Raw genomic sequence first — 144,179 nt, 5'->3', positions numbered from 1 at the left:
GGGGAAGGGGAAGAATGGGCCTCTCAAAACCAATTGTGACACAGCCCTTCAGGGTGAGCCAGAACTAGTGTGGTTACATCATGGAGACAAACGGCTAAGTATCTTCTCATATCGTGCTAAGAGGATTGTTCTATATGGAGATTTCACTAAGTGGCCCCTTGGGTCTTCAGAGGGTAAATTTATCCTTACTGAAGTCAAAAGACCTTGTCTTACATACCCAAGTCTTTAAGGATTGCATAACACTTCACAAATATTTTCTCCTTTTTACCTTACCAAAACCTCATTTTATAGATGGGGAAACTGAGGTAACTTTCTAGTCACTGTAAATGAGAGGTTTTTACAGGAATCCAAAACTTGGGGATATATATACAACCTCTATGGGCTACCTGAGTTAAAGCATTTTTTAAAATCTGAGTAATCTAAATGTGTTTACCAGTCTGCTCTAGAGTTACTAGCTCTCTGCACCCATCTACTTCATCTTTTTGGCCTGTAGGATGAGCCCCAGGTCACAACTGTACAACCTACAAATTTTGCTCTTTAACTATCCCATAGGTAAGTCACACAGAATATGGAAACTGGAGTTAAGAAAACAAGAGGCCAGATTTGGCCTCACATATTTACTAGTTGTGTGACCCTGGGCAAGTTACAGAATCTGTATCAGCTTCAGTTTCTTTCTTTGTAAAATAGGGTTTTTGTAAAGATAAAAGGAGAAAATATTGCAAAGTGCTTCATGAACCTTAAAGCCTATATAAATGATGACTACTAGTAGTAGTAATATTAGCTAACATTTGTAGAGAACTTGAGAAATAAGGGTAAAATGAATACATTAATATAGAAAGGAAGAACATGTGAATGGAATTTGATATTTCTTATCATTGGAGTGAATGAGAAAACATATACAAGAATTGAGGAAGGGATAGGAGGAAACGAACGTCACTCTTATTGGAAGCAGACAAAAGAAAGTTGAACACATACATATAACAAAAAAAAAAACAGTTTAGTGTATAAATACTCAAATTCAACAAGGAAACGTTCAGGAAATGGGGGGGGAGCAAAAGGGAAGATAATACTGGGGAGGAAATAGTCAAAAGCAAAACAAACTCCATGATACTGAAAGGGATTTAAACAAGAAAAAAGAGCATAAAGAACTAGAATCTAAGGGTCTGCCCATCATTTAAGAAATGGTTGGACAAAATACAGCACCATAAGACATGACAAAAATTACAATTGTAAAGAATTTTACCTAATATGAACTGATGCAGAGAAAAGTGAGAAAAACCAGAACAAGGACAATAACATTATAAAAATAAATAACTTCGAAAGACATCCGAACTCCCTTCAATGCAATAACCAATCGTGTCTCCAGAAGAACTACATTGAAGCATGTTACCCATCTCCTGAGAGAAATGGTGATGAACGCAATGCTCAAAAAGAAACACACATCTTTGGGTATGGCTGCTATGTGCCTTCTTTTTTGTTTAACTAGTCTTATTCATTCCAAGGATTTTTTTAAACATTTCTAAAGGAGAGGAGGTTGTGTGTCAATGGTGATACCCAAAAGGTGGGGCACTGAAATATTTTTGAATGCACAGGGGAGAAGGAAGTTCAGAAGGAAGCATGACAAGCAGAATAATTTGAAAGTAATATGGAATTTTAGTGGTTTTTTTTTTAAAGAAAGTCAGATGAAATGGAGATTCATGTTTTAATATACAATCCCCATTTGGCATTATGCTAGGTATATGGAAATGTTCTTTAAAAATTAATTATAATTATCAAGTTTGGTCCCAGAAGAAAAAAATGAAAATACACTTCTCTTTCTTATCGATGGGAGAATGAGGGATGAAGAGGGAAAGGACTATGAGTGGTAGACTCGGCTTATAAGGTCCAACTTGGGCAATACCTCGGTTAGTTGTGCTGAACTGTTGTTTCCCCACTCCCTTTTCTTTTCTTTGTTATAAGGGGTAACTCTTTGGGAGATGGAGAAAAGGGAAATACATTTGGAAATGTAGGAGGGATAAAAATAAAATAGATCAATAAAAATCTTCAAAAGAAGATATCATTTTGTCCAACTTTCCCATTTCAGAGAGGAGAAAATTGAGACCCCAAAAGATAAATTTACCCAGGGCTATTCAGTGAGCTATTTCCAAAGAATCTATAGATCCTCTGAATAAGGTAGCCTGTGACTAAAGAAACTGATTCAAAAGAAGGATGTAGAATTTGAAAGTGAAAGTGAAAATCATGTTCTTAGAATCCTGTCTAGAATTCCAAATCAGGAATAAAGCAATAAATCAATAAACATGCATTAAGCCCCTACTATGTATCAGATACTCTGCTAAGTGATAGGAATACAAAAAGAGGCAAAAGATTTTCCCTGCCCTTAAGGAGCTCGCAGCATGGAGGAGAAAAGTCTCTAGGGTTCATCCTGTCAATCTCCATGTCTCCTACCAGGACAAATTTAAATGATGATTGTCTATACAGTGGTAAAGTAAATATTACCTTTTAAAGAATTTGGGCCTTTGTCTCCACTTTGCTGTGACTGCCACTGCATAAACCCATGAGATGTGGGCTTGGGAACTGATGTTAACCAAAAAGTCATGTGTGCTTCTAAACAAAATTAATTTCTCTTTTCTCTGCAGCTAACATCCTAACTGTGATCATCCTGTCCCAACTAGTGGCACGTAGACAGAAGTCATCCTATAACTATCTCTTAGCCCTTGCTGCTGCTGACATCATGGTCCTCTTCTTCATTGTGTTTGTAGATTTTTTGCTGGAAGATTTTATCTTAAACAAACAGATGCCTCATGTCCCAGACAAAATCATAGAAGTTCTGGAATTTTCTTCCATTCACACCTCCATTTGGATTACTGTCCCATTAACTATTGACAGGTATATTGCAGTCTGCCATCCACTCAAATACCACACTGTCTCCTATCCAGCTCGCACCCGGAAAGTCATCATAAGTGTCTACATTACCTGCTTTCTGACCAGCATCCCATATTACTGGTGGCCCAATATATGGATTGAAGACTATATCAGCACTTCTATGCACCATGTCCTCATCTGGGTCCATTGCTTCACCGTGTACCTGGTACCCTGCTCCATTTTTTTCATCTTAAATTCTATCATTGTATACAAGCTTAGGCGAAAAAGCAATTTCCGACTCCGTGGCTACTCCACAGGAAAAACCACAGCTATCCTGTTCACCATCACGTCCATTTTTGCCACACTTTGGGCACCCAGAATCATAATGATCCTATATCACCTTTATGTGTCACCCATCCACAATAGCTGGCTGGTTCATATTATATCAGACATTGCCAACATGCTGGCCCTGTTGAACACAGCAATCAACTTCTTCCTCTATTGTTTTATCAGCAAGCGATTCCGTACCATGGCGGCTGGAACACTGAAAGCTTTCTTTAAGTGTCAAAAGCAGCCTGTCCAGTTCTATACCAATCATAATTTCTCAATAACAAGTAGTCCCTGGATTTCACCAGCCAATTCCCACTGTATCAAAATGCTGGTTTATCAATATGATAAAAATGGGAAGCCTATAAAAGTTTCCCCATGACCAGGTTGCTATTCCCCCTTCTGCTCCATTTAATGGGGCTCTGAGATCTTCACGTTATACTTGCTGAAAGTTCTCTTCTCAAGAGCGGTAATCAGATTTCATGTCTCCATAGCCTGAAAGACTATCAAACTGGTAGAATGAATGCGTATTAGGCTGGTAGAAAAGGAAGAGAAGCATAATTTTGTTTTGTTTTGTTCTTTTGGCAAGTCAAGTTAAGAGCAAAAGTCCCTGCCAGTTCGATACCTCTACGGAGGGCAAGCGCACTCTGCTCTTGGGTCTGTATGGACCAACAGCATAAAAAGTAGTATATGGTCAAGTCTCGGCACTCTAAGTGGTCACTAGGAATAACTCATCGTTTTCCAATACACCCAAGACCCAGTAGTGCTTTACTGATACTACATTCTTTATTCAATCATGCTATTCCTAGCTCCTAAGATTGAATGTTTTTGCATTTTTTCAAGGTGTTTTCATTTTGTGCACTTAACGAAAAAGGGGTTTGGGGCTTTACACATCCCCATTCATCAGATGCTGGTGCTAAAGATGAAACTTTGGGAAAATAGAAGCCTCTTTACCTGTCCTTCTCACTCCTGATAGGCTCTCTTGGAAAAAGCTCTGGAACAAAATACTTTCTGTTCATATATCCTGGGCAACCAAGAAGCATCCCCACAAATTAACCTTATGTAGAGATTTTTTTCATCTTACCCAAGACGAAGGATCTTCTGGCAAGTAAAAGAAAAAGAAGATTTCTTGAGCCCAAAACAACAACAGCAGCAAATTATTGCCATTAGTTTTCACTGGATTTCCCAGAGCCTCATGAGTTTGGGGAATTATACATAGACACAGTACTCTAATGTTTTTCCTCTAAAACGCTTGTTGTGTTATTGTTTTTTTAAAAAAACAAATAAACCTTTTAAGCATAGAATTTCAAACTTGCTCTTTATGGAAGCCATTTAGCAGTGAAAACAAAATCCACAGTTCTTCTTGTACAGACGTTCTTTGATTTGCTTTTTTTTTTTTTTTGAGGTGAGGTTAAAAATGGGCCAAATATTTTGGGTTCAGTTATGAGTCCTCTAAGTTTTAGACAAGGACAAAATCAACTCTCCCTGACAATTCACATGTACAATCAGCTTTCCCAAATAGTTTCCCAGACATATGTTAACATAACAGGGAAGCATGCCTGCATCTCCATAATAGATTCCCATTGTCCAATAGGGTTACTTCTAATTTACGGCTGGACTGTTATAATGATGACAACCTATTTCCTTCCATACTCCCAACAAGCACAAATATAGAGTGCCAATGAATCAGGCTTCCCATATGATATTCTGCAAACATATACATGTGTATATAGCCATACACATATGCATACACATATGTATACACATACTCATATGTCTACACATACGCATACACATACACACCCAAATGATTTGAGTTCATACACATCCAGTTCTCCATTTCAAGAAAGGAAATTCATTCAAGAAATCTCTCTTTCAATAGCTCACCACACTTTCACTGAAGTTTTAGGACTGCAAATCATCCTGTTTTAGAAGAATTTCATGTGAATCCTTCCAAAATGACTCAGAAAATTCAAAATGTGATGCTTTTACAATAATGGTCCATTTGCTTGAGAATCTAGTAAGGTTCTCACTAGAGCAAATCACCTTAGTGATCTGTATTAACTCCATTTGGGTCCTGAAGTTGAGTGTGTGTATGTGTGTGTGTGTGTATTCATTTGAACAGGATTTGCAATAAATGAATGGGGGAAAAAACCACTGTATTACAGTTAGTCATGACTCCCCCAAGCAGCCCATATTCCAAGAAGTGGCTATATATTACCGTTTCCATCTTCATGGCCCTACTTGTTCCCTATTAACCCCTTAAATGAGTGCTTTCTTGTGGGTTTATATTTACCAAAGTGTATTAACACATAATAGGTCTATTTATTTTTTAAATGCTTAGTGACAAGGAATGCTAATTTAAGTTTTATGTGAATGAGTTTAAGTGCAATATCTATAGAGATTAAGTGATTCATTTTTGTGAATGTATTTATCATGGACTATAATATTTATATGAATTTCATTGTTCTGTTCTAATCACATATGAACTTGAATGTTGAGGTTTGTTAGGTTGTTCTTTTTTAAGGCTGAGCATAAAGAATGTTCTCTATTTGCTTCAATTTATTACTTTTCTTAACAATAGAGATTCTACTGACTAGTGGTGTCATAGAATTTCCTTTGGATTATATTTTATATTTTGATAAATAATATTTAAAAGAGATCTTTTTTTAAATCATTCCATTGAGTTCTTACTCTCTTCTGGTTAGAATTCACATGAATGTCTTTATGTGTCTCTTGAACAATTTCATTATGTATCTCTTATTATGTCTCTTGAACAATTTTGCTTCAGTGAAGTTGAGGGCTTTAACTTATTATTAATAATGATAAAAATAGGGGTGGCTAGGTGGCACATTGAATAAAGCGCCAGCCCCAAAGTCAGAAGGACCCAAGTTCAGTTCCGGCCTCAGACACGTAAGACACACACACACACACACACACACACACACACAAAACCAGCCATGTAACCTTGGGCAAGTTACTTAACCCCAATTGCCCTCCAAAAGGCAAAAAAAATAATAATAATAATGATAAAAACAAATAAATAAGGATAATAAATACTTTAAAGACTTTTAGTTCTGATCAGTTCGGTAAACAAAGCCTTGACTAAAGAAATCTGCCACATTGGAGCCACTGTCCATGATATTAAAGCTGTGGCTTAACTTTTGGTCTGTGAGGCTCCTTGGAAAGACTGCTAATGAGCTAAATTTTTGCTATATGATTTGGACCTCCTGTTGGGTATACGGTAAAGTTAAGCAAGCACATACTGTATTTTCATTGAATCACTTGGAAACTAAAATGTCTTGGAGGGGCAAGGAATGGAAGAGAGAGGAGGAAAGGGAAGATGATAAAGGAAAATAAGTTTACAGGAGGATTGAATGTCTATTACAGTAATATGTGCTTGAGAAAAATCACTGCATACTTAGTGTTGAGGGGCTCAGTTGGGAACGTCTGAAGTGACTGAGTTAAATTGAATTTTAGGTATTCCAGGTCTAAGAATGAGAAGGATATTTAAATTGTAAATGTTCATATTTTCTTAAGTATATGCTATATTGTGTTGGCAAACTTGTTTGTATAAATAATAAATTCAGATCTGGTGCGTACTTTGTTTCTCATGTTTGTGGCTATTGAGAGTGTTTATGTAAGCAACTGAAAAGCTAACATGATAAACTTGAATTGTGCATTTTACCTCTTCAGTGTAATAGACATTCACCATTAATTTACTACATCCAAGGTACTATACAAGGTATACTTAGCACAATACCTGATACATAATGGTGCTTAATAAATGCTTACTGACTGACTGGCAATACAAAGACAAAGTCAAGAGAAGTCATGGAGAAGATATGAGGTAGTAGAAAGAGAACTGGATTCAGATTCAGAGGACCTGGGTTCAAATCCTAGTTCTATCCCTTGCTATCTGTATGACACTAGGAAAGCCTTTTAGCCTCAGTTTGCCCTTCTCTGAAATGAGGGAGTTTAACTAGTGGACCCCTAAAATCCCTTACACCTCCCGATCTATGTTCTATGATAATTTCCTGCCTTCAAGGAACTTACATTCTACTTGAGGGATGCAATACGTACACATATGAACAAAATAAAAAGAATAGAAAGAGGAAGAAAGCCCTGTCTCACCTTAGGCACTGCACTAGTTTTATGTGAAGGAAGCATGAGTATCATCTACCCTGTGACCAAAAGTTAGATTTTTGTTCCTTCAAGATAGATTTGAAGGGAAGGGACACTATTCTTCCTATAAGCATAGAAAATAAAACCAGTCAATTCTGTTACTGAGAAATCCATTATTTCTCTATCAATAATCTCTCCTGTATGATGAAAGACAGAATGATATAGTGGAAGTATTTTTCCAGTTCCAATCCTCATCCTGCTATGTACTTCGCATGTGACCTTGGGCAACCTTCCCTTCTCTATGACCTCAGTTTTTTATTTATAAAACAAAAGAGCTTGCACTAGATGGTCTCTAAGGCCCCTTGTAGTTCTAAGTCACATAATACCCCTGAGGCTTTGCAAAATTCTTGATCACCAAAAAAAGAATTATGTTCAGTGTAATAGTCTTACTATTTAATATATTTTATGATCTTCTAATCCTTCAACTATAGGTGATCCATATATGATACATATGATCTCTTTCTATTAACCACAATATTGGGTGAACTAGGATGCCCCATTACCTGACCATGCTAGAGAACAGAACATTGATTATGTCCAGAAATCCGCGCTAGTTATCCTCCAGGCTCCGCATTGCTCAACTCAACTGACCATTCATACTGAAAACCATATACCTAGTCTCAATCTATTTCTACATTAACTCGGGGAATAAAAATTGCCAAATGTGTGGAAGAAAATTACTGACAAGTTGTTTTATAACTTCAGAGTGAAGCTTAAGGGCTTGGGTTTATCCTTCTAATTTTCCTACCAACCCAGGGAAGCAGGATAAAAGGCAGTTTGTGGAAGGCAAACTGTTAAATAATAATCCTTTTATTAGTGCACTCAGCTAAATGTGATGGCTCAGCCATTATGGCAATATGCAATTAATCCCTTGTATTTGCCAGACACAACAAGGTGGTTAGGAGGCTTGTGTCTACTGGGATAAATAGACACTGTGAATTTCCTGGGTTATTAGGAGGATGTGTCATTGTCATGTCAGGAAAGAGAGAGGAAAGAAATTCTCTGATTTAAAGGGGGAGAATAAAGCTGCAGGGGAAACAAACTCATCATCAACATTCTGAAAGTAGTCACCATGTCAATGGAGTGTGCCTACAGAATGGTCATTGAATATTCTCCACCATATTCTCCACGAATATGAGACATGGGGAAATACGCTTAAATGACAGCATCTACAAATCAAAGATAGATATGCTTTTATAGTTTGAAAGAGTCATTATTTTGATAGTGTAGACACTCTCTTCACTGATAAAGATGGTAACTCTTGTATGCTTCATAGGTGGACACTATAAAACAAAAACAACAACAAAAGCTTCTTACTTGATGTCCAGCTTTCTGATGATGATGAACTTCACCATGCTTAGCAAGATTGGTCCTACATTAAAAGATAGACAACTCCTTCACCAGTAGAGCCATAGCTGGCAATTCTGGTTCCCATGACAAGCACTAAAAAAGCACCTAGCATGAATGGGATAAAAGGCATTTTTCTATTAATGTTTTAAGACAGATTTTGAGGGAGAGATGAGACCTTGGACATTTTGGGGGTTGAGATCACAGTATATTCCATGGGGGCAAGGGGAGGCAGGGAGACAAAGACCCAAGGGCAATTGAAGATCTATGTTGGGTAGTAGAGGCTACTACTGAAGAATTGAGCAAGATTGAACCAGAGAGGAATCCAACTTTCATGAACTCATGGTTATCACTATAGTCCAGTGAGGTATCAGAATGGGACATTGGAAAGAGGATAACTGTGATAATGAAAAAGATGAACACTGAGGTTAACTAAACATTTGAATTGATTGCCATGGGAAGATATATCCTTCTTTGGAGATTTTTTTCATTTTTAAAATAATTTTAATTTCTTATTTCAAAACTTCCTTTTAGTTCTATTTGAAGATAAATTAACTAAATAACATCTCAAATTTCCTCTCCTCACTGGTACTCTAGAATTACTTGTGACAGTCTAATAGCATCTCATTTTCCCCAGTCTCTTAACCTATTGGCCCAGTGCACTTAGAAATCTAAATCTAAGAGAAATAGTAATGGTATTCTTGAGCACCAAGTCAGTACCTGCATCAGCAACATTTGATAATACGGTTTTTATCCTCATATTCCATGATCCTACACTATAAGACAATTTACCTGATAGCTAAAAATCATCAAGAACAGACAGAAGTTTAGGTGACCATACCTAAAATGATACAGATCTAGTTTTCAGGGCAGTGATACATAAAGAGCCTTTCCAGTATTCCCATCTGCCCTTGAGTGTTGGTTTAACTTACTACACTTTTGCTTTATTTCTCAAGTGAACAGACTTTCTGTTTCTGTCCATGGTCCTGAAAAAATGTTATAGACTTTTCGTTTTATTTATTTCATAGTTGTGACTCATTTTAGGTGAAATCTCATGTTTGAAAATCCAGATTTACACAAATATATACACATATGCACACATAAATGAATTAGGGAGCATTATATGTTTATACAAAATGATTACTGATTTTATAATACCTTTTTATAGCGAGATTCATTTTAAAAGTAAGCCCTGCCACTATACTTAAAATATCCAGCAAATTCAATTCAACCAACATTTATTTAATTGAATTTGTAGAATATTGACTTAATTTATTAAAATTTGGTTTAGTGGAAAGAGGACTGTACTGAGAGTCAGGAGATCTTAGCCCTTGTCCTAATTCTACCATTAAATTATTGTATGGCCTTCAGGATATCATATTACAATCCATGCAGTGGGAAATTGGATCCAGAGCTATAAAGGAAGTTTGGTTTGCCTTGAAACACCATTAGAAGCTTAGAAATGCACTAAAGGGTCCTAGCATAACAGTTGAGAAGTACTATTCTAAAGTATAACATTCATGGTTATATGGCCCAAGGTAGGACTTTAGCCATCTTCACTCACTCTTAGAAGTGAAAATATTTATATATATCAAGAGACAAAATGAATTTAAAAGTACATCAATTACTGCACCTTTTAGAAAATTGACCAGTGACAGATAAGGGGGGAAATGGTATGAATAGGGAAACTTGGGTCAATTAAGTTTACTATGAACAGAAGGAGCTTGTAACTGCTTTTTTACAATCTGAAGAATAATATAAAAGTTTCTATTAAGATCATTTACAAAAAACAGTAGAGTGCATATGGAAACTGGTGTAATTTAGCATGGTACAGTAGTGAAAAGTACTGGATTTTGAGTAATAGAACCTAGGTTTGCATCCCAGCTCTGGGAACCTTGAGCACTTAGCCTCTCTGAACCTCCATCTCATCATGTGCACAATAATAGTTAGCTCTAAATCTAAGATTATAAAACCTCCCTGGTTCTGTTTCTTCACCTGCAAAGTGACGACATTGGGCTAGATGATTTCTTACATACCTTCCAACTCTAAAATCCTATGAATATAAATACAATTTAACTGTTGTGGAAAATGTCTACACCTTTAAGATATCTTGATTCAAATCCAGATTTTTCTAGTTCCTGAAATAGTGTTTATCAGTAAATTGGGCACCTTTGGTAATATTTGTTCTTTTAAGTTAGCAAGTAAAATTCATACAAAATACCCAACTAATTCAGAATGTAGCACTTCAGGGACTGAGATTAAACTTATCTTTGAAAAGAGAATTTTCTAAGTAAGGTATATAAGTAAGTATATAACTTGCTAAGTAAAGTATGTAAATAAAAATACAGAAGGAATTAATTACATATGGATAAACTATTTTGAATTATTTTTGAAGGATTAATCTACCTAAAAATAATATTTATTATAAATTTTTCTGGCCTATTTTTTTAGATCAGGGATTTGTAGAGTGCTCTATGTAGGAACAATTTGTTGGATTTCTTAAAAGAAATTAAACTTATTTTTCCAATATTTCAAATATTGCAATTTAGATGTTTCACTAATCCAGTGATGGCCTTCCCACAATGAATCCAAATTGGTGATTTTCTGCTGTATATTTCTGATTCTGTCTAGCCCTCACTCCTTCCTTCTCAATAATGAGGGATTCTACAAATATAATTAATTGGTTCTCCCAAACCACCTGGAGACAAGGGGATGTGTTGTCACCAAAACTTCAGAACAAGCAAAGAAAGGTCCTGTTGATCCTTTCTAGACATATCACTAAGATTATTGTCTTCCAGCAGAGACTATTTGAAATCCCTTATCCACATGGAGTGCTGGTGGGCACTTCCCAGACTATTAGTGGGAACATAGCTGCTTTTTAGGACAGTGATTCCCAACTCTGACTTGGTAATACCGCAGGCTGTTTTTTATTATCTTAAGGAGTGTCATACAACTCTCTAAAGTTCAAAAATCATTTTAATTGACTTTAAATATGCATGTGTGCCATATGACATATATTTTACAAAAATAAAATAACTTTAGAGTGACACAAGTCCCAAAAGGTTGGGTGGGAACCACTGCCCTGGGGACATTCAATCTAATTATTAACAAAAACTTCCAAGAGAAATCATGCTTCTAATATTACACTATTGAACTTTTTCCAAGTCAGTTTCACATGACAATACAGAATCCCAAACCATTTTGTGCAGTACCTTGGACTAAGGTCCATAAGTTAGCCTCAACAAATATTTATTAAGTGTTTCCTATGTGACAGGCACTGTGCTAAACACTAGGGATACAAATAAAGATAAAATCAGCCCCTGCCCTCTAAGAGTTCACATTCTAATGGGGCTGGGAAAGATTATATATACATAAATAGGTATATACCAGATTTGTACAGAATAGATAGAAGGTAGCCTTAGAGGGGATGGCTGTAGAAGCTCAAGGGACTGGTAAATTCTCCTGACAAAGTAGGTATTACTTGACATGGCATGCTTTGAAAAACTGGAACCCCTTCCAGCAGTAAGAGAGTCACTGCCAGGAGAAAATGACATGGCCATGAAATGTTTTAGCAGGTTTCACCTTCAGCATAAATACTGAAATAGGCAGGAGAGAAGAGAGTAGTACATGTCATTCATTCCCTGTGCCCGTCATCCTCACTGGAGTATGGCCAAACATTAAGGATTAAATGTAAAGGAGAAAAACCATAAATCTTTGTGGGGTCCATTCTCTATACCTAACATCATGAAATATACTATGCCATGTTAAATAATTCTTTTCTACCAAACGGTTTTCCTCAAACACCTCACCACTGAAAATCACTTCAACAGTTAGCATGTAGAGATGGGAGGCTATATCAAATCAATTACTAATCCCATTAGGACAGTGATCACTTATTTAAGTGGTGATGAGAAAGTAGAATCAATTTTAGTAGTCTGTGAGGGGACTGGTCCTTATCATGTCAAGTGTGACTCCAGGATTCTTAGAGAAAACCTCAGAGAAATGTGTTCCTTGTCTAGAGAGAAAATGTGTACTATAATTATTAATTGATAAAAAAAATAAATTTTTTAAACATCTGGCTTCTGAGAGGCAAAGATTAAAATCATCACAAATGACTCAACCCTGACAAGTCAATTCATCTCTCTAAGTTATGAGATGTTATGGTTGTCCAGCTATATACCCAGTTTCTTCCAAAGACCATTATCCCTGGTCCTAGTTTATACTGACCATTAAAGTGTAGCTCCCTTCCTGTCACCTGCCTGACTAAGCCAAATTTGAAAAAATGGTTCAAGAACCAAATCATTGTACTCTCAATGACTCAATATGCAGGATCGTGCTTCCAATACCCAAAGAAAACTCAGCTGGGTGGTGTTACACAGAATTAAGGATACAAAGCCACACAACAACATGTAAACCAATCCAGAATTCCATTCTTTCTCTTAAAGATCTTCAGAAAAATGGTTCCATAATCATCAGTCTAACCTCCTTTACTATCAGGAAATTCTTCCTTATGTTTAATCTAAAATCTCCTATACAAAAATATCATCCCATTTGTTCTTATTGTTTCCTTGGAGTTGAAAAGCCTCTGATTAACATCCTATGTTTCAAAGTCATCTTTATGAGAATCTTGGGAAGTGAAGTCAAGCCCATAGAGTTAGGACCTAAGATTTTTATGTCACTGGATTGGCACTAGTTGAAAATTATAATATGAAGCCATGAATCATCCCTTTTAGAGAGGCTAGCAATTTTTCTATGTATTCTGGCAAATAAAGTAAAAAGAAAGGTGTTTAAATCAGAGCCAGTGATATGAGGCAATATAATATATTGGGAAGAAGAGTGGGGTAAATAGAACACTAGATCTAGAGTCTGAGGACCAGGAAACCAGCTTTTCTTACTAGCTGCACAAGGCATTAAATCTTTCTGACCCCCAGTTTGCTGATGTATAAAGAGAGACTGTTAAATAAAGTCCATTGTAGCTCTAAATCCTACAAATGAGGCATTGGTAGGAACACCTTGTCAATGAATATCCTTGGGTCTTGGAAAAAATAAGAAGCATGTAGCACTTCCCACTTCCCAAGAGACCTTTGGCAATAGAACCAGTAGTTAACTGTCTTGACTTGGGATTGTTTAGTTATGCTCAGAGGCAAGGAGCTTGATTTTATTACCCTTAGAAGTCTCCTGAAGGATCACCCTATAAAAATGTCAAGGCAATGGAGAGGGAAGAAGGGACTACATACTAAAGAGGTTTAGGGACTGACACTTGCCTATGACTGAGATGATGGTGATTCGAGTTGAAACTTAGATGGCCATATGAGAACTTCAGTGAAGCAATATCTGCAGTAGCAGGCACCAAATTGCTTAACTTAAGCCAGTACTGTCATTATTCCTGTGCTTTCATCAGCCTTAAACTTATCCACAAGGACACTGCTCAATGAACTAAATGGCTACCTACTGTCATTGATTTTTGCCTGCTGATTTGAGGTGGAAAGAAAAGTCATGTAAGGAGTCAGAGTGAGATCTTATGATAACAGGACCTTTCCTCTATGTGTCATTATTGAATCTCAGAGATGTATTTTTCTTCCTGAAGTTTGGAGATACGTTAAAAAAAAGTTGTGTGATTATAGAACCTCTCTATCGCCATTTAACCTCAGAAGAGTTTATTAGGAGTCCATAACTTATTTTCAGATTCCAAAGAATCTTAGACACCTTCTTCATTTTCCTAGACCCCAAATAGGATTCTATTTCTTTCTTCCAACTTATCAATGACCCATGATGTAATGGTAATGGTAATTTGAAGATCTTCTCTGCCCTTTAATAAGCTTAAGGGAATTTGAAAATCTTCCCTGCTTTGAAAATATACCCTGCTCCCAATAGTTTGAATGTAGTCATATAGAGCCTGTGGTAGGAGGAGTTTGCTGAAGGGTGGAGCAGAGCCCAGAGGAAACTGGAAGTCAGAGCAGCTAGACACTGTTGGGAGGAGAGGACGCATCCAAGGGAGACAGACTTGTGAGTAAATATTGATCTTGTGTTCGTTTGTGGAAAGGCTAAAGGATGGTGTGGCTCTCTGTGCCATTGTGGTTTATTAACTTCTTTGCTACTATGATAGAATCAGGTTTTGGGATTTGGTTTCCTGGTGTCTAAATAAATGTTTTTGCTTCTGTCTTCTATAAGGAGAACCTGTTATATTTTGTTATATAGTACTATGCAGGTATATTTATAGTGATCATTGGCACTGTAAATATTGCATTGGCACTATACATGGGCTGACAACTAATTCTACAGCCCTGCCTTGTTTCATAAGCTTGTTATGAACTGAAGGGAATAAAAATGTGACCAAAATTAAGAGGAAAACCACCAGTTTGAGTAGATTGAGTACCTTTATATAGAACATTCCAAATTCCGATGGAAAACACTTTCATAAGACTTACTTTATGACTTTGGGAATAATGAAGATGGTCCACTATCCCCATATAAAGAATAGATTTCCAGGTTTATGTGGAACTCTTCACTAAGCCCAGTTAAAATCAGAGGACTGAAAGATAGATGGGGCTGGAGAGATTTTCTCTAGAGAACATCCTAATTCTCACTGGGTTGGAGAGGATGCTAGGGGAAAAAAAAAAAAGACATTTGAAGCAGTGCTAAACAAGAGACGGCCAAGATGAGCCCTGTCCAAGGTTCTTATGTTGATCTTTTCCAATCTGGGTAGAGCCTGAGGCTCAGCAACCACTACTATCCTAACCAGGGCAACAGGAGTTCTTAGCACAGGTGATACAGCTATACAGGAAAAGAGATGGTCCAAAGACTGCTACCTCCTAGAAGAATTGAAGCTGCAAGTATCTATTGGTGAAACCAGCATGGGTTACTCCTGGTGCTCTCCTAGGAGTAGAGAACCTCTCTACTCTTCCCTACCATTATCCACTTCCTGCTTTTTATCCATACCAACAGGTAACAAGGCAGAAAAGGTGAAAGACACTAGTTTTCCACCCCCTACACATCTAGACTGGTTGGCTAGCATTTTTAAATAGTGTTTCTTTAATCGGCTTTTTAAATTTCTTATATATTTGGAACATTAAAACCATATAGCTATCAAAGCTTTGTTGATGTTCATTCATTTCAGTTATGTCTGACTCTTTGTGATTCCATTTGGGGTTTTCTTGGAAAAATAACACAGTGGTTTGCCATTTCCTTCTCCAGCTTATTTTACAGAGGAGAAATCTGAGGTAAACAGGGTTAAGTGACTTGCCCAGGAACATGGGTAATAAGTGTCTGAGGCCAAATTTGGACTCAGGAAGATAAGTCTTCCTGACTTCAAGCATGACACTCTATCCATTGTGACATCTAGTTCTATTTTCCTGAAATCACATGGAGATATTGGAAAGCAGGGGAAGAAAAACCAAAGGGATATAAATTATTATTATTATATAAATTATAAATCATTAGAGGTTTACAAGCACAATTTGGATTTTGACATTTACAAACTGTCTAGGGGTTCAGAGCCACACATTTACTATAGGTGTGAGTTTATTAATTTGTTATATTAACCATCCAGAAAGAGGGAGAACTATCACCAGAAAGATACCTCTAGTAAACTTGAACTGGTACAGTATGACCACCAAAATGAGTAAGTCTCAGCAGGCAGGCATTTCTTCCTTTCCTTTGGAAGGCAATACATGCCAAGTTGGAAAGGAAAGTCACACTCAAGGGAAATTATTCTTTGTTTTCCCTGAAGAGGATCCTTTAACTTTCCAGGAAAATAGATGATCTCTAGGCATTTACCTCCAACATTACCAATTCTGTAGTTCCATTTGGTAAATCAAAAGCCATAACCTAAACTTTCTACCTTGTTTTATCTTGCTGAATGTATTTTATCTTTTATTTCTTAAACACTATAAATGTAAGAAAACATGGCTTGTTTGGTAAATTTTTTATCAGTAGAGGATATTTTCCCATTAGAATTTCCCTCCAAATGATAATGTGTGATTTCTTTAGCATAGGGAATTCCAAGATGAATGAGACCAATGCCCTGCATTCTTCCTAATTTGTAGTCCTAGAAAGTTGCCTAGAACACTAGGAGGTTAAGTGACTTGTTGCTGTTAAGTGACACATCCAGTATTGCCAGGGGCAGGACTTGAACCCAGATTTTGGTGAATTCAAGGACAGTTTTCTATCCACTGTCATACTCACTGCACTTCTCTCAATAGAAGGATAAATATAAAAATAGATGGATATAGTCCTACACTATACACAACATTGTAGATATGTCTCCATATCTACAAATTGAATGTATGAGTGCTTAATAAATGTTGTTCTGCTTGGTGGTTCATCCTTACCTCAAATCTAGAGTTCTTTGAGCTACACCATTCTAGCCCTCAAGCTTTTAAGGATTATGAGAGGTTACCTGGGGTTCTTTAAATATGAATTGAGACAGAATGAAGAGCTAAATGACCTTCAGATCTTTGGCAATATATACATTTGGACATTTCTAGAGACCACATTCATTTTCATTGCACAAAACTTAAGAGTTGAAAGGGCTCCAATCATTGTCCAGTCCTACCCATAGCTGAAAAGAGTTCTCACTATCACATGCACCACAAGTGATCATCCAGACTCTACTTGAAGACCTCCAAGAAGAGGAAGGAATCCTATTTCATTCTCGAATATTCTTATTTAAGAAGTTTTCCTGATCACAAGCCTAATTTTTCCTCTTTATCACTTCTGCTCATGGCTCATAGCTCTAACCTCAGGAACTAAACAGAAAAAGTCCAATTCATCTTCTCTGTTAGAGCCTTTCAAAAACTCAGTTATCGTGACCCTGAGTCCTCCAGATTAAACATCCCCAATTCCTTCATTGAATTCAATTATGGTATGGTATCCTGGACATCCTCTTCTGGCTGTTCTCCAGGCTCTCAGTAGCCTTCATAAGCTATGATGCTCCAAACTGAACATAGAACCCAACATGAACCAAGGACAAAATACAATGGAACAATCACGTCTTTATTACTGAAAGCTATACCTCTCTTCAAATAGCCTGAGATCACATGGCACTTTTTTGGTCTGTCATACCATGGTCTAGGCTCCTATTGAGTTTGTAATCCACTAAAATCATGTTTCCTTTATCTTAACCTTGTGAATTTGACTTTTGGAAGCTCTGTAAAACTTCCCATTTATCCCTAGAGGATTTCATTCTTAATAGATTCACTTTAATGTTCTAACCTGTCAAAATCTTTTTGGTTCCTAACTCCTCCAGGGTCTTAACTCTACCTCTACACTTTAAGTAATATGAAACTCTTATGAGCATAAGATCTCTGCCTTTATCTAAGTCATTATTAAAAAAATGACAACATGAACCAAAGCATGGATACATGAAGTACTCTACTAGAGACCTCCTTCTAAGTTGGCACCAAATCATTAATGGCCTCTCTTTGAGTCTAGCCATTCAAACAGTCATGAATCTATCTAATTGTATTGCCAACTGTTCCTGTCTATCCATCTTTCTCCATGAGATATTTTATTAAATGTTCTGATAAATCTATGTAGAGTACATCTAGTACATTCCCTTGATCTATTCCTTTCAAAAAATGGAAACTGGTATAGTCTGTCATGACAAATTTTTGATGAAGTCCCTCTTCCTTTTCCCAGATCTTCCTTAATCCATTCTTTAATAATCTGTTCTAAAAATTTTCCTAGTAAATCAAGTCAAGCTCATAGGCCAATAGGTTTCACGCTCCATCCTTTTACCTTTTTTTATTTGGGTTAACACTTGCACTTCTCCAATCCTATAATACTACTGCTACTTTATATGATCTTGCAAATATCACTGACAATGGCTTGTCAACCACATCTGTCAGTCTTTTCTGGACCAAATAGTGAAGTTCATCTTGGCTAAGTGACTTAAATTCATCAAGACCAAATAGATTTTCTCTTATTATATTTCAGAGAGCAAGCCATCCAAAGGGATGTTCCTGCTGTAATATATTCAAAATGGTGGGTTTCATCTAGAATACAGGCCACCCCTCCCCACATGGATGTGGATATCCAACCCAGGATTTCCTCCCCAGAAACCTGTCTCCCCAGGCACATTTCTTTGGTATCCTGCCAACTGCTATAGTTGCCAGGGAACAGATCATCCAGAGGGAGAGTCCCACCATATTGAGAGGGTATTGAGATAACAAAAAAAGAAGTGATTCACACCAACATGGTACCAAACAGGGTTTATTCAAAGAGATTTACATACAAGGCCAGTGCTGGGCAGCAGCAGGACAGTGATAGATCTCTGCACTGCATTCAGATCCAGTCAAATTTTATATACAAATAGAAAAAAGAAGGCTTGGTGCCAAAGAATGGCCCATGATCATATGGGTGGTTACATAACAGTGATACCCAGATGTAGACTATACTGAGATCACATCCTTGTGTTCCCCATACAGTATCTCATTGCTTGTCTTGAGTATTGACTCTCCATTAGCTATTTTGTTCTGTCATTTGTAGTGCAAATGCCATTCTCTTAGGTAGAGTGAACAGAAGAAAAGTAAAAATTGAGCAACTCTGCTACCTCTCATTGTTTATTTATCATTGCCCCGTCCACTCCAAGTATCGCTCCTTTTCCTTTTTTGAGCATCTTCTTTTCTCAGCTTGAAAAAAATCATTTTTTGTTATCCTGAGCCTCCTTCAATGATCTTGACTGATTCTGAGTTTTAACACTCCTTGCACTATTTTTATGGTCAGCGACATCCCTTGTATCCATCCTCTGCTACCTACTCACATCCTCTTTACTTATTTTTTACCTAAGTTGATTGTCAAGTCCCCATAAGTCTCTCCAGACAACTCACTTTTTTCTTCCTCATTGAAATTGTTTCCCTTTGTGTCTTTCAAATTTCATTTTTACAAGTTAACCATGTTCCTAAGTTGATTTCCCCAGTAAAATTTTATCTGAAGGATCTTAACTAGTCTCACTTTGAACCCTTTTAAATCTATCATACCTGGTTCTGCCTGATCACTTCCCATCACCCCTCCTTCAGGTTTCTATTATTCCCACCCCAGCAACCAAGTCTTCCCTCTTAATCAGAATCAGATCCAATATAGAATTTCCTCTTTTAGTTCATCCACATTTTAAAAGATGAAATTATTATTTTAAAAAAGTTAAGAAGTTTTTAATTCCTCCACTTTTGACAGAGAGTTGCAGCTGATGTGTGGATAACTAGACTCCCTTCACTACCATGTCATGTCTCTGTGGGAGGTTTGTGATCTATTTCCTTAATTCATTTACTTTCTTTTTTTCCCTAGGTGGTTCAGAAGGCAACTTTGTCTCATAACAAACTCATTTATGTTTCTCCCCCATTGAGCTCTACACTCTATAACATTTTCTAGAACTGCCTCCTTGATTTTCTTATAAATATGCCTTCTCAATACATACTACCCCATTCCCCCTTTACTTATCCTGTTTCTTTTAAATAAAGCATACCCATCCAGATGCATGTTACAATCATGGGATTCATCCCATCCAGTCTCAGTGACACTTATGATGACAAAGTTGCCTATTTGCATCAAGATCTCTGGTTCCTCTAGCATATTTCCTGAACTTTGGGCATTTGCATATAGAATATGATGTTATTGGTTTTGTTACTAGATCTTTTCTTGGATTTTGCCTTCTGTTAGTTTCTGGGCATGCTATTTTTCCTCTACCATAGATATGTTCTATTGTATTTATCTTGCTCAATATACATTGGCAGTTTTTTTCTCTCTACCATTCTATTTAGTGAAAAATTATTTTGATAAGATTTGCAAGATGCCAGACAAATACATTCTGCCATCGTTTGTTAGTAGTACTCCAACACAGGCCAAGAGTCTGTCTTACCTCTGTTTTTTTCTTTTTAATATTATTTTATTTTCCCCCCAATTACATGTCAAGATAATTTTTAGCATTCATTTTACAAGATTTTTAGCTCCAAATTTTTCTCCCTACATCCCCTCCCCTCTCCCTAAAATGGTAGGCGATTTGATATAGATTATGCATGGGCTATCATGTAAAACACACTTCTATATTAGTCACAGTCATAAAAGAAGAAATAGATCAAATAGGGGACAAAACATGCAAAAGAATAAAGTAAGTGAAAAAAGTATGCTTTGATCTGCATTCAGAGTCCATTAGTTCTTTATCTGGATATGGATAGAATTTTCCTTCTTGAGTTTTTGTACCTATTTTAGTTCATAGTTTTGTTTGAGAAGAGCTGAGTCATTCATGGTTGGTCATTATACAATGTTGCTGGTACTGTGTACAATGCTTTTCTGGTTCTGCTCATTTCACTCACCATCAGCTCATACAATTCTTTCCAGATTTCTCTGAAATCAGCCTGTTCATCACTTCTTATTGCACAATAGAATTTCATTATATTCATATACCACAGCTTGTTCAGTCATTACTCAGTTGATGGGCATCTGTAACAGGAATCAACACAGTACACTTGAGGGCTGCTTCTATGAATATATTAAGGGTCTAATTGCACAGTATAAGCAATCTATTTACTCAGAACTAAACCTTATTCAAGGAACTAAAGCTTAACATTCACAGCAACATAACTTATTACCAGGGTGGCCACAAACACAAAAATATATACCATAATGTAGCATACCCCGCCCCGCCCCCCCCGCCTTATAGATTCTTGGGAGGCCAAAGTATTTGGAGAGTGAACAACCAACTCCTCCTCACTCAGGCACTGTCCCAAAATACTTGCTTATATGATCAGGGGATTCAAGGCCAGAATCTTTCCTTAACACAGCACATCCCCAGGAGTAGCAGAGAACACAACACACTCCACCCTAAAGTCACAGTAGGTTACAATCCCCTTAATCCAAACAAAGTGTCCAAATAAAATACACTTGGGGTATATCCTTCTCCCCATGCTTCTGTTGCAGGCTTTCACCTACCACTCTCAGGTGCACACATGCTCAAATGAGCCAATGAGTCCAAGTCCCAAAATTGCTCCATCCCTGCTTCCAAATCCTGAGGGATATCTGGGAGACAAAGCCAACAGGGTGGGTCCCTGGGGGTTATGGCACTTTCCCTGACACCACCATAGACAACTTCAAGCCTGGGTCTCAAACCATCCCAGGGGGATGTGGCAAGAAAGTACACTCACTACTCCTGCCTTGCTACAAAGTTTTTATCTTGACTAGAGATTGAGTTCTGAGCCCTGTGGCTGCTCCTCCTCCTGTAGGTCTATAGATTGACCACCCCCTGCTCCTGCCAGGGTTCACACACAGGCAGCTCTCTGATGCTGCTCCATGTCTCACATCTCAGGGGAAGGGACTGCTCCATTCCAAACTCTCCCTGCTCCTGCCTGGGTCTAGGCACAGCAGTCTCCAGGGGATCCTGCCCCTACCTTCTGTCTCTGGCTCACACCACCCCAACTCCAGGACAGCTTGTCCTCCCCAAGCCTTACATGGGGAGGAACCACTCTGGTCTGGACTCTGGGAACAGCACAATAATACAACAATTGGGAAATAACAGACAACTATCCCAGTCTCTCTAAACTCCATACTTTCCTTTGGTATTTTACTCTAGTCCCGTGTTCCAGTGTTCTCACAAGGGTTTGTATCAGAGGTTTCTTCTCTCTATCTGAGGTCTCCTCTCTGCTATTGACATCATCCACTTGTTCAGGCAAAGTGTACTTCCCTTAAGCAAGCCTCCCCCCAGGCAATATTTCACCTCAAAAAAAAAATATATATATATATACATACATACATACATTTTCAACTAATAGGCTCAGAGTCAGAAGGCACCAAAGTCTACAAGACTTGTCACAGTTGTGAATTACTAGGGTTCAAAGGAGATTGATCCTTCAGATGTTTACAATCTAGCATGAGACTGGGAAACTGAGATTGTAATGGTCATGGATCCTGGAAACCAAATTCTAAAAAAGAAAAATGACAAAATCCCACATTGCTTATGCTTACAGAATCCCCTCAATTTCCATTATTTTGCCACCATGAAAAGGGCTGCTATTAATATTTTTGCACATGTAGGTCCTTTTCCCCTTTTTATGATCTCTTTGGAATACAGACCTAGTAATGGTATAAGGTCATGCACGGTTTGGTTGCCTTTTGGGTATAGTTCCAATTTGCTCTCAAGAATGGTTGGATTGGCCTTTTGTCTCAGGACTTTGCAAGGGGAGCCATGGGTCACCAGCAGCTCTACTGGAGCCATCCTCGTAAATTCGGCCAGGGGTCTCAGTCGTGCCGCATCTGTTCAAACCGGCATGGCCTGATACGCAAGTACGGCCTGAACATGTGCCGCCAGTGCTTCCGGCAGTATGCGAAGGACATCGGCTTCATCAAGTTGGACTAAGTTATATTTATGGATCTTGCTTCAGTGATTACACTGACCATCAGTGACTACCGTTTTACTGGATTCTGGACAACTATTTGATCTACCTACCTAAAGATCCGATCCTGTTGTACATGCTATGTTAATTTGTGAATATAATTTAAAAAGGTCATCCTCAGTTAAAAAAAAATGGTTGGATTGGTTCATAACTCCACAAACAGTGCATTAGTGTCCCAATTTTCCCACATCCTCTCCAAAATGTATCATTTTACTTTTTTTCATATCAGTCAATTGGATAGGTGTGAGGTGGTACCTCAGATTTGTTTTTATTTGCATTTCTCTAGTCAAAAGTGATTTAGAACACTCCTTCATATGCCTATAGTTAGTTTTGATTTCTTCATGTGAAAACTGCCTGTTCATATCCTTTGACCATTTGTCATTTAGGGAATGGCTTGTTTTCTTACAATTTTGACTCAGTTCTCTATATATTTGAGAAATGAAGCCTTTATCAGAGACACTTGCTGTAAAGATTGTTTCCCAACTTTCCACTTTCCTTCTAATTTTGGTTGCATTGATTTTGTTTGTGCAAAAGTTTTAAAATGTAATATAATCAAAATTATCTATTTTACATTTCATAATGCTCTCTATCTCTTGTTTGGTCATGAAGCTCTAACTCATTTAGCTTCTTCTTTAGGCGTTTGGATGCTATACCACTTGTTGCCTATATGTTTAGTATTGATATTACTTCATTGTCCATGGTACTTTTTAGCAATATGTAGTTTCCTTCTTTATTTCTTTTAATTAGAGTTATTTTTGCTTTGTCTGAGATTAGAATTGCTATCCCTACTTTTGTGCGTGTGTGTGTTTTACTTCAGCTGAAGAATAATAGATTCTTTGCACTGTGTGTCTCTCTGCTTCATGTGTTTCTTGTAAACAATATATTTTAGGATTGTGGTTTTTGATCCACTCTGCTATCTGCTTCCATTTTATGAGAGTTCTTCTCATTCACATTCACATTCATAATTACTACCTGTGTATTTCCCTCCATCCTATTTTTCCTCCTGCTTGTCCTCTCTCTCCCTTCACCTTTTTCCTTTTCACCAGCATTTTGTTTCTGTCTATTGCCTCCCCCAGTCTGCCTTCTCTTCTATAAGTCCTCCCCCCTTAATCTCTTTCCCTCCTACTTCCCCATCAGGTAATATAGATTTCTATTTTCAACTGATTATTCCCTCTTTGAGAGTAAAGTTCAAGAAATGCCCACTCTCCCATCTTTCCCTCTACTGTAATAGGTTTTTCACTCCTCTTCATGTGAAATAATTTACCCTATTCTACCTCTCCTTTCCTTCTGCATCCAGTGTACTCCTTTTTCTAATCCCTTAAGTATTTATTTATGTCATTCCCTCAAATTCACCTTATACCCATACCCTCTATCTGTGTGTACACCTTTTAGCTAGACTATTAGTGATACAATTTTTAAGAATGCCAAGTGTCTTTTTCCCATGTAAGCATGTAAACAGTCCAGTTCCATTGAATCCTTTATGATTTCTTTTCTCTTACCTTTTTAGGCTTCTCTTGGGTCTTGGTTGGAGATCAAGTTTTTTTTTAATCTAATTCTGGTCTTTTCCGTATGAAAGCTTGTAATCCTCATTCATTAAATGACCATTTTCCCCATGTAGTATTATGCTTAATTTCACCATTTAAGTGGTTCTTGGTTATAGTCCTCATTCCTTTGCCTTCTAGAATATCATATTCCATGGCCTCCAATCCTTTAATGTTGCAACTGCTAAATCTTGTGTATCCTGATTGTGGCTCCTTGATATTTGAATTGTTTCTTCCTAGCCACTTGCAGTATTTTTGCCTTGAACCTGATGATAGTTCTGTAATTTGGCTATAATGTTCCTTGGAGGTTTTGTGCCAGGATTTCTTTCCTAAGGTGATTGGTGGATTCTTTCAATATTTATTTTACCCTCTGGTTCCAGGATATCAGGGCAATTTTCCTTAATAATTTCTTGAAAGGCACTGTCCAAGTCCTCCTGATTACAACTTTCAAGTATTTCAATGATTCCAACATGGTCTCTCCTGGATCTATTTTCCAGTTCAGTTGTTTTTCCAATGAGTTATTTTATATTTTCTTCTATTGTTTTTCATTCTTTTGAATTTGTTTGATTTATTCTTGATGTCTCATAGTCATTAACTTCCACTTGCCCAATTCTGACTTTTAAGGAGTTGTTTTCTTCACTTAACTCTCTTATTTCCTTTACTATTTAGCCAATTTTACTTTTTAGGGACTTGTTTTATTCAATAGATTTTTGTTATCTCCTTTTCCATTTGTCCAACGCTACTTTTTTAAGCAGTTGTTTTCTTTTTCCAAGCTGTTGACTCTTTTTTCATCATTCTTGCATAATTCTTATCTCTATTTCCAATTTTTCTTCTACCCTTTACGTATGATTTTTAAGCTCCTTTTTGAGCTCTTCCATGATTTTTTTCTGGGCTTGAGACCATTTTCCTTTGGGATTTTGCCCATAGGTATTTTGACATTGCTGTCCTCTTCTGAGTTCATGTTTTGGTCTTCCTTGTCAGAATAACTTTCTATAGTCAGATTCCCATGGGCCTTTTTCCTTTCTTTTAAATTTAAGCTCTGCACCCAGGGTGGAAGGGACACTATTTCAGGTCTCTTGTGCCAGGGGCTGCAGGCCCTGGCTGTTTACCTGGTACAGCACTGATGTTACCCCAAGGCCCACAGGGGCCCCTTGTACCTGGTGCTACACTGAGGGATTGGGGTGGAGGGTAGCTGGAGCTGCTAGAGGCTGTAGAGATCTGGCAATTTACCTAGTGTTGATGTGGGGTCTGAGTGGTGGTGCTTGGCCTGTGCTAAGACCTGGTGGGGTATTTCTGCATTTCCCCAGAGCTACACTGAAGCAAGCACATGGAGGTTTGGATGCTGGAGGATGCCTGTTTGCTTAAGCATCTGGAGGGCTGGCATCTACCTGTTTGTCAGGGGCTGTGCTGAAGTACATGGAGTTCTGCCACTGAAGGATTCCTGTTTGCTGGGACTACACTAGAGCATGCAGTGGTTCTTGGAGCTGGAGTCTGCCAGTTCCCCTGGCTATACTGAGGAACATGGGGGGTCCTGGTGTTGGCTATTGCACAGCACTGGGGCTCAGGGTCTCCTGCTGATTTGCTGCAGTGGGGCTTGCTACTAGCTTGCAGGGATGCTTCCTGTCCTGGACTGTAGTCCCCTCTTACCTGAGTGAGACAGACCTTTCTTGCTAATCTTCTAAGTTCCTTGTGCTAAAAGGTTGTTTCACTCCATCTTTTTTGCTGGTTCTGCTGTTCCAGGATTTGTTTGGTGAATATATAAGAGTTACAGTGATTTATTGCTTATCCTGCCATCTTGGCTCCCAGAACTAGTCTCTTCCCTCTGTTTTAAACCATGATCCAGAAGTCCAAATCATTTTCTGAGACACCATTGTTTTGCTAGACATCCACTTCCCCAAGAAATTTTTCTGTTCTGTGTCTCTGGCCTTCAATGGGCAACAATAAGTTAAATACAATGTGTGCTCCCATGATCATCTCTTCAGTTTATTGCTCAAAACTTTGTCAGTGTTTTTAATAGTATTCTTTAGGTTCCTTCTGACAATAACGTGGTTGCCCACCAGAACAGGGCAGTAATCACTAGAATGGGTTAGTAGTCTTGGGAGACTGTCTGTTATATTTTGAATATGTGTCAAAATAAAGACACAGACCAGACCTTCCTATTTTTGTTATCAAGGTGCAGATTGTTTCCTCTGGACCCCAAACAAGAGTTCACCAACCATTGCTTTTCTTGGCTTCCTCCTCTGACTTTAATGTTACTCATAGATTAGCTTTTGCAGTTCTCGTATATCATTCTTTGGAGAATGAGTGGCTTCTTCATATTCAGAGCATCTATCTCCCTTTTCTTAAAAAAAAAAAAAAGAAGCCTCAACTAAGTTGTTTGTTTATTTGTTTAGCTCCAAATGTGCAGTTGTTCTTTTTCTCCTCTGGGTGACACTGTTCCACACTCCCACCTCTTGGCAAGGGCTATCTCCCCTCTTCCACCTCAAATCCCTTTTATTTCTTGCTGAAGTCTCACTTCCATGCCCTTTAGGAACACTTCATTATCCCTAACAACATGGAGAGTAGAGAAGCATTTTAAGTCTCTTCACCTTCTCTTCTATAAGAGAGAGAAGCAAGCCTACACCCAGAGCATTGTAGTAACTGCAGGTTACCAGGTCAGAGCTTAATCTTAATTAATGGCAGTTTTCTTTGCCAAGGGACATCCTCCCATAATGGAGCTCATGCTTACAATATGATCTGTCAGTGTGACCTAGAAACAAACTCCACCAGCTCTCTCTCTTCCAAGATAGGAAAGTGGAGCAAGGCCCTTAAGTGCCTCATAGGCAAAACTGCCTGCTCCGAGAATGAGGAGAATGTGGTACCATATGCTACACTTCAATGTAATGAATACCTTCTGAATAATCAGGTGAATCTGGCATATGCTGGCACTAATTAGAATCGGAAGGGAAGGCTAGGACTGGGATGAAAGAAAAATAGTGTGGGCAATAAAATAAGCATAATTGGGCAGTAGCATCCAAGAGTGCACTAGAAATCTAAACTCAGAAGTCTAAGGCGTGGGATAACCTTCTTTTGAAATGGAAAATTGGAAAGTTCTTCCAAGTAGAAACTGGGGGATGTTAAGAGAAAAAGATAGGAAGGGGACTGAATTGGCCTTTGGAGATTCTGAGTTTAATATCCTGAAAAAGGTTCAAAAATAAAACAGAAGCTTCAGGAATTTTCCAGGGCTAACCTTCAAGCCCATCATTTATCAAGGAGTTGTGTGTTCGGCCTGCTATACCAGGGACTGAGGGAGATACAAAAATCTATAAGAGGTATGATGTGATACTTTAAGTACAAAATGCCTTCTCCACAAGCACCATTTTGAGCTGTTAGTACAAGTTGATATCCCCATTTTACAAATGAAAAAAAACTGAGTCTCAGAGACATGTAGTGGATTGGCTAAGGTTATCCAGCTCATTCTAAGATTTTAAACCCAGGTCTAAGGCCTCAAAATCCATAAATCTTCAAGCCAATTTATAAGTTGCAAAACTATGCAGACCCAGGAGGAAATGGGTTCTATTTAGAGTCTTCAAGCAAATGCTGGCTAGACTTTCATTGAGGATAATATTAGGAGGATTCTTATTTCAGTATGGCTTAGATAAGATGGTCCCAAGTTACATCCCACTCAAGGGTCCTGTGAAATTATAAGGTCACAGAGCCAAGAAGTGGCAGGGCCAGAACAAGAATCCAGATCTCTTGAATCATAATCCAGTACTACAACTTCTAGCATTTAGTAGGCAGAAATAAGGAGACCAAGCTGAAATCTCACTCTAATCCATGGGCAGGCAGTTCAAATCCCCTGAAGGAAAAGTGGAGGAAAGAAAAGTCTTCAGCCATGAAGCATTTATTCGGTGTTGACTACGTGCTAGGCATCGAGCTAAATATGAGGGGTACAAAGATAAAAATGAAACAGTCCCTACCTTCCAGGAGTTCATAATCTAATGGGATGATAGTATCTATACATACAAGTATATACAGAATATATACAAAATAAATACACAGTAGTTTGGATATATTCTAATTTAGAGTGAACGTCAATAGTAACTCTTTCTCTTTGGAACGGCAACCCTGAGCAACTTCCACTCTCAGCTTGAATTATTTTTCTAATTAAAGGGGCCATCCCTTAACTCATTTCTTAAAGAGACCTATTCACAGAATGGGCCTTACCTCACTCTAAGTGAGAACCTGAAAAGGCCTTAGCCTAAAAGGGCCAAGGTCTCCCACTGCATCCTGAGCCATCTCCAGTCATCCTGATGAATATCAGGTCACTGGACCCAGATGGCTCTGGAGGAGAAAGTAAGGGCGGTGACCTTGCACTGCACTGCCTCACTTAAATCCAAGTCAACTGCAAATCATGTCGTCATTTCCCCAATGCCATGGTCCTTTTTGAAAACTAAGGACAAACACAAGCAACTGGCAAAAGAGTAAAGACTTCATGTAGAAGGCACCAGTTGAGCTGAATCTTGAAGAAAACCAGAGATTCCAAGAGGAAAAGTTGAGGAAGCATAATAATATCCACTTTTCATCTTTTTTACAAGTAAATATCATGCAGACATTTATTACCATGTATAGTAGTGTGTCACATGTGGAGTTTGCAAGGTAAGAAGGAAACAAGTATTTAATATTTGCTCTGTATCAGGCACTGGGCTAAGACTTAACAAAATATGATCTTGTTTGATCCTCACAACAACCCTAGGTGGTAGGTGCTATTATTAATTCTACTTATAATCAAAGAGACTGAGGCAGACAGAAATTAAGTGACTTGCCCAGGGTCATACAGCTAGTAAGTATAGGAGACCATAACACATGTATGATGTAACATTGCCCCTTTTGAGTATTTCAATTGAACCCTAATTTAAAGGCAGCTAGGTGGCACCATGGATAGAGTGCTAGACTTAGAATTAGGAAGACCTGAATTCAAATCCTGCCTCAGACACTGTCTAATTGTGTGACTTTGGGCAAGTCATTTAACCTGTCTCAGTTTCCCAGTGTGAAAAATGAGAATAATAATAATACTTACCTCAGTGCTGTTGTGAGAATCAAATGAGATAATATATGGCATTTTACAAAATTTATAGTAGTATATAAATGTTAGTTGTTATTATTGTTGCTGCTTTGGGTAATAGATACCCTACTTCTTCTAATTTTTCAGTCTTTTGACTCTGTTCTGTTATTGCTTGCTATCTCATGGAATCATTGAGTTCTGTTTCCTGGGAGTCCAATACTTGGGTAAGGTTTTCTGCTTTCTATTCTAAGCTCTTTATTCTCTTTCCATTTGTTTTCCTAAAGAGCTCTTAGAATTTCATTTCTAATTTAATTTTTTATCTTTTTCTTCATTTCTTTTAGATACTCTTCAAATTCTTGTGGTCAAGCCATTCTTTTCTTCAAAGTTCCAATTGTCGAATTACTCTCTCCTTCTGTATTTACCCCTTGGGTTTCTCAACCTATAGTATATCTTCACTGTAGTCAGAGTTTGTTTCCCTATGTAGAAACCTATGAGGGTTGGCTCTTTTTCCTATTACTACTTCAAAAGTACGTGGTCAACCACTGGCTGAGACTTTGTTTCTACCTCCCCTGGTACATTCACTCTTTTAGTCCTATGGCCACTGTATTACACAATTCTAGACTGTATTATTTTTTTGGCCTTCTTTGTCATTATTTCCTATTTATGTTGAGGCATTTGATGGGAGAATTCATCTCTTCTAGGACCATCTTAACAGGAAGTTCCAGCAATTAATTTTGCCAGTAAATGAATATTTCAGATATATGACTTTTCCAGAACACTGAAACTTAATATTTGAAACTCTGCAAAATTTTTTTTATAAAACAAACTTTTTTTACAGAAATATTCTTCACACTCAGAAAATGTTATAGGAAATAGGCAAGGACTGCTGTAAGCTTCCATGTAAAGAGAGAAAAATAAGGCCAATGGCCTATTCTCCTCATGAAGGGCCAACTTGTTACCCAGGAATGAACAGCTCTACTCTTACTTCAGTGCCTGTGATGCAGTTCCTTTCTTTTTGCCAGTTGGGGAAGCTAGGTGGCGAGGTGGAAAGAACAATGGACCTGAAATCAGTTGAAATCCAGTCCCAGACATTGTCTCACTCTATAACCCAGGGCAGCTAACTTAATGTCTGCCTGCCTTAATTGAGTCATCTGTAAAAAAGGGATAATAATAGCACTTCTCTTCCAGACCTGTTTTAAAGATAAAATTATATATTTGCAAAGAACTTTGCAAATTTTAAAGTTCTATGTAACTGCTAGCTTAGTTATTAGTAGCTATAATTAATTGTTAGTCGCCAGAGAAGTGAGAGATTGATTTGCCTCAGTGCCTTTCACATAAATATGCATTTCCAACTCAGCAGCCAATCAAAATACTTTTCTTCCTCACTCAACAGAAATGCTCTGATGTAGAGAAAGGGACCCTTTATTTCACATCATTTAACACTTCCAGAAGTAGCCTCACCTGTCACACCGTCTCCCCTGTTCATGCTCCAAGGACTGGACCCTCATCAGTCAGGCCTCCATTATATAAGATAGGCAAAAAGCAATTTGTTTTTCCAATTCAGATGTTTTAATTTCTATTGTTGCAATAATATTCTGCCTGCTTTATTTTTATTACTAATTATTTATGGGCAGCTAACTGATGCGGTGAATAGAGCACCAGCCCTGAATTCAGGAAATCAAATCTTCCTGAGTTCAAATCTGACCTCAGACACTTATTAGCTGTGTGACCCTGGACAAGTCACTTAGCCTGTTTGCCTTAGTTTCTTTATCTGTAAATTGGACTGGAGATGGAAACGACAAAGCACTCCAGTATCTCTGCCAGAAAACCCCCAAATGGGGTCACAGAGTCAGCTACAACTGAAAACTACTTAACAAAATGATAATAATAATAATTTGTATAGCACTTTGGACTTAAAAAGTACTTTTGTCATAATGACTATGAAGTAGTCAGTACAAGTACTATTATCCCCACTTTATATTATATCCTATCAGGGTAAAGATGGTTAGTGTGTCCTGTTTCCCAGAATCTAATCCGCATCAAACTGACAGAAGCATTTTGCAGTTGATACCTGGGAAATCCTGGACACCAGAATTGCATTATGATTATTGCACAAATGTGAATGAAGTCTAAAGCTCTCAGAGAGTAAATGACCTGCCTATGATCTCAAGGCAGATTAAATGACTGAGGTGAATCTGGAACTCAGGGATCTTGACTCCAGGCCCAGCACAACCTCCATCATGCCTCACTATCTTTTGGCACAATAGCTAGCCTTCTCTCACATTCCATAGTTTAAGGGAAACACATACCACATGGACGAAACTCAAGATTGCCATGGGCAATCAAGCAACCAAGAATTGGCTATAAAATTAAGATAAGTAATTTCCACTCCACCACCACCACCACCACCACTCCCCCCCCCCAAAAAAAAAAAAAACAACAACAAAGTCCATGATCTTTTGTACAGCTCTTTTTCCAGGGCCCAGAAATATTTTTTAAATTCCAATTTATTTGTAAGTTTGTAACTAATTTAGGAAGTTGAAGTTACCAGATAGATATGACTGCTGAATAAGTGGAATTACACAGATAAAGGAGATAATACTAGCTAATATTTATGCATTCCTTATAGGTTTGCAATGTGCTTTATGTATATGTCATTTGATCCTCACAACAATCCTATGAGTCAGGTGCTATTAGCATCTCCATTTGGGGCTTAATAAATGTTTGTTGATTAATTGGTTTTATAGATGAGGACATTGAAAAGAAGATTGCCAACTGGCTTGTCCAGTGATACCCAGCTAGTAAGTATCTAAGAGTTTGAATCCAGATCTTTCTGACTTCAAGTTTGATGATCTAACCACTACACTATGCTGACTCTTCAGATTATTATCTGCATTATCATTTAAGGGGCACGGAAAGCTTCTACTCACCTACTCCCTAAAAATATCTCCTCTGCTCAGTGAAGGTCTTTGGAATTAGAGATTATAAGAGATGTATTCATTTGGGCTAATAAACATCCTCTTTGAAAAATGCAAACACCTCTGGGAGAGGTTACTAACCAGTTACACTGTTACTAACAACACCTTGGAATAAACTCATTTATTAGTGTAAGGAAATGTCCCTTTCAGATTGTAGCTGTTTCACAAATTTAAAGTTTAAAAACAAAAGCAAATATAAGAAGTATATCTGAAAAACTGTAAGAAAATAAGTGCAGTATCCTATTTACTAACATCTAATTTGAATGTAAGTGAAAGAGATACTTGATAGTTGATAGCTAAGGAATCCTGGACATCAAAATTGTTTTGATTATTGCACAAATATACCTTTCCTGATTATGGCTTAGCCAACAAAAATGAAAATTCTGTTAATCATCATGAGCTAGAAATGAGATTTCTCACCAAAATAGCTCAGTTTTGGACCACGAAAAAGTTTAAAGAAAGATTTCAGAGTTGATTTACTTTTCGCTGCATTGCCACCAGCAGTTTAGAAGAGTTGGATGACTCATTACAAACTTTACAACCCTTCTCTCTCTGCACTTCCTCTTTGAAGAGCTGAGTGGAGGCAAAGACGATCTCTCTCTGGGTGATACTGGCTTCCTAGAAGGTAAAACCCCTCAGTGACTAGCCAAATCCTTAGCTAAGGGTCTTTCACCTTTCTAAAAACAAGCAAACAAAAACCTCCCAGGGATTGATAAGTGAACCCCACCCTAGCAGGCACTAGAGCAGCTCAGAAGAGGAGTAGTCCAACAAAAGAGCCAGTCATCAAACACTGATGACCAACCTCTTCAATTTCTTTTACCTAAAATGGCATATGGGTTCCCTGAAGTATCTGTCTACTGGACCCAGATGGCTCTGGGGGAGAGAGTGAGGCTGGTGACCTTGCACAGCCCTCCCTAGCTCAAATCAAAGTCAACTGCAAATGATGTTATCATTGCCCTGATGTCATGGTCCTCTTTGAAAATGAAGGACAAACACAACCAGTGAGTAGTCTGAGCTGCCTGAATGGGGACGTGGACAGTTGGGTAACTCAGATCACCCTCGCCCTCTCCATCTCCTCTTCTCCAAAGGAAGGTAAATTTTGATGGCCAGAAGCTGTCCAGTTAACTTGGGATTTATTGGCTAGATTCCTTCTGTTCTTTCTTCCTTCCTTCCTTCCTTCCTTTCTTCCTTCCTTCCTTCCTTCCTTCCTTCCTTCCTTCCTTCCTTCCTTCCTGCCTGCCTGCCTGCCTGCCTGCCTGCCTGCCTTCCTGCCTTTCTTGCTTGCTTCTTGCTTGCTTGCTTGCTTTTTCTATTTTCTCAAAAACTAAACTTTAAACTCATTCTACTCTGGAGCTCATAGATTGGACCACAACAGGTCCCTGCCCAAGCTCAAGCCATTATTTAATGGCTATTTTTTGGGCCTTCCCAGCTCAGAGTAAATGTCAAGAGTAACATTTCTCTTTTGACTAGCAACCCTGAGGGTCTTCCCCTCCCAATTTATTTTATTTATTTTTTTTTATTAAAGGGGTCATCCCCTTGACTCACTTCTTTCTTTTTTTTGCTTTTTAGAGGGCAGTTGGGGTTAAGTGACTTGCCCAAGGTCACATGGCTAGTTTTTGTGTTAAGTGTCTGAGGCTGGATTTTAACTCAGGTCTTCCTGACTCCAGGGCCGGTGCTCTATTCACTGCTCCACCTAGCCATCCCTTGACTCACTTCTTAAAGAGGTCTATTCACTGAATGGGCATTACCTCACTCAAAGTGAAAATCTAAAAAGACCATACCTATGAGGGCCAAGGTCTCCCATTGCGTCCTGAACTATCTCCAGTCCTCCTGATGAATATCTGGCTCCTGGGTCCAGATGACTCTGGAGGAGACAGTGAGGCTGGTGACCTTGCACAGCTCTCCCTTACTCAAATCAAAGTCAACAGCAAGTCATGTCATCATTTCCATGATGTCATGGTCCTCTTTGAAAATGAAGGGCAAACATAACAACTTACAACAACCAACCTTACTAAAATAATACTTTTAAGTTTATGCCCACTCTACCTGATGGATATCCTTTGCCATGGTAATAGATGCCGCAGGTTTATGGGTACAGTGTTATGTCAAAATTACTCTTGCTTTACCTTCTTTTAGTGAAATATCTTAATTAAGAGTTAATAAAGTAAACAGACGGATTTCTTAAATGGAAAAACAGCAGCAGGGAATCAGTAGAAGGTTTTCTACAGTGTCAATACTGAGAAAAGGCTGTGGCATTCTGCAATAAAGACATTACTTTGGAGAGTGAGAATGGTAGCCATATTTCTTCTGATGTAGCCTGAGTAGGCATATTGAGAGTGGGTTAAAGGGCACCAGAAAGGGATAATGTAGGCTTTGAGGACAAAATTTTCCTACTTCACAATATAGCATAAGGTCAGCACTGTATTTATCTACCCATGGCATCAAGTTAAGCACTATATAAAACAAGCACAGTTCCCAGCATGGTCCTTGCCCTTTGAAAATTCAGAGGTTGCACATGCTGAAAATAGATTCAGGAAAGGTTTAAATAATTTAGTGAATGATACGTCCACAAGTTATTAAGGTGTTTGGACTTAATATTTTGTTATTACATCAAAGAAGATAACCTTACACTCACACAAAACATCCCCATTTGGGTTCAGATGCCTGAGGGGTCTAAGGAGGGGTTATTACAAATATAGGATTTAGAAGGCAATCAATGAGGTGTTGGAGGTTAGATCTGAGAAAAGATTCAGAGAAAGGAAATAGATGGTAATAAAGGAAAAAATGGTGAAAATGGTAAAAGAATGTGAGAAGGGAGAAAAGTGAATTTACCTGGATAAACAGTAGAGTCCCTTCCAAGCCTAAAATCCAATGATCTTATGAGGAAGTAAGGGAAATTATAGAACCTGAAGGTTTTGGTGATCCATACTGAATTGGAAGATTCAGAATAAATTTGCTAGGCTTGATGAAAAACCAGTCTCTAGTGGATATGGCTAATTCAGGAATTTGTTTTGCTTGACTTATTCACATTTGTTATGAGTTCCTTTTATTCCCAGTTGGGAAGGTAGAAGTGAGAAGGAAAAAACATCACTTTTTTTGTTGATTAAATATATATATATATATATATATATATATAAAAAATATTTAAAACAAAAAAAAAAAGACAATCTCCGATAGAATCACAGATTGAAAACTGAGAAAGAAGTTAGACATAATCTAGTCTAGTCCTCTCATTTTACAGTGAGAGAACTAAGGTCCAGAGGAGGTCATGAACTATGAAGACATGCACTAGGAGCGAGTGGCAAAGTTGGGATCTAATTCCAGGTTCTCAGATTCCCAAATCAAGTATTCTTTCAGGGCTGCCATGCTACCTCCAGCCTGAAAAGTGCGTGGGGAGGGATCGAGTCATTACACCCTGACCTCTCCTAACTGTGCTCCATGAAGCCTAATTGAGAACTGTTTGCAGATCTGAAAAGAATCTTTACACCCCACCCCCAAATAAGTCACCCAGAATAATTAAGTTCCCCTTTGGTCCTTTTCCAAACATTGAAGAATGGCAATCAGGTCTGTAGTATATGTGGTCATAATTACATTTTCTTAAGACAGCAAGTCTGGGGTCCAGGCAGTACGTGACTGAGAGCCTGTCATTCAGACTCAGCCCATGGATCCTGATGGCTGAGACCACAACCTCAGCTGTGCTATCCCCACCCCCAGCCACAATCCATACAGAAACTACAAAGACCAGAACTGAGCAATTTATCTACTCCTGCTCCATGGTAATAAAGGGGGGATGTGTTGTGCCTAATGTGTTGCTTTCAAATCAAATCACTTCTCCAAAGCCACAGAGGGTGAAAAGGGACTTGGAGGAGGGGCCCTGATATAGAAGAGATGAATCCAAAGAGTTTGCCAACACACAACTAGACAGTCATTCTTTTCTGTGAGAGTTAGCAATGCTGGGAAATGGGAGACAGAAAGAGGGGAACAAGGGAAGGGTGCCCCATAAACAGAATTCCCAAATTCGGGTCAGATCAATTTGCACACCCTCTCATCGCCTCCAGCAAAAGAGCAATACTTTGGGAAAAAAGAGTTCTATAACTTTAGGTGATAGTTAAGCACAAAGGGGATCCTCAAGAATATAACTTACTCAGTAGGCATAAGCATTAAATAAATATTTTGATGACTGACCAAAAGGAGGGAGCTTCGGAATAGGAATCAGAAAAACAAGCAATCAACAAGCATTTTTTATTTTTTATTTTTTTTTAATTTTTAAGCAATTGGGGTTAAGTAACTTGCTCAAGGTTACACGGCCAGTTATTATTTCTGGGTGTGGTGCTGAGTATCTGAGCCCGGATTTGATCCAGGTCATCCCAACACTGGAGCCAGTGCTCTTACTCGCTGAGCCACCTGGCTGCCCCTAACAAGCATTTTTTAAATGCCTTCCTATTATGAGACTAGAGATAAGAAGATAAAAATGAGACAATTCCTCCCCTAGAAGGGCTTTCATTTTCTGAGAGAAAACATGTGCTCTTATAAGTAGATACAAAATGAAATATAAAGTATGGGGATGGAGATAAGGGTGGGGTGTCGGGGAATGGGATAAGTCAGAAAAGTGTTATGTAGGAGATGGTATTTAAAAGTAGACTGATTCTAAGAGGTTAAGGTATGCGTAGACAGTCTGTCAGGCATGAAGGCTAAATAATCTTATACAAAGGCACAGAGAGTGGGGAGATGAAGGAGGAAGAGTGAGTGAGTTAGTTTCACTGGAGGGTAGAGAATGTGAGGGGGAGTCATGTGTGATCCCCTATAAAGGTAGTCTACAGCCAAATTACAAAGGGCCTTAAATGCCAGAGAAGTGTATATTTTATCCAAGAGGCAATGGGGAGCCGCTGAAGTTTCTTGATCAGGGGAGTAACATAGTTATACCTAAATCTATCACTTACTATGCAAGTCACAAACTCAGTTTTCTCATCTGTAAAACAGAACAATAACACCTGCCATTACCTCAAAGGTAGTGGTGAGTATCAAATGAAAGAATACATATGAAAGTTCTTTAGGATTATCAATAAATTAACCAAGAAATGTAAAGTGTTTACTATGTGTCAGGCCAAGGCAGCTAGACAGCTGAGTGGACAGAGGGCTGAGTCTGGAGTCAGGAAAACCTGAGTTTGAATCCAGTCTCAGATACATATTAGCTGTGTGACCCTGGGCAAATTATTTAACTTCTAAAGAGAAGTTTAAGCCTTAATCTACTGGAGAAGGAAATAGCAAACCACTCCAGGATCTTCTTTGCCAAGCAAACCCCATAGACAGTGTGGTTCATGGTTTCATGTGGTTTCATGAAGAGTTAAACACAACTCAACAGTATGTGCCAAGCCCTCTGTTAGGGTGCTAAGGATGAAAAGACAAAAATGAAACAGCCCCTGCCCTCAATGAGCTTACAATCTGTTTAGGGAAATAGCACTTAAGGCAGCATAATTATTATTAGACATATTCCATAGAAGAAAAACTGAGAGAAAGGTTTACTTTCAATCCCCGTATCTGCTGTGGATGGTCTCTAGGAAAAGAGGTCAAGGATGACCATTTTCTATTAGAAAGATTTCTGGGAGAGGATGCTGGTGACCTTGGCTCTTCTAATAACTAGCTATGTGCTCTTGGTCAATTCATTTTACCACTCTGTGCTCCAGTTTCCTCAACTGCAAAATGAGACAGTGAGAATAGAAATCTCTGAGATTTCTTCCATCCTCTGTGCTTTAGGTAGAAAAACAATAAAGCCCTTCTAATATCTCTAGATTTCATCAGTAAAATGGAAAGAATAAACTTTGTCTTTCCTCTCTTCAATCTTACAAGGACATTCTGAGTATGACATTGGGGCCCTGCTTTCTGCACTCTTATCTCCCAAAACATAGCAAAGAAGAGCCTGGAAATTCCCCAGGGATGAAAAAGAGAATGTGGAAGGAGAGTGCCTTCTCCCTCAGGGAACATGTTGCTAACACCCTCCCAAACCATCGGGAGTAATTAGAGAAATACAATTTGTATCTCACATTATTGCAAGTAATTTCAAATCAAACTATATTTTTGATAGGATTTTAGCTCTGGAATCAGACCGATGTCCATATAGTTGTTGCTGTGGGTTTTTTTTATTCAGGACTGGAAGAGTGATCTCATGGATTGATTTAATCCTTTGGAGGAAGGAAGGAAGGAAGGAAGGAAGGAAGGAAGGAAGGAAGGAAGGAAGGAAGGAGCGGGGAAAGGCTCATAAGAGCAGAAAGCATTAACTCTAGCAGAGATATTTGCAATTAACCAAGTTCACAAACCCCACCCCAAACATGCCCCTTTTCCTTATTTCTGTGGAGTCACCATTGTACTTCCAGTCACCCAGATTCACATCCTCCCCTCTTCATATTTGCTCACCCCCAAATGGCAAGTCTTGTCAATTCTGCCCCTACCACACCACCTGCATCTCTCCTCCTTTCCTTTCATATCACACTCACCCTAGTTCAGGGCTTCATCACCTCCATCCTAGACTATTGCAATAGTCTACCAATTGATCTCCCTTCTTCAGGTCTCTGTCCTCTCAAATCTATCCTCCACAAAGCTGGGAAAGAAAGGCAACAATAAATGTCATAATATGCTAAGATCTTGACAAATATTATCTTACAGTTGAGGAAAATGAGGCAAACAGAAGGGAAATAGCCTAGCTAGTAAGTGTCTGAGGCAGAATTTGAATGTGTGTCTTCCTGACTCCAGTCCAACCCTTTATCTGCTTGTATCACCTAGATGCCTCTAAAATAGTTATTGAATTCCTCAAGCACTGGTCTAGTCATGTAACTGTATTGCTGAAAAATCTTCAGAGACTTCCTTTGACTCTAGTATAAAAAGGTATTTAGAGCCCTCCACAAGCTAGCTCCAATCTACCTTTCCTGGATTATTATACAGTGCTTCTCTTCACAGATTCTAAGCTCCAGCTACTCCTCAGATAGGCAGCCAGGTGGCCCAGTGATTACAGTGCTGGACCTGGAGTAAAGAAGACCTGAATTCAAATTTGACCTCATAGCTTACTGCTCTCTAACCCTGGGTAAGTCACTTGAACCATGCCTTTATTTCCACATCTGTAAGATGGGGATAATAAAAGCATCTACCTCCCAGGGCTATTGTGAGAATAAAATTGGATAAGCACTATATAAATGCTATCTCTTATGATGAGGAAGATAAGGAGGAGGAAGTCATTCAGTCTTGCCTGTAACCAAAGTGCCCCCACACTTAGAATGTTCTCCTGCCTCACCTCTGCCTCTAACTCTAACACCCTCCAAAGTCCAGCTCAAGAGCGGCCTTTTAAATGGGGCCTTTCCTCTTCCCCTTAAATGTTTATGGCCTTCCCCAAATTACTTTGCTGTTACTTCCTATGTATTTTCTATTTACCAACATTTTAACGTTTCCCTGACCCCCTCCCCAACAAAAAGAATGGAAGATCCTTGAGGGCAAGGTATGTTTCATTTTTGTCTTTGTATCAGCAGCACCTAGAACAAAGCTAGGCACATAGCAGGCTTAATAAATGCTTGTTAATTGATCACTGATTGCTAAAAGCTTTAAAGTATGAAGCCTTAAAGATAGAATTTCAAGCACCAGCTAAGACTTAGCTGCTAAATGATGGAGGGGCAGGGTAGGGAGAAGGGGAGAAGGGTAGGAGAAAGGGAATGGAGACCAGAGCCTTCCCAGAACTCCTGTAATCACCCCACATCTGTGATCACCAAGTTTACCTACATGTCAGGCAGATCTCACTCAGTAGCATCATCTTCCTTATGGGCAGAGCTATTAGTCAAAAGCAACTTGTTCCCAGCTGCTTCAAGAGGAAGGCTTTCCATTCAGTGGTAATTAATTAGTGTTCTGTCCTCCTATGGCCCCTATTTGCTGATGAGAGATCAAATAATTTCCTGGGACTTTGATCTTTCTTTTCTGCCCAGCAGTTGGGAGTGGATACACAGGCCATAGTCACTAACCTCTTCTGGCTGATGGTGATTGGAGTGTAATTCAATTGGATAAGGCTATGTCTATTCAGCATCTCAGAATAAAGCCAGCAATTTGAAGCATGCCCTGGAACAAGACCATTGGAACTTTTAAGTTGTGTTTTGAATATCGCCCCAGAACCTTCAAATGATTTCTTCTTAAAGTAGAATACAAGATCTGTTCTCCCTTCTCCTTTCACCCCAGAGATAGCCATTCATATCCTTCTACTGAGGCCAGAGAAGACACTTGAATCCCCATTTTGTAGGTGAAAAAACCTTGTTAAGGCAGTAGCATGTGGTACTAACCTCTTACTTAGAATAGAACAAAGCAGTTGCTGAGCCAACATCAAACTGTTTTTAAGATGTATGAGAAATAGTTCTCTATTAAATGTATATTTAAAAATGCTTTAACTTATTGTATTTTAATTTATAGAATAAAGCAATTCCTTAACATTGCATAATTAAAAAATATTATTACACATGAAACTACATATCTATTATGAACAATTTGTTATTCCTTTTAAATATATAATAAAGCTATCATATAAATTTCTTTTTTTCCTTCCCTCCCCCACCTTAGAAATAGCTGCCATTAGATATAAATAGATATAGATACAAAATTATTCTCTGCATACTTGTTTATCCGTTCTTTCTGTGGATGCAAATAGCTCCTTTCTTTGTATGTCTCTTAAAGTTAATTTGGGTATTTATAATAGTCAAAATGACTTATTCACCTAAAGTCATGATTAATATTGCTGTTACTGTATACAATGTTCTCTTGATTCTGTTCATTTCGCTCCTCATTATTTCGTGCAAGTCTTTAATATGCATACATATATATGCATATGCATTGTATATACATATACATATATTGACTATCATTAAGGGAAAGATGGGAGGGAGGAGGGAAAGGATGGGGAAAAGAATAAGTATATATAGCACATTCTATGTAATAGGTACTCTGCTAAGCACTTTTACAAATATTATTTCACTTGATCCTCAAAGCAACCCTCTGAGGCAGGTGCTATCATTATATCCTATTATATAGCGGAAGACAGAAGTTAAGTGACTTTTCCTGGGTCACACAGCTAGTACATGTCTGAGGCTGAATTCGATTTCAGGACTTCCTAAGTCCAGGCCCCAGGCTTCATCTACTGTTCTTATATCTGCCATCATCATCATAATCAATTCAATTTACCTAATAACAAAATAATTCATATTATTCTGGGATGCAACATTTACTTAACTGAAGTTTGAGGAATTTGGGGGATACAAGCTGGGTAGATGACAAGTCAATTGTATATAGCTTGTTTCTCCAAGTCAGGGCAGCTAGGTGGCACCAAGCCTGGAGTCACAAAGACTTGAGTTCAAATTTGACCTCAGATACTTCCTAGCTGTGTGACCCTGGATAAATCACTTAATGACTCAGCTTGCCTCAGTTTCCACTGTAAAAAGTTTCCACTCATTTTCCATCCGTAAAATGAGCTGGAGAAGGAAATGGAAAACCACTCCAGTATCTTTGCCAAGAAAACCCTAAATGGGGTCACAAAGAGTCAGACACTACTGAAACAACTGAACAGCAGCAAATTAGCAAGTCCTCAGCTTTGCCAGAATTCAGCCTAACACAATCTAGCACCAAGTCTGGGTTTGCTGGTTCCAATCAATTTCCCCCTCAGATCATTTAGACTAGTTGTGTCAAACTTAAATAAAAACAGGAGATGCAGGGCAGCTAGGTGGTGCAGTGAATAGAGCACCGGCCCTGGAGTCAGGAGGACCTGAGTTCAAATCTGGCATCAGACACTGAACACAAAAACTAGCCGTGTGACCTTGGGCAAGTCACAACCCCAATTGCCCTCCAAAAAGCAAAACAAAAAAACAAACCAAAAAAACCAGGAGAGGCACATGAGGATCCCTGCTATGACACAGAAAGTCACATATTGCTGTTATCTACGTTCTGTTGCATTTTTATTCATTTTGTCAAATATTTTCCAATTACATCTTGATTTGGCTCAGGCCACACTTGGGAATTATGACACTGATCTAGGCTGCTTTTTAATCTCATTTCTTGGGGGTATAGAAGATGCTAATTTCATAATAAGTCAGAATTCAGTGAGGAAAAACAAAACTAAGATGACAGGTATCTACAAGCCAGAGAATTAGGGTTCCAGGGAAAGAAAAGTGATTCAAGAAACCATGATTTGTCATAGCAAGGAAAGAGAACAGATCACTCAACGAAAGTGAGTACGAGACAGGCTGAGAGTGCAGCTGCTTGTGGAATTAAGTCCAAGGCTAGAAAAAATATGTAGATGTGAAAATAAAAACACATAGAATTGCCATTTACATTCTACTTTAGGGATTTTAAAGTGATTTCACTCATTATCTCAGTTGGTCCTCACACTTTACAGATGAGAAAACTGAGGCTGAGAGAGATTAGCAAGATCACCCAGCAATAAATGTGTGAGGCAGGATTTGAACTCATCTCTGTGACTCAAGGTCCAGTGATCAATCCACCAAACCCCTTAACTGCCTTAGTGAGATAAAGATATAATCCTTTCTTGTGGAGACTACTTTTATTAGGAAGAGGTCAAAGGGCTTAGAGGTCAAAGCCCTGTTCAAAGGGCTTAGAAACCCGAGAATCAGAGTGTGAAAAAGTAATTTCAACCTGAAACCAGTGACTAAACATGGAGGGCAGCTAGAAAAGACCTAGGACCCCCAATTTTTTGTCAGAAGGTAAATTTAATTTATTAGCTATATCAATAAATATGAATATTTGACTAGAACAGAAATAAAAACATCATTATGGTACTTACAAGAAAAAAGGTTTAATGCAAATATACATGGCTAGACCAAGGCAGAGGTTAGTTGGTTTTTCTCTCCATTCTGAATCTTCTGATTATGCATGAGAGACACATAGAGAAAATTCAGACATGTATCACATTTCTCTGTATTATCTCTACTATGAATACTCTGACTCTTCCTCCATCTACTGGCAAGCAGGCCCAGACACCATCTAGAAGGGCCTGGAGGACCTGGTGAGAATTGATCATCACCAATTTTCCCTCAATCTTTCAACCAATGACCCATCTTCTTTTCCCTTCCTTGCAAAATCCTGAAGCCCCATCCCCTTCCAAAGAGAACCTAGACTGACCTCTGCATTTCTGCTGTCAGAACCACTTCACCTTTGGGGATAATTGACTGTGAAATCATCAAAGATTGACTACAGACCCCAAGATCAAAATAGAAAGAGAAGAATCCCTATCATGAGAAAAGTTCTTTATGTCTGATATCTCATTTGATCATAACAACAGTCCCATGAAATAGGTGCTATTAATATCCCAATTTTACAAATGAGGAGAATGAGATAGATTAAGGGACTTATCCAGTGTCACACAACTAGGAAGAGGCTGAAGCAGGATTTGAGCACTACTCTTGCTGTCCATTGCTTTTAATCTGTTGCCCGGTTCACTATATCAGCCAGCAGGAAAAGAAAAAAATATATATATTCTCAGTCATTTTAAGTGACCATGCATTTCCTTTCCACTTCCAATCTATTTCCACTCTTTCTGTGATTTACAGGGATGCCAGATAAGCATATGGTGTTTTCCTAGGGGTACAGACACATTTAATCTAATTATGGGTCCCAGTAATGCACCAAGCGTTACAGAATCATTGTCAAGTCCACACACATACAGGGTTGGTACACATGAGCATGCAGTCCTCTACAATATGTGCAGGGATTGCCAAGTTCCACAACACTAAACATACAATGATTCCAAGAAAGTCTATGAAACTCAAAGAGATGAGCATGGTATTAAGTTCATGTCTCCACAATCAAGTTTTACCTGAGTGAACATAGTCATAACACATAAGTCACTTAAGCTGGTTATCTCTATGTATGCTGAGAATCATTTTATGAAAAGGAAACAATTCAAGACATATTACCATGAATACCATGTCCCAGTGATTTGATTGGATCATCACAGGAATAGATTTGAACCTGTGCTTCCATTGGTACAAGGAGTACTCAGCTGAGGAAAATACCTTTACCGTGTGGGTCAATATGCTTCTCTGCCTCTTCTCTGCCTACTCTGCCCCACACTGTCTTTTTTTTTTTTAAAGAAATCGGGGTTAAGTAACTTGCTCAAGGTTACACAGCCAGTTATTTCTGGGTGTGGTGCTAAGTGTCTGAGCCCGGATTCAATCCCCAGGTTATCCCAACACTGGAGCCCATGCTCTTACTCGCTGTACTACCTGGCCGCCCCCCAACACTTTCTTAATGAGCTCCCTAGAGCACTGAGAGATGAAGAGACTTTCCCAGAGTCATATACTTAGTATATATAAGAGGCAAGACTCAAATGCCAATCTTCCTAGCTCTAATATCAGCTCTGAGACCAATACAGTACCCTGCCTCTCATTATAGGATTATATATTCATAGTTGTTAAGGGTCCATAGAGATCATCTCATCAAATATCTTCATTTTGAGGATTAGGCAGGATTAGTAGTATAAAGCAGGCTCTGACCATTCCATGAAGATCTCAGAAGAAATCCCAGCAATCCCTCACTAGGAGTTATATCAATTAGTCTGCTTGAGACTTGGATGATATTACTGACATACTTTTAAATCCTTGAGAGAAGATGCTGGCAAGTCACAGTAGTACTAAGCAGGTCACCAGATCTCAATAACAAGATAGAGAAAATGGCCTATGTTGGAAAAGAGAAAAAAGAGTTGTACCATCTCCAACATCCTTACTAAACTAGCTCACATTTGGAGAGGTTGGTACTATAGTGTGTGAGAGAGTCAAAAAGCAAATGGCCAACAAAACTTCAAGAAACTTCAGCTACTCATCTTTGGTCATGTGGCCAGTATGTGCCAGAGGCAGGACTTGAATGGAGATCTTCCTGACCCCAAGGCCAGCCTGCCTCTCAATGTACAATAGGCGCATTGTATCCAGGGTATACTTCTAATTTCCTTTTGTATTGTTCTCACACCTATTTGGCTACATATCTGGGAAAGGTTGTTAGATACTCATGTGAGGTGTTTCTGTTCTCCCCACAAACTGTGCTACTCTAGAGGTAAGACAGAGTAATACCCAAGAAGGGATCTAAATGGTGATGTTGGGTCTTGTGAATCTAGCCTGAGAGCTCTTTCTCTATGACTGAGAATGACCATCATTTAAGTGACCATCAAACCGACATTACTGGGAAAGCTTAACAAGCAGTCAGAATCTCTATGATCTCCATGACATCATGAGACTGAGAGTAAGTGGTGAAAAAATGGATTGTAAAGAAAAGAAGAATAGGGGCATCTAGGTGGCACAGTGAATAGAGCACTGGTCCTGAAGTCAGGAGGACCTGAGTTCAAATTTGGCTTCAGACACTTGACACTAGCTGTGTGACCTGTACAAGTCACTTAACCCCAATTGCCTTGTCTTCCCCCCTCCAAAAAAATAAAAAAGGAAGAATGGCACTATGACTCCCTTACACAAAAATCTGCAAATCCCACCCCCACCCCCATCCTGAGGTGTAGCAATTGACTGACTCTCTAGTACCATCTAGGTTCTCGGTTGGTCATTTTAGTCTCTGCCCAATGTAGAATGACACTGAGGCAATGACACTGAGGATAACTCTCCTGCTAATTGGGACATGATTGTGGAGACAACTCATACCCCCACTTCAGGCCCAGCTGGCACGAAGAAGAAGCCTGTGGCAAGCTGAGGCTGGATGGTGAGTCATCTTGGGTGCTGCCATTTCTCCTCTGAACAAAAGAAATGGCCGGATGCCTAACCAAAAGCATAGCCTGGAGCCAGTAATGTGACCAAGTGCCAGAGGCAAGCCAACAACGTCAGAATGAGAGGATGGATGCCTGTATCCACTTCTCTGACCTTGAAGAGAGGAAATAGGAGGAAAATTAGTGTGAAAGAGAGGCTGTCAGGTCCTCTAAGAGCACAGGGACCTCTCACTGCTGTGAGGCAAGAGAGCTACGATGTTCCCTAGGACTCAAACCAGGTTCCAGCTATGATAAAAAGCTCATTTGTCTCTCCTGATTCACATAAAATCCCCATTGTCAGTGACTGTTAGAACTAATAGATAGAGCAGAGAAAAGAAAAGAATCAGAGGGAGAAAGGGCAAAGAACAATGTGGCACAGTCGGATGAACCCTGATTCTACAGTCCGGGGTGCAAATCCTACCTGTGATGTATTGCCCGAGTGATCTGAGGAAAGCCACTGTGAGAAATGTTAACAGCTTGGTTTCCACAGATCGTATAGGAACAATGGATGTTCCAAAATCAGGATGGGGGGAAGAAGGGCAGAGCGGCCCCCTCCAAACATATAACTGGAAGAAATCTGTAAGTTTACCCTTGGAAGAAGCCTGGGCTAAGCTGACTCAGGCCGGCTAGGGGATCCAGGGATGGTCACCAACTTTTCATTAACACACATACTTAACTAGCCTTAGGCATAGTAACTGACACACCCCACATAGAATTAGAGCCTCATTATCTAATCATGGAATACATGAAGCTTATGTTGGTGAATGGAAGAAACACATATGTAGTGGGCAGGTCAGAAAGATTGTAACCCAGAAGAGCTGGGGCCAATCCCAGTACTGAAGGGAGGAACAAGGCAGGAAATTCAAGTGGAAGCAGCATAAAAGGGCTTGCATTTGTCTGATTCTCTGTAGTCTTTTGATGAGGCTACCCATTTATTCAGAAAGAATAAATATAAAATAAAGGAGATGAAAACCTTTCTGGCTTTCCAACAAGTACTGTTTATTCTTAGACTGAGAATGTTTATAACACCACTTAACCACCTTAACTTTGTTTTCCTTATCTGTAAAATGTAGCAATTGAACTAGATAGCTCCTGAGGTCTCATCCAGTTCTGAATCTATAATCTTTTCAAACCAGAATTGTCCAAAAGAAAAATCAAACACAGAATTGAATGGGAACTCAAAAGTAATTTGATTTACCTAAACAGAAAAAATAGATATAATGGAAGCCCTCTAGTAGCCCTGACAAGTTGTCACCCAACCTCTTCTTAAAGTCTTCCAGGGAAGAAGGAAGAAGCTTGCATAATGATGTCATCTATCCCATTTTTAGATAGCTCCAATTATTGTTTTCCTTACATAAAGCCCAAATCTGCCTCTTTTCATCTCCTCTTTAATGTTCCCCTTTCCCTCCTATAAGGTCAAATAAAACAAGTTTATAGAACCTCTCTGCCTTATACATGCCTTTCGTATAGTTGAAGACAATTATTACCCCCCCCCCCCAACACCAGGCTGTTATGTCTACAGATACTATCTTTTTCTGTCTAAATCAACATCTCTCAAATGGACTGATCCTCCTCTGCCATTGTCTCCACTTCTTTTCCCATCCTAGTCACTCTCTCTAGACTTGCTACAGTTTATCAACTCCTTTCCTAGAATGTGACTGAACCTAATATTCCAACTGAGATCTGATCAGGCCAGAGTCAAGCTGGGTTAACCCTGCCTTTGTCCTGGATACAATGTGCCTATTGTACTCACAGTATTTGAACTCCTAATAAGAACCAATGTCTTAACTAATCAATCAGACTGCTTTGCTTTGCTCTAAAAAAAAAAATGCCCTTTCCTGTTTTGGCAACTTCAAAGAGCAGATAAGGCTGAATAGTGGGACTTCTTTTATCTTTCTTAGAGGCATGTGCTGTGTGGGGAGGCGCAGGTATCCTGGGATCATAGTTTCCAACTGATGCTACTTTGTCAATAGTCTTGTCGATCTGTATTTACAACTCATTCAACAAAGAAACTTCCTTTCTAAAAACATATGGAGACCATAAATCTGAGGAACACAAACATCCTTGGATTGTCCTAAAACATAAAAACTTTGTCATTCTTGTATCAGAGAGTCAGAACTTGGGTTTTGGCTCCTTGTAGTAAAAGCTCACTAGCTTCAGCTAGCTTGAAAGGAATAAACAATATGAATTTATATATCACCTAACCTATTGTCTCCTTTAACCAAACTTTTAGGTCAACGATAAATTGAAAGGCAGGCTGGCCTTGGGGTCAGGAAGATATTCATTCAGGTCCTGCCTCTGACACATTCTGGCCATATGACTAAAGATAAGCTTTTTCATCTTTCAATACTTCAGGCAATTTTTTAAAGAAAGTTGCAGATCTGCTCTGTACTTCGTAAAGGAATTTCAACACTGGGAGTCCACCACTCTGATAAAGTCACAGGTCCAGAGGAAAAGAAAAATCTCATTAGTTAGCTATGAGGTTCTGACTACCATTATGTACCATTCATAATGATCTTGTGGTCCATCAAAATCCGCACATCATTTCCTCTTGAATCGTCTAAATACATTTCCCCTAACCTAAGTTACCATAGTTGGGATATTGAACCCAAATACAGGACCATATATCTAGAGGCAGAAGGGTCCTAGGAAGCTAGGTGCTGTAGTGAATACAGAAAACCCCAAAGCTGGCCTAACCTAACTAAGACTACTGACTAAACCTACTAGCTGTGTGATCCTAAGCAAGTCACTTAACCCCTGATGGCTTCAGTTTCTTCAATTGCAAAATGAGGATAATAATAAATAGGACCTGTCTTCCAAGGGTTGTTATGAGGATCAAATGAGGTAACATTTGTGAAGTGTTTGAAATTATATTTGTGAAGTATGGAACACAGTAGGAGTTATATACACTTTAGTTATTATTATTATCATTATGAAACATCTAGTCTGACACCCTCATTTTTTAGATAAGGAAACCAAGGTCTAGACAAGTGAAAATGAAATGCCCAAAGTCTCATTTAGCTAGTAAGGAGTAGAGGCAGAATTTGAACCCAAGAGACCTTCAGGAGCAGAGCCAAGATGGCAGAGTAGAAGCAGGAAACTCTGTAACCTACCCCCATAACCACCTCCAATACCTGTAAAATATGACTCTAAACAAATTTTAGAGCTACAGAACCCACAAAGTGACAGGGTGAAACAAATCTCCTACTGAAGGCAGCTCGGCAGGCCACAGAAAGGGTTAATCGCAGCACACTGGGAGCGGAGCTCAGCCCCAAGTGAGCTGTGTGGTTTTGGCCCTAGGGAGGCAGTGGCAACCAGAGCAGACTTTAGGAGAGTGAATCACCAGCAGCTGTGGCAGTTTCCAGACTTTTCAACCCATAAAAGCCAAAAAAAAAGTAAAAGGTCAGTCAGAAACTTTGTTGGAAAAGAAGGGCAAGGAATGGCCTCAGTCCCAGGGTGAGAGGTGTCAGAGGCACAGCAGCTGCAGCAGCTGCCTCGTGGCAGCATCAGGATTTCCTGGCCTACAGATTGCAGGGGAACCAAGTGACCATTCAAAGGGTAATCGCTCTTGCTTTCACCTGCTTGGATCTGGGTCACTCTCTTGGGCGGTGGTCTTTGGGTGAGAAATGCCAGTTTGCCAGGGTGGTTTCTGTAGAGAGGATGCCCTCCTCAGACCTCTGACAACATTTGTGAAAACCCCAACAATTGGGACAAAGCTCTCCACTCTGGAAGCAGAGTTCTACTGTGGCAAAGAGCTCAAAAGTCAAGTAATTGGTTGCCAATATGAGCAAACAGAGGAAGCACAAACAGACCATAGAATCCTTTCTTGGAGACAAAAAGGATCAAAGCATGGAATGGGGGGAAGACAATGAAGTCAGAAATCCTGCATCAAAAGCTTCCAAGAAAAAAATAAACTGGTTACAGGCCATGGAGGAGCTCAAGAAGAATTTTGAAAATCAAGTAAGAGAAGAGGAGGAAAAACTGGGAAGAGAAATGAGAATGATGCAAGAAAATCAGCAAAAGTGAGTCAGCAACCTGACTGAAGAAAATAATATCTTTAAAAACAGACTAATTCAACTGGAAAAAGTGGCCCAAAAAGCCAATGAGAAGAATAATCCCTTTAAAAGCCAAATTTGCCAGATGGAAAAGGAATTTCCAAAACTCACAGAAGAGAATAATTCCTTCAAAATTAGACTGGAGCAGATGGAAGTTAATGACTTTATGAGAAATCAAGATACTATAAAACAGATCCAAACAAATGAAAAAATAGAAGGCAATGTGAAATATCTCATTGGAAAAAAGCACTAACTGGGAAATAGATCAAGGAGAGATAATTCTAAAATTATTGGACTACCTGAAAGCCATGATAAAAAAAAAACTAGAAATCATTCTTCAAGAAATTATCAAGTAGGGGGCGGTTAGGTGGAGCAGTGAATAGAGCACCAGACCTGGAGTCAGGAGGACCTGGGTTTGGATGTGCCCTCAGACTCTTAACATACACACACAAAAAATAGCTGTGTGACTTCGGTCAAGTCACTTAAACCCAATTGCCCTGCAAAAAAAAAGGCAAAAAAAAAAAGAAATTATCAAGCAAAATTGCCCTGATATTCTAGAACCAGAGGGCAAAATAGAAATTGAAAGAATTCACTGATCACCTCTTGAAAAAGATCCCAAAAAGAAAACTCCTAGGAATATCATAGCCAAATTTCAGAGTTCCCAGGTCAAGGAGAAAATATTACAAACTGTCAGGAAGAAACAATTTGAGTATTATGGAAACACAATCAGGATAACACAAGATCTAGCAGCTTCTACATTAAGGGATTGAAGTGCTTGGAATATGATATTCTGGAAGGTCAAAGGAGCTAGGATTAAAACCAAGAATCACCGACCCAGAAAAACTGAGTATCGTCCTTTAGGGGAAAATATGGTCATTCAATGAAATAGAAGACTTTCAAGTATTCTTGATTAAAAAAACCAGAGTTGGACAGAAAATTTGACTTTCAAACACAAGAAGCAAAAGAAGCATGAGAAGGTAAACAAGGGAAAAGAAATCATAGGGAACTTATTAAAATTAAACTATTTACATTCCTACATGGAAAAATTATAATTGTAACTCATGAGACTTTTCTCAGTATAAGGATAGTTGATGGGAATATATATGTATGCATACATATATGTACATATATAGGAGGGTGTATGTGTGTATAAATACATATGTGAGTGTGTATATGTGTTTACATATATATAGACAGAGGCCACAGGATCAATTGAATAGGAAAGGATGATATCTAAAAAATAAAATTAAGTAGTGAGAGAGGAATATAATGAGAGGAGATAGGGAGAAATAGAACAGGGTAAATTACCTCACATAAAAGAGGCAAGAAAAAACTGTTACAATGGGAGGGAAGAACAGGAAGGCAAAAAGGAATGCTTCAACCTTACTCTCATTGAATTTGGCTTAAGGAGGGAATAACATACACACTTAATTGGGTATCTTACCCTACAGGAAAGTAGGGGAAAAGGGGATAAGAGGGGGGGATAATAGAAGGGAGAGAAGATTGGGGGGGAGGGTAGTTAGAAGTACATTTGAAAATGGACAGGGTCAAAGGAGAAAATAGAATAAGTATGGGGTGGGATAGGATGGAGGGGAAAATAGTCATTCTTTCACAATGTATCTACTAAGGAAACGTTTTGCATAATTACACATGTATAACCTATATTGAAACACTTTTCCTCCCAGTAGGAGTCAGTGACAAGGGAAGATGGGAAAGAATCTGTAAATCAAAGTTTTAAAATCAAATGTTAAATATATGTGTGTGTATGTACATATGCACACACATTTTTTACATGCAACTGGGAAATGAGATACAGGCATTGAGGTATAGAAATCAATCTTGCCCTACTAGAAAGTCAGAGGAGGGATGGGGAAGGAAATAAGAGAGAGCAAATTGGGGGAAGGGGTATTCAGTAGGCTTGCTATTTGGGGATGGGTGTAAGAGAAAGACAAGGAGAAAAATTGTAACTCAAATCTTGTGGAAATGAATGTTGAAAACTAAAAATAAACAAATTTAAAAAAACAAAAGAATTTGAACCCAATTTCTCAGACTCCAAATCCAGTGCTATTTCCTCCATTTTATTTCCTTTCCCCCATTAAATTTAATTTAAATGTTGTCTAAAGAGGCAGTATGATTGGGTGATCTAGAATTTGGAAGATCTGAGTTCAAGTCTCACCTTTGAAGTTCACTGGCTATGTGGCTTCAGGCTTCAGCTTAACCTCCAAGTGATCCCAGGCAATTCTTTAAGACTCTTAGTTACAGGGGGCAGCTAGATGGTGCAGTGAACAGACACTGGAGTCAGGTCAATTCCGACCTCAGACACTTAACACTTACTGACTGTGTGACCTTGGGAAAGTCACTTAACCCCCAATTGCCCTGCCTTCCCCCTCCAAAAGAACCAGGGGAAAAAAAGACTTATTTGCAGAATATCTGGTGATCTGCTTCGAAAGGAGTTTCAGCAGCAGCCCCTCCCTACACTAACAAAAATATACATTGAGACCAGAAAAAGGGGGGCTCATTATTTTAACTAGCCACATCCATTTGGTGCCTGGTATTTTACTCCCAGGTTTATGGCATCATGCCATCCTATGTCTTCACCTAACTCAAATAGATTAAAAATATTGCACAGATCAGAAACAAGGGCAGATGAATCCCTGGAAGCCTTAACTAGGAACTCAGTGACTGTTTTAGTTCCATAATTTTTCAAGGAAAATACTCCTAGAAGAACTAAAACATTAGCATCAGATTTTTTTTTAGCTAGACAAGTTTTTTTTTAATATATGTTAGTAAATGCCAAACTAGAAGAAGGTCTAGGGTAAGAATGGAAAACTTTTCTCTTCAAGTGCAAAGGGGGGGAAAATCAAGAGTTACAGAGAAGTAGAAACTAACTACATAGTGACAGTTAAGATATATATAGGCAATATACACAATGACTGCCACAATGAAATAGAAAGAACAGCAACAACAAAGCAATTGAAACTCAGTGCTGGGAAATTATAATGATCAAGCTTGGCCCCAAAGAAGAGATATAAGAAGATATGTCCCCAACTTCTTTGCAGAAGTAGAGAACCATAGCTGTGGATCACTACAGATAATGTCAGACATTTTAAAATACATGTTAATTTTGAAGGACTTTGTTTCTTCTTTTTTCCTCTTTCTTTAAAAAAATCTTTATTAGATGGAATCAATCTCAGAAAGGGATGAGGGAGGAATGCAGAGGGAAATGTAGGTGATATAAAAACATAAGCAACCAATAAAATTATTATAAAAAGATTTATGTAGACTTAAAATCATCTTTTAATACATAATATAGCTAAGGCAAATGGTGATATTTCAGTTTTATAGATAAGAAAATGAGACACAGAGAGGTTAAGTGACTTCTCCAATGTCACTCATATAGTTAAATGTTAGATCCAAGATTCAGGCCCTGGTGTCCAAGACTACTGTTATTTCCATGACAACACTACCTCATAGGTTATTTGCAACTTAATTTATTTTGTTTTGAATACTCACCTGAGCTTCAAATTAGCATCAGAGAATATATAATTTTATTCAATAAATAAAACAAATGTTTTTAATATACTTCAATTCCCTATTATTATTAGCTAAGAATAGGGGCAGGGAAAAGAGGCAAAAAGAAAGGATAAGAAAAAAAATCAAATAGGGAAGGAAAAATAAAGAGACAGCTAGGTAGATGGGGGGGGGGAGCCACAGAAAACAAAGGGAAAAGACAAGGAAGGGAACAGGAGAGGGAGAGGGAGAGAGAGACAGAGAGAAAGAGAGACAGAGAGAGTGAGAAGGGGAGGGGGAGAAAGAAAAAGGGGAAGAGAAGAAGAGGGAGAAGAAGAGAGGAGGAGGAGGAGAAGAAGAAGGAGGAGGAGGAGGAGGAGGAAGAGGAGGAGGAAGAGGAGGAAAGGGAGTGAGAGGATTTATTAAATGTTTACTATGTGCCATGCATTGTGCTGAGCACTGGGGATATAACTACAAGCAAGCAATACAATCCCTGTCCTCAAGGAGTTTACATTCTAGTGGGGGAAGACAACATATAAAAGGGAGCTGAAGGAGGGGAGATAGGGTTACACCAATAAGGTATGGTATGAAGCAAACTTGAAAGAGATGTGGAGACCTGAGACTCAGTAAGATAAGTCTAAAGTTCAACTATTAGAGCAGAGTGACCAGGGATAGAGGCCAGGTTACCCTTAGAGATGAGGTGGATATAATGGTCCAAGGAAAGAAGCTATGGCTTAGAGCCAACTGGGAAAAGAGGAAAATAGAAAGAAGCAGCAAGACATGTAGAAGTGGAGGATGATAGAGGAGTGAGAGACAGGGCCATTAGATTCTGAATAGAAAGACAAATCATTAGTCATGGCCTAGACCAGGAGTTTTCTACCTTTTCTGTACCAGGGAGCCCTTTGGATCCTTTTTCAGAATAATATTTTTAATGCAAAGTAACATTTAATCTACCTCTCAAATCACAAAAATAACAAGTCCGACATTATCTATAGTGATCCACAACCACAGTCCCCCACTTCTGCAAAGAAGCTGATGAAGGTGTCTTCCCCTCTCTCTTCCCTGGGGCCACGCTTGAAGCTTAAATGAATGCTTCACCATAGGATTCCAAAGGAAACCAATCATATTGAAATATGATTATCAAAATGTTTTTTGAAGTAACCACTAACCCAAAATTAAGAACCCCTGTTCCTAGAGACTACTTGAGGTCTTAATTTCTGAGTAACTGACCAACCAGGATAAAAGGAAGGTAATCTCAGGGGGAGAGCACTAGCCATGAGGATAAAGGGAAAGTCCTCTTGCAAAGATCCCCTTGAATGAGGATCAACTGAGATCATATCTAGAAAGTGACATATAAATGTCAGCTGTGATTATTTCTTAGAGACTACCCTGCCATGGCTCAATTAGTAGGCTCATCCCAAAGTAGGAACTCAAGCAGTACTGTTGGCCAACCAAAAGCAACTCTTCCTAGAGTGGCAAGTTCCAGAACATAAAATATGCACTGCCCATGATGGCTATTATTATGTTGACAAAATTACCATAGTAACTTATAGACCAGTTCTGGCTATTTTACAAAACCCATGAAAAACTATTTCTTGTCTATGTCAATTCAGGGAAAACTGAAGCCCAGATACATTCAACAGTCTAACCTAGCAACACTCATTAAGCCTCCCCTATAGGCCAGGAACTCTGGGAAGTTGTTGTTCATCCTTCATTCTTTTTAATTTATTTTTAGTTTTCAACATTCATTTCTACAAGATTTTGAGTTACAATTTTTCCCCATCTTTCCCCTACCCCACACCCCAAGATAGTGAGCCTACTGAGCCGACTGAAAACCCTTTTCCCCAATCTGCTCTCTCTTGTATCCTCCCTCATCCCCCCTCTAACTTTCTAGTAGGGCAAGATGGATTTCTATACCCCAGTGCCTGTACATTCTATTTTCCACTTGCATGAAAAAAAACAAATTTTTGACACTTGTTTTTAAAACTTTGATTTCCATATTCTTTCCCTTCTTCCCTGTTCAACCACCCTCACTGAGAGGATAAGCAATTCAATATAGGTTATACATGTATAGTTACACAAAACTTTTCCATAGTAGTTACATTGTGAAAGATTGACTATATTTCCCTCCATCCTATCCTGACCCCCACTTGTTCTATTTTCTACTTTGACCCTTTCCCTTTTCAAAAGTGTTTGCTTCAAATACCCTCTCCCCCAATCTGCCCTCCCTTCTATCATCCCCCCTCTTATACCCTTCCCCCCTGCTTTCCTGTAGGGTAAGATACCCAATTGAGTGTATATGTTATTCCCTCCTTAAACCAAATTCAATGAGAGTAAGGTTGACCCATTCCCTTTCACCTTTCTGCTCTTCCCCTCCATTGTAACAGTTTTCTCTTGCCTCTTTTATATGAGATAATTTACCCTATTCTATCTCTCCCTTTCTCCTCTCATTATATTCCTCTCTCACTTCTTAATTTTATTTTTTAGATATCATCCCTTCCTATTCAACTGATCCTGTGCCCTCTATGTATATACATGTACACATATATACACACTAACATGTGTATTTATATATACATACACCCTCCTGTACATACATATATATGCATGTATACATACATATATACACATATATATTCTCTTCAACTATCCTCATACTGAGAAAAGTCTCATGAGTTACAATTATCATTTTTCCATGTAGGAATGTAAATAGTTCAATTTTAATAAGTTCCTTATGATTTCTTTTCCTTGTTTACCTTCTTATGCTTCTCTTGCTTCTTGTATTTGAAAGTCAAATTTTCTGTTCAGCTCTAGTTTTTTCATCAAGAATGCTTGAAAGTCCTCTATTTCATTGATTGACCATGTTTTCCCCCTAAAGCATTATACTCAGTTTTGCAGGATAAATGATTCTTGGTTTTAGTCCTAGCTCCTTTGTCCTCCAGAATATTATATTCCAAACTCTTTGATCCCTTAGTGTAGCAGCTACTACATCTTGTGTTATCCTCATTGTTTTTCCACAAGACTCAAATTGTTTCTTCCTGACAGTTTGTAATATTTTCTCCTTGACCTGGGAACTCTGGAATTTGGCTATAATATTCCTAGGAGTTTTCCTTTTGGGATCTTTTTCAGGAGGTGATCTGTGAATTCTTTCAATTTCTGTTTTGCCCTCTGGTTCTAAAATATCAGGGCAATTTTGCTTGATAAATTCTTGAAGGATGATTTCTAGGCTCCTTTTTTGATCATGGCTTTCAGGTAGTCCAATAATTTTTAAATTATCTCTCCTGGCTCTATTTTCCAGGTCAGTGGTTTCCCAAAGAGATATTTCACATTGCCTTCTATTTTTTCATTTGTTTGAATTTGTGTCTTGAGTTCTCATAAAGTCATTAGATTCCATTTGCTCCAATCTAATTTTGAAGGAATTATTCTCTTCAGTGAGTTTTTAAAATTCTCTTTCCATCTGGGCCATTTAACTTTTTAAGGTATTCTTCTCCTCAATGGCTTTTTGGACCACTTTTGTCATTTGAGTTAGTCTATTTTTTTTTGGAGGGGGGAAGGTAAGGCAATTGGGGTTAAGTGACTTGCCCAAGGTCACACAGCTAGTTTGTGTGTGTGTGTGTGTGTTAAGTGTCTGAGGCCATATTTGAACTCAGGTCCTCCTGACTCCAGGGCCAGTACTCTATTCACTGTGCCAGCTAGCCACCCCATGAGTTAGTCTATTTTTTAAGGTGTTATTTTCTTCAGTATTTTTGGGTCTCCTTTAGCAGGCTGTTGACTCTCTTTTCATTATTTTCTTGCATCATTCTCATTTATTTTCCCAATTTTTCCTCCACTTCTTTTTCTTGATCTTCAAAATCCTTCTTGAGGTGCTCCATGGCCTGCAACTAATTCGTATCTTTCTTGGAAGTTTTTGATGCAGGAGTTCTGACTTCATTGCCTTTCTCCCATTCCATGCCTTGATCCTTTTTGTCCCCAAAAAAGGATTCTATGATCTGTTTGTGCTTCCTCTACTTGCTCATCTTGCCAGCCAATTACTTGACTTTTGAGCTCTTTGCCACAGTAGAACTCTGCTTCCAGAGTGGAGAAAGCTTTGTCCCATTCATTAGGGTTTTCACAAAAGTTGTCAGAGGTCTGAGGAGTGTGCCCTCTCTACAGCCACCCCAAGTTCTGGCACACTGGCCACACACCCCAGGACCACCACCCAAGACTTCAATCCAGATCAAAGCAGGTCAAAGCAAGAGCAATTACCCTCTGAATGATCACTTGGTCCCCCTACAATCTGCAGGCCAGGAGCTCCAGAAGCAGCTGCAACCACCACACCTCTGCCACCTCTCACCCAGGGGGCAGGGGCCAGACCTCACTCTTCCAACACCTAGTTCCAGCAGAGTTCCCACTGACCTTTTACTTTTTCTTTGGCGTTTATGGATTGAGAAGTCTGAAAACTGCCACAGCTGCTGGTGATTCACTCTCCTGAAGTCTGCTCTGGCTGGTCTGTGTGGCAGGTTGGGGCACTACGGGTCTTGGACTACATGACTCACCTGGGTCTGCACTTGGTTCCCAGTCTGGTTTGATAGACCTTTCCTGTTAGCCTGCCAGACTACCTTCAGTGGGAAATTTGTTTCTCTCTGTAACTTTGTGGGTTCTGTAGCTTTAAAATTTGTTTAGAGTCATTTTTACAGGTATTGGAGGTGGTTGGAGCAGAAGCTCAGTCAAGTTCTTGGCTTGAGCCCCCCTTCCCCCGCCCCCCCATTCTTCATTCATGAAGAGAACCAATGACATCAACAAGGTGACATCTTGACTTTTGAGTAAATTGGATTTAAGTGAGGCAAAATTCATCAGCCTCACTCCTCCAAAGTCATTGGAGTCCAGTGGCAAGACATAGATCAAGATGACTGGTGATGGTCTTGGATCAGGCCTGCACAACCTGTGGCCCAGGCTGCTTAGGGCCTGAGGGCATGCCAAAAGATTTCAGGTGGCCAGAGAAAAATGTTGAGGATATTTTCCTCTATGTTTTTTGTATGCCACCCAAAATTCTTTGGTGGGCCACAGCTATGCAGAGCTGCCCTAGGTACAGTCAGAGACCTTGGCCTTTTTAAGCAAAGGTCTTTCCTGGGTCTCAATTTGGCCAAGGCAATACCCATTCAGTAATTAAAAGTTAGGTAAGACTGAGACAAAAGATGCCTAGTTTGCTTTCATAAAAGAATCAATCTGGGAGGGGAAGATCCTCTGGGAAGCACTAATGTATTAAAGGGAGAGACTAAGTAGGGTATGGTATCTCAGAAACAAACTGGAAAAAATACCCCCTCCTTGTTGAAAAGAGATTAGAGAAACATAGCACAGCACAGTTAAACTTCAGAGGCCCCACCCACATCTGGGAAACAAAAACAGGTTCTTCCCTCAAAGTGTCTATAGTCTTCTGTAGGGGATTACAATATGTAGAGTGATAGAAGCTGCTCCTACTAGGAACCACATCCAAACCATTGGCTTGGAGCTCAGTACTCTATTCTTTCATCAGCCTGTTCTCATAGGCTGCTTTAGAGCTCTGACTGCAAGTCAGACAAAGAGCATCTGGCCTGTTCAGACTGGTTTCTTTTACTCTATATTTGGTTGTTGTTGGGTTTGTGGTTGTTGTTGTTTCAAAAGAGGGAAGGGTATGAATACATAGGAAAATACCCCACTGAATAACCATATCCTTCTTCAACTTAACTTTCAAGGATGTTGCTTGGGTTACCCAAAGTATTGATGCCTGGTCCCTGACAAATTCAATAGAATTATGCCCATCAAATGTAGCTGGATCTGATGAGGTATGGGCTCTGGGAGCTCCCTTGAGCTCTCCTTGAATCTTTGAGGTACAGGCTCTGGGAACCCCTGCCTTGAACTCTGATTAAACCATCCTATTTGATGAGGCATTGGCATGAGGCCATAAGTCTTACATTGTGGCTGGGCCCAAACCTCTGTTACTAGACTTCCCACCCTTGAGCCTATCAAAATATCAATCTACCCTTGAATTGGCCTAACCCAACATTGTCTGTTGGCTCCAGGTAACCTCCAGCAACTTCCCACCCCTCTCCTGAAGACCCTCCCCAAACTCCTCCTCTAGATTCCTCCCACAACCTTCTGTATATAAGACCCAATCTCACACCAGGTGGTGTGAGAGCACCATAGAATGACCTAGTACACACTTACTCTATGTCCAATACAAGTGAACTTTTAATAAACCTTACTTTTCTTTGACTGATAAGACTTGAGTCAAATTCATTCATTCCACAGGACCCAACGTGTTGGTATTTTGGGGTCTCCAGAGCAACCCTAATGCTCTTTATGGGTAATCTCTTCAGATCATTTGTTTAAAACCTCTAACAAATTCAATTTTTTAAGTGTCTTTTAGGATAAAGACTTTGCAACACATCCATTGCATTGGGATTATCAGTGAAGGCCTTCCCAGGGGCAGTCTTACTTAGCAAACATGAGTGTTGTACCCCTGCCCAAGAGTTAGAATATCAAACCTTTTCCTGAAAGTTTCCTGTCCAGAAATTCCTGAAGCTAATGAAAGTGGCATAAAAGGTTCCCTTTGGTAGTAACATTGGCTTCTCCTCTGACTGTTCTTTAGCCAGAAATGAACTTATTCATGGTCAGATTTGAAGGGCACCCATATGGCTTTCCTGTCCAAAAATATCTCTTTTATCCATATTCAATCAATCAATAAACATTTATTTAGTGCCTATAAAATTCCAGGCACTGTGCTGAACTGGGAGTATAAAAAGAGATAAAAGACAGTCTCTATCCTCAAGAAGTTTATAATCTAATAGTGAAAGAGACACTGCACAATATTTGAAAATTTACCATTAGAGATTCATATCTTTGTGGTTTCTGCTTTCAAAATACACACAGTCACAGGAGGATAAAACATTAAACTTGGCCATATTTTTTTTGTTGCTCAGTCATCCAGGCTCTTTGTCTGGATCTTTGTGACACCATGTGATAGGTTACAGGCTCTGGGAACCCCCTTGAACTCTCCTTGAATCTTCCCACTGGATGAGGCATTTACCTGAGGCCATAAGCCTTTCATTATCAATAGGTTCAAATCTCTATTACTCTTAACCTAGCCTAACTCTCCATTGTCCAGCTACTTCCCACCCTTGATCCTATCAAAATATCTATACCTAAATCTGTCACTCTTAAACTAGCCTAGCCCTCCATTGTCTGTCATCTCCCAGAAGGCTTTAGCTACTTCCCACCCTTAATCCCATTCCTGGAATCTGAACTTAGTTCCATCAAGATCCTCCTTAGACTTCTCCTCAAGACCCTCCCCAAACCTCTCCTCTAGACTACCTCTAGATCACTCCCACAGTCTTTCTATATATAAGATCCATCTTGCCTCCATGAAGGTGATGAGATTCAATGTAGCTCAGACTAAGTCAGTGTCAGATTGTTCTGGCCCCGCTTGTTAATACAAGCTTCACAAATACTTAGGTGACTTAAGTCTAGCCGTTAAGGCCAATCTTCAATAAACTTTGTTTTACTTTGACTGAAGAAGGCTTGAGTTGAATTTATTCAGCAGGACTCCACATGTTGGTATGTTGGGGTCTTGAGCACCCCTAAGCCCCAAACCTCAGCACATGAACCATACTGTTCATGGGGTTTTCTTTACAGAAATACTGGAGTAGTTTGCTAATTTCCTTCTTCAGCTGCCATTGATCACCCTACTGAACACTAAATTATTCATTATTTAGTGACTCTATTGTTTTCTGCCTTTCAGTATTTTTTCTCTGACTAGATTGTAAACTCCTTGAAATCAGAGATTTCATCTTGAGGCTTTTTTCTAACAGTGCTGCACAGAGGAGGTGATAAACATATTTATTTATACATTTATTCATTAATAGGTCACTACAGGATTGTATCCTCTGTGTGAAGTTGCCACGGTGCCTAATAATTTTATCTTGAAAGCCAGTCTTTTCAGCAAAATCTTATCTAGTATTATATAATGATACTTTGCTACTCAAATATATTTGTGTTTTCATTTTATTGTTTTAAATAACTAATAAGGCTCATCCCCCTGCTGTGGCTAGTGGAAGTAGCCAGAGTATCTTGGCTGTTTTCCCAGATCCTCTTAACTTAAAATGACTACAAATAAAATAATAACAATTCATTTATAAAGTGCAAAGGCCCTTCCAAATATTATTTCCTGTTACCCTTACAATAAGTCTGAGTGGTAGGTACTATTATTATTTCCATTTTACAGATAAGAAAATTGAGACCCACAGGTTAAATGATTTGTCCAGGAAAACACAATTAGTATGTATCTGGGCTAGATTCAAACTCAGCTACTTCCTGACTCCAGGTCCAGCCTTCTACCTACTGCATCCTGTTCAGCAGTTCAGCCAGTAGTGAAAAATTTAACAGTCCCTGGCACGCAGTAGGTATTTAACAAATGCTTGTTTTTTGGCATCTAATATTTAATTTAACTTGTTTCAGACATTTTATAAAGGCTTGATGGATTGATTAACTTCAAAACGAAGCAGGAATTGTCCAATGGTGAGCTGACCCCTTATTGCTTGCTTGAAATTTCTTGCTAAGAAGTTTCCCTTTCCCTAAGTAAGAGTAGTCCTGTGTTAGAGGTCATAGACTTTTGGACTTGTAGAGAGATGATACAATGATATATCCCAAAGATTCAACTAAAAAGTTAGTTGAAACAATTGATAATTTTAGCAAAGTAATAGGATATAAAGTAAATCCACAGAAATCATTAGTATTCTTAGATACTACAAAAAAAATTCTGCAAGAAGAGATAGTAAGAGACACCCCATTTAAGGTAACTTCAGGCAGTATAAAATATCTGGGAGTACATACACCTACCAAAACAATTCCAGGAAATATATAAACAAAGCTGAACAAAAAACCTTTTTTGCTATTATTATTTATTTATTTACTTTTAGTTTACAGCATTCAGTTCCACAATCCCTCGAGTTTTAAATTTTCTCCCACTCTCTCTCCTCCCCCCCCCCTTCCATGGAGGCATGCCATCAAATATAGGATCTATAAATACCTTCACATTAAACTTTAGTCAGGTTGTAATGAATTCCATTCTTGTGTTCATTCCATTGTAACCAATGGAATGAACAATGAGAAAGAGGAAACAAAACAAAACAAGAAAAAGAAAGAGTAATAAACCTTTTATACAAATAATATCAGATTTAAATAATTGGAGAAATGTTCATTGTTCATGAGTAGGCAGGGCCAATATAATAAAAATGACAATTTTACTAAAGCAATTTATGTATTCAATGCCATCCAAATTAAATTACCAAAAAAAAATATTTTACTGAATTAGAAAAATAATAACAAAATTCATTTGGAAGAACAAAAAGTCAAGAATTTTAAAGAAACTAATGAAATAAAAATGTAAAAGAAAGAGATTTAGCAGTACCAGATCTTAAATTGTATTATAAGGCAGTAATTATAAAACCATCTGGTACTGGCTAAGAAATAGATAGGTAGATCAATGAAACAGAGTAGAGATACAATTTACAGCAGCAAATAAGTAAAATAACCTTGAATTTGACAAGTGTAAAAACTTAAGATTTGGGGATAAGAATTCATTTTTTGGTAAAAATTGTTTAGAAAACTGGAAAGCAATGTGGCAGAAACTGGGCATAGACCAATACCTTACACTATTTACCAAGATGGTCAAAATGGATACATGACCTAGATATAAAGAGAGATATTACAAGAATATTTGAAGAACATGGAATGTATTACTTCTCAGACTTATGGACAGGTGAACAATTTATGAATAAAAAGAGAGCAGAGTGAGGTGTAAAATGAATAATTTCAATTACATTAAATTTTAAAAGCTTAGTACAAACAAAACAAATAATAGCCAAGATCAGGAGGAAAGCAAAAAATTGAGGGAAAATTTTATAGACAATTTTTCAGATAACAGTATAAGAATATGAGAAACTCCCCAATTGACAAATGGTCAAAGGATATAAACAGGCAGTTTTCCAATGAAGAAGTCTAAACAATTTTATATGACTAATATAAAAGTATTCTAAATTATTATTGATTAGAGAAAAGCAAATGTAAATAAGAGATATCATTAAGATATCATTTAGTATAATTTTATACCTTGGGATATTATTTTATGCCTATCAGATTGGGTAAAATGATTGAAGGTGAAAGCAATAAGTGTTGGAGGGGATATAAAAAAACTGGAACACTAGTTCATTGTTGGTACGATTGTGAATTGATTTAACTATTTTGGAGAGCAATCTGGAATTATGCCCAAAGAGTTATTAAACTTTGTATATCTTTTAACCCAGAAAAACCACTATGAGGTCTGCTTCCAAAGGTGATTAGGGAAAAAGGAAAAGAACTTATATATTCTAAAATGTTTACAGCAGCTCTCTTTTTGGTAGCAAAGAACTGGAAATTATAGGAATGACTATCAACTGGGGAATGGCTAAACAAGTTGTGTTATATGATTGTGATGGAATATTACTGTGCTATAAGAAATGATGAACTCAATGATCTTAAGAAAAAATGGATAGATTTGCACAAAATAACGAAGAGTGAAATAAGCAGAACCAAGAGAACATTGTACACAGTAACAGCAATATTGTTTTAAGAACAACTCTGAGTTGAATAAGTAATTTTGACTATTATAAACATCCAATTTAACTACAAAGGACGTATGGAGGAAGATGCCATCTACACCCAAAGAAAGAACTGAGAAATATATGTATAAAATTATTTTACATATATGTATGTGTATATATATGTGTGTGTGTGTATATGTATATACATATATATATATATATATACAAATTTGTGTCTAATGGTAGTCATCTTTAGGACTGGGAGGAGAGAGGAGAGGGAAGAAAAAAGAAAGGAATTTATATAATAGCATTATTATATATTTAATATATATGTACATAATAGATTTGTAGTTTCATGTGCAATCTTGTCTTATATTATGTTATGAAGATGCTTTTTGCATTCCATGAATTAAAAATAAAATAAATTAAAATTTTTAAAAAATCATAGACTTTCAAAAGACATCATGGTACAATGGAAATAACAATGGATTTGGAGTAAGAGGACCTGGATTTGGGGGAGCTAAGCAGCGCAGTGAATAGAGCACAGGCCCTGGAGTCAGGAGGACCTGAGTTCAAATCCGGCCTCAGATGCTTAACACTTACTAGCTGCGCGACCTTGGGCAAGTCACTTAAACCCAATTGCCCTGCCGTCCCCCTCCAAAAAAAAAGAAGAGGTCCTGAATTCAAATCCCACCTCTGTCACTTACTGTCTGTGTAACATTAAGCAAGTCACTTAATTTTTCTAACCATTTTATGATGAGTTACCTCATCTGCAAAATTATGCAGTTAGACTAAATGGTCTCTATATTTCCTTTCAGCCCTAGAGCTATGATCCTAGGACTTTGGGCAAAATAAGATTACTACAGAATAAAAAGTATCATGAAAATCCTGCGTTTAGCTTTTAAACCCTTCACAATGTCATTCCTTCCTACATTTCCAGTCTTTTTACACTTTATCCCTTTCTCTGTACTTTATGATCCAGCAACATAAGCCTTCTTGCTATTCCTCAAACGTGATATTCCATTTCCTGATTCCATGTATTTTTATTTGCATAATTGCTCCCCCATTAGACTGTAAGCTCCTTGAGAGTAGGATCATATTTTTGCCTTTCTTTCCCTAGCATTGAACTCAATACCCTGCTCATAGTAAGATAAGTGCTTGTTGGTTGACTGATTATATTGACCAGTGGAAAGACACCTTATATGTCCCATTAAGTTCCATTTACCAACATCTTATTAGTGCAAAGTCCCTCTCAACATACAGATTAAGCAAGTTTCAGGTCAAACCATATGGCAAGAAGTCCTACAGAAAGCACACCAAAGAGGCAATTCAGATGAGTAAGAAGAATCCAAAGTGCCTCACAATGAATGCATATGAATATAACCTAAATATATTCCATATGAATATAACCTAAATCCCAAAGCCCATTGATATGGGACTCTATCCTTTCTGGTGGAGATCAATTCCCCATGCCTGTATGAGAGGAAGGGCAGAAAGGAGGGTGATGGTATCTTCAGAATTTCTTCAAGCTCTTCAGCCTCTTCTGACTCTGGGCATTTCTGGCTTCTAGTTTTGAAAGAGAAGATGGACCATGCCAACCGCACTTCAGGTTGCTGAAAAGAAAAGACTCGGGGAAGAATTCAACATGAGAGGAGCTAACAGCCTCTGTCATGTCCCCTGTCTTCAGTTTGCCACATCAGAGAATTCTAGGAGGTTCCCCTTGGGTGAGATCTAGGACTTTCTCTCTAGTTTAAGTTTCTCTCCTAACTGAAGAGCTCTTTCACTGTGTATTTTCTGGTATATACTTTCGCTGGTTTCTGTTATACTATCAACTTGGGTTTCTTTGCTACCTGTTAGGTGTGCTCATTGTGAAACTGGTATTTGGTGGAAGGAGAGTCAAACCTTACCTATAAAATTCGGGGTCCTTTCCCCAAATAATGAACAGTGATCAGAAATTTAGTTTGAAGCTGGAAACCACATCCCCTAGACTAATAATATTTAAGGGAGCAGATAGGTATAATTCTATCCCAGTACTTCCTCTCTCTGAGGAGAGCAGAGGGGTCTCCAGTCCCAACTTCCTGCTTCCTCTCCTGGAAAGAACTAATGTCTCCCTTGAAGAAGAGTGGGGGGGGGGGGGTAAGAAGTTAAAGATGTCCATTCTGACTCCCTTTGAGCCACACAAAGACACTGCCATGTTCTTTGTAGGGGACAGCCCTACCCACACAAACAGTCATGCACCAAAGTTCAAAGGAGGGAAAGGGTTATGCATTATCAAATGCCAGTGTTCTCTACACTTGACTTCCACCAGTCTAGTCATCATTGCCTGAGAATTTCTCAAGACAAGATTACATACTGAGAGCTGGAAGGGACCTCAAATGCCATCTAGTCCAAGCCCTTCATTTTATAAATGAGAAAACTGAATCCCAAGGTAATTAAAAGTCACACAGGTAACAAGCAACAGGGACAAGCCTTGAACTTGCATCTATGACTCCAGAACCTGGACTCTTTCCACCAGCAGTTGGGTGGCATAGGAATGGTGGAGCTGGGAGGCCTTGAGTTCAGCTCTGACCTCGGACATTGGCCAACTGTGTGATACTGGGCAAGTGATTTAATCTCTCTCTGCCTGTTTCCTCAACTGTAAAATGGAGATAATAACAGCACCTGCCTCGTGTGGTTGTGTGGATCAAAGGAGATAACTTTTTTTAAGTGCTTAGCACAATGCCTAGAACATAGTAGTTGTTAAATGAATGTTTATTGACTAACTGGAAAATGGGGATAATAGTAACAACTACATATAGGGATGTTGTGGGAAGAAAAGGAGATATTTTTTTGTAAAGCACTTAGCACATTGCCTGGCACATAGTAGGTTCTATATAAATTCTTATTCTCTTCCCTTCCCCCACTGTGCCAAAATGCCTCCCCAAGAACAGGGATATTGGCAAACTGGTCCTCATAAACTCATGAAATCTAGCTTTGTCCTCAAAAATCTGAGTCTTCTGGAAATTTAATAAAAGTCAGTAAAAGGAAATAGAAAAAAAGTCTAGTTTCCAAAAAAAAAAAATCTTATTTGGGGGTCCTAAAGGCATATGAGCTTGTATTTATAGACCTTGTATTTGTATTTATAGACCTTTGTAAACCTGGGTGTTTGCAGTATGAGTGTTTTTCCTTCCTTGGTAAATACTTCAATACATCTCTGTCTCACTTGATATAGAGTCCTATTGACTTATATAACTCAGGCGTAATTAACTTTTTATCAATACTCTCAGTAATTTCATGGCTGTCATAATTACTTCTAATGGAACATCATTTGTTTGCATGAATTATGGCTTTTTGCATAAATTCTTAATCAAGTGGGTCTGTATGTGCAAAGTAAACATAGGATATTCACCAGAAAGGATGTATCTAAGTGAAGAGCCTGAGGCTTGTTCATCATTAACAATTAATCATTGGGTTTCATAGGAGCAGTAAATATGGGCTTCCAAAAGTATGTGATGTGGCACATATTGCAAGCAAATAATTTGCCATCCCAGCTGTGCATGATTCACTTCTTGTACCTTAGAAAGGGGCCATGCCAATCCACCACCCTCCTCCCATTACTTAAGCTAATAAAATATGGTTTCTACTCACCAGTTATACCCATCTCTTCCCCCAACCCCATCATTGCATTCTTACAACTCTCCATTTGTCAACAAACCTTCTCTAGAGAAAGAAATTTCTCTCTTATAAGAGTTGGCTTTTAAATCATGCCGACATCAGCAGAAGGGTCCCTTCCAATAAACATATACTCACCAACTTCTCAGAAGAGTGCTGAAACAATGTAAAGCAACAGTTCAATTCTAAAATGATCCCTGGAGAAGATGGTTTGTGGTGTGGCCAGATCTTCCCTCTGACTAAGATAAACATCAAGAAGACATTACTTACTCTGGGGGATGCGCAAAATCTTTCATTCCACCAGGATTCAATTTAATAAATTTTTGTTGTTCTACTATACCAAAAAAAAATGTGCTAACTGGTACATTTATCTCTAAAATTGAATGTTTCATTAGATACTTAACATTAAACATATATTCAAACAACTAGACTATTTAAAATTAAATTACATAACTGGTACCTTGGTGGACTAAGAGTTTGTGCATCCCTCAGATGCACTTTACTCATACTTAATAATTGATTTACTCCAGAGAGGATTCGGCTTCACCACCAACTTGTCTCTCCAAGGATCATTTAAGAATTGAACCATGTGAGTCAGGAGGACCCAAGTCCAAATCTTTTGTCAGATACTTACTAGCTGTATGACCCTAGGTGAGTCACTTAACCCTGTTTGCCTCAGTTTCCTCAACTGTAAAATGAGCTAGAGAAGGAAATGGCAAACCATTCCAGTATTTTTGCCAAGAAAATCCCAAATGGGGTCACAGAGAGTCAGACACGACTGAATTTACTAAACAACAATGAGCCAGATACTGTGCTAGACACTGGAAATACAAAGACAAAAACAAAGCAGTCTTTGCCCTCAAGAAGTATACATTGTATTGCCAGGGGGTGGAAGGAACAACATGAACAGATACACATAAAATATTAGAGTCATTTCAGAGGAAAAGCCACCATTAAATGGGGGCAGGAGGAATTTGATAGCCTTCCTGTGCAGACTTGAGTTCTGAAACTCAAGGGATCCTACAAGGAAGCTATGAGATCAGGAAATGAATTTCAGACCTGGAGGAGGCAGTCTTTGAAGATGCATCTGACCATGAGAGAGCCTGGCAAGTGGTTCTGGAGTTGTTTATCCAATAATGTCAATGGATTTCCACTGATCTATTCTTCCACAGTCTCTCATTTGTCTGGTCCCTTTAGTGGCCAAGATAACTGACAAGGGTTAAATGCACCATCTGTGGCTATGAATCATAGAAAAGCCCACATGGGGATCATACCCATAATTGTCATCTCCTTACCATTGTGCTCTAATCAAGGAAGCTAAGCAACTGCTGAGAGTTAATGCTCCTCCCAGAATGATCAATTCATATCTATAAGGCAGTTCACTGACCAATGGATGTTTAATGTGATTACAATAGAAAAGAAAATAGCTGTGATCTAAACATCACACAAAATAATATGGCAGCAGTAGCTAAAACTAACCAGCTAAAAAAATGGGATTATAGATCTTCTACGAGCCCTTCCCAAGTGGAGCAGAACCACATTATAATTCAGTTATTCTGCTCAGATACCGAATAAAATGATTCCATTATTTTGTGACATTTCATAGGGATATGGAAGGTAAGTAAAGCATCCCCACCACCAATCAGATTTGCAGAAATACCAAAAAAAATCGTATGAAGAGAATTCTATTTGAAATGTAATTGAAATTTACCTGAGCTCAAATTTCATGGATGACAGAGTCTTAGTGAATAGCCCTCATCACTCTGAAAGCTTTTTTGGAAGATCAATGGGCCCAGAACTAGCTTTATTCCAAGTTAGGAAGAAAGCTCCCTATTGGGAAGGCAACATGGTGGATTTTAGTCCAAAGGACCTGAGTGTGAATCATTGCTACCTTTGTGATGTTAAGCAAGTCATGCCAACTATGTGCATCTCAGTACCCTCACTTGCAAAATGAGGAAGGGTAGACTAGACAGATTCTAAGGTCACTTCTAGGTCTATGGTTCTACAGTTTGATTTGAGGGACCTCAAAATTACCTTGTATTTATTTGCATGTAACTAAAAGCATACATGTTGTCTCCTCTTATAGATTGTAAGTTACTTGGGAGCAGAGACTATTTGATTTTTGCTTTTGCATTTCTGTGCCTGGTACATAGTAAGCACTTAATAACTGCTTGTCAGATTGATTGCATAAATAACTTGGAGAAAGTCCATCATTAATTACCAGTGTGTCTGCAAGCAAATTACTTAACCTTTAAGGCCCTCAGTTTTGAATTTCATTGTTGTTTTTTAATCTATATGTAATAGGGGAACTGGTCAATGAGGACCCAGTCCTGACAGAACTCTGCTTACTATGAAATGATGTTGGGGTTTGTAATAGCAAGCACCCTAGCATACCCAGGATGGTCTGTTAGCACAGGTTCTTCAATCTGCTTTTCTAGAAAAGTCTGTTCAAAAAGGGATTAGCAATCCTACTTTAACTTACATTCACTAGTTCAGGGGAAAGGTCAGTCAGCGCCCTGAACATCAGAGAAAATACAAGCAGAGAAAATAGCATAAAGACCAACAGACAGGGCTCTGACTACCTGAATCAAAGCGATATTGCTATACACTTTACATACAACACTGGATCAAAAGAGCCTTTACATCTGAACATTGGGGGGGGGGGGGGCCTGAACATATGACTACTCAGTCTCAACCAGGAAATCAAACAATCTTTCTCATAAGCAAATCCCCAAAGCAAAATAACTCAGAGTATATATATACTTCTCAGAGCCAGAAGGCATCAAAACCCTCATGACTCAGTGCCTAATCAACTTAGTGCCTAAAGGTATAGAAGCCTTCCTACAAGCAAGCCTCTGTAATGATAATGGGAATTTGAAGATCTTCCCTGCCCCTTAATAGGCCTAAAGGAATTTGAAGGTCTTCCCTGATTTGAAGATCTTCCATGCCCCCAATAGGCTGAATGTAATCACATGGAGCCTGTGGTGGGAGGAATTTCCTGAAGGGAGGAGCAGAGCCCAGAGGAAGCTGGGAGTCAGAGCAGTTAGAGCTGGAGGGAGGAGAGGACATAGCTAAAGAGACAGCTAGGCTTATGAGTATTTGTGGGAAGGCTAAAGGATGATATGACTTGCTGCTGTGTTATGGTATTAACTTGTTTGTTGCTGTGATGGATTGCACTTTTTGGTGTTGGAATTTGGTTTTCTGGTGTTTTGATAAATGTTTTTGCTTCTGTCCTCTATATGGAGAGTCTGTTATATTTTTCAATCCATAACTGTGCTGGCCTATTCATAGTCACAACCAATGCTGTGAATATTTCATTGGCACTACAACCTCTCCCTAAGCAAGCTCTTCCTTAGGTAAGAACCCAGTGGGTTCTATGTGAGGCCTATTAGTAGACAGAGAAGATCTTATTATCCCATTAACATTACAGGGTTTTGTTGAGCTTGTCTCTGGAAGTGCATGGTGACACAGAAGGAAGGACCCTGGCTCTCCTCTTCAGGGCATCCTATGACTGTTTCACTTTGATTGTGAGCTCCTTGAGAGCAGGTACTATCTTTTGACTTTCTTGGTATCTCCAGAGCTTATCTGGTACATAGTAGGCACTTAATGAATTTTATTGACTATTTCCTGTCCACTTGCTCTGTGTTGAAGTGTTTTAATTAGCTTCTAAACCAAAATTGAATGTATTTCCAAAAGGTACTAACCAGTCAAATCACCTGTGTCTCACTCAGTTCAAGTGAAGAGGCAGAAATGCTGTAAGCCCCTGGGTGGGGAAGCCCCTTCCCCACCTAGTCACCATGTGGCTTTAAAGGCACATGATGCTTATGTTGCTCTGTTCTTGACGTGTCTATTCTTTGTTGCTCTTAAGTGAAGGAGTATTGGAGATAGAATGACCTTGTAAGATTGCAAATCTCCATCACTGGAAGGCCAGTGATGAGAGTACAAGGTAGAGACTGCTGTGGCTTGCAGCCAAGCTATATAAGGTGCCACTATGGCACAGAGATCTCTTGGGAAGTGGCATTCCACATAAAATAAGGGAGCTGAATGAGATGGTCTCTCAGGTCCCTTCCAGATCTAAATCTACAATTCATTCCATTTTTGCCACTCTTCCCCCATCCAGTGACACTGGGGTCCTTCTTACTCTTCACACATCTGATACCAGGAATTTTCCAGGGTTATCTCCCAGGATTGGAATCTTCTGGTTTCTCTGGCTTCCTTCTCAGCTAAATCCCACCTTCTGCAAAAAGCCTTTTTCAACCTCCTTTAATGTTAGTTAGTGCCTTCCCTCTGAAATAACTTCCAGTTTATCCTGTATCTGGCATATACAGCTTTTTTGCCCATCGTCTCCCCCATTAGACTGTGAGCTCTTCGAAGATAGATATCATTTTTGTCTTCCTTTATACCCTAGCTGTTTATCATAGCACTGGTGCAGAGTTGGCACTTAAAACGCTATTGAGACTGCCCCATCCAAACCATCTGTGTTCAGGTGTCACACATACACATTTTCTAAAATCCAACCACAGAGTCTGAAAAGCCCAGGATCCATTCCTTTAGGTTCAGGGATTGAAGAACAGTTCCAGTTAAAAAGCAAATCTTTACTGCGCAGTTATTATCAACCATTAACAATACCACTTGAACTCATTTAGTCAAACTAATCTAATTTGATTATTCTCTAGCAAAGATCAGAACCTTGAGGGAATGAGACATAAGACAAATAACTTCTGAATGTGAAGAGGGAGTGGGTGCTAGGTACTGGAGAGAGCAGGCAGGGAAAAAAGGAGGGCAATCCCTGACCAATGGTGCAATTGGGGGAGAGGTAGCCCAGAAGCAGTAGGAGGAAATGCATACAACAGCCTAAAAAACTTTTTCTCCTTCCCAATTTGTTGAGGGCCAGTTCTACAAAGGCCTCACGGGGCAATTTAATTTCTACAAAAATATGCCTCATTTAATTTCCATGGAAATTTGCCTTAGTAATTAGTCTCTGCAGAGCTTCTAAGATCTTGTCTGTGAAACTTTGATCAAAGATTTCCAAATCCTTTGCTTTTAGCTTGTATATAGGAATTTCTTCTTTTACTTGTGTCCTGCTAACCCCTCTTCTCCCACCCCACCCCCCAACCAAGTACAAGCTTCTTGAGGACAAGGGCTATTTCTTTTTTTTTTTTCATTTTTATCTTTGCAAGCCCTATGTCCAGCACAAGGCAGGTACTTAATAAAACTTGTTGATTGATTTCAACACTGAGGCAATGGCTGGGTCCTAGCCATGCTCCCTTCCCTTCCTTTATGGTTCTATCAGGGAACTGTCCAGAAAATATATGGGTATCTTGATTAATATTCATCAACAGAAGCTCCCACTGGGGCATTTAATATCCTCCTTTGCTTTCAGGGAACCAAAACATCTTAGATCTAGATCTGGAAGGGACCATACAAGCCTTTGAATCCAACCCCTTCATTTCACATGTGAGGAAACTAAGGGCCAAGCAGATTAAATGACTTTCCCAAGGTCACAGAGATAGTAAATGTCAGGTGTAGGATTCGAATTCGTGTTTTCCAACTCAAGAACCAGGGCTTTTTTCATTGAACTGTGGTATTCCCTTAGAGTCCTTCCTCTGGAATCCTCTGCACCTTTCATAAAAGCTGCTTATGTCTCAGGGTAGGCAGACCACATTGGTCTTCATTCGACCAGTCACCATTCAGTGATGAATTTCCTGCCTGCAAATTCTCTCTGCCACTCTCCTCAATTATCATCTCCTAGCTTATACTGTCCTTAGATTTTCTTGCCCGGTATAGATTCTTGTTCTCCCTAATAATTATTTGTACTAAAGATGAGACATAATCTCCAAATGATCTGATTCCTGCACATAATGGAAGTAATTAATAAAAATTTAGCTAAGTTTTATACAGAATTTTCATGTTTGTCAAGTGCTTTACATGTTACCTCATTTGCTCCTCACAATAACCCATTTCATTGAACCATTTTATCTTTAAGCCTCCCTAACATTCTCTAACAATAATAACCAATAGGCATAAAGTATATATAATTATATATACTTTATATATATATATATATATACAATTATTATCTCATTTCATCCTCACAACAACCCTGGAAGTTAGGTCCTATTATTATCCCTATTTTAAAGATGTGGAAACTGAGACAAACAGAGGTTAGAGGACTTGTGCAGGGTCACACAAGTAGTACATGTCTGGGATTGGATTTGAATTCAGATCCTCCTGACTTTAGATTCAGTTCTCTATTCACTGTGCCACCTAGTTGGTGATTCTTTAAAGTTTCTGGAAAATTTTGTGATTTTGGGGCGAAAAGCACAGGGTATTTAATTACTCAAGAAAACTGGATTCTATTCCTGGCTGTCACTTTCTCATATAACAGATTTTAAGGTGCTTTGCATATCATTGCTCAAGAATTACTTGTGATATGAACTTGTACTGGAGATTGGTCATAGTTAAATATTGCTTCAAATACAGGGGCAATTTGGTCAAGGACCCAAGTCTAGGCAAGTCTCACAAAGCTTTGATATTCTCCATGGTAAGGTAAACTCCTTGGGAAAAAGGAGGCAGCATAGTATGCTGGAAAGCACTTAGCTTTGGAATCAGATGTCTGAGTTTGAATCCTGCCTCTTATACTTAACTGCCAGTGTGAACATAGGCAAGTAACTTAATCTTTGGGAACCTCAGTTTCCTCATGCAATCAAATCATGGACACTGAACTAGATGGTCTCTCTGGTCCCTTCTGGTTCCAGCTCTATGATACCAGACTTAAAAAAAAAAGTTTTGTCTTGGTATCCCATTGCCTAACACAGCAGGTACTTAGTATACAACTATCATATCATTCCTTCATTCCCTTTGATGAATATACAAATACATACACACACACATACATATATAGGTGAAAGTTTATTCCCCAATATCCCCCCAAAATTCACAATTATATAGAACTACCAGGTTTGCAAAAATGTTTTACATACATTATTTCATCCCCACTACAACCTTGGGAAGAAAGTACCATTTTTATAACCATTTTACAGACAAGAGAACTGAGACCCAGAGAGATCACACAGTTAGTAAGCAGAATTTGAACCTAAGTCTTCCTAACTCCAAGTCTAGTACCTATATCTACCTTTCTCTTTACATGCCAGAGCTGAAATTGGATTAATATGCCTTGAATACTTCACACTTTCCCAAGACTATACTTTTACTCACAGCTTTTTTCAAAGCCCAAATCAAATGCTATCTTCTCCAAGCAGCCTAAACCTCAGGGTCATCAATATACAATCAAAAGAGATATCAGAGGCCATTTGATTAAAGGGTCCAACCCTCTCATTTTTCAGATGAGGAAACTGAGGCCATGAAAGTTAAATGTCGCACAAGTGGCAAGCATCAACAGAAGGAATAATGGAACCCAGATCTTGTGACTTCAGAGCCAGTACTCAACCCACTGGACAGTACCATATTCCCCAGGTGGAAACCCTCTTTCCTTAGCTATACTCTTACATATGGGTGACTGTTCAAAGGTATATAAATTTTAATCACTTATACTTCACAAGATATTTTGGAGTCTTGGGAGCTAGATTCTTTTTTCTCCCCTACTTATTCATTTTATTATTAAAAAGTTGGGACAATTAACTCTTTTGTCTCATGTAGTTTTCATTTATGATTTCTTGAAATATAGCTCTGAAAAACCAGGCTTTGATAAAGCCTGTCAGAATTCAAATGGAGTTATTTGACCATGCCTTTAAGCCCAAATCACTCTGACAGCCCAATAATAGGTCCTAGCCCAAGCCTCACTTGCTTATTGCTTGGGTTTTGAAGGCTCAGATCATAAATAGCAATTGTTTCTGTTCTGGCCAGAAACACTGAGGATCTTCCCCTCCCAAACTGATTCTTTTGAGAAGGCAAACAAGGCCATCTTTTGCCTCAATTCTTAACAAGTCTTTAATCACTGAATGGGGTTGACTTAGACAAACTGAGACCTGGGGAAAAAATACTTAAGCTTAAAAAGGCCAAGGTCTCAGACTTCAGAAAAACCTGCAAAGACTTACATGAACTGATGCTGAGTGAAGTGAGCATCACCAGGAGAACATTGAACACAGCAACAGCCACATTGTGGGATGACTGATTCTGATAGACCAGGCTCTTCTCAGAAACACAAGGACCTAAAACAACTCCAAAAGACTCATGATAGAAAATTCCATCCACATCAAGAAAAAAGAAATATGGAATCTAAATGCAGATTGAAACATACCACTCGCCCTTTTTTTGTTTTGTTTTGCTTTTTATTTCTCATGGTCCTTCTCATTTGTTCAAATTCTTCTATACAACATGACTAATGTGAAAATGTTTAATAAGAAGGTATATGTAGAGCCTATATCAGATTGCACACTGTCTTGGGGAGAAGCAGGGAAGAGAGGTGGAGAAAATTTAAAACTTATGGAATGAATGAAGAAAACTAAAAAAATTAATTTACGAAAAAAGACCAAGGTCTGCCATTGCATCTAGAGCCATCTCCAGTCATCCTGACCTATACCTTACCATTGAACCCCCAATGACTCTGGAGGAGAGAGTAAGGCTGATGACTTTGCACAGCCTGGTCTCACTTAAATCCAATCAACTTGCAAGTCAAGACATCACCCTCCTGATGTCATTCGTCCTCTTTGAGAATGCAGGGAAAACAACATTTTGCACCCCTATTCACTCATCATATTTTGATCTGCACTAGCATTGAGGGGAACAGCTTGGCATAGTGGGGAAACTTGGGATGAGAAGACTCTCTCAAGAGAGTTTGAATCCCACCTTGGACAGTTCCCAGCTGTTTGACCCTGAGCAGCCACTTAATTGTTCAGTGTATCTATAAAATATGGGAAATAATACTTGTGCCTACCTCACAGAGTTATGGGGTTTTGCAAACCTTAAAGTGATATTGAATTGTGACTTTTTATTATATTTATCTAACCTAGTAGAGGATCCATGAGAAGAACTGTAGTCTGACAATGAAGTTGTAACAATTTCTAAGTAAATTAAAGATTTTACTAAATTGTATCTATTTGATAAAGATGATAAATAACAGATAATTGCTAGATAGGTAGGTAAACAGACTAATTTTTTTTAATATTTTCAATTCCACATTTTCTTCTTCCCTCAAACTCTTCCCCTCCCATTAAGAGAAAAAAAACAATAGCCATTATACCCATGAACATATTTCCACATTAATCTTATTGGGGGGTAGAGGGCACAACAAAAACAAAGTAAAAGAAAATATGCCTCAATCTTTACTCAAGAGTTCAGATGACTGATAGATTGATTGATATGCCACAATGTACACACCTGACCATCCCTAGATAGGTGGCACATTGGATAAAACCCAGGGCCTATAGTCAGGAAGACCGGAGTTCAAATCCGACCTTAGACAATTACTAGCTGTGTGACCCAGGGCAAATCACTTAACTTTTGTTTGCCTTAATCTACTGGAGAAGAAAATGGCAGACCACTACAGTATCTTTGCCAAGAAACCATGTTCCCCATTTAATATGGCCCACAGATTCGCAAAGAGTCAGACACAACTAAACAACAACAAGAAATCTTTACAGAACATAGATACTTTGTAGAGTAGTAGGCCCAGAATCAGGAAGAGTTCAAATATGGGTCTAACTGTGTGACCCCAAGCAAGTCACTTAGTTCTGTTTGCCTCAGTTTCCTCATTGGTAAAATGAGGTGGAGAAGGAAATGGCAAAAGCACTCCAGTATATTTGCCAGGAAAACCCCAAAAAGGGTCATGAAGAGTCAGACACAATGGAAACAAAAAAGCAACAACAAAAGCCCAGAAGATTGGGCAGCAAGTAAGTCAAAAGTATGTGCCACTATGTGGACTAAGTCATTCTGACTATTGTACATACCCAAATTTACTTTTAAAAGGACACATGAAGGAAGATGCTATCTGCACTCAGAGAAAGAATTGACAAATAGAATTATGTATAGAATAGTTTTACATAAGTATACACATTTGTATCTCCTGGTAGCCATTTCTAAGTGGGTCAGGGGAGGGGGAAGGGAAAAGGGGGAGGGGAAGTGACAGCAACTTTATTATATATTTAAAAGGAATAACAAGCTGTACATAATAGATTTGCAGTTTCATGTACAATCATCATTTTTTTCTATTCTACTATGTTATGGAAATGCTTGTTTTATTTCTTAAGTTCACAATAAAATAAATAAACAAAATAAAATTTTAAAAATGTGCCCCTCTATAATGGTAGAAAAAGATGACCTGCAGGGGAGGCAGAAGTCCTTCCTCACACCCATCTAGGAATTCTCTACAACTTCTGAGTGTAGTCTATGCCAGGAGAGAAGTCTTGAGAGTTGTGGTCACTTCAGGTGGGACAAAGCAGGAGAAAGCCAGTCACTCAGCCCCTGTGAGGTTTGTCTTTATGACAATGCTTCTGTCTTCTCCAGCCCATGAGTTTTTCCCTCAAAGCTTTGCTAACAACTCAATCTTTCACTGAAGAGCTGGAGGACAAAGGTAAGCTTGGGGTCAAGTTGTGCCTGGGAGACAGGAGAAGCTTTCCTCCCTGCTTATCTTCTGGTCCTAACTCAGCATACCAGAAAGCACTGCCCCAGAAGGCCCAGGGACCCCTCCCCCCCAAGGAGGCCAAATTTCAACAATCTGACTACAAATGTGATAGCCTGAGAATCAGAAGAAATGAGTTCTATTCTCTAGCCTCTCCATTGCTTTGAGCGTCCTCTTCTGGAAGATCAAGGGGTGGCAAAAGAACTCTCCAAGGCCCCTCCTTGTTTTAGGTCTGTGAGTCTATAAGACTTGGATTCCATTTAGCTCATCTTCAACACAGCCCCAAGTTCAGGAAGAATTGGATGAGCCTTACCCTATAACCTAGGGCAAGTCACTTCCCATGCCTTCACCTTGCTCTCCTGTAAAATAAAGGATTTGGGTTAGATGTTCCCTAAGGATAGCTAGGTGTGGATAAAGCACCAGACCTCAAGTAAAAAGTCTCAACTTCCTAAGTTCAAATCTGGCCTCAGACACTTATTAGCTGTGTAGCCCTGAGCAAGTCATTTAACCTCTTTTGCCTCAGTTTCCTCATCTATAAAATGAGCTGGAGAAGGAGATGGCAAGTCTCAAATGGGGTTATGAAGAGTCAGAAGTGCCTGAAAACAACAACAGAAGTCCCTTCTGATTCTAACATTCTAATTTGTTGGAAGGGAGGGCTGGTAGGAGGGGAGAGTGGTTTCAAGAGCTCTCTCAGATGTCAACATCTATGTATTTGATGTAAGATTTATCATTCAACCCTCACTCCCTAATTAGATCTCTTGGATGTCAAGTGAGAAGAAACAACTAACTGTAACACCTAATAACCAAAAATAACTAGTTTAAATATGAAGCTATGAAATTATTTACTTTCTCTTATTGGGAGATGAGAGTGGACAGCTTCCCAGCAGTGTTCTCATGATTATCCAGGAGTTTCTATCTCTCTTCTCCCACCAAAGCTAAGTGAATATGCTTTTCATGCTATATAACCTAGACGTGGTTTGTGCTGTTTACCCCAGGGGTAAAAAAAATCCTAGTCATGACTCTGACTGACTGAAAATGGGTGAGATCAATCCATTAATTAACAAGCTTTTATTAAGTATTTTATGTTTGGAGGAAGTAATAGCTGCCATGTTACAAAGACAAAATATCAGTCAGCTCCTGAACTCAAGATGTTTATATTCTTTTGAATGAGATGCAAGAAGAACTAATCAGGCATAAAAAGGGTCATTTAAATCCATCTTATCAGGAACATGTATATTTTATGCACCTAACATGTTTCCTTTCTCCCTACAGCACCTAGAAAACCCATTTACCTGGGAGTTCCAGGCCCAAGATTCTCCCTTTTTTTCTAGCCTGGAATATACCCACCTATTCATTCCAAAAAAGTATATAGTTCTCCATTCAATAGCTATGACAAATGTGTCTGCCATTGCCAGTATTGATTATTTCAATGTAGTATTTGCTAGGCTCTAAATCAACTCTTTTTGTGGCTGCATCTGATTCCTGGGTTATAAGTGCCATTGGCCTATTAGTCTCGGTTTAATGAACTGACAGCCAGAATTTGTTGAAATAATATTAATATTTATTGAATTTATTATTCTCTTTTTGCCACAATGCCTTTTCTCTTCTGTTTCACCCTATTATTTTAATGGCCCAGGCCACTCTGTATTATTAAATTATAATTTTATTGATAAGCTAAATCATTTATTGCTCCTCTAGTTGGGGAAATTTGCATTTCTTCATTGTGTATAGCAGCCAGATCATCCCTTAAGACACCTTTTTGTCAAATTTCCTTTTTTGAATGGATATTGAGTTAGATAAGAGGAAGAAGACAAGGAAGTAGAAGAAGAAAAAAAGTCTTTACATGAGTTGGAGCAATAGTCTCCAAAGAAAACGTAGACCATCTCAAAACTCCATCTAAATTAGTGGTGCTAAAAAAGTATTAAACCACAAATACTCTTTGAGCTAGCAATACAACTATTATACAACTCCAAAGAGATCAAAGAAAGAGGAAAGGGACTCATATGTGCAAAAATATTTATAATAGCTTTTTTTGTGGTGGCAAAGAATTGGAAACAGAGGGTGGTAACCATTAATTAGGGAATAGATGAACAAGCTGATATATGAATGTGATAAAATACTATTGTGTTATAAGAAATGATGAAGATAATGGTTTCATAGGAACCTGGGAAGACTTATATGAACTGATATAAGCTAAAAGGCAAAACCAGAAGAATAACATACACTATAAAGATAAACAGTTTTGAAAGACTTAGGAGTTCTGACCTTCACAATAACCAACTACAATTCCAAGGACTTATGATAAAACATGCTATCCCACACCAGATAGACAGCTGATGGACTCAGAGTGCAGATTGAAGCATGTTTACCATGACGAGGCTAATGTGGGAATTTGTTTTACCTAACTATACATATTTATAATAAGTTTCATATTTCTTGCTTTCTCAAGGGGTGGGAGATGGGGAGGTGAAAGGGAGAAAATTTGGAAATAAAAATAAAATAAAAATTGAATTAAAAATAAAAGCTAGGCAGAGGCAGGCCCAGAAGGTGTGGCCAGCAGATGCAGGCCTGGAAGGGGCCTGATCAACTCAGAGGGCAAGTTGTCCCACCAACCACAAGGGCCACTACCAGGCCTATAACCAAAGGGCTGGGACTGGAAAGAGCAAGGTAAGAACCAAATCCAGGGGCCCCTGCCCTGGACAGCAAATACTCCTGAGGCTACCACTTCATAGCCCAGAAATAAAAAAAAAAGCCCCTATCAGGACCTCCAAAGACCAGGATGACAGAGTGAATCTCACCTGCTCCAACCCCCCCCACCCCGAAAACATAGTAACTATTGCCCCAGGGCTAAACCCTCTACATTAAAGGCTTGGGATCCCTAGAGGAAGGGCGTGGCTAGGGCCCTGCATCAAAATGGGTAGAAAGCAGACTACAAAGACAAAGACTCTGGAGTCCTACTATCCTCAGAGGGAAGAACCAAACTCAGAGGTGGACTTCACACCCACAGCCGAAACATCAACAAGGAATGGGTCCCAAGCACAGAAAGCACTCCTAGATGAGATCAAAAGGAACTTTGAAAACAAAATGAAAGAGATAGAAGACAAAATGAATAATTCTCTCAAAACCAAAATAGCAGAATTAGAAAAACATTATAATGAAGAAAACATCTCTCTATAAAGAAAAGTGTATGATATGGAAAAGGAACTCCAAAAATTAACCAAGGAAAATGATTTGCTAAAAACTAGAATCAACCAAATTGAAACAAATAATTCTATGAGGAACCAAGAATTAGTCAAGCAAAACAACAAGAATGAAAAATTAGAAAAAGAGGTAAAATACCTCAAAGAAAAAATAACTGACCTGGAAAACAGATCCAGGAGAGATAATCTGAGAATCATAGGCCTACCAGAAAATCATGATGAAAAAATGAGCCTGGAAAACATTCTCCAAGAGCTCGTTAAGGAAAACTGCCCTGAGATATTAGAACCTGAGGGTAAAAAAGAAATTGAGAGAATGCACCGGACATCTGCTGAAAGAGATCCCAAACTGAAAAGTCCTCGAACTGTTGTGGCCAAACTCCACAACTACCAGATAAAAGAGAAAATATTCCAAGTGGCCAGAAAGAAACAATTCAAATATCAAGAGTCCACAGTGAGAATCGCACAGGATTTGGCAGCCTCTAACTGAAAGATCGGAGGCAGTACAATTTTCCAGAATTAATACAATTTTCCAGAAGGCAAAAGAGCTCGGGTTACAACCAAGGATCACATACCCAGCGAGACTGAGCATATTCTTCCAGGTAAAGAGATGGTCATTCAACGATATAACAGAGTTCCAGACCTTCCTGATAAAAAAGCCAGAACTCAATGGAAAATTCAACCTCCAATTATGAGATGCAACAGTGACATAGAAAGGTAAACAAGGAAAACACACACACACCCTGCTATTTGATAAGAGCAAGCTGGTTATAGACAAGTAGAGGGTATGAGTATAAATTACACAAAATGACAATAAAAAAAAACCTTGTTAAGGGCTACAAAGGGACTGCAATAGAAGAAAGGGAATGAATGAAGTGGAAAAGGGTAAATTATGCCACACAAAGAGGCATAAAAACAGTATAGCAGAGGAAAAGAAGGGAGGGAGATGGGAATCATATGAGCTTTTCCCTCATTGGTTCTGGTGCAAGGAGGGAATAACAACCAGTTAAGCATAGGACTCTATGGAGAAGAAATGCAAAAAGTATCATTTTAGAGGGAAAGAGGGGAGGGAGAGGAGCTTCGCATGAGATTTGTTCCTGTCACTCTTGGTGTGAAGAAGAAATAACATACTTCATTAAGTATAAACATATCCTTCAGGCAGTAGGAGGGGGAAAGGGCTATGAAGGGGGGGGGTTAGTAGGGAGGGAAGAAGCAAGGGGAAAGTGGAGGAAAAGGGAGGGGAGATGATAAGGGAATACTGAGGGAGGAGGTGGTCAAAAGGAAAACTATTAAGGGGGAAAGGGAGAAGGGGGGAAAACTATGAACATTAACAGGGGCAGGAATAGGATGGAGGGAAAGAAACAGATAACAATCATAACTGTAAATGTGAATGGAATGAACTCTCCCATAAAATGGAGATGGATAGCAGAATGGATTAGAAATCATAATCCTACAATAAGCTGTTTATAAGAAACACATCTGAAACAGAGGGATACACACAGTGTAAAGGTAAAAGGCTGGAGAAAAATATATCATGCCTCAGCTAAAGTAAAAAAAAAAAGCAGGGGTAGTAATCCTTATCTCAGATAAAGCAAAAGCAAAAATTGATCTAATTAAAAGAGATAAGGAAGGAAACTATATCCTGTTAAAGGCACCATAGAGATGAAGCAATATCATTACTTAACATATATGCACCAAGTGGTATAGCATCCAAATTCCTAGAGGAGAAGGTAAAAGAATTAGAGGAAGAAATAGATAGCAAAACTGTACTAGTGAGAAACCTTAATCTCCCCCTCTCTGAACTTGATAAATCTAACCTCAAAATAAACAAGAAAGAAGTTAAGGAGGTGAACAGGATTTTAGAGAGGATAAGTATGATAGATCTCTGGAGAAAAATGAATGGAGATAAAAAGGAATATACCATCTTCTCAGCAGTACATGGCACATACTCAAAAACTGACCATGTACTAGGGCATAAAAACCTCACAATTCTATGCAGTAAGGCAGAAATATTAAATGCATCCTTTTCAGATCATGATGCAATAAAAATTATATGCAATAAAGGGCCATGGGAAGACAGACTAAAAACTAATTGGAAATTAAACAATTTAATCCTAAAGAATGAGTGGGTCAAATGAGAAATTATAGAAACAATCAGTAATTTCATTCAAGAGAATGATAATAATGAGAAAACATACCAAAATTTGAGGGATGCAGCAAAGGCAGTTCTTAGGGGAAGTTTTATATCCCTGAGTACATACATGATTAAATTAGAGAAAAGGGAGCTCAACGAATTGGGCATGCAATTGAAAAACCTAGAAAAAGAATAAATTCAAAATCCCCAATTAAATACTAAATTAGAAATATTGAAAACCAAAGGAGAGATTAATAAAATTGAAATTAAGAAAACTATTGAATTAATAAATAAAACTGAGTTGGTTTTATGAAGAAAAAACGACAAAATTGATAGACCCTTAGTCAATATGATAAAAAAAGAATAAAACCAAATTATGAGTATCAAAAATGAAAAGGGTGAATCTACAATGAAGAGGAATTATTTTTCCTAATTATATGCACATAAATTTGACAATCTGAGGGAAATGGACGATTATTTACAAAAATACAAGTTGCCCAGATTAACTGAAGAGGAAGTAAATTACTTAAATAACCCCATCTCAGAAAAAGAAATTTAACAAGCCATCAGTCAACTCCCTAGGAAAAAATCTCCAGAAGCACATGAATTTACTATTGAATTCTATCAAACATTTAAAGAACAATTGATTCCAATATTCTAAAAACTATTTGGGAAAATTAGTGAAGAAGGAGTCCTACCAAATTGTTTTTATGACACAAATATAGTACTGATACCTAAATCAGGAAGAGATAAAAAAGAGAAAGAAAATTATAGACCAATCTCCCTCATGAATATAGATGCAAAAATTCTAAATAAAATACTAGCAAAAAGACTACAGCAACTTATCTAAAGAATAATACACTTTGATAAGGTAGGATTTATTCCAGGAATCCAAGGATGGTTTAATATTAGGAAAAGTATCAGTATAATTGATAATATCAACAATAAGACTAGCAGAAACCACATAATCATCTCAATAGATGCATAAAAGGCTTTTGACAAAATACAACATCCATTCCCATTAAAAAACATTATAAAATATAGGAATAAATGGAGCCTTCCTTAAAATAATAAGTAGCATCTATTTAAAGCCATCAGCAAGTACTATATGTAATGGGGAGAGGCTAGAAGCATTTCCCATAAGATCAGGGATGAAACAAGGGTGTCTACTATCACCCCTCTTATTCAATCTGGTACTAGAAATGTTAGCAGTAGCAATTAGAGAAGAAAAAGTAATCAAAGGAATCAAATTAGGCAAAGAAGAGACCAAGCTATCACTCTTTGCAGATGATATACTTAGAGAATCCTAGAGAATCAAGTAAAAAACTACTTGAGACAATAAATAACTTTGGCAAAGTTGCAGGATATAAAATAAACCCATACAAATCCTCGGCATTCCTATATATTTCCAATTAAATTCAACAGCAAGAGATAGAAAGAGAAATCCCATTTAAAGTTACTGTAGACATTATAAAATATTTGGGAATCTATTTGCCAAAACAAACACAGGACCTATATGACCACAACTACAAAACACTTTTCACACAAATAAAGTCAGATCTAACTAATTGGAAAAATATCAATTGCTCATGGCTGGGTTGAGCTAATATAATAAAAATGACAATTTTACCTAAATTAAATTATATATTTTGTGCCATACCAATTAATTTACCAAAAAACTACTTTATAGAGCTAGAAAAATAGTAACAAAATTCATTTGGAAGACCAAAAGGTCCAGAATATCAAGGGAATTAATGAAAAGAAAGGCTAGGGAAGGTGTACTAGCTATACCAGATTTCAATCTGTATTATAAAGCAGCAGTCATCAAAATTACTTGGTACTGGCTGAGGAATAGAGGAGTGGATCAATGGAATAGATTAGGCACACGAGATTCAGAAGTCAAAGACTATAGTAATCTATTGTTTGATAAACCCCAAGACCCTAGATTTTGGGATAAGAACTCACTAGTTGACAAAAACTGATGGGAAAACTGGAATAGAGTATGGCAGAAACTGGGCATAGACCATTATCTAATACCATATACCAAAATCAAGTGTAGATGGCTGCATGATCTAGATATAAAGGTTGATACTGTAAGCAATCTCAGAAAACAAGGAATAGTTTACTTGTCAGATTTGTGGAGAGGGAAAGACTGTATGACTACACAAGAATTAGAGAACATTATAAAATGTAAGATGGATAATTTTGACTACATGAAATTAAAAAGCTTCTGTACAAACAAAGCCAATGTAACCAAGATTAAGAGGGAGGTGGGAAATTGGGAAAGAATTTTCACAACCTATGTTTCTGATAAAGGATTCATTTCTAAAATACACAGAGAATTGAGTCAAATTTATAAGAATACAAGTCATTCCCCAATTGGTAAATGGTCAAAGGATATGAACAGGCAATTTTCAGAGAAAGAAATTAAAGATATCTATAAGCACATGAAGAAATGCTCTAAATCACTATTGATTAGAGAAATGCAAATCAAAACAACTCTGAGGTACCACATCTCACCAGTCAGACTGGCTAAGATGACAAAACAGGAAAATGACAAATGATGGAGAGGATGTGGGCAAATTGGAACACTAATGCATTGCTGGTGGAGTTGTGAACTGATCCAGCCTTTCTGGAGAGAAATCTGGAATTATGCCCAAAGGGCTATAAATACTTTCATATCCTTTGACCCAGCAATACCACTCCTAGGGTTATGTCCCAAAGAGATCATAAAAGTGGAAGACCCATATGTACAAAAATGTTTATAGCAGCCCTTTTTGTGGTGGCAAATAACTGGAAATTAAGGGGGTGCCCATCAATTGGGGGAATAGCTGAACAAGTTGTGGTGTATGGGTGTTATGGAATACTATTGTGCTATAAGAAAAGAGGAGAAGACGGTCTTCATATTTACCTGGAGAGGCTTAAAAGAACTGATGCTGAGTGAGAAGAGTAGAACCAGGAGAAATTTGTACACAATTACAGAAACAATGTATGTGTGATGACCAACTTTGATAGACTGGACTCTTCTCAGAAATGCAGTGATATAAATCAACCCCAAAAGACTCATGATGGAGAAAAATGTGTGCATCCAGAGAAAGAACTAGAAAGAACTGAGTTTATATCCAGATGGAAGCAAAATACCTCATCTTTTTCCTTTTCTTGTTTGGTTTTATGTCCTCTTTACCATTTTTCATTCCATCTGATGCAATCTGTCTTTATAACCTTGCTCAAGGAATTGTGGAATTGAATCCTGTAAACTAAAAGTAAACAAATTAATTTTTAAATTTTTTAAAGGGCATTTTGGATGTGGATTCACTATGAAAGAATAAGATGTTTTACCAATGAAATATATCATTGTTATCAATCTTTTATAGTTGCTGTTGAGGTACTCCCTGCTCCTAGTGTGGCTCTCTGGTTGTCAGAAGCAGCAAATAAATATTTGTTGTATTTAATAAAGTAAAACATTGTAGGAAAAGCATTGGGGAGTCAAGAAATCTAGGGTCTAGTCACATTTCTATCACTATCTAGTCAACTATGTGACCTTTCATAATTCCTTTATTTCTGTGAGCCTTGGGTCACTCACCTTAAAAAAGTACAGTTTGGATTATATCACCTCTAAGATTCCTTCCAGGTCTCATATTTTATGATTCTACACCTAGGAACAAGGGATTGTTTCTTTGAAATGTATTCTGTCTCCCACAATGAATCTACCTGTACTTGCCAATGGGCTCTTGAAATCTGAAATGATAGCTAGCCTCACCTTGTTCCAACATAGTCAGTGTCCTCACTCTGTCAAGTTAGATAGTATAGTAGTTTCATACAAGGGAGGTGGACTATAACTTCTGCCTATAATGAATCCCTAAAGAAAAACAAACACTTGAGCAATGAATTGTCAACTGTGAGTGATCAGTTTTAACACTGACTGCAAATGCAGCCAGTAATTAGTTACAATAATAAACAAACAAAAAATGTGTTTGCACTCATCACCTCTCTGAACAGCAGAAAACATAGGGTAGTCACAGATCCAGAAAATGAAGGAAAAGAATTGAGAATGCCTCTCTTTGCACAACATCTCTTGTGTCATTAGGAAATGATTTCACTAATTCTTCCTCTTGTATCCTGGCTCTTTGCTAGTGTTAAGAGAAATTCCAGCCAATGGAACTTTGGCATGTCTTGCTATCAGCTGTGACTATAGATATTGCTTTTTATTCCATGTTTAGCTTGGCTACATATGGCCTTTTGGAGACAGACTGAAGTCACTGTGGCACCTGTGAGCACTAGCTCAGATGCACCAAATTCCTCCAGAGCCTGAGCAGAGGAAGCTGAGAAGGCAAAGGCGAAGGGAGGGGCAAAAAGGAGGGAGACCAGGAAAGAAACTGCTTTGGCAGCAGCTGTTCCATTTGGGGAACTAATGAGACTCACGGAAAAACCTGCCAAGAGATGCCAAGTGCTCATTTGTTTGTGGAAGTGAATCCAGCTTTGGCCAAATTGAACAATGATACAAAAACACCCATTTTCTCCATTCAAATTTGTGGCTCCATCTCATGTGTCTGAAAGAGAAGGATTAAAACTTTGACCTCTACAAAGATGAGTCTTGATGCCACATGAAGGAACACAGAATGTTGTAAGTCCTTACCTGAAAAAAGAGCATTTTTCCAAAATTCGATTTGTATATCAACTATATTTCACCCAAACATATTTTCTCATAGAACCAATGTTACAAATGGTGAAGTTTCTAGCTAACCTACGAAGGTTTATTTAACCTGTGATGATATAGCTGAAATACTGCATATTTGAAATTTTAATGGTATTAAAGATACCATTAGGTGCCATTCATTCATTAATATTAAATTAATTTAATGGCATTAAAGATACAATGTATCAGATACATGTATGATTGGGAAAAGATGTCAGCCAGGTAGTAAGACTGAGATATGGCTAATGGATAGTACATATTCTCCATTGCTTCTCATGAGAATCAGGAGAAGGCCTCCAACATATTGAAGGCTGTTGGTATAGGAAATAAAACAGACAACCCAGAGAGGCACAGGGAATAGAGCACTAGAGTTGAAGTCAAGAAGACCGGTATTCAAATCCCACCCCACTCAGTAGCCATGTGATCCTAAGCAAGCCACCTAACCTCTCTGGATCGCAATTTCTTCATCTGTAGAATGAAGGGGTTGAACTTGATTACCTCTAAGGACCCTTCCAGCTCTCAATTTGGGTTCCTATTATACTATGTTAAGTGGACTCCATGGGAGGGATATATGGAAGGGCACAGATAAGAATCAAACAGAATTGATAGAATCTTTTACTATCTTGTATGTGAGGAGCCTGAAGGAAATAAAGAAACATTTCATGACAATAATCATGGCAATGATAAAGATGGTTCATAGATGTTGAACTCGGGGAATCCTAGAATTTTAGAGCCAGAGAGGACCTTGGAGGACATTGAGTCCAACTCCCTTATTTTCCAGCTAGGGAACTTGAAGGATAGAGATGTTTAAGTTACTTGCCCAAGGCCACACAGGTAGTAAGCATCTGAGGTGGGATTTCAGCTCAGGTCTTCTTGAATCCAAATCCAGTGATGGAAGAAGAGGAGGAAATGAAAAAAGGGAAAGGAGAGGAGAAAGAGTGGGGCCAGAGGAGGAAAAAAGAGGGAAAAAAGTAGGAGAAGAGAGGGAGAGGACGGAGGAGGAAGAAAAGAGGAATAGATAGAGGAAGAAGGGAAAAAAGAACAGTGAGAGTAGGGAGAAGAAAGAAAAAGGAAAGATAAGAAGGAGGAGAAAAAGAAGAACTGGAAGAGAATGGCAAGATTTCCAAACACTTTCGAAGACTTTAGAGGTTGATGGTTCTAATTTTGTGCTTTGTCTAATACATTCAAAATTTGTCTTTCTTCTTTGATATAGGTACATAACCCATATCATTAACATACTCTTATAACTATTACTAATAATTCAGGTTATTTTTAAACTCATATATGAGACAGAGAGAGAAAAGAGGATAAAGATTAAAGATTGTATGTATAAAAAAATCATCTAAGCCAGCATCAACTGCACTTTAAGCAACAAAACACAAAGAAAAAATGAAAGGAGAGTATAATAAGGACAAATGAAGGGAAAGAAAAAGGAAGGTTGTGGGGAAAGACATTTGATTTCATACCACCAAGATGGGCAATTGATCCAGGACAGCTTGGTAGTTTCCAGAGTTGTGGAAACTTATCATCAACAGTAGGCTGAGACCTACTACCCTCATTCTAAGAATGGTTCTGGCCTTGCACAATAATGATAATCCAAGCCCTGCCTCAGAAAAGCAGTTGATTTAGTACCAACTTTATTTCTTACTGGTGGTACCCCATTCCCTAGGGGTTTTTTTCAATTTATTTATTTATTTTTAGTTTTCAATATTCATTTCCACAAGATTTTGAGTTTCAAATTTTTCTCCCTGTCTTTCCCTTACCCCCACCCCAAAATAGTGAGCCTATTGAATAACCCTGTCCCACTATGTTCTCTCATACCCCCCCTAACTTTTTAGTAGGGCAAGATGGACTTATATACCCCAGTGCCTGTATATCTTATGTCTGTTGCATGTAAAAAAATAATTTTTTTAACATTTGTTTTTAAAACTTTGAGTTCCAGAGTCTTTCCCTTCTTCCCTCCTCATGCACCCCCACAAGCAATTCAACATAGATTGTACATATGTAGTTATGCAAAACATTTTCATAGTAGTTATATTGTGAAAGACTAAGTATATTTCCCTCCATCCTATTCTGTCCACTACTTATTCTATATTCTACTTTGACCCTATCCCTTTTCAAAAGTGTTTGCTTCTAACTACCCTCTCCCCCAATCTTCCCTCCCTTCCATCACCCGCCCCTCCTATCCCCTTCCCCCTGCTTTCCCATAGGGTAAGATACCCAATTGAGTGTGTTTGTTATTCCCTCCTTAAGCCAAATTCAATGAGAGTAAGGTTGACCCATTCCCTTTCACCTTTCTGCTCTTCTGCTCCATTGTAACAGTGTTTTCTTGCCTCTTTTATATGAGATAATTTACCCTAGTATTTCTCCCTTTCTCCTCCCAATGTATTCCTCTCTCACCTCTTAATTTTATTTTTTAGCTATTATCCCTTCATATTCAACTCATCCTGTGCCCTCTATGTGTACATGTATACATATATGCACACACTCACCTATATAGTTATATACACATACACCCTCCTTTACATACATATGTATACATATATATATACATACATACATATATATTCCCTTCAAATATCCCCATATGGAGAAAAGTCTCATAAGTTACAATTATCTTTTGTCCATGTAGGAATGTAAATAGTTCAACTTTAATAAGTTCCTTATGATTTCTTTTTCCTGTTTACCTTCTCATGCTTCTCTATCTTCTTGTATTTGAAAGCCAAATTTTCTGTTCAGCTCTAGTTTTTTCATCAATAATGTTTTAAAATCCTCTATTTCATTGAATGATCATATTTTCCCCTGAAGCATTATACTCAGTTTTGCTGGGTAGGTAATATTCAGTTTTAATCCTAGCTCTTTTGACCTCTGGAATATCATATTCCAAGCCCTTCAATACTTTAATGTAGAAGCTGCTAAGTCTTGTATTATCCTGATTGTGTTTCCACAATACTCAAATTGTTTCTTTCTGACTGCTTGCAGTATTTTCTCCTTGACCTGGGAACCCTGGAATTTGGCTATAATATTCCTAGGAGTTTTCTTTTGGGGATATTTTTCAAGAGGTGATAGGTAAATTGTTTTAATTTCTATTTTGCCTTCTGGTTCTAGAAATATTAGGACAATTTTGCTTGATAATTTCTTGAAAGATAGTGTCTAGGCTCTTTTTTTATCATGGCTTTTAGGTAGTCCAATAATTTTTAAATTATCTATCCTGAGTCTATTTTCCAGTTCAGTGGTTTTTCCAATGAGATATTTCACATTGCTTTCTATTTTTTCATTTGTTTGGATCTGTTTTACGGTATCTTGATTTCTCATAAAGTCATTAGCTTCCAATTGCTCCAATCTAATTTTGAAGGAATTATTCTCTTCAGTGAGTTTTTGAAATTCCTTTTCCATCTGGCAAATTTGGCTTTTTAAGGCATTCTTCTCCTCATTGGCTTTTTGGGCCTCTTTTGCCATTTGAGTTTGTCTACTTTTTAAGTTGTTATTTTCTTCAGTATTTTTTTCCTTTTTTGGAAGGGGGAGGGTAGGGCAATTGGGGTTAAGTGACTTGCCCAAGGTCACATGGCTAGTTTTTTTGTGTTAAATGTCTGAGGACAGATTTGAACTCAGGTTCTCCTGCCTTCAGGGCCAATACTCTATTTACTGCATCACCTAGCCGTCCCTTCTTCAGTATTTTTTGGGGTCTCCTTTAGCAGGCTGTTGACTTGCTTTTCATGATTTTCTTGCATCATTCTCATTTCTCTTCCTAATTTTTCCTCCACTTCTCTTACTTGACTTTCAGATTCCTTCTTGAGCTCTTCCATAGCCTGTAACCAATTCATATTTTTCTCAGAAGCCTTTGGTGTAGGAGTTCTGACTTCATTGTCCTCCTCCATTTCCATGCTTTGATCCTTTTTGTCCCCCCAAAAAGACTGTATGATCTGATTGTGTTTCCTCTGTTTGCTCATCTTGCCAATTACTTGACTTTTGAGCTCCTTGCCATGGTAGAACTCTGCTTCCAGAGTGGAAAGAGCTTTGTCCCAAATTGCTAAGGGTTTTGCAGCTGCTGGAGCTACTAGTTGGGCACCTTCTCTACAGCCTCCACAAGCTCTGGCACACTGGCCACACACCCCGGGACCACCACCCAAGACTACAATACAGATCCAAGCAGGTAGATTGTCCTCTAAATGGTCACTTGGCCCCCAATACAATCTGCAAGCCAGGAGCTCTGAAAGCATTCACGTGGCAGCAGCTACAGCCACCAGGCCTCCGCCACTTCTCGCCCCAGGGGAAGGGCCAGACTGTGCTCTTTGTTCACCCTTCCAACAGAGTTCCCCACTGTCCTATTATTTCTCTTTGGCATTTATGGGTTGAGAAGTCTGGAAACTGCCACAGCTGCTGGTGATTCACTCTCCTGAAGTCTTCTCTGGCCAGTATGGGCCACCCTGGGGCCAGAACCATGGCTTGTGAGGGACTGTGCTCAGCTCCCAATCTAATGTGATAGACCTTTCCTGTCAGCCTTCCAGACTGCCTTCAGTGGGAGATTTGTTTCTCTCTGTCACTGTGTGGGTTCTGTAGCTTTAAAATTTATTTAGAGTCATCTTCTTTACAGGTATTAGAAATGGTTGGAGTGGAGTCCATGCCAAGTTTGTGCTTTTACTCTGCCATCTTGACTCTGCCCCTGTTTCCCTAGACTTGGGCATGTCCCTGACCTCCAATTGCTCAGATAAATGCCCAAATTTCTAACCTCTCCCTTTCTGTCTAATGATTCAATTGCTGACTCCTGGCCTCCTCTGACTGTTACATATACTTGACAGGAGAAGAGCAGAATGCCTAGATAACCCTTTAAGTCCAGGTACCATGGAAGCCAGCTCCAAAAGAGAAATAAGAATTACAGTGGAGATGTTCAGTAACTCATAGGAGAAAATAACTGGAAAAAAGATGTGAGAGCAATACTTATAGTCTTGGAGGTGTATATATCAATGCACAGAGTGTGCGTAGCAGACAGCAAATTTGAAATTTGTTAACAAAAGAAGGCAAATGTGAATTCCTCACTATCACTAAGACTTGTTGGCATGGGATTTATAACTGTAATAAACTAGTAGAAGAAAATACTTTGTTTAAAAAATAGCACAATTGGAGAGAAAAATGGTATAACACTGTATCAAGATAGAATATTTCAAGAATATTCATCTATATAGGAACACATGAACCTGAAGAGTTTTCATATTAGAGAACATATGAGTGATGACAAAAGGAAAGAAATAAACAAAAGCAATATTACAAGAGCATATATATAGCCCATCTGGAAAGGTGGAGAAGATAGATGCTGAGTTCCTGCTATATGTCCGAAAACTTCAAGGAAGCAAGATAGAGCAATGATGGAAACTTCAGCAATCCAGACAGATATCTGCAGGGAGTTGAATCCTGATAAAAGCAGATTATCTGATAAATTTCTTTGTATCACTCTGAGCTCGCTCTACCAACTAACACTGGACTAATATTACCCAGAAGGCAATGACTATTTCCCTCAGGGTCCTAGGAGTGACCCTGAGGATCTGAAGTTTCTAGAACATTCACTCATGAGCCCCCATATGGTTTGTTCTTCAATATCAATAAACCAGTTGACATAAATTAGCTTTTATAAGAGGGTATTTGCTAAGATGTAACAAGAATAGAAGTTAAAAAACAATCCCCAACCAAGGACATCTCCCCTTATACAAGGTCCCTGGGAAGGATATATAGAGGTACACATGTAGGGAGCATGTGGGGCTGATAGATTCCTCATAACTCCTGACCCTTGGAGTCCTTTCCCCTCTTCTCAAAGTCTGGATAAAATTCACTTCTAGGTATAACACTGGTGATGGACAGGTAGTTCCCTTGTTCAGATATGATGACTCCTTGTCTTGGGTAACAGGTCAATACACTACTGAGCTGAGACAAACAAGTCACTCAGCTGTTATCATGGCTCTTACTGGACTTGGCTACTGTTATTATAGGCTCTGACTGCAAGATGAGCCACTGGTAGCCTTGATGGATCTCTTGGTCTCTCCACTAACCTGAACACTCTCCTCTCAGAACACTCATTCACCTAAGATCAGGAAAGAATAAACACAAAAGATACCGAGGATACCATGGATACATGGCAGCCAACTGGGAGATAAAATAGTGACTACCTTTCCCCAACCTGGCAACTCACAGGAGCTTCTCTGCTCACCACCAGGAAGGAAAGGTGACAAAGAGCCAGGGGAAAAGTATATTGATTATTTTCTATTTTAACTCAGCTGCAACTCATGTTTCCTGAATCATCAGTCCTTCTGGACTCCTTATCACCACAGAGCTATACTCCTCTCTCTCCCTGTTGTTCATGGTCAGATGAACTTTAACTGCTCTTATTGGAATATTATGTATGCTCTGTATTAACCATCAAGAAGGGCAAATCTGAGCATGCTCCAAGGATGGTAACTTCATTGCCAATATTCCTGTTACATTTTTTATGTTGTAGACAGTTTAATATTTCATCAAATACATCTTTTAAACTTAAGCATTTATTAAGCCACTACTGTACACAGGGTAATATGCTAGGTATGGGGTGGAAATGCTAAGATTTAATGACAAAGTAGGGTGGAGTCAAAATTGTAGAGAAGGAGCAGGAACTCATCTGAACTCCCCCAAATCCTCTTCCAAACAACTATTTAAATGCTTCAGATCAATTTCTGGAGTGAAAGAGTCAACAAAAGGTCAAATAAAACCATTTTCCAGGTCAAGACAACTTAGAAGGTTGGCAAGAAAGGTCTTTCTCACTGGAGTGGTGGTTGGCCTGGAGCAGAGAACAGGCCTCACCACAGAACCAGCAGCAGGCCTTGGAGATGGATACATCAGTAACAACAAGAGATTCAGGAGCTCTCAGACCAAAGATGGTAAGGGGGTCAGACAACTAGTCAGAAAGAAGTATAGGCAACCCTTTCCTGGGGCTGAGTTAAGGCTCTTGTTGCATTAGCCATACACAGTTCTGGATCACAGTCCCAGGGCAAAGATGAGCACTAGGACTTGTGGCCACAGGGTAACAGGGCCCTGGTCACAGTTCAAGGGCAGAGAAGAGTACATGTGGTCACTAACAAGGGAGCAGGGGTACTGGCCTTGTTTCTAAGGTAGAAAGGAGAACTAGCACTTACAATTACAGGAAAGCAGGGGACCTGGGCTTTTGGGGGCCAAAAGGAGTGCTAGCACTTTTGGCTACAGAGGACAAAGTGCCTTCCCAGGTAAAAACCAGAGTAAAGGTTAGTGATCACACCTATCTTTAGATTATACCACCTTGAAAGCACCAAAAATCTACAGACCCCCAGAACTCACTCAGAAAATGGCAGCATGAAAAATCTTACACTTGGGAGAGTGCTCCTTCCCCTCTAGGAGTGGAACCCAGAATTAATTCAAAGTAAAAAGTGATGAAATAAGCTAGAAAAAAATGATCTAGCAACAAAAAACTAACCTGACTGTAAAAAGTTGCTATGGTGATAGTGAAGATCAAGACACAAATTCAGAAGATGATTACGTCAAAGCAGCTACAAAGTCTCAGGAAAAAAATGTAATTGTACACAAACCAACAAGAACTCCTGCAAGAGCTCAAAAAGGAATTTAAAAGTCAAATTACAATGGTGGAGGGGAAATTGGGGAAAGGGCAGTCAATAGCTTGGGTTTTTTTAAGGCATAAAAAATGCTGAAGAAAATAACACCTTAAAAAACAGAATTGGCAAAATGGAAAAAAAAAAGGTAGAAAAATTCACTGAAGAAAAGAACTCCTTAAAAAGTAGAATTGGACAAATACAGGAAAGGTACAAAACTTCACTGAAGAAAATAACTACTTAAAAATTAGAATTAATTACTCATTGAGAACAATTGAGAAACAATAAAACAAAATCAAAAGAATGCAAAATAGAAGAAAATGTAAAAGATATCACTGGAAAAAAAATTTATCTGGAAAATAGATGGAGGAGAGATGGTTTAAGAATTATTGGACTACCTGAAATTCATGATCCAAAAAAGAACACAGGCATCATATTTCAAGAAACTATCAAGGAAAACCAACCTGATGTCCTAGAACCAGAAAGCAAGCCAGAAAATGAAATAATCCACCAATCAACTCCAGGAAGAGATCTTAAAATGAACACTCTCAGAAATATTATAGCTAATTCCAAAGACCCCAAGTCAAGGAGAAAATGTTATAAGCAGCCAGAAAGAAACAATTCAAATATCATGGAGCCACAGTAAAAATAACAAAGATTTAGGAGCTTCTACATTAAAGGATCAGCAGTCTTGGAAGATGATATTCTGGAACTTAAAGGAGTTAGGATTACAACCAAGAATACCTACCCAGAAAAACTGAGTGTAATCCTTCAGGAAGAAAAAAATACAATGAAATAGAGGACTTTCAAGCATTCCTGATGAAAAGACCAGAGTTGAACAGAAAATTTGACTTCCAAATACAAGACTCAAAAGAAGCATAAAAAGATAAACACAAAAGAGAAATCATAAGGGATCTAATGAAGTTAAACTGTTTACATACTTATATAGGAAGATGGTAATTGTAATTTCTAAGAATTTTTTCTTTCTTAGTGCACTTATAAAGAATATACATAGAGGGCACGGGAATGAGTTCTCTATGATAGTATGATTTCAAAAAAAATTTTTAAAAGGGATGAGAGAGAGGGAAACACTGGGGAAAGGAGGAAGGGAGAGAAGGAACAGGGGAAATTATCTCACATAAAAGAGGTGAAAATGAAGAGGTTTTGCAGTGGAGGGGAAGACAACCAGAGTGGTGGACAATACTTGAGCCTTACTCTCATTGGAATTGGCTCAAAGAGGCAATGACATACACATTCAACTGGGTATAGAAATCAATTTTATCCTACAAGGAAGTAGGAGGAGAGGGGTATAAGAGAAAATGGGGGCTGATAGACAGGAGGGTCAGAAGCAAAATGGACTTTTGAGGAGGGGCAATGTAAAGAGACAGAGAGAGACAGACACACAAGAGAGAAACAGAGGATAAGATAGAATGAAGGGAAATACACAATAATCATAACTATGAATGTGAATGAAATGAACTCACCCATAAAACAGAAGTGGATAGAAGAATGGATTAGAAACCATAATCCGACAAAATATTGTTTATAAGAAACCTGCTTGAATGCACACACAGAGTTAAAAGGGGGGGGGGAGTTTAGTTGAGGTTAAAAAAAGCAGGAGCAGAAATCATGACCTCAGAGAAAGTAAAAGCAAAAATAGACTTAGTTGAAAGAGACAAACAGGGAAGCTACATTGTGTTAAAAGGTAGATAGACAATGAAATAATATCAACATTATATATACTATATCTAACACTATATAATATATGCACCTAATGGTATAACATCCAAATTCTTAGAGAAAAAGTTGAATGCATTACAAGAGGAAATAAACAGTAAAACTATAACGGGGAACCTCAACTTTTTCCTCTCAGAACTAGATATATCTAACCATAAAATAAACAAGAAAGAAGCTAAGGAGATCAACAGAATTTTAGAAAAGTTAGATATGCTAGACCTCTGGAGAATGAATGGCAATAGAAAGGAGTGTACCTTTTTCTAAGCTGTATATGACACCTTCACAAAAATTGATGATGTATTAGGGCATAAAGATCTCATAACCAAATGCAGAAAAGCATAAATTTTAAATGCATCTTTTTCAGATGTAATTGTGTTCATATAGCTGCTAGGTTTGTCTTGGATGGCAGTCTCCCAAGCATGTTATATTGTCTACAGTTATTTTAAATGGAATTTCTCTTTCTATCTCTTTGAAGAAGACTTTGAGTATAGAAATACTGATTATTGACATGGGTTCATTTTGTCTTCTGCAATTTTGCTGAAGTTGTGAATTATTTCAACTAGTTTTATTCTCTAGGATTCTTTAAGTATACCATCAGATCATCTGCAAAAAGTGATAGTTTTGCTTCCTCATTGCCTACTACTCTTATTTTCATTGGAATTGGCTCAAAGAGGGAATAACATACTACAAAGCCCCATACAAGCAGCTTTCCAGAGGACAGCTGCTGTGAACAGCTTTCAAGATTCTGATTACATAGTATAGTGAACACTCTATTCAGTAATAAATGAAAGCAAAACATTCACAGAAAAGCAAGCTACAGCATTCACAATAACATAATAACTCAATAACTTATCACTAAAATGGCCACATAGTTTTCACCAAAGTGGTCACATGGTTTTGAACAAAGTACAATCATTTAGTCAATCAATCACATAGTAACTCAATCATTCAATCATAAAGTACAAAAGGTCAAAGTCCTCCACCCATGGAGTACACTAAGTTACAAATCAGTCACTATTCAGTCATCAGTTACTATTCAATCATCAGTCACTACTCAGTCATCAGTCACTACTCAGTACCCTTTTAATGGGTAGTGGAAAATACACAGGTCATCCACCCCTTGGTCACAAGTAAATCCCAATTTCATTACTACTCAGTACCCACAGAGAGGTCTTTTCATCTTGACTTGGGGCAGGCTTTCAGCTTCCATGGCTCCTCTTCCATGGCCCCAGCTCCTGCCCAAATCTAACCAACTGCCACCTGAGTTCAAAGGCAGACAGCTCCCAGCTCCTTATCCAGCTCTCTGTGGGGTTCCTGCTCTACATTGGAGCTCACAGTGTCAAGTACATCTCAAGTTCTTCACATCTTCTGTTCCTGGGAAGACAAGGCTTAACAAAGTCACAAGAACATTCATAAACATTAACAAAGCCACAACAACATTTGCACAAAATACCAGCACCACAGTCATACTTCCTCAGTCTTCTGCAGATCCAGCTGGCTCTCAGAAGTCTTCAGGAGCTTTGTTCTCAAAATAAAAATCACTTTCTCCCATTCTCAAAATCACTTTCTCCCACTCTCAAAATCAAAATCACTTTCTCCATGGAAGTTCCAGTCCAGCAGCAGCAGCCCAGCCTTCAGGTGCTCATCCCAAGAAGTTCTGACTTTCCCAGCTTGTGCTCTTCCTTATATACAGTATAACTCCTCCTTGTTCAGCCTCTTCTTGTCACATCAGCAACAGGGGTTCATACCTTCTGTTTCTTTAACAGAGGCTTAATTTGAAACTAGGTGCTAAGTACTTGTCAACTTTCCAATACAAAGGGATCTTCAAATTTCATTACCATTACACATACACATTCAACTAGGTATAGAAATCAATTTTATCCTAGGAAGTAGGATGGGAAGGGTATAAGAGAAAATGGGGTCTTCTAGAAGGGAAGGCGGTTTAAGAAAGGCAATGGTCTATATATTGTAATACAATATATGATAAAGGGGCAGCCAGGTAGCACAGTGAGTAAGAGCACTGGCCCTAGTGTTGGGATGACCTGGGGATAGAATCCGGGCTCAGAAACTTAGCACCCACCCAGAAACACCTGGCCATGTAACCTTGAGCAAGTTACTTAACCCCAATTGCTTAGGGGCGACCAGGTGGCTCAGCGAGTAAGAGCACTGGTCCCAGTGTCGGGATGACCTGGGGATTGAATCTGGGCTCAGATACTTGGCACCACACCCAGAAATAACTGGCCGTGGAACCTGGAGCAAGTTACTTAACCCCATTTGCTTTTTTAAAAAATTAATTGGAAATTAAATAATCTAATCCTAAAAAATTAGTGGGTCAAAGAACAAATCATAGAAATAATAAATAATTTTATTAAACACAATGACAACAATGAGACAACCAAAATTTATGGGATTCAGTCAAAGCAGTACTAAGGGGAAATATTGTATCTCTAAATGCTTACATCAATAAAACAGAGAAAGAACAAATCAATGAATTGGACAAGCAACCAAAAAAGATAGAAAAGTAGCTAATTTAAAATCCCCAATTAAACATCACATTGGAAATCCTGAAAATCAAAGCAGAGATTAATGACATTGAAATAGAAAACCATTGAATTAATAAATAAAACGAGGTGCTAATTTTATGGGGGGGGACAATAAAACAGATAATATATTGATTAATTTATTTGAAAGAAGAAAAACAAATTATCAGTAGCAAAAATCACAAGACTGAATTCACCATCAATGAAGAGAAAATAAATCAATTATTAGAAGTTATTTTGCCCAATTATATGCCAACAAATTGGACACTTTAAATGAAATGGAGGAATATTTACAAAAACATAAATTGCCCAGCTCAACAAAAGAGGAAACAGAATACCTAAATAATTTTATCTTAGAAAAAGAAACTGAACAAGCCATAAATGAGTTTCCTAGGAAAAATTTCCCCAGCACCAAATATATTCACAAGTGAAATCTACCAAATATTTAGAGAATAATTCATTCCAATATTATATAAAATATTTGAAATAATAGGTAAAGAAGGAGTTCTACCAAATTCCTTTTACAACACAAATATAATACTGATACCAAAACCAGGAAGAGCAAAATTAGAGAAAGAAAACTATAAACCAATTTCCCTAGTGAATATTGATGCAAAAAAAAATTAAATGAAATACTAGCAAGGAGATCACAGCAATATATCACATACATATACTATGCCTAAGTGGGATTAATACCAGGAATGCAGGACTGGATTAATATTAATAAAACTATCAGCATAATTGACCACATCAATAACAAAAACAACAAAAGTTATATGATTATCTCATGAGATGCAGAAAAAAAAATCTTTGAGAAAAAACTCCACCACCCTTTAAAAATAGTAGAAAGAACAAAAATCAATGGAGACTTTAAAAAAAAAGGACTATCTACTTATTATATTGTCTATAACAGGGACAAACTTGAAATCTTCTCAATAAGATTGGGGTGAAGCAAGGATGTCCATTATTATTACCACTATTATTCAATATTGTACTAGAATTGCTACCTATAGTAATAAGACAAGAAAAAGAAATTGAATGAATTAGAATAAGCAATGAGGAAACAAAACTATCACTTTTTGCAGATGATCTGATGGCATACTTAAAGCATCCTAGAGAATCAAACTACTTGAAATAACTCACAACTTCAGCAAAGTTGCAGAAGACAAAATGAACTCATATAAATCATCAGCATTTCTATATTCAAAGTCTTCTTCAAAGAGGTAGAAAGAGAAATTCCATTTAAAATACCTGTAGACAATATAACATTCTTGGGAGACTGCCTGCCAAGACAAGCCCAGCAACTATATGAACAGAATTATAAGACATTTTTCACACAAAGAAAGTCAGGTCTAAACAATTTGAAGACCTAGAAAAAAATAACAGAATCTATCTGGAAGAACAAAAGATCAAGAATATGATGGGAATTAAGGAAAAAAAAATGCAAAGGAAGGTGACTTAGCAGTATCAGATCTCAAGCTATATTATAAAGTGGCATTCATCAAAACTATCTGGTACTAGCTAAGAAACAAAACTAATGCAAACAAGATTAGAAGAAAAGCAAAGGGGAGGGAAACAATTTTTAAAAGCAAGTGTCTCTGATAAAGGCCTCATTTCTCAAATATATAGAGAACTGAGTCAAATTTATAAGAATACACATCATTCTCCAAATGATAAATGTGTCCATTGTCAAGGATATGAACAAGAAATTTTCAGATGAAAAAATCAAAGTAATCTATAGTCATATGAAAAAATGCTCTAAATCACTACTGATTAGAGAAATGCAAGTTAAAATAACTCTGAGGTACTAATTCACACCCATCAGATTGGCTAATATGACAGAAAAAGAAAATGACAAATGATGGAGGGATGTGGAAAAATTGGGACCTTAATGCATTTTTGGTGGAGTTGTGAACTGGTCCGACAATTTTGGAGAATAATTTGGAACGATGCCCAAAAGGCAATCAAACTGTGCATACCCTTTGGCCCACTAGTATCACTACTAGGTCTATATCTCAAGGAGATCAAAGAAAAGAGGAAAGAATCTATTTGTATAAGAATATTTATAATGGCTCTTTCTTTGGTGGCAAAGAATTGGACATTGAAGGGATGCCCATAAATTAAGAAATGACTGAACAAGTTGTGGTATATGAATATAATGGAATACTATGCTATAAGAAATGATGAATAGGAAAATTTCAGGAAAATCTAGAAAGACATGAACTAATGCAAAGAAAAGTGAGCAGATCCAAGAGAACATTGTACACAGTAACAGCAACATTGTGCAATGATCAACTATGATTGACTTAGATCTTCATAGCAATACATTTATTCAAGACAATTCCAAAAGACCCATGATGCTGTCCACATCCAAAGAGAGAGCTAATGGAATCTGAATGCAGACTGAATTGTATTATTTTCACTTTATTTTTCTATGTTTTTTTTTCCTTTTGTCCTGTTTCTTCTTTTGCAACATGACTAATATGTAAACATGTTTTATGTGATTGCACATACATAACTGTAAGTAAGGAGGATTTGGTTATTCTTTTTAGATCATAGTTTCAAGAAATCTAGATATAATTTCCGAGGATCTTGGCTGTAAATAATTCCTACTGTGACTATACAGTGAGATATGGGGATAACATAATGTAATATTTACTACGCTAATGTTGGCAAAATATTTCTATGTCTGTTGCCCTATAAACCAAGTGGGCACTGGTCAGAAAGGGGGGAACCCACAGGAGACTCTGAATTCATAAGCCTGAATGCTCTTTATGTGTGTTTTCCTCAAGCAGCCCCCACTGAGTCTTGAGGAAGGAAGTTCTAGGAGTTGTAGCTCTTATTATATTCTCTCCTGCCCCTGTGAGGAGTGATTATGGAAACTGTAGGAGTTGGTGCTCCCATTATCAGCAACCTTCTTAAGAAGACTAGACTAGAATAAAATAAGCTTATTTAGTCCCTCATTATTACTTCATTCCTGTCTTCTTGTCTGCCAAGATCAAGACTGAACATGTGCTAGAACACCTGCTAGAAACTCTCTCCTGTCTAACACCTAGCATAGTCAGTGTTACCTGTCTGTTTACCTGTGTTACAATAACCTACATCAAATTACTTACCATCTTAAGGAGGGGAAAGGGAAGGAGGGAGGGAGAAATTTTGGAACTCAAAGTTTTACTTAAAAATGAATGTTAAAAAATTATCTTTAAATGAAATTGGAAAAAACAAAATATTATTTAAAAATTAGAGAAATATTAATAGCTCATGGATAGGCTGAGCCAATATGATAAAAATGATATTCTAGCTAAATCAATTTACTTTTTCAGTGCCATACCAACCAAATCACCCCCAAAAATTTTGAGAGAGCTAAAAAAATAATTCACCTGGAAGAACAAAAGATCATGAATATAAAGGGAATCAATGAAAAAAATGCAAAGGAAGATGGCCTAGCATTATGAGACCTCAAACTGTATTACAAAGTGGTAATCATCAAAATAATCTGGTACTGGCTAAGAAATAGAGTGATGAATCAGTGGAACAGATTAGATACACAATACACAGTAATATATGACTATAGTAACCTAGTGCAGGAGAGAGGGAAAGAATTTGGCACTATTTTTTTTAAAAATGAATGTTAAATAAAATTTACATGCATTACAGGAAAAAAAATTTTAAATAAAGAGATTTAATGGCATACTTCTAGTTCATCATCTTAGATACATATAAATAGCACAAACACAGATAACTATGTATGGTTGTGATTTGTCCTTCGTTCTTGAAGAGGATCATGACATGAGAGATAATGACATGTATTGAAATTAACTTTGATTTGAGTGAGGGAAAGCTGTGCAAGGTCACCCAACCTCACTTTCTCCTCCAGAGCCATCTGGGTCCAGTGGCAAGATATTCATCGTGATCCACAATGCAATGGGAAACCCTGGATCTTTTAAGCAAAGATCTTTTCAAGTTATTACTTTTAGTGAGGCAATGTCCATTCACTGAATAGTCCTCTTTAATAAGTGAATCAAGAAATGGCCCCTTAAATTTAAAAAAAAAAAGGGGGGGAGACCCTCAGGGTTTCTGGCCAAAAGAGGAACAGTTACTATTTACATTCACTCTGAGCCAGGAGGGCCCAAAAGTAACCGTTAAGTGATGTGTGGGCAGGGCAGGGACCTATTGTCCAATCCATGACATACAGAGTGAATTGTGTTTAAGGCTTTATCAGATAACTAACATAACATGATAAATGCATAAAAGAAGCATAAATCAAGAGCTATGGGAGGTCAGAGGAGAAAGAATCATTACTGAAGCTATAGAAAGAAACAAGGGGAAATGCTACTATGTATCCAATATTAAACAACTATAGGAAATAGAAGGGAAATGAACCTTGGGAGTAATTGATTATAACATTTTTGTGTCCCTTGTGGGTAGGAGTGCTCTGCTTATAGTCAAATATAGACCCTAGACTTTTTTAAATGAATTTTTGAAAGTTTAGAGAAATAATAACCCCATGACCTGGAAACCTGAAAGGAAAGATGGTTCAAGAATAATGGAAGGAGAAGACGGGGCAGAGCCAAGATGGTAGAGTAGAAGTAGGAAATCGCATGAGCTCCTGCAGCAACCACCTCCAATACCTGTAAAATATGACTCTAAACAAATTTTAGAGCTACAGAACCCAAAAAGTGACAGAGAGAAACGAATCTCCCACTGAAGGCAGCCTGACAGGCCAACAGGAAGGGTCTATCACACCAGACTGAGAGCCAAGCAGAATTCCATGTGAGCCCTGCAGTCTGAGACCTCAGGCAACTCTGAAAAGCAGCACAGACTGGCCAGAGCAGGAGAGTGAATCCACCAGCAGTTGTGGTGGTTTCCAGACTTCTCAACCCATAAATGCCAAAGACAAAGTAAAAGGTCAATGGGGAACTGTGTTGGAACCAGATGATGGAAGAGTGTGATCTGACCTCTAATCCCAGGGCTAGAGGTGGTGGAGGCTTGGTGGCTGCAGCTGCTGCCATGTGGCTGCCTCTGGAGCTCCTGGCCTGCATATCATAGGGGTACAAAGTGATCATTCAGAGGGTAATTGCTCTTGCTTTGACCTCCTTGGATCTAGATCACAGTCTTGGGTAGAGGTCCTGGGGTGTGTGACCAGTGTGCCAGAGCTTGGGGTGTCTGTAGAGAGGGTGGCCTCCTCACAGCTCTGACAATATCTGTAAAAACCCCACAGATTTGGAATATAGCTCTCTCAACTCTGGAAGCAAAGTTCTACTATGGCAAAGAGCTCAAAAGTCAAGTAATTGGTTGGCAAGATGAGCATGTAAAGGAAGCATAAACAGACCATAGAATCCTTTTTGGGGACAAAAAGGATCAAAACATAGCACAAGGAGAAGTCAACAAAGTCAAAACTCCTGCATCAAAAACTCCCAAGAAAAAATATGAATTGTTTATAGGCCATGGAGGAGCTCAAGAAGAATTCTGAAAAGCAAGTTAGAGAAGTGGAGGAAAAATTAGGAAGAGAAATGAGAATGATGCAAGAAAATCATGAAAAGCAAGTCAATAGCCTGCTAAAGGAGACCCAAAAAAATACTGAAGAAAATAACACCTTAAAAAATAGACTAACCCAAGTGGCAAAAAGAGGCCCAAAAAGCCAATGAGGAGAAGAATGCCTTAAAAAGCAAAATTTGCCAGATGGAAAAGGAATTTCAAAAACTCACGGAAGAGAATAATTTCTTCAAAATTAGATTGCAGCAAATGGAAGCTAACTTTATGAGAAATCAAGACACTACAAAACAGATCTAAACAAATGAAAAAAAATAGAAGGCAATGTGAAATATCTCATTGGAAAAACCACTGACCTGGAAAATAGATCAAGGAGAGATAATGTAAAAATTATTGCACTACCTGAAAGCCATGATCAAAAAAAGAGCCTAGAAATCATCCTTCAAGAAAATCTCGGTGCAGCTAGGTGGTGCAGTGAATAGAGCACCAGCCCTGGAGTCTGAAGGACCTGATTTCAAATCTGGCCTCAGACACTTAACACAAAAACTAGCCTGTGACCTTGGGCAAGTCACTTAACCCCAATTGCTCTCCAAAAAGCAAAAAAGAAAGGAAAAAAAGAAAATCTCAAGGAAAATTGCCCTGATATTCTAGAAACAGAGGGCAAAATGGAAATTGAAAAAATTCACCAATTGCCTCTTGAAAAGATCCCAAAAAGAAAACTCCTAGGAACATCATAGCCAGATTCCACAGCTCCCAGGTCAAGAAGAAAATATTACAAGCTGTCTGGAAGAAACAATTTGAGTATTGTAGAAACATAATCAGGATAACACAAGATCTAGAAGCTTCTACATTAAGGGATTGGAGGGCTTGGAATATGATATTCCAGAGGTCAAAGGAGCTAGGATTAAAACCGAGAATTACCTATCCAGCAAAACTGAGTACAATGCTTCAGGGGAAAATATGGTCATTCAGTGAAATAGAGGACTTTCAAGTATTCTTGATGAAAAAAACTAGAGCTGAACAGAAAATTTGACTTTTAAATACAAGAAGCAAGAGAAGTGTGAGAAGGTAAATGGGGAAAAGAAATCATAAGAACTTATTAAAATTGAACTATTTATATTCTTACATGGAAAAAAATCATTGAAACTCATGAGACTTTTCTCAGTATGAGGATAATTGAAGGGAATATATATGTATATATATATACATATGTGTGCATACATATATGTACATATATAGGAGGATGTATGTATGTATAAATACATATGTGACTGTATGTATTTGTGTGTGTGTGTGTGTGTGTGTATACAGAGGCCACAGGATCAATTGAATAGGAAGGGATGATATCTAAAAAATAAAATTACAAGGTGAGAGAGGAATACAATGAGAGAAGGAGAAGGGGAGAGATAGAATATGGTAAATTATCTCATATAAAAGAGGCAAGAGAAAACTGTTACAATGGAGGGAAAGAGCAGGAAGGTGAAAGGCAATGGGTCAAACTTACTTTCATTAAATTTGACTTAAGGAGGGAATAGCATACACAGTCAATTGGGTATCTTACCCTATAGGAAAATAGGGGGGAAGGGGATAAAAGTGGGAATGATAGAAGGGAGGGCAGATTGGGGGAGAGGGTAGTTAGAAGCACACACTTTTTTTCTTTTTTTCTTTATTAATTTGTTTGTTTACTTTTAGTTTACAAGATTCAATTCCACAATTCCTTGAGTTTCAAATTTTTTCCTCCTCCTTCCCCATGACGGTATACAATGAAGTATAGGATCTACAAATACTTTCACAATAGACATTAGTCAGGTTGTAAGGACAGATTGTATCAGATGGAGTGAAAAATGGTAAAAAGGAAACAAAACCAAATAAGAAAAATATCAGGTAGTTTGCTTCAATCTGGATTCATACTCACTTCTTTCTAGTTCTTTCTCAGGATGTAGACATCTCTCTTCATCATGAGTCTTTTGGGATTGACTTATATCACTGCATTGCTGACAAGAGTCCAGTCTATCAAAGCTGGTCATCACACATACGTTGTGTCTGTAATTGTGTACAAATTTCTCCTGGCTCTACTCTTCTCACTCAGCATTAGTTCGTAAAAGCCTCACCAGGTAAATTTGAAGTCCATCTGCTCCTCGTTTCTTATAGCACATTAGTATTCCATTACGTGCATATACCACAACTTGTTCAGCCATTCCCCAATTGATGGGCACCCCCTTAATTTCCAATTATTTGCCACCACAAAAAGCACTGCTATAAATATTTTTGTACATATGGGTCTTCCTTCCACTTCTATGATTTCTTTGGGATATAACCCTAGAAGTGGTATTGCTGGGTCAAAGGGTATGAAATTATTTACAGCCTATTGGGCATAATTCCAGATTGCTCTCCAGAAAGGTTGGATCAGTTCACAACTTCACCAGCAGTGCATTAGTGTTCCAATTTGCCAACATCTTCTCCAAAATTTGTCATTTTCCTGTTTTGTCATCTTAGCCAATCAGACTGGAGAGATGTAGTACTTCAGAGTTGTTTTGATTTGCATTTCTCTAATCAATAGTGATTTAGAGCATTTCTTCATATGCTTAGAGATATCGTTAATTTCTTCCTCTGAAAACTGCCTGTTCATATCCTTTGACCATTTATCAATTGGAGAATGACTCGTATTCTTATAGATTTGACTCAGTTTTCTGTATATTTTAGAAATGAGTTCTTTCTCAGAGACATAGGTTGTAAAAATTCTTTCCCAGTTTCCCACCTCCCTCTTAATCTTGGTTACATTGGCTTTGTTTGTACAGAAGCTTTTCAATTTATTGTAATACAAATTATCCATTTTACATTTTAAAATGCTCCCTAATTCTTGTTTGGTCACAAAGTCTTCCCCTCTCCACAAATCTGACAGGTAAACTATTCCTTGCTTTCCAAGATTGCTTACAGTATCAACCTTTCTATCTAGATCATGCAGCCATCTACACTTGATTTTTGGCATATGGTGTTAGATAATGGTCTATGCCCAGTTTCTGCCATACTATATTCCAGTTTTCCCAGCAGTTTTGTCAAATAGCAAGATCTTATCCCAAAAACTGGGATCTTTGGGTTTATCAAACAATAGATTACTATAGTCATTGGCTGCTGAGTCTCGTGTGCCCAATCTATTCCATTGATCCACCCCTCTATTCTTCAGCCAGTACCAAGTAGTTTTGATGACTGCTGCTTTATAATATAGATTAAAATCTGGTATGGCTAGTCCACCTTCCCCAGCATTTCTTTTCATTAATTCCCTTGATATTCTGGACCTTTTGGTCTTTCAAATGAATTTTATTACTATTTTTTCTAGCTCTATAAAGTAGTTTTTTGGTAAATTGATTGGTATGGCACAAAATATATAATTTAATTTAGGTAAAATTGTCATTTTTATTATATTGGCTCGACCCAGCCACGAGCAAGTGATATTTTTCCAAGTAGTTAGATTTGACTTTATTTGTGTGAAAAGTGTTTTGTAGTTGTGATCATATAGGTCCTGAGTTTGTTTTGGCAGGTAGATTCCCAAATATTTTATAATGTCTACAGTAACTTTAAATGGGATTTCTCTTTCTATCTCTTGCTGTTGAATTTCATTAGAAATATACAGGAATGCTGAGGATTTATGTGGGTTTATTTTGTATCCTGCAACTTTGCCAAATTTATTTATTGTCTCAAGTAGTTTTTTACTTGATTCTCTAGGATTCTCTAAATATATCATCATATCATCTGCAAAGAGTGATAGCTTGGTCTCTTCTTTGCCTAATTTGATTCCTTTGATTTCTTTTTCTTCTCTAATTGCTACTGCTAACATTTCTAGTAACAGATTGAATAAGAGGGGTGATGATGGACACCCTTGTTTCACCCCTGATCTTATTGGAATGAGAAGCACACACTTTTGAAAAGGGACAGGGTCGAAGTAGAAAATAGAATAAGTGGGAGGGTGGGACAGGATGAAGGGAAATATAGTTAGTCTTTCACAATATAACTACTATGGAAACGTTTTGCCTAACTACATATGTACAACATATATTGACTTGCTTATCTTCCCAGTGGAGGTGAGTAAGGAGGGAAGAAGGGAAAGAATATGGAAATCAATGTTTTAAAAACAAATGTTTAAAAAAATTCTTTTTTACATGCAATGGGGAAATAAAATATATAGGCACTGGGATATATAAATCCATCTTGCTCTACTAGAAAATTGGGGGGGGCCTATGGGGGAGGATATAAGAAAGAGCAGATGGTATAAGAGAGAGAAGTGGTATTCAATAGGCTCGCTATTTTGGGGTGGTAGTAGGGGAAAGATGGGGAGAAAATTTGTACCTCAAAATCTTGTGGTAATGAATGTTGAAAACTAAAAATAAACAAAAAAGAAAAGAAAAGAATAATGGAAGGAGTCTCTCAAAAATCAAATTCCAGCAATACAGTTGTGAAGGATCCCTGCAGGAAAGAAGATTAGGGAGGGGGCTATATAAAGAGGCTAATGTGACTGCACAGATAACTTTCTGATAACTTTTCAAATGTATGACAAAAAATAGAAACAATCATATAACTAAGAAAGGATAAAAGACTAACACATTCCTATGAAAAGAGAACTAAGTAGGCTAAAGCACAGAACGAGCCCAGGCTTGCAAAGGTGCTATGAAGCAAGAGGGGTTTTTTAACTATATTTGAAACCAAAAAATGGGAAACTAAGAGACAAATTTAATGTTTAGGATAGATCATATAATGTTGACAAGTGACAGAAAATGAAACTGCTAATCGACCATCTTTCAGTCTTCTCTGTCAAGGAGAATGATCAGTCTTCAGATTAAAAAGAATAGAAGAAAAAAAGTACAAAAAAAAGGAATTGAAATGCAATATAAGAAAGAGATAATGAGAGCTTTTAAGCAATTCTGTATTCAAGTCTCTGGGCTGGATGAATTTTTCTCCAAAATGCTAAAAAGAATTTTTTTAAGTAATTGAGGTAAAGTAACTTGCTCAAGGTTACACAGCCAGTTATTTGTGGGTGTGGTGCTAGGTATCAGAGCCCATATTCGATCCCAGCTCATCCCAACTCTGGGGCCGGTGCTCTTACTCGCTGTGCTACCTGGCTGCCCCTAAAAGGAATATTTTTAAGAAAAATTTCCTAGATATGATGGTTTTATTTGTATTTGTTATATTTATGTTGTAAGTATTAATATATGTATATATTGTGTAATATATTTGCATATGTATGTATGTGTATATAAACATATATGCATAAAGATACACATATGTAGATATATATATATATGTTTGGAGAAACAGACAGACATTTGTTTTTCCTCTATTTTATTGTAAACTCTTAGTAAATAGGGATTTTTTCATTCTTTGTATTTCTATCACCAGTGCCTAGGACAATGCCTGGCATATAGAAGGTGCTTAACACATGTTTGTTTATTGGTCAATTGATGGTTGAATGGACTCAATATATTGAAGAATCACGGAGAATGAAAGATAGGCAAGAAAACTGGACATAAAAGTACGGATTTTCCAAAAAAAAGCTATCAATTTTACTGATACTAAAAACTATAGAAATATTATTGTAAATTCTTGACTAATTTATTGACTAATTCATTAAATTATGGTTGCTGAGACCTTAGGGAGATATTGACACTAGACACCAACACAGATTCACTAAGAACAACTCATATCTTCATTTCATTTTTTTAAAACGCATGCGTCAGGGGAAAGTCACTAATGAGGCTACATTGAATTTTAGCAAAACATTTAACTTAGCATTACATGATATTCTTGTAGGTTAAGATATAGATATATTGACTAGCATAGCTACTTGGATTGTTATCTTCTTGAAAGACTATATCCAGGGGGGCAGAGCCAAGAGGGCAGAGTAGAAGCACAACCTTCCCTCAGCTCCGGCTTCCACCTTCCCCAATCCATGTAAAAAGAGGACTCTAAACAAACTTTGGAGCTGCAGAACTCACAAAATGACACAGAGAAGCTAACCTCTCACTGAGGACAGCCCAGCAGGCCAGCAGGAATCCAGCACAGCACTCTGGGAGCCCAGCCCCACGCTTTAGCCCCAGGGGGGGCATGACCAGCCCCTGGCCAGAGGGACTCCAGATCTCCAGCAACTGTGGCCTTTTCCAGATTTATTAACACATAGATGTGAAGGACAAAGTGAGAGGTCAATGCAGTCTGGACTTTGGGACCACTAAGTGGGAGTGTGTGGCTTTTACCCATGTGGTGAGAAGCCGCTGAGACACCGGCACAGCCAGCCAGTGCCACGTGGTGGCTTCAGCTCCTGGCCTGGAGAGTGTAGGGGGACCAAGCACCAGTCTGAGGGGTAATCACTCTTGCTTTAACCTGCTTGGATCTAGATTGCAGTCTAGGGTGGAGGTCCTGGGATGTGCCTCCAGCTTGCCAGAGCATGTGGAGACCTCAGAGAGGGCACCCACCTAATACCTCCGGCAGCTGAGAAAACCCCAGCATTTGGGATGAAATCTCCCCTGTCTGGTGGCAGAGTCCTACTGTGGCAAAAAGCCCAAAAGTCAAGTAATTGAGTGGCAAAATGAGCAGGCAAAGGAAACAAAGCAGACAGAAGATTCCAACATTACACTCCTATTTTGAGGACAAAAAGGAGCAAAGCATGGAACAGGAGGAAAACAATGAAATCAGAACTCCTGCACCAACAGCTTCAAAGGAAAATATAAGCTGGTTACAGGCCATAGAGGACCTTAAGAAGCACATAAGAGAAGTGGAGGAAAAACTGGGAAGAGAAATGAGAAAGATGCAAGAAAATTACTAAATGAGAGTCAACAGCCTGACTGAGGAAAATAATATCTTAAAAAACAGACTGACTCAAATGGCAAAGGAGGCTCAAAGAGGCAATGAGGAGAAGAATGCCTTAAAAAGCCGAATTTGCCAGATGGAAAAAGAATCTCAAAAGCTCACTAAGGAGAATCATTGCTTCAGAATTAGATTGGAGCAAATAGAAGCTAATAACTTTATGAGAAATCAAGATGCTGTTAAACAGATCCAAACAAATGAAAGAATAGAAGGCAATGTGAAATATCTCATGGGAAAAACCACTGACCTGGAAAATAGATCCAGGAGAGATCATTTAAAAATTATTGGACTACCTGAAAGCCATGACCAAAGTAAGGAGCTAGAAATCATCCTCCAGGAAATTCTCAAAGAAAACAGCCCTGATGTTTTAGTACCAGAGGGCAAAATAAAAGTTGAAAGAATCCACCTATCACCTCCTGAAAAAGATCCCAAAAAGAAAACTCCTAGGAATATTATAGCCAGGTTCTGGAGTTCCGAGATCAAGGAGAAAATATTACAAGCAACCAGGAAGAAACAATTTGAATATTGTGGAAACACAATCAGGATAACATAGGATCTGGCAGCTTCTCCACTGAGGGATCGAAGGGTTTGGAATATGATATTCCAAAAGCCAAAGGAGCTGGGATTAAAACCAAGAGTCACCTACCCAGCAAAACTGAGTATCATGTTTCAGGTGAAAATATGGTCATTCAGTGGAATAGAGGACTTTCAAGCATTCTTGCTGAAAAAACCAAAGTTGAATAGAAAATTTGACATTCAGATACAAGAAGAAAGAGAAGCATGAGAAGGTAAACAGGGAAAAGAAATCATAAGGAACTTATCAAAGTTGAACTATTAACATTCCTATGTGGAAAAACAATAATTGTAACTTATGAAACTTTTCTCAGTAGTTGAAGGGATTAGAAATATATACATATGTCTATATATGAGGGTATATGGGCATATGAATACATATGTGAATGTGTATATATATGTTTACAGGTATACATAGATAGAGGGCACAGGGCCAATTTAACAGGAAGGGATGATACTTAAAAGGTGAAATTAAGAGGTGAGAGGAATATAATGAGAGGAGATGGGGAAAGACAGAATGGGGTAAACTATCTCATACAGAAGAGGAAAGGGAAAATGGTTACAATGGAGGGGAAGAATAGGAAGGCAAAAGGGAATGGGTCAACCTTATTTCCATTGAATCTGGCTTGAGAAGGGAGTGAAATACACACTAAATAGGGTATCTCACCCTCCAGGAGAGTAGGGGGAGGGGAAAAGAGGGGGGATGATGGAAGGGAGGGCAGGCTGTGGGGGAGGGAAGTTGGAAGCACCCACTTTTGAAAAGGTATGGGATCAAAGTAGAGAATAGAACAAGTGGGAGATGGGATAGGAGGGAGGGAAATATAGTCAGTCTTTTACAATATATCTACTATGTTATTGTTTTGCATTAGCCACATATGTACAACCTATACAGAACTGCTTTTCTTTCCAGGAAGGGTGGGTGACAAGGAAGGAAGGGAATGAATCTGGAATTGAAAGTTTTAAAATCAAATATTCAAATATATATGTATATATATATACATATATATTTATATATGTGTGTGTATATATATACTATTATTAATACCATCTTAAATGTAATTGGGAAATAAGATATACTGGCACTGAGACATAGAGATCCACTGGAAAAGTCGAAAGGGGTATGGGAGAAAATATGGGAGAGAGCAGATTGGAGGAGGGGATATCCTGTGGGACTGCTGTTTTGGGGTGGTGGGTAGGGGAGAAAATTTGTAACTCAAAATAATCTGGTGGAAATGAATGATGTTAATCAGAAGCTAATAAAGCATTAAAAAAAGAAAGAAAGACTATATCCAAAACCTGTTGATTAATAGAAGAATATCATTAGGGAAGTTTGTCTGTCATCAGAATGAGATCAACAAACTACTAGCCCAGTCCTGAATTCTGCCACTTGTTTTCATGTGGTCCAAGAGCTAAGAATATTTTTTGCTTTTTAAAATACAATAAAACTTTATTTGATTTTTATTAGTTTATTGATTGTTGGTCTTTAACATTTACTTCCGTAAGTTTTAAATTTTCTCCCCTCCCTCCCCAAGATGGCATACAATCTGATATAGGCTTTACACATACATTCCTATTAAACACATTTTCTCATTAATCATGTTTTGTAGAAGACTTTCAACAAATGGGAGAAACCATGAGAAATAAAACAAAACAAAACAAAATAGTCTGTTTCACTCTGCATTCTGACTCCATAGTTCTTTCTCTGGTTGTAAATAGCATTTTCCATCATTATTCCTTTGGAATTGTTTGAGATCCTTGCATTGCTGAGAAGGGCTAAGTCTATCAAAATCAGTCATTGCACACTGTGACTGTTACTGTGCACAATGTTCTGCTGGTTCTGCTCACTTCACTCAGCATCAGTTCATACAAATCTTTCCAGGTTTTTCTGAAGTCTGCCTGTTCATTATTTCTTAAAGTATAGTAGTATTCTATTACATTCATATACCACAACTTGTTCAGTCATTCCCCAATTGATGGGCATCCCCTTGATTTCCAATTCTTTGCCACCACAAAAAGAGCTGCTATAAATATTTTTGTACATGTGGGACTTTTTCCCATTTTTCTGAGCTCTTTGGGAAACAGCACTAGAAATGGCATTGCTGGGACAAAGGGCATGCACATTTTTAGTCCTTTGGGAATAGTTCCAAATTGCTCTCCAGAATGGTTGGATCAGCTCACAGCTCCACCAAAATAAATTAATGTTCCGACTTTCCCACATCTTCTCCAACATCATTTTCCTGTTTTGTCCTGTTAGCCAATCTGATATGTGTGATGTGGTACCCCATAGATGGTTTGATTTGCATCTCTCTGATCAATAGTGATTTAGAGCATTTTTTCATAGGACAATAGATAACTTTAATTTCTTCCTTTGAAAACTGCCTGTTCATATCCTTTGACCATTAATCAATTGGGGAATGACTTGTATTCTTTTTTTTTAAAGCAATCAGGGTTACGTAACTTGCTCAAGGTTACATGGCCAGTTATTTCTGGGTGTGGTGCTAAGTATCTGAGCCCGGTATTTGATCCAGGACATCCCAACACTGGAGCAGTGCTCTTACTCACTGAGCCACCTGGCCACCCCCTAAGCAATTGGGGTTAAGTAACTTGCTCAAGGTTACATGGCCAGGTGTTTCTGGGTGGGTAATAAGTGACTGAACCCAGATTCGATCCACATGTCATCCCAACACTGGAACCAGTACTCTTACTCGCTGTGCTACCTGGCCGCCCCATGACTTGTATTCTTATAAATTTGACTCAGTTCTCTGTGTATTTTAGAAATGAGGCCTTTATCAGAGACACTAGATGTAAAAATTCTTTCCCAGTTTTCTGCTTCCCTCCTAATCTTGGTTGCATTGGTTTTTGTTTATGCAAAAAATTTTCCGTTTAATATAGTCAAAATTGTCCATTTTGCATTTCGTAATGTTATCTATCTCTTCTTTGGTCATAAATTCCTCCATTCTCCATACATCTGACAGATAAACTATTCTTTGGTCCCCTAATTTGTTCATAGTATCAATCTTTATACCTAAATCATGGACCTATTTGGACTTTATTTTTGTGTATGGTGTCAGATGTTGGTCTATGCCCAGTTTCTTTCATATTATTTTCCAGTTTTCCCAGCAGTTTTTGTCAAATAATGAGCTCTTATACCAGAATCTGGAGTCTTTGGGTTTATTAAACAGTAACTGGCTATAATCATTGACTACTGTGTATTGAGTACCTAAACTATTCCACTGATCTACCCCTCTCTTTAGCCAGGACCAATTAGTTTTGATTTAAGATTTAAGATCTGGTATGGCTAGGCTACCTTCCCTAGCATTTATTTTCATTAATGCTCTTGATATTCTGGACTTTCTGCTCTTCCAGATAAATTTTAATATTATTTTTTCTAGCTCTGTAAAGTAATTTTTGTTTAGTTTGATTGGTGAAGCACTGAATAAGTCAATTAATTAAAGTAGAATTGTCATTTTTATTATATTAACTTGGTCTACCCATGAGTAACTGATTTTTTCCAATTATTTAGATTTCACTTTATTGATGTAAGAAGTGTTTTGTACTTGTGTTCATATGGTTCCTGGGTTTGTTTTAGCAGTTGAATTCCCAAATATTTTATATCTACAGTAACTCTAAATGGAATTCCTCTTACTATCTCTTACTGTTTGCTTTTGTTAGTAATATATAGAAATGCTGATGATTCATATAGGTTTATTTTATATACTGAAACTTTGCTAAAGTTGTTTATTATTTCAAGTAGCTTTTTACTTGATTCTCTAGGATTCTCTAAGTATATTATCATATCATCTTCAAAGAGTGATAACTTAGTTTCTTGTCTATTGTAATTCCTTCAATTTATTTTTCTTCTCTTATTGCTAGAACTAACATTTCTGGTACCATATTGACTAACAGTGGTGATAATGGACATCCTTAATTTTTTATTTTACTAATTTTATTTAAAATTTTTTATATAATTTTATTTTATTTATGTTTTAAAATAAATATTTATTTTATTTAAAGACAATGAAACTTTATTTTCAAGTTCTTACTTTGATGGCCTGCCAGGTAAGCTAGATTTGGCCCACAGGTTGTAGTTTGCCACCTCTTGATTTAAATGCAGGAATAAATGATATGTTTATAAAATTTGAAGATGACAAAAGCTATCCAAGTCATTAAGTAACAGAACCAGAATTCAAAAAGATCCTGATGGGCTAGAATAATGGGCCAAATCTAAGAAATTACAAATAAATGTAAATTCAAGTGCTTAGGTTCAAAAATCCAATAACATAAGTATAATATGGTAGAGGTTTCACTCAACAGCATATATATTAAAAAAAAACACTTTGTGATTTTCAGCATTTATAAATTCAGCATGAGTTGGCAGTGTGATGTGACTAAAAGGGAAAAATCTCAGACAATTTTAGCTTATATTAGTAAACCTACTAGTGTACAGGAAAAAAAGGAAGATATTTTTCTCACTGACTTTTTTTCTGACTAGAACACATGCAAAGAACTGCGTTCAATTCTGGGTGTCATGTTTTAAGAATCTGAGCTGGCAATATTTTGATCCATGTTCTGTAGATAAGAGATGGCTGCCAGCGAGAGGAAAGTGGGGTGGGGAGGAGAATATTAATTCCATCATCTGAAATGGAGAAGATTCAGATGAAGCCCAAACTTCAGCTAAAGTGAAAACTACAAAGAAATGGGACATCCTTTACCCAAGAGCAAACTGAGGTTCAAACTCTAGAGAGTTTGAAAGAACCCATTACCCAGATGTGTTTGCCAGAGAGAGACTAGCTGCCAATGTAGGCATACCTGAAACACATAGGTATATAGGTGTATAGGTATAGTTTTCTAATCAAAAGTAAGCAGAGAAGGAAAAGAAAGTGGGGGATAAGACAAGGCAGGCTAGCAACACACCCACATCAGCAATAGCTTCAGTAAAAGTGTCTACCAGCCAATCCCACAACTTACCACTCACCTTTCCTCCTTCATTGTCAGGCTCTATGTTGGGTCAGTCAGACACAGCCCTAACAAATACATATAGTGCCTAGTCAACCATGCTCAGCTTCACAATGGTGAACAACCTGTCCATGTAACCCACTGTTCCCAGCCAGACCACCTCTTAGTCCCACATGTTGCCCACTACTCCACTGGTAAATGGGCAGTTATGATATTTACACACCCACACACACATGAACCAATGGGCATTTCTAGTACCATTTCAACAGGCCTCATTTCCCCTGGAGTGTTAGTTCCCATTCAAGTTCCTGGAAATGAACCTGATGTGTCTCAATACTGGCCACAATTACAGATTTTTAAAAGTGTGTTAACTTCAAACAATGACTATATATGGACAATAGTTGGATGTTTTAGGAGTATTTTATAAAGGAATTTTTGCTGTCAGAAATGCTTCTGTATTACAACTCTGTCCTGTACCATACCATACCACTTAGCAAAAAAGACTTTACCCATGGACCTTCATACACAGAAAGAAATACATCAGTTAGAACAAATCTTCATTTTGTATCCAAACTTTTATTCATTTTGGCAAATGAGCATTGGTAGGTTATGAGGAAAAACAAAGAATAAAGTGGACTGAATGGATATTTCTGATGTATGTTGGTCATGAAGCTATTTTTTAAAGGAAGCCATTGACCAATAAGTTCTGCCACAAATTTAAGAGGTTTTTATTTTGGATTTATCAAATCTTTCTACCAATCTATTTATAGATGATGGATTAATATTCCAAGTTTCTATCATTCCATCATGTATAATGAAACCTAGAATAATATACACCAGATTTTTGTAAGAAAAAAATCCTTTGAGTTCCCATAGTTTGTTAACAGATTAAGTTTATGTGCAGGAACAACAACAAAAAAGGATGTGGCAGAACTTCAAAGAAAAGTTGATAGATAAAAAGGTAGATTGTTTCTTTGATATAATCCAATTTGCTTTATTTCAAAATGTAAGTATTTGTCTTCCCTAGAAATCTTCCAGAATGATTTCTATAGTAAAGTTAATTTCATTTATATTTGACAAAAATATTCTATCAATGTTTTATATACATTTTCATGCATACTAAGTTTCTTTTTTGGTCAGCAATGGATAATTGTTCTTACCTAGGTTTATACTTCTGTTCACAGTCCAATCATTTTTGTGTATCTAGAATTCATTCTAATCAATTGCAAGTGCTTGAAAGAATTTGAAACTTAAAAAAAAATAATCTGAACTGAATGAAACCAATGTGAAAACCCAGGAAGGTAGGCTGGGTGGTTGCATTAGTGTACAATGCATACCAATTGGTTCACTCCTTTATTTTAAAAGAACAAGGAATATTTGGCCTTCAAGGCAGTCAGCCCAATCCCCTTTTCTTAGCCCTAACTCCCCTCCCATAATGGTGTGGCTTAGGGGGAGCTCCTCAGCAGGAAGCTGTCAGCAGGGAATATAGACTAAGAATGATTGAAGAGTTCCAGCCACAAAATAATAAGGTTCTGTTCCCTGAACTGAGCACGCTGAGTGACAGGTCTCTGTTTTAGGAGAAAACAGCAGCAAAGCTCCAAGGGTGACAAACAGAAGGGCTGTGAAATATTAAATTAAGCAGTGGCAGGTGGTAGCTATTTAAAAATAAATGTGTTTGCTTCTTTTTTCCATCAAGGAGAATTTCTTTAAATTGTTCCCTGTTCCATATAAACCCCTTCACCCTTTTGTGATTGGTTGAACAGTAAGCCAGATGATGCTTAAGAGCCCCTAGATCCTGTTGAAACCATTGACTTCTGGCCTTGGAAATAGAATCTATTAAGTGCCTACTGTGTGCTAAGCACTGTTCTAGCTAGGCACTGTGAATTGAGATAGTCTCTGACCTCAAGAAGCTTGCATTCTCTCTGGGGGAAGGCACAATACTTAATTTATATATTTTATTTCATTTAAGCCTCATAGTGACCCTATGAGATAGGTGCTATTGTTATCCCCATTTTACAGATGAAGAAATCATGTCTGTGAGAGGATAAGTAATTTGCCCAAACTCACCCATTTAATAAGACTATGAGACAGGATTTGAACTTAGGTCTTATTGGTTTCAAATCTAACACTGCCTCTACAGCCTCACCTAGCTACCTCCATACCATCTAGAATACTCCAAAGGAAATGAAATGTTGTGTAAGGGGATCAGCAAGCAGGCTGGTGTGGCTAGAACAGAGTGAGTGAAGGAAAATAATATATGAAAAGCCTGGAAAAGCATTCTGGAGCTAGATAATGAAAGTCTAATGGAGGAGTTCATATTTTATCCTAGAAACAAGATGAAACCACTGAAGTTTCTTGAGAAGGAGTGATGTGTCAGACCTGTGCTTTAAGAGTATTATTTTGGTGGGGCAGTTAGGTGCTACAGTGAATAGAGCACCAGCTCCGGAGTCAGGAGGACCTTAGTTCAAATCCAACCTCAGACACTTAACACTTACTAGCCTTGTGACCTTGGGCAAGTCACTTAACCCCAATTGCCCTGCTCTCCCCCCTCCAAAAAGGAAAAAATAAAAATAATAAAGCAAATGCAGTATTAATACAGTTTTCTTACCTGATCCAGAACTCTGATTTCTACCATCTGATCTGGGGCTCTTACCACAATTTGATTCTCCCTAAAACAAGAAGTTCCATCTTTTAATGAAAGCTCTACCTACAGGAAATCATTTCACTTAAGTTATAGGCCATGACATGGGTCTATTGACATACTGAAATAATTTTTCTCTTGTGTCTGAATGAGCACTTGTATGATGAATCATCTCACCTTTGTTGATTGGGGGAAAAGAAGAGGATGGGGTGGAGGTCAATAATTTCAAATGATGCAGACAGGTCAAAAAGGACTAAGAAAAGAAGTCAGATTGGGCAATTAATAGATCATTGGTGACCTTAGAGAGAGGAGTTTCACTTGAGTGATGAGATGGGAAGAAATGGAAAGAGATGGAATCAAGAGGTTAGAGTTTGAAAGGAGTTAGCATTTGAAAAATACTAGAACAAAGGAAGATAGAGAAGGAAATGATTCTGGGGTGATTTGGAATGCAGAGTCAGAGAGAAGAGGGAGTTTTCATTTCTTCAATGAAGTATTTGGTGAGTTCCTTTCCTGTGGATGGTGGGAGGAGAGGAAGGGTAATATAGGTGATGAGGAGAGGAGAGAAGGCTTAAAATAAACACTGAGAGGAATGGAACAGTCAAAAAGGGAAGAATAAAAGGATTTTCCTGCAGCCATGAAGGCTTTTTTAAGATTAATACATTTGGAATGAACTTAGTTCACAGGGTTGTGATTACATAATATGGGTATAGGATCAAAGAGAGTGAATAGTGGGAATAATCTAGGGTTGGGTCTTAGAAAGTGATGAATAGTGATAAGGCAACAGATTTAAGGGTCAAGGACAGTGTAACAGATGTTGAAGGTTAAGAAAATAAAGCCAGAGCAGGGATGGTAGCCTGAGGAATAGGGAAGAGATGGAATGGCTAGAGGTTGTGGAGATTTTGATGGGTAGGAAACAAGAAGAAAGTGGAGTGATGGTCATGTGAAGGAAAATCAGAATTATGGATAGTGGAGATGAAGCACTTGTGCAAAATGATTATTTCAATGTATAGCTATACATGTTTGTGGCTGGGATGGAATGAATATGCAGATCATGGGGATTGAGAAAGCTGATGAATGAGGAAGCAAGAATATTTGAGCATGCATATTGAAGACCCCAAATATTAGGGGACAGAAGTGCTGGAGAAGAGATGAAGACTTCAAACTATATACTATAACCCTTGAGAAAGAAACTAGAATAACCTGGATAGATAACACCCATCAGGAGCTCATATACTTCAATGGACCAACAAAATTTATTAAGAACCTACAAGTCAAGCCCCAAGCTAGGCACTGAACAATTTTAGCTCCTAAAAAGGTGGAAAAGAGATTGATAAGCTTTCTCATCACATATAATAAACAGGTTAAAAACCTAGAGAAATTCTTTTGGAGACATGAAACAATCCTTCATTTAGCAAGAATAAAGACTGGCAACTGGAACATGCCATTAGATTTGTCAAATGTAAGCAAAAGTGTTTTACCTCAGAATGTAGCCTATAAAATAGCCAGGAACCAAGGTTGGATAGGCTCTCATGAGTGATATCTGCATGAATTCACCCAACAATCTGTATAGCTGTCATGAATATTAGTTTACAGAAATAGGAGGGTTTATTATGGCAATTCAGGACTAGGTTAGCACCCCTAAATATTACAGATAGTTTATTCTTAAGGAGCCAGGACTTGTTAATCAATGATGATTATGCAAAGAAAATATTAAAATAGTTCAACACGTTACTGCAGGTTGTAAAAATTTGACACCTACCAAATGCCTTATAAGAAAAAACCTGGTGGTTAGAATTATACACCACAAACTCATTATGTTTCATATTATAGATGAAAAGTCTCTATGCCATATACAAATACAAAACTAACTTTGAGAGTTCAGCAAAAAAATTGTATTGGAACCAGACCATTATCACAGGCAGCACTGTTGCTCACAATTTCCCCCCAAATAGAATTGATTTATAAACATTTAAGAATATTTGGGGGCAGCTAGTGGTACAGTAAATAGAGCATTGGCCCTGGAGTCAGGAGGAACTGAGTTCAAATGCTGCCTCAGACACTTGACACACTTACTAGTAGTATGACCTTGGGCAAGTCCCTTAACCCCAATTGCCCTGCCTTCCCCCCTCAAAAAAAAAGTACCTCAAAAGATACCAGCCTGGAAGTGTATAATCAGAAAAGAAGGTTGGTCTATCACATAGTGAGAGTGAGGAGATAAATAGCAGTCCAAAAAGTGTACTGGTGCCCACATAATGTTAAAAGACATAAATCTTTTTCCAGTTTATCTCCAGTATGTTTGGTGGACATATTACAGAGGATGTAGGGGAGAATATAAGCAATTCACGTGAATTAAGCCATGGAGGGGCTATGATTTGCACTACTGGGGGAATTGTCCACCCAGATGAACCCATGAAGAAGAGGTGGGTAAATAAATCATACATCTTTACAAGACTTCTTTATTCATCCAAAATCTGCAAGAATTATGTGGATTGATATAAAGAAAATATTAGTATGTCCTGCTCTCCATAGAATACGCAAATGCAATGCTGTAGATTACATATACATAGTCACCTCATGCCATTCTCTGGTCCATGCTCCAGGAACCTCCAGTGACTTTAGAAACTACCCAAGCTATTACCTCAGAAATTGGGTTGATAACTTTATTGAGTCCCAAAGAAACAAAATCTACTGCCATCTCCAGGCAACATTTTTTTCTCTACAGTTCCTCTATATTTTTCTAATATTAGGTTATATTGAACCTACCTAGAGAGCCTAGTGGGCACTCTAGTGAGCAGTCACCCAGAAGTTCACCCAATATAAGTATTTGATATTGGTGGGACATCTGCCATTGTGTCTACCTTAGGATTTCTCCATATTCAGGAAACAAAAGACTTTGGGTACTTCCAAAAATACTGCCTCCCATTATGAAAAAGGTATGCATTTTTAAAATTATTCTAGTCTTTGTTGCTTGCTTATTCCCTGTATTTCCTCAGGATTCATAGTCCATGCCACACAATTTAACCCTAAATTTTACACTATCTTGATATTACCTGTTGTTGTTTCATGTTAGTCTAATCTTGCCAAAGAAATTGTGCATTCCTAGAGGATAGAAGTCAAGATTTGCATCTCCTGTAAGTCCTGTAAAGATATCTCCAATATTTTCAAGCTATAATAGGTGCTCAATAAATACCTGATGATATACCTTGAAAAGAGTCTAACTTTTACAGTCCTATGATTATCAAATACTACTTCCTACAGGAAGTCTTCAAAAATCCCTCTTAATTCCAGTGCTTTCCTAGTTATTTATTCCCTGTTTATACTGCATATAGATTGCTTTGTATATGTTTACATGATGTCTCCCCGCTAAATTGTAAGCTCCTTGAGGGCAGCCACTGTCTTTTACCTCTTTTTGTATCCCCGGTGCTTAGCACAGCACCTGGCACATAATAAGGACTTAATAAATGTTTACTGAATTGAATTGACAAAATAAAGAATCTTATTGTTGCTGACCAACACTTGGTTACAGAGGAGCATTACTCAGTTTATGGACTATCTAGCCTGATCTCCTCGATAACCTATATTTGACTAATTATGGCTGCTCATCATCACACTATCAAAGTTTCTCTGGTGAACCTTTTCCTGAACTCTAGCTAATAAATAAGTTAGGTTAATGAGAGTTTAATACAACCAGTTAATGAACAATGTGGTACAGTGAGGAAAAGCACTGGCTCTTGGGTCAAAAACCTTGAGTCCCAATCCTGGCTCTATTAGGACATGTGTGACCTTAGGTAAGTCATTTAATCACCTTAGACTTCAATTTCCTCATCTATACGATGACAGGGTTCAACTAGATGGCATCTGAAAGTCTTTTCCAACTTCAGGTCTCTGGTTATGAATAACCATTCCAAATTATCCAAGAATTTTTTTTCATCATGTGAAATCTCTCTTTTTCCCTGTGACACTATTTCTTGACCAGCATGTGAACAAACTTTGGTCTGCTGGAAAGATACCCCAAAGTTATTAGACATCTTTGGTTTGTTTTCTAGAATGTTTCAATTGAATGGGTAGGTAGAGCAATTTAACCACCTTCTTCCTTTTCACATGTGCAACTAGATAAGGAAGCTATCTTGAGTAACAGATGCAGTTGCCATTGCCAAATCTAGTAAGGAAAAGCTGGCTTACAGCAGATGCTCCATCAATCAGCTCAGGTCAAGCACCACTGAAAGGTTCATTTTCAAAGCAAAGTGCTTTTCCTGCTAAAAATCATCATTTAGTTCAACAGAGTTAGAAAAGGAGATCATCAGGCATCTCCAAAGCCCACTCAGGTTTCTCTGCAGTGTTCTCAGCATGATTTGTTTTTGGAGAGGAAAGGTATGATGAATGCCCTACTCCCCCAAATTTTCAGGTGGAATGTCACAGTAACAAGAAGTGCCATGCTACTAGAGGGGTGTCTCCTGCAGCCCAACATCCTCACAATTACAGGACTTTTAGCACATTAGGCAAGGTCAGAGAAAAATTATTTGGGTTTGTGACATGATGAGAGAAGAGAGGGAAAAGGTAGAAAGAGAAGATGTCTCTTCGATGCAATCACAGATGCATGAGGATTGATTTTAAGTGGGTGGGTTGTGGGCCTTATCTAGAGAGAGCTGGAGGGACCCAGAGCTCCTTGGAATTGGCTCAGTTATTGGGAACTGGGAAAGCACAGATGTAGTTGTCACTTTCATGCCTTTATTCAATTAGATTCAGCAACATCCAAGTTTTTTCTGCTGTCCTTGTGAGGCACTGGCATACATTACCATCAAATCTATGGAGTTAGTGAAGTGACTTTCTGCATGAAAACAGAGTCCATTCCCCACATGTATAAATTTGGTCAAGTCAATTAACTTTTCTAGGTTTTGTTCTTATCTTTCTATTGTCCAGGGTCTCTTCTCTTTAAAATGGGTATGTGGACAATTACTTGCCCCTCACTACTTCACAAGACTGCTAAGATGAATCAGATCATCAGTGTGCTTTCGGCTTATTTTTTTTTTTTTCAGAACAGATTCACTAGATTTATACCCCCAAGTAATCCTGATTCCTTGCAATGGTTAAAAAAGGAATTTTCTTCCAAAGAAAGATGGGTGTTCATGGTTTGAATGCCTAAAATTCTGTGGACTCACTTAAGATGATGTATTGTTTAAGATGTACAGAGTATTTTGATTATGCTTAATCTGTTTAAATTAATTTAGACTGCACAGCCAAAGTGCTAGATGAGGTTGGATTTTTCCCATTAAAGCTGATGTCTCACATACAGTAACCAAACCATCCTTTGAATGGATTGACCCCAGTTCAAATTTCTAACACTGGAGGTTTTCTTGTGAATAATTTATTGCACTTTTCTTTCAAGCCTCTATTTGTGAATTCATTAAATTTAAGATAGAGCAGATGTTTAACATATAACTCATGTCAAATCCATCTTAAATTCTATTAATCAATGGTTAGAAAAAATCCCAACCTTTGACAATGGAAGGCAATGGGGCTAAATCAAAAGTCATCAGGAAACTAGGGAAATGAGGTTTGTCACTTTAAGAAGTTCTGCTAGCAAATTTGTAAAGAAGGAAGAAAGAGTTCTCTATGAATGGAACGCTTTATCTCATCTTTCTTTTATTTACTGCCTTTCCTCATCCAAATAATCATCCAACCTCTAGGCTTCTCTCATTCCAAACAGAATTATTCTGAAAGGTTTGACACATCATCATGTTTAATATTATCTAGAAACCCAAATAAAAGTTTGCTGATTCCAACCACTACAATTTGTTCAAAATCTAAACAGAGTTATGTGTGATAACAAGAACCTGGGTAATCCTAGAGACAAATGCCCTTCTACACATAGCTAAATAAATGTCAATTGAATTTCATATTCAATGCTAATGGTGTTAACACTTGACAGAGGTGATGAGATCCTACTGTACTCTGCAGTGGTCAGATGCCATCTGGAAGGTTGTCAGTTATAGGAACCATATTTTAGAAGGGACACTGACAAACTCAAAGAACATCCAGTAAAGAGCAACCAGAACATGAGGGAGTCTCAAAACTGTATTAGTAAGAGGAACAGCTAAAATAACTAGACATGTTTCACCTGAGGAAAATAAGATTTAAGGAAGTACATAACCGCCATTTTTTAATATGCTGGGGAGATGTCATGTGGAAGAGAAATTAAATTCATATGTTGTAGTTCCAGAAGACAAAACTAGGGCCAATTGACCAAGTTTGTAGGGAAGTAGATTTCAGATAAATACAAAGACATTTTCTAGAGATTAGTGCTATTCAGCAGTGAACTGGATTGTCCCAAAAGGTATTGAGCTCTCCATCACTGTGTTTAAGCAGAAATTACTATTTCCAAGCAATCTCTTAAAGTACAGGCATAGAATAGGAGATCAAAATAGATGAGTTTATGACTCTTTGAAAATGTTCTTGGGACAGCTAAGTGGCACAGTATATAGAGCACCAGCCATGGAGTCAGGAGGACCTGAGTTCAAATCAGGCCTCAGACACTTAACACACACACAAAAAGCTAGCCATGTGATCTTAGGCAAGTCACTTAACCCCAATTGCCCCATATTCCCTCCCCCCAAAAAAAATCCATTAAAAGTACTAAAACTGAATAATTTCTTTAAATGTAGTTCTTTCAGTTCTGAAGGACATGTGATGAAGAATGCTGTCCATCTCCAGAGAAAGAAGTAATGGAATCAGGATGCAGATGGAAGTGTACTTTTTCTTTATTTTTCTTAGGGTATTTTGGGTAGGGGTCCATGTTTTCTTCCATGACATAACTAACATGGAATTATGCTTTGCATGACTGAACATATATAACCTATATCAAATTGCTTGCCTTCTGAATGTAGGAAGTGATGGATGAGAAAGGGAGAAAGAGAATTTGGAACTCATTTTAAATGAGTTTAAATTTTTAAAAATTAATGTTAAAATTGTTACATTTAATTGGGAGAAAATCAAATAGTAAATCATTAAAAATAAAAATAAATTAACCTCATAAACCTGGGGTGAGGTGGGGAGGAAATGTCATTCTTTATGGACTTCAAAGACCATGATTCCTAAGTCCAGATTTCAACATGCATCTGAATGGATTAACTATAGAGCCTGTTCAACAGTATGTATTTCTGGGACAAATAAAACAGATGGACAATGAGCTGGGCCCAGAGTTGAAAAGGAAGAGGGGAACATGCTGAATTGCTTTCAGGAAATTGCAAGGCATTTAACCAATCTTCCCACAACAGCAAAAGTCCATCTTTCTAATATGAATGTTTTATTGATATTGCTATATGACAGTGAAAACTAGAATGCTCCTGCCTACAGAAAACCTGAGATCAGAATCAAACAGAGAGGAATAGAAAAGTACATGGAGGGTATGAGAAGAATAAGAGTAAAGCCTTCATCAAAGGATTCTATGACAGAAAGAAAAATGAACTGGACAAGTGGCAACAGCAAGAGATGACAGGTGGACAGCTAGAGCGTTCCACTATTACTCTTGTAATGTTGGGAGAAAATAATGAAGACATATGCCACTTTGGGAAAATCTGTTGCAGTAAATACTGGGGAGGAAATATACAAGAGTCACACAGTTTGGTTGGGCATGGATGGATTGCAATTTGCACACTGGAGAGAATTCCAGAATTAGTGAGATCACAAGTCCATTTGAGTATTTGAAAGTGAGATTCCTCAGTGAATAGAGCACTGGCCCTGAAGTCAGGAGGATCTGAATTCAAAAGCCAGCCTCAGACACAACACTCATTAGCCCTTTGACCTTGGGCGAGTGACTTAACCCCAATTGCCCTGCCTTCCTCACTAAAAAAAAAAACAAAAACCTGGAAGGTCCTATAGAGATTATCTAAGACCCGTATTTGGGGCAGCTAGGTGGTGCAGTGAATAGAGCACTGGCCCTGGAGTCAGGAGGACCTGAGTTTGGATCCGGCCTCAGACACTTAACACTTGCTAGCTGTGTGACCTTGGGCAAGTCACTTAACTCCAATTTCCAGGTCCTCCCCCCTCCAAAAAAAATGAAGTGAGATTCATAATAAGCCCTGTGACCTTTTTTCCACATAGAACTAAGGAAACAACCTTCTCATCAACGAACCTGCCGTTTTGATATCTACTCAAAGTGAAAAGACTCTAGATATGCTTTACTTAAAACAACCTGTTATTCTCTAAGGAATGATAGCAAGATTTGGAAAATTCACACCAGGAGGAAAAAAAAATAAATCATTAATACATCCTTGATCAGGTAGGTATATATTATAGATCTCATTTTAGAACCTTGTGTGAAATCTATAAGGATGAACTGGTTCAACTCATCTTTCAAAGTAACTTGGCAGAAGAGTCAGGACTAATTTAATTGAAAGATTAAGGTTGTTATCTAAATAAATAAGATTTTAAAAGATCAACTCTGGAAATCATCTTACCCAGTATGGGTGGGGGAGGGGGAGGGGGAACATGTCTTTCTGCTCACATGTCCCAATCCAATCCATCAAGCATTTTTTAAGCATTTACTATGTTCAGGGCTCTGTGCTAATCATTGGAAAGTTAAAGACAAAAGGAAAAATGGTCTCCTGACCTCAAGGACTTTATATTGTACTAGAGGGATACTACATGTAAACACACAAGTATATACATGATTATCTGAGTAGACAACACAAACAACTAAGAGAGGATTGGGAAAGGCTTCTAATAAAAGTAACACATGCATTGAAACTTGAAGGAAGTTAGGTATTTTAAGGGGAAGAGACAAAGAGAAAATGTGTGTTAGGCATGAAGAGTGGTCTATGAGAAGGGCATGGAAGCAGGAGATGAAGTGACAAGGTTGGGAAATAGAAAACAAGTAGATACTTTGGCTTAAATATAGAGTTTGGGAGGCAGGGAAAACCTAAGAAAACACGCTGAAATAAGATGGAAAGAGGCTTTAAGTGACAAGCAGAAACAAATATGTGTATATGACCAAAAGTTATTCCTAAATCCATAAGTAGTCAAAGAATGGGAACAAATAGTTCTCAAGAAAATTACAGGGGCAGCTAAATGGTGCAGTGAATAGACCACCAAATCTGGAGTCAGGAGGACCTCACTTTTAAACTTTCTTTTAAAAAAAATCCATCCTCAGACACTTAACACTTACTAACCATGTGACTTTAGGCAAGTCACTTAACCCCAATTGCCCTGCATTCCCCCCTCCAAAAAAGCAAAAAAAAAAAATGCAAACTATTAAAAACCATTTGAAAGAAAAAATTCCTAATGATAAAAATTTAAATCAAAACAAGCCTGAGATTATACCTTATACTTGGCAAATTGGCAAAAAAAAAAATGACAGTAATATTAAATGTCAGAGGAGATGTCAAAACATGGGCACAATGATTTGTGAATGTCTGGTAAAACTGTAAATCTATACAAATATTTTTGAAAGCAATCTGAAATCATGTAAATAATGTGACTAAAATAGCCAGATCCTTCTTACCCAGAGATTCCATTACTAGGCATATACCCCCAAGTACCTATATAAAACAAAATACACATAGCAACACTTTTTTGTGGTAGCAAAAGACTAGTAAAGTAGATGCCTATGAGTTGAGAAATGACTAAACAAATTGTGGTTTATGAAATGCAATGGAATATTACTGTGCTGTTAAACAATGAATAAGATTAGTATAAGAAAGAATGAAAAGTTTTATGTGAACTGATAGAGAGTGAAATAAGCAAAGTCAAGACAACAATATTACATGACTACAATAATGTAAATGGAAAGAATTGCACCAATAAAACAAACAAAAATGAAGATATTAAAATCACAAGAATAAGCATGACCCCCAAAAAGGGGCTTAATAAAATACCTCCCCCACTTCCTCTACAGAATGTGGAGGACCATAGGTGTAAAACTTTGCATACGATTTCTGATTTTTTCAATGTATGGTTGATTTTGCTGATTTTTTTCCCTCTTCTTCCCTGTTTTCTTCTTTTCTTTTAAATATATTCTTTATTATGTGGAATTGTTCTCTCAGGTGGGAAGAAGGAATAGTACATGTGAAATTTTAGGTGATATAAATACAGAAAAAAAAATTAAAAAATTATTTTTTAAGAATAAAATTGGGGTGGAGTCAAGATGGCGGAGTAGAAACACGACCTCCCTGCAGCTCCAGCTTCCACCTTCCCCAATCCATTTAAAAGGGGACTCTAAACAAACTTTGGAGCTGCAGAACCCACAAAATGACACAGAGAAACTAACCTCCCATTGAGGACAGCCCAGCAGGCCGTCAGGAATGGGCCAGCGCAGCCCTCTGGGAGCCAAGCCCAGACCCACACTGGGGCTTTAGCCCCAGGGAGTGCCTGACCAGATCTGGACTCCAGATCAGCAGCAGCTGTGGCTGTCTCCAGATTGATCAACACATAGGTGCAAAGGACAAAGTAAGAGGTGAGTGCAGTCTGGACTTTGGGACCCAGTTAGTGGGAGTTCATGGCTTTTGCCCCAGGGGCATGAAGCCGCTGAGACACCGGCACAGCCAGGCAGTGCCATGTGGCAGCTTCAGCTCCTGGCCTGCACAGTGTAGGGGGACCAAGAACCAGTCTGAGGGGTAATTGCTCTCGCTTTAACCTGCTTGGATCTGGATTGCAGTCTAGGGTGGAGGTGTTGGGGTGTGTGTCCAGCTTGCCAGAGTGTATGGAGGCTTCAGCAAGGGCACCCAATTAATACCTCAGGCAGCTGAGAAAATCCCAGCATTTGGTACAAAGCTCCCCTGTCTGGTAGCAGAGTCCTACTGTGCCAAAAAGCCCAAAAGTCAAGTAATTGAGTGGCAACGTGACCAGGCAAAGGAAACAGAAGAACCTAACATTAGACTCCTATTTTGGGGACAAAAAGGATCAAAGCATGGAACAGGAGGAAGACAGTGAAGTCAGAACTCTTACAACAAAAGCTTCAAAGGAAAAATACGAGGTGGTTACAGGACATAGAGGACCTTAAGAAGCAGAAAACAGAAGTGGAGGAAAAATTGGGAAGATAAATGAGAACTATGCAAGAAAATTATGAAATGAGAGTCAACAGCCTGACTGAGGAAAATAACACCTTAAAAAATAGACTAACTCAAATAGCAAAAGAGGCTCAAAAAGGCAATGAGAAGAATGCCTTAAAAAGCTGAATTTGCCAGATGGAAAAAGAATCTCAAAAGCTCAATGAGGAGAATCATTGTTTCAGAATTAGATTGGACCAAATGGAAGCTAATGACTTTATGAGGAATCAAGATGCTGTTAAACAGATCCAAACAAATGAAACAATAGAAGGCAAAGTGAAATATCTCGTTGGAGGGGGTAGAGCCAAGATGGCAGAGTAGAAGTACGACCTTCCCCCGGCTCTGGCTTCCAACTTCCCTAATCCACGTAAACAGGGGACTCTAAATGAACTTTGGAGCTGCAGAACCCACAAAATGACACAGAGAAGCTAACCTCCCACTGAGGACAGCCCGGCAGGAATCCAGTGCAGCGCTCTGGGAGCAGAGCCCAGTCCCACACCAAGGCTTTAGCCCCAGGGTGGGCCTGACCAGCCGCCATCAGGAGGGACTCCAGAAGCAGCAGCTGTGGCCATTTCCAGATTTATCAACACATAGATGCAAAGGACAAAGTGAGAGGTCAGTGCAGTCTAGATTTTGGGACCCAGTAAGTGTGAGTGCGTGGCTTTTGCCCCCTGGGGCGAGAAGCCACTGAGACATTGGCACAGCCAGCCAGCGCCACTTGGCAGCTTCAGTTCCTGGCCAGAAGACCAAGCACCAGTCTGAGGGGTAATTGCTCTTGCTTTAACCTTCTTGGATCTGGATTGCAGTCTAGGGTGGAGGTCCTAGGGTGTGTGTCCAGCTTGCCAGAGCATTTGGAGACCTCAGAGAGGGCACCCATATAATACTTCCAGCAGATGAGAAAACCCCAGCGTTTGGGATGAAAGCTCCCCTGTCTGGTGGCAGAGTCCTACTGTGGCAAAAAGCCCAGGGGTCAAGTGACTGAGGGGCAACATTACCAGGCAAAGGAAACAAAGCAGACAGAAGATTCCAACATTACACTCCTATTTGGGGACATAAAGGAGCAAAGCATGGAACAGGAGGAAAACAGTGAAGTCAGAACTCCTGCACCAAAAGCTTCAAAGGAAAATACAAGCTGGTTACAGGCCATAGAGGACCTTAAGAAGCAGATAAGAGAAGTGGAGGAAAAATTGGGAAGAGAAATGAGAATGTAAAAAAAATTATGAAATGAGAGTCAACAGCCTGACTGAGGAAAATAATATCTTAAAAAACAGACTGACTCAAATGGCAAAAGAGGCTCAAAAAGGCAATGAGGAGAAGAATGTCTTAAAAAGCTGAATTTGCCAGATGGAAAAAGAATCTCAAAAGCTCACTGAGGAGAATCATTGATTCAGAATTAGATTGGAGCAAATAGAAACTAATAACATTATGAGAAATCAAGATGCTGTTAAACAGATCCAAACAAACAAAAGAATAGAAGGCAATGTGAAATATCTCATGGGAAAAACCACTGACCTGGAAAATAGATCCAGGAGAGATCATTTAAAAATTATTGGACTACCTGAAAGCTATGACCAAAGTAAGGACCTAGAAATCATCCTCCAGGAAGTTCTCAAAGAAAACTGCCCTGATATTTTAGTACCAGAGGGCAAAATAGAGATTGAAAGAATCCACTGATCACCTCCTGAAAAAGATCCCAAAAAGAAAACTCCTGGGAATATTATAGCCACGTTCTGGAATTCCAGATTAAGGAGAGAATATTACAAGCAGCCAGGAAGAAACAATTTGAATATTGTGGAAACACAATCAGGATAACCCAAGATCTGGCAGCTTCTACACTGAGGGATCGAAGGGCTTGGAATATTATATTCTGGAGGTCAAAGGAGCTGGGATTAAAACCAAGAGTCACCTACCCAGCAAAATTGAGTATCATGTTTCAGGGGAAAATTTGGTCATTTAGTGGAATAGAGGACTTTCAAGCATTCTTGCTGAAAAAACCAGAGTTGAATAGAAAATTTGACATTCAGATACAAGAAGCAAGAGAAGCATGAGAAGGTAAACAGGGAAAAGAAATCATAAGGAACTTATCAAAGTTGAACTATTAACATTCCTACATGGAAAAACAATAATTGTAACTTATGAAACTTTTCTCAGTAGTTGAAGGGAATATGTGTGTGTGTATGAGGGTATATGGGCATATGAATGCATATATGAATGTGTGTGTATATATGTTTACAGGTATACATACATAGAGGGCACAGGACCAATTTAACAGGATGATACTTAAAAGATGAAATTAAGAGGTGAAAGAGGAATATAATGAGAGGATATGTAGAGAGAGACAGGATGTGGTAAACTATCTCATATAGAAGTGGCAAGGGGAAATGGTTAAAATGGAGGGGAAGAATAGGAAGGCAAAAGGGAATGAGTCAACTTTATTCTCATTGAATTTGGCTTGAGGAGGGAATGAAATACACACTAAATAGGGTATCTCACCCTCCAGAAGAGTAGGGGGGAAGGGGATGACAGGGGGGATGATGGAAGGGAGAGCAGGCTGGGGGGGAGGGAAGTTGGAAGCACCCACTTTTGAAAAGGGACGGGATCAAAGTAAAGAATAGAACAAGTGGGAGGTGGGATAGGAGAGAGGGGAACATAGTCAGTCTTTTACAATATATCTATTATGTTATTGTTTTGCATTAGACACACATGTACAACCTATACTGAACTGCTTATCTTCCCAGTAAGGGTGGGCATCAAGGGAGGAAGGGAATGAATCTGGAATTCAAAGTTTTAAAATCAAATATTCATATACATATATATAAAGAATAAATTTTGGCATGATGGCAGAGTGAACCCTGGCTGCTCCAATCCCCCCCTAACCCTGAAAACATAGTAATTATTGCCCCAACACAAAACTTTAAACAGTAAAGGCTTGAGATCCCTAGAGGAAGGCTGTGGCTAGGGCCCTGCCTCAAAATTGGTAAAAAGCAGACTGCAAAGACAAAGACTCTGGAGTCCTACTATTGTGAGTGGGAGGAACCAAATTCAGAGGGAGCCAATGTTGATTCCACACCCACAGCTGAAGCCTCAACAGGAAACTGGTCTCAGGCACAGAAAGCATTCTTAGATGAGCTAAAAAAGAACTTTGAAAACCAAATTAGAGAGATAGAAGAAAAAATTAATAATTCTTTTAAAATCAAAATTGCAAAATTAGAAGAACATCACAATGAAGAAAACAGCTCCTTAAAAAGAAAAATGTGTGATATAGAAAAGGAGCTTCAAAAACTAACCAAGAAAAATAATTTGCTAAAAACTAGAACCAACCAAATTGAAGCAAATAACTCTATGAGGAACCAAGAATCAGTCAAACAAAACATCAAGAATGAAAAATTAGAAAAAGAGGTAAAATATCTCAATGGAAAAAATAACTGACCTGGAAAACAGATCCAGGAGAGATAATCTGAGTATCATAGGCCTACTAGAAAATCATGATGAAAAAAAATGAGGCTGGACAGCATCTTCCAAGAGCTCACCAAGGAAAACTGCCCTGAGATACTAGAACCAGAGGGTAAAATAGAAATCGAGAGAATCCACTGGTCACCTCCTGAAAGAGATACCAAATTGAAAAGTCCAAGAAATGTTGTGCCCAAACTCCAGAATTATCAGGTAAAGGATAAAATACTACAAGCAGCCAGAAGGAAATAATTCAAAAATCTTGGAACCACAGTGAGGATTCACGCAGGATATGGCAGCTTCTACACTGAAAGATCAGAGGAACTGGAATATGATATTTTGCAAGGCAAAAAACTCAGGTTACAACCAAGGATCACCTATCCAGCAAAAATAAACATATTCTTCCAGCCAAGGACATGGTCATTCAATGATATAACAGATTTCTAGACCTTCCTGATGAAAAAGCCAGAGCTCAATGGAAAATTCAACCTCCAATGATTAGACACAAGAGACATAGAAAGAAACAAGGAGCAGATAGACTTCATATTTACCTGGAGAGGCTTATATGAACTGATGCTGAGTGAGAAGAGCAGAACCAGCAGAAATTTGTATATAATTACAGACACAAGTATGTTTGATGACCAATTTGATAGACTGGACTCTTCTCAGCAATGCAGGGTTATAAGTCACCTCCAAAAGATCGATGATGGAGAGAGATGTTTACATTCAGAGAAAAAAACTAAAAAGAACAGAATTTGAATCCAGATTGAAGCAAACTACCTGCTCTTTTTCTTTATCTTGTTTGGGTTTGTTTCCTCTTTCCCATTGTTCATTCCATCTGATATAATCCCTCTTTGTAAACTAATGTGAAAGTTAATGAATTTGGCTTAGGGAAGGAATGACATACACGCTAAATAGGATATCTCACCCTACAGGAGAGTAAGGGAGAAGGGGATGAGAGGGGGTATGATGGAAGGGAGGGCAGGCTGGGGAGAGGGAATTTGGAAGTGCCCACCTTTGAAAAGGGACAGGATCAAAGTAGAGAATAGGACAAGTGGGGGGTGGGATAGAATGGAGGGAAATATAGTCAATCTTTCACAATATATCCACTATGGAAATGTTTTGCACAGCTACACATGTACAACATATATTGAATTGCTTATCTTCCCAGTAAGGGTGGGTGACAAGGGAGGTAGGGAAAGAATCTGGAATTCAAAGGTTTAAAATCAAATGTTTAAAAATATGTATTATTATTATTATTTTACATGTAACTGGGAAATAAGATATACAGTCACTGGGGCATAGAGATTCAGCGTGCCCTACTGGAAAGTTGGAGTGGGGATGGGGAAAGATATGGGAGAGAGCAGATTGGTGAAGGGGATATTCAGTGGGATAGCTGTTTTGGGGTGGTGGGTAGGTGAAAAATGGGGAGAAAATTTGTAAGTCAAAATCTTTTGGAAATGAATGATGTAAACTAAAAAATAAAAAAAAATACTTTAAAAAAAGAATAAAATTTGAAAAAAAATCTTTTAAAATGACAAGCAGAGGAGTCTGATCTCATTCTATTTTAATCTATTCCACTTGGGTTATATTACTCTTGTGTGTGACTAGTAAATTCCCTTTGTTTGACATAATGCAGCATCATGAAACCAAGTTTATTGGCGTTCAGGCTCTTGAAGCACAGATAGTTTTGAACTGTTCTCAGCATTCAGGAAGTCTGGTAAGTTGCTGGCCATGGTGCTGACAAGGACCACTTCAGTCACTTTGAAACCTGGCCAGAATAAGAAAATAAACTTCACCAAAGACACTGCTACTAGTGCTGAAGGATGCTAAGGGAGGACCGTAAGTAGCTTACTGTTCAAAAGAGTGGTGGCAGCATGTTCTGGCCAATAAAAGTAGACAGAGAATCCTACCCATTATTTAGTATCACTTACAGTCATGCCTTTGCAGTGCTCTATGAGTTTCTTAGAATGTACAATAGAATCCATTGACAGTACATTCCCCCAGAACTTTTCATGCCAAAGAATTCTGTAGCCACAGGGCTTTTTTAGCAGTAGAATCTTTCCTTAATTGCAGTATGAGTTATATTTTCTCCTAGTCCAAAACTACTGAAACTAGATACCGTGTACTTGGGAGAACAAGGTGCTTCATGAGACCCCACTGATCCATAGGTACCATATAACAGAGGAGAGAATTAGGACCTGGGATAATTTAGCATGCCTAGATCAGTGGTCAGGGATGAGAGTTGGTGTAATGGGAATGTAAATTTAAAGATCTTCCCTGCCCCTAGGCTAAAGTGCACCTGGAGCCTGGGGTAGGAGGCTTGTTTTTCAGTAGATACTTTTTGATTGGCCAGTGGGTCCAAAAGGTTGTTATATTCTCTGAGCCAGGAGAAGGCTATATAAGCCCTGATGTGAGGCTTTGTTTTGGGGCTCACTTTGAGAAGTGTTCTGTGATTTGATGAAACTCTGGGCTAGCCGTTGTCCAGAGCCCCCCGGCTTTGAAACCCAGATGTTGTTTGGTATGGATGTAATGGTTGGACAGTTTGGAAATCTGTCTACTTGATCTGTTTCTGTCTTGATTATTCTGCCTGTATACTTTGAAGTTCGGGGTGCTGACCTTTTTCCCCTGAACTAGGTAAACGATACATATCTGACTGATTAAAGTAAGCTTGTTAACCATTTTGAGTTGCTTTCCTTTAACAGAGCAGATCTAAGAACCTGTGTTGGCAGCAAACCCTGAGGACACTTGGGGTGCTTGCTGCTACAGTTAGTTTTCAGGCCAGTCTATCCTTTAATTCATATTGAAGCTTCCATATTCTGAGACCCCCATCTTTACTCATCATTAAAGGGAGTACAACCTGAGATAGGTAGGGGATTTGTAAACAGTAGCCATCATAGCTCCATGATAACTCAGGCTATCAATGTAACCAGCAAAATAAGTTATATGAGAGATTTGATACTAGTGGGTAGATCAACTCTATTCCCTTAAATGAATATAGCAAACAAGTAATTATTTCATTGGTATGTGTTCTTCCTCCACTGATACAGATTGCAGCTCCTGCACACCTTAGTATATAGTCATCACAAATTACATGGCAAAGAAAAAAATAGCCCATTGGCCAACTTACTGAATTTAACTGGTCTAGTTATTAGGTGACAGGCATATAGCCTATCATCTAGTGGTTCTCAAATTGAGATCCAGGGACCCCGGGGGGTCCTCAAGACCTTTTTGTGGGTTCCCCCAGATGAAAACTACTTTCCTGGTAATACTAATATGTTTTATTTTCTAATATAATGAATATAGATAGATACAACCCACATAAGTAAAAGCTCCTGGGGGTGTCAGTAATTTTTAGGAATGTAAAAGAATATTGAAAGCAAAAGGTTGGCAACCACTGGGCTAACCCAAACCTCAAACTTTTCCAACTTGGGAAGATCCATTAGAATTTGTACTATACTGGCATGTGAGCAGAAACTTAGAATAAAGAGCTTAGAGCTGAACTCAATATATAGGAGGCAATAGGAGGCAGAAAGATTTGGGTTCAAATCCTTTCTCTGGCATTTTCTAAATATGTGGTGATAAATGAGTTGCTTGACCTCTCTTAGCTTCTCTTTCTCCATCTGTAAAATATGGATAATAATATATATATCACTTTTGTCACAGAGCTGTTCTGAGGCTCAAATATAAATCTTTTTTCTTATGCTTACAACTGTAAAGAACTCAGGATCACACCAATACCATAAAGAATAAGACTTCACCCCATGGGAAAAACAACTCAATGGTAAGACCATATTCACGGTGGATCAGTACTACTACTACCACTAGTGGTGATAATAATGCTATCTTTTATTTGCATGGTGCATTATACCTTCCAATTATTTTCATACAATTTATTTAATATATGAAGCAGAAAGGGAAGATGTTATTGTTTCTATTTTATAGATGAGGGAAAAGAATCAGGGAAATTCAGTGACTTGACTAAAATTGCTTGCCAGTTAATAGCAGAGGAGAGGCTAGAACCAAGGTCTCTAACACAATCCTCTCTCTATTCTGCTCTGATATCCCACAGCCTCATTATTATAAGCCAGAACACTTTTTTAACTGGAGGAGAGGTAAAAGAAGGGGGGGTAGAGCAGCTTAACTAATCAGCCTTGATTCTTTTCTTCTCTTTTTGCATCTAAGGAGTCATTTGAAGAACATAAAGCTCTAAAAAAACTCCGTGCAATAACATAGGTCTTAGAAAGAAAGTACAAATGACACTGAAGTCTTAGAGAAGTTGGAACACTGGTTGGCTCATCTTAATGGCAGGTGGAAAAATGTCCAAGCTCTCCAAGAAGCAAGCTGCACCTCTGCCAAGTGTAACAATTATGCATCCACTCCACACTGAAGAACTGGCAAGCTCTGTGTTAAATTAAAGCGTAATGAGCAATGTAGAACTGAGGACAAGGGAAGCCAAAGTACCTTTTGTGTCAATAAATTCATTTTTAAATGTGTACTTGCTGCTGTGTTACAAGGGAGAGAATATAACAAGCCATGCTGGCTATGCCAAGGGAATCCCAGGAACCATTTTGGAGGCAGGTAATGCAAATATGCCCCTGGAAAAGCATCACTCTGCATGTGCTAATATCCCCTCAAATCCTCTGTAGATCATCCAAAGGCAAGACATTCAAGGTGGTTTCAACCAATCTGTGTCTGTTGTCAGGTCCAAGAGGGTTGTAGAGTGATGGGATGAAAGCATTGAGGAGTATTGTAAAATAATTCATAACTTCCCAAATAGGTCATCTGGGACCTGAACTACAGAAGGAACAGGAGATGGCAGACACAACCCAGTGTAGGACAAATGAAAGGCATATGGAAAAAGAAAAAAAAAACATGAGGTTTGGCCCAAAGACAAGTGTATTTAATGGAGTGGTCCAGATGCACATTATGTGCATGGCTGAGAGTCTGGCTAAGATTTGTTGATATTGTGATGAAGTGAATGGAGCACTAGGCCTGGAGTCAAGAAGACAAAGGTTCAAATCCCTCTTCAGATAATTACTAGCTGTGTGTCCCTAGGCAAGACATTTAATCTTTTTAACTCAATTTCCTCAAATGTGAAATGAGTCTCTTCCTCATGAATAGAAATCTATGAGCTATGAATCTACATCTGATCCTATAAATCCATTAAAGCTAAGTTAAGGTTTCTGAGATTTTGAAATAAATTTTGGATAAATGGAGTTTACCTCTCCCCATTGAGAGTAGAGACATGACCATTGAAATCTTGTTAAGAAGACAAAATCCAGTTCCTGATTGGTCCCCAGTCTAGTTCCCACACTCAGCCTGCCCATAAGATTATTTAGTTGCCCAGGACCTTTAGGAAGATAGACTCTTCTTGCAGGCTCTACTCACTCTGTGCCACCCTATAAAAAAAGAATTAGCATACCACTCTCAGCCTTTTTTTTTCCTTTTTCACCTTTTTCCTAGAGCCTTTCTTCTAGATTCTAATGAAGTAATACTGAGGGGAAGACTTCTCTCTTTCCACTCCCCCCAAAAATTAATGGTACCATGGGGGCAAAAATATAGCAAGCTGCATGTATGGGAGCCCATGTAGCGTAAGAGGAGGGTTTCTAGACCCCAGTGGTAAACCAGTCCACTATCCCTATGCCAGTCCCAGCCCAAAGACAGCAGCTCAAAAGATAAGACAAGCTGCGGAGAAGGGGGTGAGGCTAGAGCTTTCTCTTCAGATCCTGTCTGTCCTGGAGTCAAACTAAGTAGCAAATAGATATTAAGTACCTGCTGTATGACTTGTACTAAGAGCTAAGTGTTGGGAGGGTAGAGGACACAAATATCTTTAAAATATTCCATCCTGCAAAGAGATTACAGTCTAAAACTTATTATATGCATAAAAATCTATATCTTCAACAGAACAAAAATGTATAAAAACATAATTGACAATGTAAGGCAGTAGGTATAAGGCCCAATAAAGAGAATAAAGGGTAAATATTAAATGAATTCATTCAGAGAGAAGGGAGAGGTGGAGGTCACAACTGGGTTTATGTGGAGTAAATGAATTTCTTATCAATCTAACTTAGACACAGAATTCTGCAAGATGCTTCAGGGAATGAATCCAACCCCAGAAGAAAAATAATAGGAGCTGCAGAGATAACAAGTTAAAAGCAATATGAAGATAACCTTTATTCCACTCCCCAGCTGGATGAGACTCTGGCCTATTTCTAAGACTTCAAGGAATGAAAGTTTTGCAGCTGGCCTTCGTTGCCCATCCCCATGTTTAGCTGGCCTCATTATCAGGACATAATTCTTCTAACACCTGAATCTCTCATTTCCTAAGACCCATTTATTATCATCCTGTCATTGGCAGAGATGAAGAATAGCTAATCACCATCAGGCAAGTGTTTTACTATGTGGTATAGTGGAAAGTCAAGGCACCTGGATTTTAATTCACTTCCTAGCTATCTGACCTTAAACAAGTTCCATTACATGCCTTATCCTCAATTTCTTCATTTGCAAAACAGTTAGTACCACCTGCTCTTCCAATTTCAGAATTGTTATGAAGACCAAACAAAATCATTGGATTATAGATCTTGAGCTGGAAGGGACCTTAGAGGTCATTTAGCCCAACCCTGTCACTTGTCGAATGAGGGAATTTGAGGTTCAGAAGGGCTAAGTGATTTACCCAGGGTTGCACAGGTAGCTAGAGTCAGAGCAAGAATTCAAACATAGGTCTTCTGATTCCAGATACAGCATGTTTGTCAATGCACCTCACTGCTTCCAAGATATTTTTTAAAAAGATCAAATAGAAAAGCCATGCAGATCTTTGGTTAGGGGAGAACTCATAGCCAAGCAAGGGATAGAGAATATCACACATGCAAAAATAAAAGCAAAAAAGATAATTCCAATTATATAAATGTAAGGTGATAATTAGCAGAATTCCTAAGTCAAATGGAATTTATAGGATAATGCGATTTGGGTGGGGGAGGGTGGTAAATGGATAAATGGAGTTTATCTCTCCCCATTGAGAGTATAGACATGACAAATGAAATCTTGTTAAAAAGACAAAATCCAGTTCCTGACTGGTCCTCAGTCTGGTTCCCACACTCAGCCTGCCCATAAGATTATTTAGTTGCCCAGGACCTTTAGAAAGATGAGCTCTTCTTGCAGGCTCTACCCACTCTGTGCCACCCTATAAAAGAGAATCAGCAGACCACTCTCAGCCTTTTTTTCCTTTTTCACCTTTTTTCCTAGAGCCTTTCTTCCAGATTCTAATGAGATGAAAGACTTCTCTCTTTCCACCCCAAGAAACAATTAATGGAACCATGTGGGGCAAGAATAAAGCAAACTGCATGTATGGGAGCCCACATAGCATATAAGAGGAGGGTTTCTAGACCCCAATGGTAAACCAGTCCACTTTCCCTATGCCAGTCCCAGTCCAGAAACAGCAGCCCAAAAGATAACAACACTTAGAGGAAGGGTATAATATCAAGGGTTCCTGCAAAAAAAAAAATCATGAAAGAAACAAACATGTTTGTCCACTCATTGTCCACTCAGGGGAGTTCATGACCAATGTTCTTGAACCCCAACCTCCTGAGGAGGTGAGAAGTGAGAGTATGGGGGAGAGAAGTGGAAATAGTTATTTTCCAGGCAGCATAATCTCAGAATTTAGCATTCTACTCGGAGATAGGCTATTTCTTACATTTAGTGCAAGCCTCAGAGGCTGTCTCAAAAACAACCCCAAATTCCAGAATTCAAAGATCTGACCTAGAGAAAAAGGAGCCCCTGAGCAGTATGTAACTCTTGAACAAAAGAAGCGTATTTCCCCAGCTGTCTCACGTCTAGAATAGCAAAGTCAAGGGGACTAAATCTATGACCTGGGAGGGGAGGGGGATTAAGGGTGGAGGAAAAAGAATACCAACATCACTGAATTATTCAACAGTGGAGATCTGATGGGAAGAATAGCACCTGTCCAACATCACCAAAATGGGTTTGCATCCAAGAGGAGTCCAAATCACAGATTTTATATATATTTATATAAAAATAAATATTTCTATTTATTCTATATATGTAGAACCCTTTGGGAGAGAAAGATTTCACCAGAATTCAGTGTTGTTCTAAGTTCAATTCCCTTCTAAGGTCAGTTTACAAACTATACAAGTATCTTAAGTGTTTTCTGTATCTCTTTATAGAGTCTGATAAGTTCTTTGCACTTTTTGTCTTCTCTATAAGATGAAATAAAGGGTCTTCTCCACCTGATATGAATTGGGTACCTTGATTTTATGGGAACTAGGTATTTCTATTTCCTGATTTGTGTAAACAAACATGAATATATTTGGAGGTTCCCCAGAGTAAACTCTAGGTAGAAGCATAAAAGTCAAAGGGTACATTATACTTTTGGGTCCATCCCCAAGACCATGCCTGATCCATCTGAGAAAAGAGCTACA

The 144,179-nt window shown here is 38.3% G+C and overlaps 2 protein-coding genes and 1 pseudogene across 2 annotated transcripts in view; all 3 read left to right on the top strand.

Annotated features, from left to right (window-relative positions):
* Positions 1-3,571, top strand: part of GPR139 (G protein-coupled receptor 139) — a 53,563-nt gene extending 49,992 nt beyond the window's left edge. The window contains exon 2 of the mRNA XM_069095971.1: positions 2,637-3,571. Coding sequence (XP_068952072.1) covers positions 2,637-3,571 — 935 coding nt within the window. The remainder of the gene's footprint in view (positions 1-2,636) is intronic.
* A 19,274-nt stretch (positions 3,572-22,845) lies between these two features.
* On the top strand, positions 22,846-23,221 carry LOC138167205 (small ribosomal subunit protein uS14-like). The gene has a single exon (XM_069095970.1). The coding sequence runs from the start codon at positions 22,895-22,897 to the stop codon at positions 23,063-23,065; it is 171 nt and encodes a 56-aa protein (XP_068952071.1). The 5' UTR covers positions 22,846-22,894; the 3' UTR covers positions 23,066-23,221.
* A 59,118-nt stretch (positions 23,222-82,339) lies between these two features.
* Positions 82,340-119,035, top strand: LOC138167546 (paired box protein Pax-6-like; annotated as a pseudogene).
* The last annotated feature ends 25,144 nt before the right edge of the window (positions 119,036-144,179 follow it).

Source organism: Petaurus breviceps, unplaced genomic scaffold (genome assembly GCF_028583685.1).
Source record: "Petaurus breviceps papuanus isolate PSGF00001 unplaced genomic scaffold, PetGlider_PUasm1.0 229, whole genome shotgun sequence".
NCBI classification, from domain to species: domain Eukaryota; kingdom Metazoa; phylum Chordata; class Mammalia; order Diprotodontia; family Petauridae; genus Petaurus; species Petaurus breviceps.
The sequence above is the reverse complement of the archived record's forward strand: the minus strand, read 5'-3'. Positions and strand labels throughout refer to the sequence as shown.

What these genes read in the sequence shown, in the direction of transcription:
- LOC138167205 (XM_069095970.1), top strand. Translation starts at nt 22,895, where the DNA reads ATGGGTCACCAGCAGCTCTACTGGAGCCATCCTCGTAAATTCGGCCAG.